Source organism: Phodopus roborovskii, unplaced genomic scaffold, assembly GCF_943737965.1.
Source record: "Phodopus roborovskii unplaced genomic scaffold, PHOROB, whole genome shotgun sequence".
Taxonomy (NCBI): domain Eukaryota; kingdom Metazoa; phylum Chordata; class Mammalia; order Rodentia; family Cricetidae; genus Phodopus; species Phodopus roborovskii.
In genome coordinates, this window is record NW_026126602.1 from 12,829,240 (window position 1) to 12,953,709 (window position 124,470).

The following is a 124,470-nucleotide window of genomic DNA, read 5'->3' on the forward strand; positions in this document are numbered from 1 at the left end:
AAGGTAGTACACATGCATGCATACAGGCTGCCATTCATGTACACTTAAAAAATAAAACTATAAATAACAGAATTATTCCTGATGTGTTGGTTTAGAAACAACCCTCTGCCTCACCCTTGGCAGCTGACCACCTCAGCCTGGACACCTCAGAATTCTATCTAGGATGCCTCCTCTTGGTAACTTCTCATCCACTGACTACTTCCCCTCCCTGCTATATCCCACAGACCAGGACTGCTCCTACTGCAGTGATTTCTAAGTAAAATCTATCCTCCCACTTAAGATAATGTTGGTGTTGGTTTCGCTAGCCATTGGGAAGAGGAGGAGTTCCCAGGGGCCTAAGTGGTTAGACATAGGAAATGTAGGACAATGGTGTTAAGTGTGAGTTTTCAAGAAACCAAACACCAGGGGCTGGAGAGATGGCTCTGCAGGCAGAGGACCTGATTTAGTTCCCACTGCCCAGATCAAGAGGCTTGCTTTTAACTCCAGATCCAGGGGTATTCAATGCTTCTAGCTTCCATGGACTCCTCTACTCATGTATGTACACACACTCAAACACTTAATAAATCTTAAAACAAAAAACACCAAAACTCAGGTTTTCAGAAGAAATCATCTAGTCATACAATTAATTTTCTGCGGGCCAAATATGTCAAAGTTGGATCTAACTCTCAACTTTCAATGTGTTTCAAGTTGCCTGTCTTTTATGGTGGCAATACAAGAGATGGAGCTCGGGGCTTCAAACATGCCAAGCACATGTTCTATCATTGGGCCCAAAGGTACCTGTCTTTTTACTGCAGTTCATCTGTCCTTGCTACAGTTTGAGTGACAAAGGGAAATTTTACTTTCTTTAATGGAGAGTGACATCACTTCAAGTCTGTGGACTAGCCACATCCAGGGATAAGTTCTCGGGACAAGAGCTGGTCTTGTCTTAGGCTGTGAGGTTCTTTCTAGCACTCTATTATCTTTCTAAAGGCAGTGTGAGAACTCTTCCTGCCAAGAATAGGCATGTTTTTCTGGCAACATTTTCATTTTTTTGTTTATCTGTATTCTTCCCAATTCTGAGTTAAAATATGGCAAAGGATGGAGCTGGCTTACCATGGTGTATCCAAGTCACGTGCAGATTCCAAAAGTTATTGTGAGCAGTTCCATTATAAACATGGATGCACAGATGTATCAACTGTGTGCCGACTTGATTCTTCTGGGCATACATATACCCAGGAGTGGAAGAGTTGGATCAAATGGTATTGCTAATTTTAATTTATTGAGGAACCTCCACACTTCCATAGTGGCTGGATCAATTTGCACCCCCATCAGGAAATGTATAAAGGCTCCTTCTGCCCCACCACACCATTAATACTTAATAATGTCTATTTTTTTTTGTTTGTTTTATACTCATTCTGAGGTGACCAAGTCACTGCTCACAATAGCCAAGTAACTATGGAATCAGTTCAGGTGTTCATAGGCCCAGAGGTCTGTCACATGAATGGATAAGCATTACATTATGAATATAAGTATGTTGTTTGCAGGAAAACAAGCTTCTGGAGAACACATTAAAGCAAAACAAGCTACACTCAAATATCACATTTCAGCTCATGTGTGTAGGGAAACAAAACCTAGATGTTACCTGTCAAGACTTCTTTGGTTCAACCTTGGTAGTTCCAGGTAGTTCCCAAGACTGGCTGATCTGAGAAAAGAAGCTGACAGATCATTCATAATCATTAAATGGATCAAATAACCAAGTGTGATGTGGAGCTGCAAACAGAATGTAGGTAGATTGCTCTCTAGGACTCAAAGGAGACTGCAGGCTAGCCTAGATTATATCGTATTGGAGATTGGAGATGGGACATCAGGAACTGTTGATCAGCACTAGGAGATGGGCTGTTAGCAAGCTAGTTTGGACTAGAAATGTGTCTTTTCATGAAACATTTATGCCACGTGCATTCCTAACACCATCAAAACAATGATACACTGCTTAAAGCCTGGATTTAACAGAGCAGACTGCAGCCTGGTATCATCACTTGTAAATCCAGTATCTCCCTGATGTGAATAAATTCTGGACAAGAAACAACTTAAGTAGGGAAAGGTTTTATTTTGTTTCACTGTGAAAGCACACAGTCCTTCCTGGTGGGGAAGAACTGAGGGTAGCTAGTTAGGCGGCACAGGAGCATTGGGAAGTGGCTTGTTACATGACAACAGTCAAGCAGAGATGTCTAGCAGAATGAAGGGCAGGGCTATACCCGAGTGCCAATCTCCAGAATCTGACCTCCCCCAAAAGTATTACAACCTTCCAAAATAGCCACTAGAGGACCATTTGTTCAAACATATGAGTTTGTCTAATTGTTTCGTACTCAAATCTTAGCAGCATCATTCTTAAACATCTAAAACTATATTAAACTGACCTTGGGGAACACTTGAGAGTGTAACAGACTTGGGGTAGAATTCAGCACTAAAGTTTGACTATCAAAATGATCTTGTAAAGACATGAAATCAAACTGCCTGGTCTGCAGGCACACACACGACTATAAAACAAAAATTCTTAAAACAGTTCATGAATCTTGAAAATCCTGTATTCATTCTAGCCAACAAGATGAAGAATAGTTGCAAAGTTAAAATAATAGCTTAAGGACCATATTTGCTTAAGTAAGAAAAAATATTAAATCGTAATTTTCCAATTTTCTTGTGTCCCACAACCTTTTTTAATGAGAGAGTAGTTAGTACTAGAAGGTATTATTTTTTCAAGATTATATTTAGAGAAAACATAAAATAATTCTGAGTTTTCCAGATGGTTTAACTGGAGCATTTCTTATCTGCTAAGTGGAAAGAACATTTTGGATCTGAGATGCTATCTATAATTCTTACCCATAAGATAAAAGATGTTTTCCTAAATCAGAAAAAAAGTGGTAATGAGCCATCCCTTTTGGCCCTACATGACCTTTAGAGTCTTGATATTGTATTTGCGTAAAAACACAAGTTTGCTCCCGGAAGCAGACACATGGAGGAATAGTATTAACAAAATGCAAATTTTCATTTGCTTATGCATGACTCCATCCAGGAGAAAAGCAAGGTGAAATGTGGGAAACCACAGCCATCATTGGAATACACAAAACACACATGCAAACACACTTCAAACTGTCAGCAGCCACCTCAGCTGCAGAGTGCTTAGTCACACCCATAGCTGGGTTACTTATTTCAGCTGACTTCTCCCACAGCTTCATATAGAATGTATTTGTAACCCTTACTAAGCCCACTTTCATGGGCACACTTCCATTCTTTGCTGAGGTAAAGTGCCGTATTTATTGCCGTGTTCACAAACTTCTATATGAGCAATTTAACATATGTGACACTGTGTGGGTTTTATCAAGTTCCCATATTTACTCATTAATGAAGTTTTTGAATGTTGTGTTTCTAGCTTAATTTCCCCCAAAATCTGAAGCTATTTTTTAATTGCATACTTTTTCCTAGAACAGAGATTTTTAGGACACAATGTATGAATTATAGCAGGACTTACTTTATCATCAGCAGCTCAACCCAACTCTAAGAGTCAAAAGTCAATGTACAAAATTCCACTACTGGAAAGGACCACCGTGGGTTTCTCTTCAGTTGGTTGTAACGATTCTGGTGAACAGTGTACATTTCTCAAAAGACAGCTCTTGGAATTAACAGCAAGAAATTAAGGAGTTATAAACTGCATTTGATTTGTAAATCACAAGTTAGTAAATAAAGGGAATACTTAGAAATAATACTTTAAGAAGACACCAAATATTGTAATTAGATCAAGCCATTCAATTTTAATTGAGTGATGTGTGACTTAGTGAAGAATGGGCATTAGCACTAGCCATCATTTCAAACCTCAAGATGTTTACTTCTGACAAATCTATTCACACACATCTCCCAACACAGCTTCCTTCACTCATCACCATCTCCTTGTCATCTTTTTTTTTTGGGGGGGGGTTAGATTTTCAAACAATTGTCTTAGCCACTTACATGTATAGAAGTAACTCTGTACTCTTCCAAACAGTAAAACTTGGAACTATTGCTTCCCAAGGACTGTCCATTCTAGGCAAGTCCCCTGCTTCAAAGCATTTAGGCTAACTTGAAGAGAATCCAGACTCCTGCTCTCTCCATTTGAACTAGCATTTGTCAGCTACACAAATAAAAGGTGGTCCTGACATTTGTTCTGATGTTAAAATATCTCACAGTCCTATTAGAGCATGAATTGTTTTTAAAGGAAAGAAAAAAGCAAATATGAAGTCAGTATTTATTGTGGCACACACGAATCCTGCCACTGAAGGAATCAATCCCTGAGTATTCAAGTCATTCTGGGACTACTTCTGAAAGAACTCATAATGAGACAGGAAAAAGGAAAAAAAGCAAAGAAAAAAATGAAAAGGGCTGTCCAGCATGGTGGCACACCAGGGATGATGAGGCACGAGTTCAAGGCCAGCCTGGGTTACAAGATTCAAAAACAAACAAGCAAGCAAAAAAAAAAAAAAAAAATTCTTCCCCTAATCATCTGCTTACCAAGAGAAAATACATGTTTATTCTGTACTTGAAGGAAGCCATTATATCTTTACTGGACTCCACTATAACAAAAAATAATTTTTAAAAATTTAAATACTAACAAGGTATCTAACCTAGAGTCAAGCAGAAAAATTAAACATAAATATATTTTATCCTTGTAACTAATTTTATGTAGCTGTAAAAAAGTTTTTAAAAAATTTTAAGTGGCATGAACATAGAAGGGAAGTACCAGGGGACCAGTGGGAGTGGACAGGTGATGGAGAATGATGACTAAAGTTTGAAAATATCACAGCAAAATCCCAGAATTCTGCATGACTATTGTGTGAAACAAAAATAATAAAAAAGGTTCATGAAAATAAACATAGTGGCCCACATTAAACTTTGTATTAGTAACTTGGAACTAAATAGTATATAGTAGCATTTTTCTTGACTAGTTATTTAGGACGCTGACCTTTGAATGTGTTCTTAACTAGCACCAAGGACAGGAACTACAATGTCACAGTATAAAGAGTTTCTGACGGTTGTGAAGCTTGGACTATCTGAGGGGCTCCTGGCAGCAGTAAGACAGGATCTAACTCTGGTATATGAACTAGCTTGTTGGAACCCACTCCCTGTGGTGGGATGTCATGCTCAACCTTAATGCATGGGAGAGGGGCCTGGCCCTGCCAACTGAATGTGCCAGACTTTGTTGACTGCTCATGGGAGCCTATACCCATGAGGAAGAATGGACTGAAAGGGCTCGGAGGAGGGGTGAGAGGGAGAACTGTGGTTGGAATGTAAAATAAACTTTAAAAAAATTATATATAAAAGAGTATCTAAATTTGCTTGTCAATCAAAAGACCTGAAGGAGGTAATGAGGAACAGTACTACCTCCATTGGTTGAGGACCAACAATACCACACCACACACTAGAACCAGTAACAATAAAAATCTTATCTTTCTTCTTTGGTTTAAGTAGACAAATACTCTCTATGCCTGAGCTCTGCAATGAATATTATGATTACAACAGCTCAGAACCAACAGAACAGGAAGGGCTACTAGGAAAAGAAAGTCCCCCTTCCAGAGAGCTTATGTTCTGGCAGGGAATCTATGAAAAAGGACTCGCCGCCTTGCTGAGAGCATCAGTATCACCAAAGGATGTTCAGAAAGTAAGTTTCCACAGCTACATTAGAAATATGCAACTCCAGTGTCACTGTGCCCAGCCCCATCCCACACTCTCCTCATCTAAGTTAACACAGGTTAAATTACTCATGCCAAATGGCTGGGTATTTCAGACAGAAGTAGAACACAGGAAGCAAGAGACTACCACAGATTCTGTAGGTACACAAGCACTGAAAATTCCAAATAAGTAGAAGGCAGGTCTTGGGGGAAATCACAAAGCTGCCCAAGATCACTTGTTAACCAAAAACATCGTTCTGAGAAAAGCTAAATCTCTGTTAAAGCATAGGTCTCTGAATTTCTATGGCAAAATCTGCAATTTCCACTTAATAGAAGAATGGGTGTATGTGCATATATAAATTTATGATATGTGTGACATATACATGCACATAAGTATATCTACTTCTCTTATTGCCAATGGAAAATACTATCCCTACCATCAAACACTTCCTCTCCAAGAAATCTTTGACAATAAACTATAACACATTTACAATGAAAGTTAATGCCACTATTTTACCTTGTGCTATCTAATTATATGAACTTATTATGAAGTCTCTTAAAAGTTAATTTATCTGTATCTTTGTTTACTTTTTCAGTCAGTTTTAGCAACCCCATTGAATATGTGTTCATTAGTGTTTCAGTAATTTTAGCTTTGGGAAAAATACCTCATGTATGATTTTTGCCTATGTATATTTTATATAAAATTTCCATCTGAGATTTGACCTATCTAGCAGATATTCTATACTGTGAATTTAACCAAACAACTTCTCAACTGTTTTGTGGTCTTTAAGATACACAATGTTTATAATGATCACACACATCCTTCCAAGAAACAATGATTATATTTCTTTAATTCATTAACCAACTGACATAGGACTTAATCCCAAATCCTTAAACTCTGAAGGTGTTCATTATTGCATCTTGCATGTGTTTATAACTTTACTGCTTCCCTCAACCTGACTCCAATATGGCAATCAAGTGGAGGAAATCAGACATTCTAATTTTTAAAAAATAACTTCCTTGTATTGACACTAGATTAAGGAGCTTTACAAGCAAACCAAGTGTATATTATCTGAAAACAGTCCTTATATAATATAGCACTTATGAAATTACCTCAAAGCTATCCAGCCTGAGTCTAATGGGTGTGTGAACCTAGCTATTGTTTTCAGCATAATTTCCTTCATCTCTCTGACTACTACTGAAACTGAAATGCAGCACCCTCCTCTGCCTAGGCACCTAAGCATGGTCAGCTATACACAGCAGACACAATCTTTAAGGTTAACCATGGTCATTTATATGTGCAGTTTTTGAAATAAGCATGGAAAACCTATTCCACTCTTTCTTGTGTATGTGTGGTTTCTGTAGATTATGCACACTTGTGTATGTAGATGTACCTATGCACACTCAGGAAAGCCAGAGGACATCAGTTGCACTGCCCTACCACTCACTGCCATATTCTCTCAAGACCAGGTCTCACACTGAAACTGGAGCTAAGCTGGCAATCAGAAAGTCCTAGCAACATGGAAACATGACATCTAGTTCTTTAAGTGAATTCTGGGGATTTGAACTCAAGTCCTTGATGGGAGATGTCATTCTGTAAATATGTTTGTTATTGGTTAATGAATAAAGCACTATTGGCCAATAGGAAAGCAAGATAGGTGGGACTAGGGAAAGTAGGAGAGAAGAAGTAGTAGGGAAGAGAGTCAAGATGGAGGACGGAGAGAAAGAATGCCAGCCCCTTTCTCCGGAAAGGTAAGACCACATGGAAATACTTAGATTAATAGAAATGGGTTAGTATTTAAGACAGATCTAGCCAATAAGAAACTAGTAACAGGCCAACAGAATTATATCTAATGCAGCATCTCTGTGTGTTATTTGGGGCTGGCACAGCAGAGGGACAAGACCGGCAGGAAAAACTATTCTTAACAGGTCCTCAAGCTTATTGGAGACAACTCCCAGTCTGTACTTTCACTACTTCTATGTACAAATCATGTGGGCTGTGACTATGTATCTTTTAGGAATAAGAATCACTTTAATGAGAATGGACTTTCAGATTTGGATGGTGGGTAAGTACATAAAAATATATTCGATAGTGAAAGTATAAAACCCACTATGAAGCTCCACAGTTTCCGTTCTGAATGCCTATTTTAACTGTATAAAAGTTAATTTGGCTTGTGGTCTTTTGGTATGGGTAACCTTGGTGTGTGTGTTTTTTATTTGAAATGCTTTTTATAATAAAGTATACAAATTAAATAAGCTAATAAAAATTTCCATTGGACATTAAAAAATCAAGTTAAAAGACATTACAAAGAAAAAAATCTAGAATGTGTGTAATTCTATTGGCATGGTGTAGATCTTAAAAACTCAACATGAAAGTACAGAAAAATGACTATGGGGATTAATCTAGATTAACAACAGAATGAAGGGACATCATATAGGTGGCATATTCCTGGAATGGATCCTAGATTAAAAGATAAATAATATATATTATATTTACATATACACATACATATATATGTAAGAGAGTTTGGAGGGTATTTAATGGTAATAATATCTTAAGAATCACTGTCAGTTTTCCTGAACCTGGCAGTGGTTTAGATTACATGGGAGGCTGTTCTTATTCTTACAGGAAACATGAAGTAGTCATGCATCCAATTTCCATCTATAGCATGTTTATTCACTTAATAAAGTAGGTGAGTGGGTGTACACATGTACATCCACATAAAAAACACATGTATATAAATATGCACAAAGACATAAAGCAAAATGTTAGTAACTAGTGAATCTAGTCAATGTTTTCCTCTTTCTGACTTGGGTGAAGTCTCTCTGTAGGACTGAAACTTCTCTGTGCAGACAGCTTGTGGACAGAGCACCACCCAAAGCATCAGCCAATTTAGTAGTTCCAACTCATCTTCCAAGATGAAAGGTAACTGAAAACACCACCTTAGACAGTTCTGTCTATATATTATACTAAGAATCCAAGTAGTTACTAACCCCCAAGAAACCAAAGAAACAAAAATTAAAAAACTAACAAAATCTTTGAGAAAAAAATGAATCACTTAAACTTAAGTTGTTATTAACATAAAAGGGAGCAACAGGAAGCTATTATTATAATATAGTTGGTAAGTAAAACAAGGTAATAAGTAAGAAAAATAAAACAATGATTGTAATGTTTATTGGGCAAAAAGCTGACCAATTATACCAATAAACCTCATATTAGGAAATAATTTCTACAATTTGTTGCAGTTGCACAGTTTATTATGCAGGGCATTAATCTAATACAAACTTAAAACACTGGACAAAGGATATTTTCAAGTTCAATGAGACAGATGTCACACATGAAAGCCTTCTATATTAGAAATAAATAATGCTGATTTATTGAGCACTTAAGTATTAAAAGCAAAGAGGGAGAAAAAAAATGTTCCAGAAGTAATTAGTAAGAAGGGCATCTCTGGGCATGTATTAGAAAAATGTCCCTCCCCAAGTAGGGGGTGACAGGTAACAGTGACAGAATATCAAAGGGTCAGGAAAGTCTATAAAATCATATTAGCACATAGCATAAGTCATACCTAGTAATTTCAGGGCACTGAAATATCATCTTATCCAATTATGCATGGGGACTGCAGGATAGAAAGAGCTCTACTTTGCCTTGTTTAGTTGTCATTTTTTATAGAAAAACTTTTCAAACTTAAAAAAGGAATAAACCAAAAATTCCTTCATTGACATTTACTCTATAGATTATTTGATTTGTAACTTAGTCCATTTCATCAAAAATATGGACAGCTATCAATAAAAATTGCATTTTTGTTGTTGTTGTTATTTGATTTTTAAGACAGGGTCTCATTATGTAGCCTGGCTGGCCTGGAACTCACTATGTAGGTCAGGCTGGCATTAAACTCACAGAAATGCACCTGCCTCCGCCTCCTGAGTGCTGAGATTACTCATGAACAGCAAAGATTTTCTCTAAGTGTAACTTGCATAGGATTTAAACAAAACTATTTCTAATTCCAATTAGCCCCCTCCTCTGCCCTGGCATGCCACCTGAAGGATGAAAGACAATGAAAGGCAAGTGTTTCATTTTCATTGGAACTTTTCTACCAAGTACATGCATGCTTAACAAGTAAAGTCACTTAGAATCAATGTCAATCACTCATTTAACTCTTTATACACTCCAATACATAATAAAAATATATATGCATTGTAAAATTGGTAACTTTTTGTCCATTTCACCACTGATGAATATACAGAGAAAGAAGCATACTAAAAAATATTTTGTTGATATTTTAACATGAAGATATCAAAAATTAAAATGGGAATATAGCTGTAAATAGGAACTTATTAAAATAAAAAGAAAATATGACTCAGAGGAAAGTATATCACAAACCATATTTAAATTGGAACAAAAGATTATAATCTAACTGCTAGCAAGGTTTTATTAAAAATATTTAAACTGTGACATGTATATTAAAATTTCAACTTTACTACTTGATAGAGACATACTTTAAACTCAAGTAAACTTAAGGGTGAAAAGGGGCTTTAAATATGAACCTGTGAATTAATCACCCTTAAGATTATCTGCCGAAGCTGAAGCCACTTTCAGAAAGGAAACAGACAAGTCTTGGAAATGCAAATGTAATCTGCATTGGCAGGAGGAAAATGCAGGTCTATTAGTTAAACATGATACCTAAATTTTAGGTTATTTAAACACTGGTATAGTACAACCAGAGAAATTATAAATATGCATGACTAAAATGTCAGTGGAAAACCTTTTTGTATGGATTAAAATTACTTAAATTCATTAAAATTACTACTAAATAAGAAGCAAAAATAATCCCAAAAGAACCACAAATGAGACAGAGAAGAAAAAGCTCCAGTTTGAAACTTAACAATAAATACATAAACTATTAAACATAATGAGGAATATAAATTAACTTTCAAACACCTACTTATAGCCATTTTAATGAGAATTGAAAGATACAATGTGTGAGACATTTTTAAAAACTAGTGGGGTAAAACAAATGAATCAAATTTTGTTTATATTTTAAAAATCACAAGAGACTCTGAAAATGTAGTGTTAGTTCGTTTTTGTTTTGTTTTTTGTTTTTTTTTGTTTTGTTTTGTTTTTTTTCCCAGTTGAAAAGTTTCTATGATTGCCTCTATCTTTGGTGTCACTGCTACCAACAAACACAGGATACAACTTTCAAACCTAATAACCACTTCAACTAGAGAAACATAAATCAACATTACTTTTTTAAGAGTAAGATATAAAGACTAATTTTTGTCTCATGGTCCACAATACCTGGAACATCATGCCAAAATACAAAGGTTTAAAGGGAACATTATTCTCCTCTAACTGCACCAAAAAATGTGGCTACTGTATGCTGGTGTGATGACAGCCAGTAGTGGGGAGAAGCTACAGGAAGATATGACACATGTAGATCTTGCTCACAATTAGTAAAAGAAAGGTAAATTTAATGTGACACTACAACAGGACAACAATGCCTTCGGGACAATGTGCTACAACTTGGTTCTCTTGCAGCTTAAAAAAGATAGTGTACTGATCTTAAATTTACACAAAACATTAGCAAACATGGTAGTTGTTCATGATTAAAATAAAACAGCAATGTAAATTTAACACAGTGTTAAATATATTCACATGATCACCATTGTAATTCAAATGGTCACTAATGAAGTTATATGTCAATATATGTACACAACATTTGCCACAGCAGTTTTTGAACTTTTGAGTGTTGCAGACCAGGCAATTTTACAAGACAATCATCTTGTAACAATTCTTCATATTATGAAAGGAAATAATAAGTAGTTTCATTCCTCTGGGGGAGTAGCAGACCTCTAAAAAGTGCAAACCGAAGACAGTTCTACCTTCTTGAGCATTTGAACTTGTTGGCCAAGACAGATTCCTATAAGCTGAGGAAAACAAATCTTAGGATGTTAACGAATCTCCTAACATTGTCAATGGCATTTAGCAGAAATGTGTCACCAAGAGGAACGTCAGGTCCTATAGTAGAGCCTTCTGAGAATATGCTTGTTGTGGCTGAGGTGGCTGTTGGCTGCCTCCTGCTTGAGGCAGGGTTGATGATGTTAAAGTATAGTTTGGCACCTGGGATATATTAGGTCCTGCATTCTGGTATATGGTGACATCAGCAGGCACAGGTACAGCGGCAGGTATAGGTACAGGTACAGGTACAGCAGCAGCAGCAGCAGCAGGACTATATATTGAAGCCTGACTGGGATAGGAGTTTCCTTGAACAGAACTAACCATTGCACTGTGAAGGGAGGAAAACATTTAATTAGCTAAACTAAATAATGAATTGTGCACCCATTCAAATATGAACAGGAAAACTATTAAACATCCATTTACATTCATTTCACCATTTATTAAATATACACAAAATGTCAAACTCTGTTATTTAAGTACTGGAATGCTATGAAGGAAGAAAAAATAAGTGTCTACTATTAGATAGCTCACATTTTGGTAAGAAAAAAAAAAGACAGTTAATAAATACAGAGTATGCCAATAGTTAAAATCCCAATGAAGAAAAGCAGAGCATGGCAAATAGTACCAGAAGTACCTGGAACAAAGAATTCTCATTTATGTAGCATGGTAGAGGGCGGCCTTTCAGATACAGCTTCATGCAAGGAAACCAGAAGAACCATTAATAGCAGTCTAGAAAAGCACACATTAGGCTAAGAATTCTAAGAAGCCTTTGAGGTTTTAGAATTAGGTATGTTCAAGGAATGGAAAGTAGGCCAAGGCAATTGTAACAGAGAGAGCAAAAAGCACAAGTGGTATAAGACATAAAGTGAGTTAAGGAGAGGCTGCAAGAGATTAAGTGAGTACCTTAAAAGCCACAGGGCTATGCTTGTGAATAAAGTGAAATACACACTTGTTGGTTTTTGAGGAGAAAGGTAATGAGATATGACTTGTATTTTGACAGGCTAACATGGGAACTAGAACAGATGTTATAGCTGGCAGGTACCCAGAGCTATAGTAGAGACATAAGAGAAGGGTCACATCCTACTCTGAAGAAAGTGCCATTGAAATCTGATAATACAACAAGTAGTCTAGAATGTCTGGTTTTATAACTCATAAAAATAACTGCAATGGCAACTTACTAAAAGGAGAAAACTACACATGGGACTATAGTTGACTGCAACAAGAGAAGCATGGACAAGGAAAAAAATGGTTTTGGACACTGTGAGATGTCTAGAAGACATAAGAAAACAATGCACGTGAAGTCTGGAGTCCCAAGGGAGCGGAGTCAAAACAAACACTAAGCTTTCATCCTGAGGGCTTTAGGAAATGACTGAACAGAACAGAGCAGTCCATACAATGAGCCCTAGACTTCTTAATGTAAAGTTGCATTTGGCAAGGGCAAATGAGGAACAGTAATACAAAAAGGAAAACAAAGTGACAGTGGACTGAAACACATTGAAGACAGGGAAGGGAATGAATGGCAAAGCAGGGTAGAAAACTTATGAAATGACCACCAGATCTGGCAATATGGACATCAACAGCATCTTGACAGACAAGTTTCAATGAACTAGTGAGATAAAAGCATGATCATCTCTATTTCCCTAAAAGCATAGCATTAAGAACAGCATCTCATACACAGCAACTACCAGCACATCTATCAGCTACCTGTGACTGTACCTGTTCACCCTAACCTAACGTCACATGCAATGAAAATCAATGCTGCCTCTGAAGAACAACTGTGCATTTTACAGGTGCTTTCTGTAGGACATGCCCTTTAAATGTTTGCCCTTCTTGGCCTGGCTCCTATCTGTTCTCTAGTCAGTTCTTAGTTTGGCTTCATTTTCTCTATGACACTTTTGCCTTTCATTGTCTCTATCTGTTGCGCCTGGATGCCATCAGAATCTACTTGTACATCTTGTCATTATTTCTTCTGGTGGCTGCCATTTTTATGTATGTACTATAAAACTATGGCAGCTTTAAGAGCTAGAACTGAGTTTCTTTCACCTTTTTAAAAGCCATCTTTGCAGGACCTAATTTTATACCATGAACTCAGTGAATATGTAATATTTAAATGTTAAAAGTGTTAATGATGACAATATCAAATACTAGATTACGATAGAGGTGGATTGCTGTTTTTCAACTCCATGAAATACTATCACAAAAATGCTAAAGTAATATGAGTAGATTATAATATATTTATACATGTATAAAGACAAGGCTCACAACCAAAAACATGTATAAAGACAACTGTGTACTTACAAGGATAAATAAAGGAGAGCAAATGAAGGATTAACAACAAAAACAAAACAAAACAAAACAAACAAACAAACAAAAAACAAAATGGAGAAAGAAAGCAAGGCCCAGAGTGTAACGAGTACGGTTTTTCCGCCCGCCGCCGAGTCTTGTCCTGCCGCCGCGTCAGCCCCAATTAATAACTGAGACTCTGTATTTGATATTATGCTGTTGGCCAGGTGCTAGTTTCTAATTGGCTAGCTCTGTCTTAATTATTTACCCATTTCGGTTGATCTATGTATTTCTCTTACCGGGGAGCCGGCCAGTGATGGGGGGGGCGATTATGTATAACGTCCCCCCGGTAAAAAAACCCGGGGGGGCAAGGGGGGGGGGGGGGGGGGGGGGGGGGGGGAGGGGGGGGGGGGGGGGGGGGGGGGGGGGGGGGGGGGGGGGGGGGGGGCCCCCGGGAGGGAGCGGGGGGGGGGGGGCGGGGGGGGGAAAAAAAAGCCCGGCCAGCATATTGCTTTCTCCAGACTCTCCATCTTGACTCCTCCTTACTACTTCCTCCTTGTCTCCTAGTCCCTCCTATCTTCCTTTCCTATTGACCAACAGTGCTTTATTATTAACCAGTATGAGAAACATATATACATAATGACATCTCCCATCACCAGAGTGAGTTAGCCTGACCTTTCCAGGCCATAAGCATTTTTCCTGATTGACAGGAAGGTTTTTTTAGTCCTCTTGAACAAGCATCTAGGAGGCTACTTCTTTTGTTTTTAACAATATACAACGTACACACACACACACACACTATCATATATCCCTCTTTCCTCCTTCTAGCCCCTCCCATGCATCCTGCATCCTACTCTCAAATTGGTAGCTTTTATTTCTCTGATTATTGTTACATACTTACGTGTGTGTGACATGTATACGTATGTACAAATACATAAATACATTCTGCTGAGTCCATTTTTGTTTGTATGTATATAGTTTCGGGGCTGACAACTTTGTACTGGAGAAACAAGAAGGAAATGCACAAGATGCCATTTCTTACTCCTTCACACAGTTTAGTTTTAGAATTAAGAGCTTTCCAGACATCTGTCCCCTAAGCCATTTGGGGACAACTTAGTGATAACTTAGGAGGTGGTACTCATGCAGGTTCCAAAAGCTACCCATAGTGGGGTCAGTATTTTGAGAGGAGAGTAAGTGATGAAGTCACCATAACTTGTGGATCTATTTATCAATTATTTTATCTGTTGAACAGATGCTTATGAATTTAATAAGATGAGGCACAAAAAAACTGGTAGTAGAACACTTGCTTACATAAATAAGGTCATAAGTTTGATCCCCAGCACTGTGAAGAATATGTGTGGCTGGAGGAGTGGGACACAGACAAAAACAATTACTTTAAAGTGACTGATATGAGGTTCTTTCAATGTGAAATGGGGTGGACAAGAAAGGTCTCACTGCAAGAAGAGAATCTTTGATACCAAAGTCAGAAAAAAATGGTAAATTTAAAAAATGATAAAAAGATGAAAATAATAAAGAGAAATTAACTTTAAAAGCATCCATTCCACAGAAAGCCTTCAATAATATTAGCTCCTTGAAATGACTGATAAATTCAACAGACCTGGAAGCACTTACGAAGAAAAGCAAAATCAATCAAAAATGAAAAAGAAAACTTAGTGAACATATGCTAAACACTTCCTATACAAACGATTCAGTTTCTTAGTTTCAAGATACTGTCTAGTTGTAGGAAATATATAAAATATACAATTTAGTTTGTAATAAATTAGAAATATTGGTATGTACCCACTGCATTAAGGTACCTCAAGCTTTAAGGAAGTTTTCTAAGAAAATAGATCCAAGTTGTATCTTTCCAAGAAGTAAAAAACAGTACAGATGTTCCGTAACTATAACCAACAAAAATATGGTAGTACAGCATGTAATGAATGACACCTGAGGCAGGAACACAAGGGAAGGGTTAAAAACCTGGAATGTACTGGAGCATGCTGTTGGTACTGAGTTACTAAGAAATTAAAAGTGGATTGCAGGTTCAGAGAGAGAGAGGTACACACCTGGAGAAAATGAGGAGGGCTGCAGAATGAATGAACCAGAGTCTTAGCTGGTAAGAAACTCGTCTTTATGTAGTAATTGGGAAGACTGCTTCATAATGAATAAAAAGCTGTGTAGTCACAGTGATTAGGTAAGAAATTATTAGTATTCAACTGTAACCATGACATTAATGGGAAAAATTTACTTTGGAGATTAGTAAATAATTATATATTGTCATGATAAACATAAAATGCAGAGGATAAATAAGAAAATAGAGTTTGAATGACCTATAGGGTTTAGCAAATTTATTTTGGAGATTAGTAAATAATAATACATTAGTTGTCATGATACACAGACAATTCAGAGATAAGAAACAGAAGTTTGTGTGAACTACAGGGTTTAGCTTTTGCTAACAGGTAGACAGCAGAATTGTGAACAGAGATGAGAAGTATAACAGAAAAGAGAAACAACTAGCATTTACAGGACATTTAGTATGCCCAGAGCATATTAATGTTAAACATACACCCATTACCATTCCAAATGTGCTACTCTGTGAGAAAGGAATTTCAGTATGCAGGTTAAGTGATAATCTTTGAAGCCAGAATGCCTGGTTTTGGATCTTAGCTAAGTGAGACCTTAGTCCACAATCTCAGTTCCCTATCAGCAAAATGGAGGTGCCAATGTAAGTCAGTCAGTATGTGCTAAACAGTCAGCATGGCCCTGGATCTGCACGATACATAGCTTGTGACTTTTAGGCTTCATTACCTTCCTTAAAGTCACTTTAGCACCCTGAACATGACAACATAACTTTTTAAAAGCTCACACACTCTTTGGGAATGGATGCTACAGTGATGAGGTACATACAGGAGCATTTGCAGACACTTCTGCTTTTTGGAAAATGTGCCTGTGCTACCAAGAAACACTGTGCTTGTGAACTCTTAAAGTTCCTTATTCAAGCCTCCTTATTTCAAGGAAAAGAATTAGGCTGGGTTCTTGCAAAACATACTCCAAAATACAGATGGGACAGTCTGAACAGCAATGCCTACTCCCAGTTTTTCTTATCCAGGTTTTGCTTATACATCACTGCAACAAATTAATGAATTTTAACATTAACCCCAAATAAACAATAAGGAGATTACTTTGGGTAAGAAGCCTGGGTTTGCTGGCTAGGAAGAGCCGAGTTTGCAGAGGGTGGAACTGCTCCTTGGCTGATGGAGGATAGCTGCTCTGGGGGCAGACTGTAGCTCTGGAGATGGTTCATCTGTGCACTCCCTGTAACCAGGTAGGTACCACTTTGAGTCGGTCCTGGATATACCTACAAAAGATGACAGGGAAACATTCCATTATACAACTTTAATGCCTATTCCAAACTTACTCAGCAGAGGCATTCAGTTACAAAAACAGCAAACACTGTTCCTTTAGAACTTCTTTTAAGTGTTATTGCTATCAGTTGGAATTTTATGAAAAACACTTTTTAGCAGACTGATGGTTTTATAATCTTTTTGAAAGTGAGTGTTTGCAGGAACGTGTGTGCATGTATGCGGTATGTGGGAGTATGAAAGGCTGATGTCAGGTGTTTTCCTGGACAATTTTCCACCCTCTATTCAGCCAGAGTCTCTCACTTGACCCAAACTCACTATCAGGCTACTATAGCTAGCCAGCTTGCTTTATGGATCCCTTCTGTATTTCAATATGCTAGGATTATCATGCCCAATCAGCATTACAAGAGAGCTGGGAATCCAAGCACTTTACCCACTGAGCCACTTGCCTATTCCAAATTTTTATTTTACATGAACAGATTTCACTTTTACATAGAAGCAGTAACAAAATATATCTTATATGAATATAACTTCTATAATAATATAACTCATGATATATTTTCCATGTTGGTCTGTCAAAGGGTGTTTTTTATTGCAATTTTGGTTTGTTTGTCTGTCTGTTGGGGAATTGGGGTGTGCAAGTGGGGAGAATCTAGGGAAGAGAAAACCACGATCAATATACTGCATAAAAAAGTTTTAATTAATATATATAAATTCATGAATCCCAACACTTTGGAAGTGTACTTGAATTCACTATTTTATAGCCCCAGACTGTTGTGGATATAAGCTTCTGTCCCACCCAGTCCCAAATAAACACACTGAGGTTTATATTAATTATAAGCTGTTTGACTGATGGCTTAGGCTTCTTACTGGCTAGCTCTCTCTTAATTATTAACCCATCACTATCAGTCCATATACTTTCACATGGCCTTATCTTACTGGAGAATGCCCAGGCAGCCTACCATCCCAGTAGCTACATGGCATCCCTGGGTGCTCCTTTCTATGTCCCTCTTCCCAGAATTCTCCTAGTCTAGTCCCACCTATCTTCCTGCCTGGCTGTGTCCTGCTTGTCCATTGGCTAAAACAGCTTTATTCATCAATCAATAAGATAAACATATTCACAGCACCCATAAGGACCTCCCCCATCAAACTGTATTTATAATTCACATTTTCTGAACTGTAATTTAATAAATTGAGAACACACTAACTTCTGAAGATGAGGGGAGGGGGGTCAATAAATTTTCTTATAAGATCCAGATAGCCTGTTTTAAGTATTATATTCTATAGGTTTAGAAGAACAAATCTACAAAGCAGAAATAAATGGGGTGCTGTGAGTCAAATGGAGGGGTTGTGTCTATCTATACAAAAACAGGTAGCAGGCTGGGTTTGTTTGCCAATTCTTATCTAAAAGTTGTTCTTTGTTGTTATTGCATTTAAATTTAAGGAGACAGAAGTCCTTTTCTTTCTGAAGGTTGGTTGTTAACTCTAACTAGCTTGGTATAGCCTCACTATGTGGTCCAAGCTGGCCTTCGACATGAAGCAACCCTCCTGTCTTGCCTCTTCTTGCATGCTGGGATTTACAGGCATTCACTGATAGATGCTCAGCCAACCTCTTTAGCAACCAGGTTACCAGCATGAGCCACCATGATTCACTGAAAAGTCTCAAACATTCTGTCTTAAAACATTTTATTGTTTTTTAGTTACTGTCAAAGTCTGTTCATATATTTGAAAAGACATTCTACTGTCTACATTGTAATATTGTTCTCATGTGCTAAGAGAACTAACATAATCACCAAGAAACCAATCCCCCTCTATTTCTTTAAATGTAACAAATACACATCATAAGTCCAAAAGTCTTCATTATAAGCATAGCTACACTAGTTCTCATGGCTACATGTTATTATTCTTCGCAAATTCAATGTGAAAGACTGTTTAACTCGAGTTTCCAGTGAGATCCCACTACCCTGCAAAACCTTCTCAAGTTCCAGCCCAGCCCTCGTCCTCTTCTGCCGGCTATTGGCCAGAGGTGAGTCTGGGCCCAATCGGGGCTGCCTGTCCCCTTCAACCTCTTTACCCCCCCCCCCGCCTGAACTCCCTGGATTGGCCCCTGATCCTGCTGCTCCTGTCTCCGGTCCCCTTTGAGAGCACCCTTGGAGCTCTGATACACCCCCACCCATCCCAACCTCCAGCCTACCCCCCCACCCTGTACCCTACCCCACCTACGGTCCTGCCGCCTGGTTGAGCACTGGGACAGAGGGTGGAGCCAACAGTCCACCCTACTGGAGACCTCTCGGAGCAACTCCGAACAAAGGAGACCTGACTATCCACGTGGGACCACCTGTAATTTCCACCGGCTTGGTCCCTGACCCCGCCTCCAGTCCTCTGCTGGAGTCCCAGGCCCCTCCCAGAGATCCGCCATCTCTGCGGGTCCACTTGGAGTTCCTGCAGGCAAGATCCTTGACCCCCAAACCGGGCCCTGCCAAAGAACGAGGTCTCAGCTGGAGAGCGCCAGTTTCCAGTGAGATCCCACTACCCTGCAAAACCTTCTCAAGTTCCAGTCCAGCCCTCGCCCCTTCTCCCGGCAGGCCAGAGAGAAGCCTAGAGAGCTTGGACCACAACAGAGATACAGACATTGAATCTTTGATCCACATAAGCCCATCTGGGAAGGACCATAGAGAGAGGGAAGAGACACCACCAACACCCAGGAAGAAACTATGGGAAGAAGGCAATACAAGAGAACACCTAACAACAGAAAGACAAACATGACACCACCAGAATCTAGGGAATCTACACCAACAAAAAAAAAAAAATAGAATGGAAAAAAAAAAAAGAGGAAGAGAAGGGTATGAATTAAAAAAAAAAATAAAAAAATGATAGAGGCCCTCAAAGAAGATATGAGAAAATCCCTTAAAGAAATAGAGGAAAAACAAACAAAAAGTGGAAGAAATGAACAAATTCCTTAAGGAAAGTAAGCCAAGAAAAAAAACAATTAACCAGGTGAAGGAAACGGTTCAAGATTTGAAAACCGAAATTGAGAAAATAAAGGCAACACAAATGGAAGGAAAGCTGGAAATTGAAAAGCTGGGCAAAAAATGGAAACAACGGACACAAGCATAACCAATAGAATTCAAGAGATGGAAGAGAGAATCTCAGGCGCAGAAGATAAACTAGAAGAAATAGATTCATCGACCAAAGAAAACCATAAATCCAACAAATCCTTAACACACAATATCCAGGAAATGTGGGAACCATGAAAAGGCCAAACCTAAGAATAATAGGCATAGAGGAAGGTGAGGAGGCCCAGCTCAAAGGTGCTGAAAACATATTCAACAAAATCATCGAGGAAAACTTTCCAAATCTGAAAAAGAAAAAGCCCATGAAAGTACAAGAAGCATACCGAACCCCAAATAGGCTGGACCAAAGAAAAAGACCCTCGACATATAATAATCAAAACACCTAGCATACAGAATAAAGAAAAAATATTAAGAGCAGCGAAGGAAAAAGGACAGGTAACATATAAAGGCAGACCTATCAAAATTACACCTGACTTCTCCATGGAAACCCCAAGGCCAGAAGGTCCTGGATAGATGTTCTAAAAGTATTAAGAGAACACGGATGCCAGCCTAGGCTACTATATCCAGCAAAACTCTCAGTCAATATAGATGGAGAGAACAAGATATTCAATGACAAAACCAGATTTTCCCAATATGTATCTACAAATCCAGCCCTACAGAAAGTATTGGAAGGAAAATTCCAACCCAAGGAAGGTAATAGAAAAAAATGTAGGCAACAGATAATCCAACTACACCAGAAACCTAGGGTGAAGCAGAACAAATATATTCACAATACCACTGCCAACAACAAACCTAAATCAAACAACCATCAACAATCAATGGTCCTTACTCACCCTCAACATTAATGGTCTTAACTCACCTATAAAAAGACACAGATTAACAGAATGGATACGAAGACAGAATCCATCCTTCTGCTAAAGCATACAAAAAACACATCTTAGCTAAAAAGATAGACATTACCTCAGGGTAAAGGGTTGGGAAAAGATTTTCCAATCAAATGGAAATAAGAAGCAAGCAGGGAGCCATCCTAATATCTAACAAGCTAGACTTCAAACCAAAACTAGTCAAAAGAGATGAAGATGGTCATTTCATATTCATCTCAGGAGAAATCCATCAACACAAAGTCTCAATTCTGAACATCTATGCCCCTAATACAAAGCCACCCACATTCGTAAAAGAAACACTACTAAAACTCAAAGCTCATATAAAACCTCACACACTTATAGTGGGAGACTTCAATACACACTCTCAACACTAGACAGGAACACAAATCAGAAACTCAACAAAGAAACAAAAGAATTAACAGAAGTTATGTCTCAACTGGGGCTAACAGACATCTATAGAACATTCCATCCAAAGACAAAAGATATTATTTTTTTTTTTCTACATGGAACCTTCTAAAATCGACCACATACTAGGAGACATAACAAACCTCAACAGATACAAGAGAATAGAAATAGTCCCCTGTATCTTATCGGACCACCATGCTTTAAAATTGGAATTCAACAACAATACAAATAGCAGAAAACCTGCAAACTCATGGAAACTGAACAATGTGCAATTGCACCACTCTGGGTCAAAGAAGAAATAAAGAAAGAAATTAAAGACTTTCTAATATTCAACGAGAATGAGGAAAAAAAATACCCGAATTATGGGACACCTTGAAAGCAGTGCTACGAGGGAAGTTCATTGCACTAAGTGCCCATATGAAGAAAAACAGAGGATAGTCACATAAATGAATTAACAGCGCAACTGAAAACCTTAGAAGAGGGAGCGAATTCCCCCACAGGGGGGGGGGAAAATAATTGGGAAAAAAAAAAAAAAAAGGAAGAAAACAATACAAAAAATCAATGCAACAAAGAGTTGGTTTTTTGAGAAAATCAACAAGATTGATAAACCTTTATCCAAATTAACGAAAAAGCAGAGACAGAACATGCAAATTAACAAAATCAGAAATGAAATGGGGAACATAACAACAGACACAGAGGAAATCCAGACAATTTTAGTCTTACTTGAAAATCTGTATTCCACAAAAATTGAAAATTCAAAGGAAATGGACAAGTTTCTGGATAACTATCACTTACCAAAATTAAATCAAGAACAGACAAACAACTTAAAAAATAGAACTCACAAGCACTTCCAACGAAAAAAAGTCCAGGGCCAGATGGATTCAGTGCAGAATTCTACCAGACATTCAAGGAAGAACTAATACCACTACTCCTCAAACTGTTCCACAAGATAGAAACAGAAGGTTTATTGCCAATCTCTTTTTATGAGGCCACAATAACTTTGGTACCCAAACCTCACAAAGACACAACTAAGAAAGAAAACTACAGACCAATATCCCTGATGAACATCGATGCAAAAATACTCAATAAAATAATGGCAAACCGAATTCAAAAATACATCAGAGAAATCGTCCACCATGATCAAGTAGGCTTCATACCTGGATTGCAGGGATGGTTTAACATACGAAAATCTATCAACGTGATCCACCATATAAACAAACTGAAAAAGAAAAACCATAACAGAGAGAAATTCGATAAAATTCAACACCCTTTCATGATAAAGGTATTAGAGAGGTCAGGGATAACAGGAAAATACCTAAACATAATAAGAGCAATATACAGCAAACCAACTGCCAACATCAAACTGAATGGAGAGAAACTTAAGCCAATTCCTCTAAAATCAGGAACAAGACAAGGCTGTCCTCTCTCTCCATATCTCTTAAATATCGTACTAGAAGTTCTAGCTAATGCTATAAGACAACAAAAGGAGATCAAGGGCATCCAAATTGGAAAGGAAGAAGTCAAACTGTCTCTATTTGCAGATGATATGATAGTTTACATAAGCGACCCAATAAACTCTACCAGGGAACTCCTACAGCTGATAAACACCTTCAGCAAACTAGCAGGATACAAGATAAACTCAAAAAAATCAGTAGCCCTATTTTTTTCAGAGGAAGGGGGAGAAGAACAAGACAAGCAACATAAAGTATCTTGGTCTTGTTAACGCTTACCAAACAAGTAAAAGATCTATATAATAAGAACTTTGTGACTCTAAAGAAAGAAATTAAAGAAGATACCAGAAAATGGAAAGACCCCCATGCTCTTGGATAGGTAGGATAAACATAGTAAAAATGGCAATCTTACCAAAAGCAATCTACAGATTCAATGCAATCCCCATTAAAATCCCACCACAATTCTTCACCGACCTTGAAAGGATAATAATTAACTTTATATGGAAAAACAAAAGACCCAGGATAGCCAAAACAACCCTATACAATAAAAGAACATCAGGAGGCATCACCATTCCTGACTTTAAGCTCTACTACAGAGCTATAGTTCTGAAAACAGCCTGGTATTGGCATAAAAATAGACAGGTAGACCAATGGAATCGAATTGAAAATCCTGATATTAATCCATGCACCTATGAACACCTGATTTTCGACAAAACAGCTAAAATGATACAATGGGGCAAAGACAGCATCTTCAACAAATGGTGCTGGCACAATTGGATGAGGGTGTGTAGAAGACTGCAGATAGACCCATGTCTGTCGCCATGCACAAAACTCAAGTCCAAATGGATCAAAGACCTCAACATCAATCCAGCCACATTGAACCTCTTAGAAGAGAAAGTAGGAGGTACCCTTGAACAAATTGGTATAGGAGACCGCTTCTTGAACATAACTCCAGGGGCACAGACACTGAAAGAAACAATTAATAAATGGGACCTCTTCAAACTTAGAAGCTTCTGTAAGGCAAAGGACACAGTTGACAAGACCAAACGGCAGCCCACTGACTGGGAAAAGATTTTCACTAATCCTATATCCGACAAAGGGGCTGATCTCCAAAATATACAAAGAACTCAAGAAACTAGTCAACAAAACACCAAATAACCCTATTAAAAAATGGGGTACAGAACTGAAGAAAGAATTCTCAATGGAGGAAATCAAAAAGGCTGAAAGACACTTAAGAAAATGCTCCACATCCTTAGCTATCAGGGAAATGCAAATCAAAACAACTTTGAGATACCATCTTACCCCTGCCAGAATGGCTAAAATTAGAAACACCAGTGATGACTTATGTTGGAGAGGATGTGGAGAAAGTGGAACACTCCTCCACTGCTGGTGGGAGTGCAAACTCATACAGCCACTTTGGAGATCAGTATGGCGGTTCCCTCAGGAAAATGGGAATTAGTTTACCACAGGACCCGGCAACCCCCCTCTTAGGCATATACCCAAAGGATTCACATCAATGCAACAAAGACATCTGTTCAACTATGTTCATAGCAGCACTATTTGTAATAGCAAGAACCTGGAAGCAACCTAGATGCCCTTCAATTGAAGAATGGTTAATGAAGATGTGGCACATCTACACAATGGAATACTACTCTGCAGAAAAAATAATGGTATCTTGAAATTCGGAGGCGAGTGGGTGGCACTTGAAGAAACCATCCTGAATGAGGTAACCCAGTCACCAAGGGACAGCATTGAATGATCACCAATCCCGCCGTAGCTCACATGACCAGAGGAACAGGGGAAAAATTGGTATTCTAAGAGATTCATATAAAGTCCCTCACAGAAGGGGGGGGGGACAAGTCCCCCAGACCTCAGGTATAGTGGGGGAGGACAGCTAATGGAGAGAGAAGTAGGAGAAAATGAGAGGGGGGAGAGGAAGGCATGTGTGACTAGGAGGATTGAGCCTGGTTAGAAATGGAAAATAGGAAAGAGAGAGAGAGACAGAGACAGAGAGAGAGAACATAAAAGAGGGAGCCAATATTGGTTTGATTTTAGATAAAGTTGAACACAAAGAAAGGTCGGGGGAACTACAAGACTGCTCCCAACTAACAATCTCAGCTTCCGTGGAAAGGCTATCATAAATGCCCTTCCCGGAGAGTGAGATCAACAACTAACTCTACATGGAGTCCTCAACTAATGCCTGTTGAAAACAGGAGCAAACACCCATACATAAACACTGAGTCAAACTAGAACCCAGAAGCAGATGGAGAGGACAAGACCATGCGGTAGAAGTACATAGAGACAGCTTACCTGAACAAGGAGGAGCTAAGGGCCACTAGACTGATAGCTGGGAAGCCAACAGAGGTCTGACTCGGACTCCCCTGAATATGGGTCTCAGCCAGAAGGTCTGAGCAGTCTAAGAGACCTCAGACAGTGGAGGCCAGGATGTATCCCTGGTGCACAAAAGGACTTTGCAAACATATCCCCCATGGAGGGATAACTGCCTTATTCTAGAGATAGGAGAGAAGCCCTAGTCCCTACTTCACAGGACCTGTCAGATCTACATGACCCCAACTGGATGGCATTCCCCTACATATTGTATTGTGGTGGGGGGTTGGGAGGGGAGGGTGTTTAGAGTGCATGGGAGAGGGTAGAGAGGGCAAAAGGGAGGGAAGGAGGGAGGGAGGGCTTGGGGGGAGGGAGGGAGGGAGGGAGAGGGAACTGGGATCGACATGTAAAATAATAATAATAAAAAAAAAAAAAAAAAAAAAAAACGCTTTGACTCCAAAATTTAAGTTGAAGAACAAGTTACTGGGGAAAAGTATTTCTATTTTTGTTTCCACAGAAAATGAAAAGATGTGGATTCCTTCCAGACTAATGTGGTTTGATCACACCAGACCGCCTGAAACAGAGTACAAGCTGATCCTACATTCCAAACAGCTGGACAAAACAGCCCTACAGACTACAGCTAGGATATCTGAATCTTCTTCGAATCCCCCAAGACAGCGCCCCTTACCAGCAGGAAGTAGTTTGGAAAGAACGACACCCAAATTCCCAAATATTGTGTATAAATGTTTGTTTTCATTTAATTGGACTTTGTTATATAAAATTAAATAAAAAAAAAACAAAAAAAAAAAAAAAAAAAAAAAAAAAAAAAAAAAAAAGACTGTTTAACTCAAACCAGTGACAGAAACTATTGAGCAGGTGCCATACAAGCTCCTAATTCCCCACCTGAGGGTGGAGAACTGATACTCCTGAAGATGTCAGTTGCTTGTTTTTTTTCTTTTTCTTTTTCTTTTTTTTTGGGGGGATATGGGGCCATACAAAAAAATCTGAGCTAAGTTTGTGATTGCTTTAAGTGAACAAAACAGACACATAATTACATCTAAAACTTGCTCAACTGATGGTACAGGGGCTCTTAAACAAATACTTGAGGTGAAAAGAGAAAACAGGGTTCCGTGTCAAATGAATGTGTGATAATGGAAGAAGAAGCTTCCTCATGAAAGCCACTCTGAGTGTACAAATCATTCTATTTCATTGATATCAAACAGCTTCAACTCATTTTTTCCACTGCATTTAGCTCCTCCTCTTACAGATAGGTTCATGTTCATTTTGGATTTAAAACAGTATTTATAACACTGGAAATGGTAATTTTACTTTTGAGGCTTCTATCAAAATCTACTAAAACATGATTGGCATACAAAGGACTGCATATACTTAGTGAATACAACTTAAAGGGTTGGAGATAAATATATAATACCCTTGAAAGCATAATCATAATCTAAGGTATAAACATACCCATAACTTAAGGTTGACTCCCATCTTCTTCAGTAAGAACACTTAACCAGGGCTGGAGATGGCTCAGTGGTTAAGAGTACTGGCTATTCTTTCAGAGGACCCAGGTTCAATTCTAACACCCAAATGACAGCCACAACTGTCTGTAATCTAGCTCTGAGTAATTCGACACTCTCATACAAACATGAATGCAGGCAAAACACTATTGCACATAAAATAAAATGATAAAAACAACACTTAACATAAGCAGTTCAGTGTAAAACAAAAGCTGTAGATACTTGAAGACTATAAGAATTTTTTTTTAAAAAAATATGACAGAAAAACTGAAGGTTTATTTTCTAATGATTTCTTTATTTTTATTTTATATGCATTTGTGTTTTGTCTGGAATGTGTGTCAGTTTGTGGGTATTGAATCTCCTGGAGTTAGAATTACAGTCAGTTATGAGCTGCCATGTGGGTGCTCTTTAACCACTGAGCCTGAAACCTCACAATATAAAGCTAAACTTTAAAGACTTTGATTCTGGTCATTTATCTGAGAAGGCTGACAAACATGTTCTCCCCTACCCTCTTCTCTTGCCCCCCCCACTTCCTTTCCTCAATAAAACTTCCTTTCCATGTGGAAAAGAAAGACTTCGATCCTACAGGTCTAGGGCAGGATCAAAATACTTTTACTTAAAGAAAAAGGGGTGGGAGGAAACTACTTAGTGGGTAATTTTGCTACTTATCCCCATACAAAGCAAAATTTTAAAAACATGTATGTGTGTACATATATATACTGAATAGACTGGCACATTCCATATATATATTTGTGAATTTTTAAAATTCTATCAATTTTTTTTTCATTGTAAACATTATGCTGAAGAAATTACACAATTGGGGCTGGAGAGATGACTCAGGGGTTAAAAGTACTTCCTGCTTTTAGGGAACCCAAGTTCAGTTCCCAGCACCCACATCAGATAACTCAAAACCATCTGTAAATTTAGCTCCATGGGATATTAACACTCTCTTCTGGCAAACACATGTAGTATATACTCAAAGACAAAAACACACATTCCAAATCTTCTCAAGTGCATTCAAGAATTAGCACAACACTCCAAGCTTTACAAAACATACCTGGGAACCAGATGACTGCATATAATACTGCTGAGTCTGTAATTTTGCATACATAGAATACATTGGATCTTCATTCATTAACTTCGTATACAATGAAAGAGCTTCCATCACCTTCACATTTAGTTCTGAGAGTTCTGAATGCTTTCTGAAACATTACACAATAATTTGATTGTTAAATGATACAATGCTCTAAATACAAATAGATGGGACAAAAAGACCTTCTTTCTTGGCTCTGAGACAATAGAAATATGTTTTCATGTTAGATCCCATGCTGGAGTACTTGACTGGAGCTGTCTAGATCTGCTCACTTATCAACAGATGCCAGCCTGTGGGCTCTGGCAATTCTGTCTTTAAAAAAAAAAAAAAAAAGGACAGTGAAGGCCCACAACAGAAGCCTTGCTTTTCAAGAAAGGGCAAATGAGTTCAAATCCTCACATCAAGGTGAGAATGGTGAATAAAGAATGATTCTTTTTTAGTACTGTCTCTGTGTGTTGTAAATGTATGTAATAGCTGTATGTACACACAGAACCCTGAGACACACTGGGTATCTTTTCTTTATGGCTCTCTACCTTTCGTTTTGAGAGAGACAGGGTATTTTACCACACCTGAAGCTCACGGATGCACCTGACTGAGCTGGATGGGCAGAGATCCTCAGGGATCTGCCCATCTGTACCGCACCTCTTCCTTCCTCTACCCACCCTCACTGCCCTGGCTGGGTTTATAGGCATGCACCGCCATGCCTGGCTTTATATGTGGGCTTCGAGGATCCAAACTCAGGTCCTTGCAGTTATGTGGCAGGCACTTTACCATCTGAGCCACCTCTATATAGGCCAGAGTACCTTTTTAAATTGGCAGTTTGCTGAAATGCTTTCAGAGAGAAAGATACACAATTCAGACAAAGTACAAATTCTTTACCTATCAATATCTTCCAGCTTTTCATCAATGAGAGGTCCCATCTGGTGACACATCGCTAAGATGACAATTTTTGAAGAAATAAGAAAAAAAGAAAGTAAACTTCTGAAAAATATTCATAAAAAATGAAAACTTTAATATGAAGTAATAAAAATATTAATTATCCTTGGTCAACAGAACCTAAAACTTAATTTCTTAAAGTATAATGATGACCATTTAAAATACTGATTTCAATTTTTTTTCATTTTACAAAAACTTAAGATGCTGAATAAAATAATTTGTATAGTAAGGTTTATGATTTCAACCTCTACTCAAGATTTAAACAGCACATGAAAGGTGAGACAGGCACAGGAAGAAAGAGTAATGTTCAAATTTCTAAAGTTACTCTGAAAAGCCACTCTGGAGCAATACAGTAGCATCTCTGGTTATTCTTTGCTTGCAAGGCAGACAGAAAACAGGTTTACCTTCAAGATGAAGTAGCTCTGGTAAGTCTGGCTGATTATCACTGGGGTCTGTACTTTGCAACATCTGTAGTAACTGGTCCATTTTATCCTTCAGAAATTAAATAGCTACTGTCAAAAGCAACCAATCTCTATGAAACATTATGTTCTCACTTTGACAACTCAATCATTGATAGATTGCCCCACACACCTCCGGGACAGGGTTTTTCTGTGTAACCATTCTGCCTGCCTTGGAACTCACTTTGTAAACCAGGCTAGCCTCAAACTCACAGATATCCACCTGCCTCTGTTTCCTGAGTTAAGGGCATGTGCCACACTACCTAGCTTTAGATCGAACATTTTTGTATTTCATAGTTAAAAAGGTTAATTTTCTTTTATGCTTTTTAAGCACCTTATGTGTTCCCTTTAGTACCATGCAAAATCAGATCCTTCCATGCTATTTGTAGTTATTTTTCAAAATGTTCATATTAGAACAGGACATCCATTTAAACTTACAGGAATTTCCCCAATCTCTTACATCATGTTCAAGAATTTCACTGTATTGGAGCAGCTGTAGTTTAGTCACACAACAGTTGGAACATCCCTCTCAAGACAGCCTGCTATAACTAACAACTCCGTCATTACTTCTCATTGGGAATGAGTATGACAGCTGTCCCACAGGCAGAGCTCAGGCCTTTCACAGCTGTTCTTCTAAGTACAGCTCTAAGATTTAACATATTCTCTTTCAACATTTCAGTTTGTCATAAAAGAAGAAAGAAGCTTGTAGTTTATTCTTTTTTTGTGGGAAAGACGGATGACAATATCTCAAACCACTTACTTGGGTCTATTTCCCCTTTAATACTTAGGACAGAATGAAGCAAAAAAGGCATGTGTATAAATATACCCACATATTATACAAGATCTATCTTTTCATTTATGAAATTCTATGAAAATTATTACAAATTTTTCTTGCTCAAATTCTCTATATAGTGATGCTATTACACAAAGGTAAGCATAAGCTAATAATTTATAAACTAAAGATTCTGAAAAAAATTATTGCTTCAAACACAGACTGTTCAAGAGATGACTTAACTGTTAGGCTGGAAGCAGAGGAAAGCTCCTGTCAAGCCAAATGAATGCTGTATTTTAAAATGGATGTTTTTTTTCAGGTAAAAAAATTCATGTTCATTTTAAGACATTTAAAAGAGCAGTAGATCCTGTTAATGCAACATGGTTTCTATGAGTCACAACGGAGTATCCAGACCTGTAATGTAACCTGGCCAAGCACAAAGTTCCCTGACCCAGTTGGATTCCTTAGTACTTAGCACTCACCCACATTCTTGTTTCTTTCAAAGACAAAGCAGCAGCACCACCATTTATATCACGCTGCAGAGTGCTTCCCTAGAAGACCACTTGCCTAGCATGTACAAAACTCTAGGTTCCATCCCCCAGACCACAAAAAACAAACAACTGTTTTTAAATCAGCAATTCCAAATTGATCATTTTTCACCTTCAACTCATTATATTTCTGCTCAGTATCTCCTACAAAATTTTATCTAAATGCACTTTAAAGTCTTCAAGAAGACTATGTCAAACTTCTTTGAAATAAAAATATATCTATAAATTGGTAAGACTTAAATCATCTACATGCATTAATGATTTCTACTAGTATATAATAGATTGAAGTAACAAAGTACAAACTTTAAATGTCAAATGAGCCAGGATGCAAGGTCATTCACATTTTATGTCATTATAGGTGAAACTAATAAGAAACCTTGTTTATATGTTTCAAGCTATTAGAGCTGTACCACTGAATTACTTACATCATTTCTGAGTGTTACAAAAGGAATCTTAAGTATTTTATCATTAATTATTTTTAGAGGCTGAAGAGATGACTCAACAATTGAGAACACTGCAGCTCTTTCAGAGGATCCACATTCAATTCCCAGCATCCACATGGCATCTGCTATTCCAGTTCCAGGGAAACCCAATGCCCCCTTCTGGCCTCTGTGGGCACCAGGCATGCAAGTAAGTGGTACACAGACATACATCCGGGCAAAATGCCCACACATGAGAAGTAAAATAAAAATTTAAAAATTGTATTAAGTAATCTATTATCTGACAATTCATTGTGCTCATGTTTTTTTTTTTTTTTTAATTGTTGCAAAATGTATGAAACCATTTGAACTGATGCCTAGTCATTACCACCACCAATATTTGGAAATGCTACTAGAAATCAATGCACCAGAATAAGGCTCAGTGTGGCCACAGGGTAAGGCTTTTATCTGTACAGTTGAGAAAGATAGGTAAAAGGAGAGAAAGAAAATGTAAAATCATGGCAGGAAGTGATCACAAGCACATCAACTTCTAATATAAGAAACAAATACAAGAAAACCAAGTTCTGAAGAGTGTTCCACACTGATCCATACCAGGGGCCAGCCAAATAGTCAGCACAAGGGCTATATGATCTCTTTAGTAACTTCAGCACAAAGGTAGCTAGAAAATACATACGTACGTACGTAAAACAACCGTGTGAGAATATAGCTATATTTCAAATTTGGCCTGTAGGGATAGTATCCTATGTGGCTTGCTAATTCCATCATTTAATGTAATTTACTAAGTTATTTATATTATTATATTTATATTACTATTCAAAACAATACTATTAATAAGTCTCAATGTAAAACTGTAATTTTAGGGGCTAGAAAGATGGTTCAGCAGCAGAGAACGGCTGGTTTTCTCAGACCAGGGTTCAATTCTCAGCTCCCACACAGCAGCTCACAACTGTCTGTAACTCCAGTTCTAAGGAGAGAGAAGCCCTCTTCTGGCCCTCACAGGCACCAAATATGCACATGGTGTTTGGATTTACAGACTAGCAAAAAGTATCCATACAGACAAAAAATAAATAAATAAATAAATTTAAAAAATATACAGCTGCAAAATGATTCAAACAAAAACATAATTAACGTTAATATTTTCTTCATATGTATTAACAGCAGATTTCCATGCAACCTATGGAACTATGACATGTTAATTTAATTCCAAAGATGTAAAATTTGGGTTGGAGACATAGCTCAGTGGTGGAGTGCTAGCCCTGCATGCATAAAGCCCTAGGCTAATCTACAGCACTGTAAAACAATCAACCCACCAATTTAAACTGACTCTAAAAAAAGACTGTTACAGTTGTGACTAAGCATATTTTCAAACATAACTACTAAAAATAATCAGTTTCAGATTAGCAATAACATGTGGACAGATTTAAAATAAAATTAACATAAGCTTTTCCCAAAGACTCAAATTTGTTTAATTCAAGGAAGAGGCACAATTCATTTCACTGAACTGGTTAGTAATTTAATAACAGCTTCATTTGAAAATCATCACATTTATTTTATTCTTTCCACAGACAATAAGTGTCCCATATGCTGTAATATACAAGCAATTTTAATGCCTGTTTATCTGGAAAAGCAGGTATTCTTACAAAACATAAACAAAACTACAAAATCTCCCTTCTGTTCAACATTTCACAGTACCTATTAACATGAAAAACACAAAGATCCTTCAATTTGGAAGCTCCATTCCTATATATCTAAGCTAAGAACAACAAACAAAAAACCCTCACTATAATACTCTTTTGTGATAGCAATTAAAATTGGAAACTGCCAAAGTGCTCAATAATTAAATACATCAATGTATATCCAATCCATAAAACATTAGACAGAAATTTATATTCATCCTTATAGTATCCCCTATCTCTATAGCACTGGAGATCAATTCAGAGTCTCACACACGCTACACAAATGTTTAGCTACCAAGCTATATCCTCAACCCTTAGCAGGATAAATAATAAGATCTAAGCAAGGTAAAACTGGGACCAAAAAATCTTTAATGAAAATATATGCTCTATCTATATTGTTAACCTTTTCAGAGCAAGAAAAGAAGAACCCAGCTTCAATACAAAGCATCCATCTCTTTAACAAGGAAATCACTCACCTCATCAATAAAGGCTGGTTCTGGTTCTGGCTCTATTGTTTCTATCTGAACATCATCACTGAATTGTACCGTCTTCTTCTCTGTTTTAACTGAAAAAAAATCATAAAAATTATATTTTTGTTAAAGTAGACCTAAAAGTTTAAGTCCCAATTGAGACTCAATATGAGGAATAACTGAAGACATCTTAGAAAATGACAAAACATTATAAAATTGTCTAGATAATCTAATTTTCTCTTGCAAAGATCTTTGTTTCCTATAAGTGATCTCACTAAAAATAAGTTAGGCTTCTGAAATAAAAATTACCTACTTCAAAATTCAATAAATTATTACAAAATAAAGCTTATTACTGGTATAATGAATTCTGCAATTTAAAACAATTCTTTTCAGATGACCAGACAATTCAAAAGAAAAGTTTTCTTTGATAGAAACACCACATTACTACAGCATAATGAACTGGAAAACCATGCAGAGAGCAATACATGAAGAATCACGTAGTAGCCTCAGCAGGAATCTGCACTAGCCAGCACATGAGCCCAATTTTCCAGTTTTATAGTTCTCAGAAGAGAATCGTGGTAAGATTCAGCAAACAACTGGCCACAAAGAGATTTCCCTTGCTCACCAAAGCAATCTTCACCTTGCATCACTTAGGTCAGTCAGACATGAAAATGTTAGGAATAAAAATGTAAAGGAACTCTACAAAAGTGAAAAAAGACAAGTCAGTAGCTATGAGAGAGAACCATTTATTAAAGATCTGTAATTTCTGATTTGCTGTTAAAGTCTTTCTTCACTGTTAACATACATATCTGCCATGTAGTCTATGACAGATACATATAACAAAGGGTGCCAGACACAGAACTTTAATTCTTAGACTGTTTCTGTTAGGATTTTTATTTTATGTATTTGCTTTTAGAAACAAGGTGTCATCATGTGCTGAGGGTGGCCTTCACTTCACTGTGTAGCAACCATTCCTCCACATAAAAGCATGCACCACCACCAGGTACAGCTTGGAATTTCATGGTTTAAAACACCTAAAGGCAAAAAACATTTAAGTCTTTGCCTATAAAGCCAGGTTTACTCAACTTTCATCAAGAAGACTATGGACTATCTATCATTCATCAACAGACAGAAAAGTACTTACTCATTTCTGGTTCAGCAGTGAGATCTGCAGTCACAAAATTAGAAGGAAAAAGTCCTATGCCTTGATGGGTTTCACCTTTCCACCAGTTGGGGTCACTAAGATAAACAAAAAAGAATGGCTTTACCACATAAAGCCATTTCTGTAAGAATTTACCATTCACAGTATCTAACTTGCATTATCATCAGACTGACTGGAACCCTACAGTAATCTGATGAAGGAGACAGCAGCCTATCTTCACAACCAAAAATTGAAGAGCCCCAGTGGCACCACCAGTTAGTGAGTGTGAGGTTACAAAACAATTAAAAAATGGGTGTGTTTGAAGCCACAGTTCTTTCCCTCAGAAGGTCAGTAAATCTTCTAAGAAGTCAATAAAAAGCTATTAACTCTCCCCCAAAAGAGGCTCTCAGGCTTAAAAATCATCTATTGTCAGGTAGTCCCTTGGGCTCCAACATGAGAGCTCTTTCTAATAAGACGTGGAAGTAGACTCTTGGACCACATCTCCATTCCTAACCACTACTCTTTCATGCACACACTAACAAAGACTTATTTTCTCCTCCCAACCTGACACATACAGACATTACATCACCTGTAGTACAAAACTTGAAACAGAATTGTCTCCAGTACCCACTACACAAAAATCCAGCAAGTCTATAATAAAATCCTTTTCCAAAGAATGAATGATGCAACTGTAGCTAAACAGCTCGAAATTTACATCATTTTAGCTTCTTCATGAAAATGTTAAAATATAATGAATGGTTGTCTTCCTAAATTTCATGTGCTGAAATCAGAAGGGGAGGTGCTTAGGAAGGTGATTAATTCATGATAGCAGAACCTTCTTGAGTGGGACCTGTGACCTTACAAAGGAGATTCCTGATTGTTTCTTTGCTCCTTCTGCCACTCATGACACCCGTGAATACACAGCTGGGTCTAAACCAGAGAGGGCCCAAACTATGTGCCAAATCTGACAGATCTTGGGACTTTTCAGTCTCAGAAATAAGAAAAATAAATTTCTATTGTCCAAAGGTTAGTTTGGCAATACAAAAAGCTAAAGAAATAAAAACTTTAAAAAACATATACTGTGCCACTCTTCCCCCTTGACACCATAAGCATAAAACTTTATGGTTTACAAAGAGCTATGGTTCTGCATGAATACTATCAATAGATAATGTACTTCCTTCAAATCAATTCACCACATTTTCTAACACTTTAATATTTACAAGATTTAACAATTTGAATTATTAGATGAAACAAAAAATAAACAGAAGTTTCCAAAACAAATAAAAAATTTGTTAGTAACATAAATGAGGGAAAAAAATTATACTACAAATTTGAATCTATATAGTATAATGCAAGCAAGTTAACCATCACCTAAAACATTTTGTCAATATGCTTGGCAATTATATTCCATAAGATGATATTAAACACAATATATTTTGTTTTATATAATTAACCATTACCTGTCATCAAGAACTGTAATAACTTCTCCAGCTTTGAAAGTAAGTTCATTATCCTCAGCCGCTTCAAAGTCATATATAGCACGTACTTTTCTGCCTTCGTGTTGGTGGTTAGTTAGGAGATTAGATGTGCTTGGATACAAAGTGGAAAGGGTAGTTGACTGCTGTCTTTGCTCCTTGAGGGACAACTCAATAGCTACAAAACAGTAAGATTTTAAAGATCCATATTAATACAGTCAATAATACACTAGAAGTATTACTTTTCAATATTGTAACAGACTAGTGCATATCCTCATACAATAACAAATCATTAGACGTTATATACACTCACCCATCACTAAAAGAATAAAAATAATTAAGTTATTCTGGGTTATAAAAAGACAAACTTTGGGCTGGAGAATATAGCTCAGAGGTTAACAGCACTGCTTGCACTTCTAGAGGTCCTGAGGTTAATTCCCAGCAACCACATGGTGGCTCACAGCCATCTATGAGATCTGATGCCCTCTTCTGTTGTGCAGACACACATGCAAGCAGAACATTATATAAACAAACAAACATATAATAAATAAATAAATCTAAAAAAAATAAGACAAACTATACTTAAAATCTAAAGCAGCTCTGCTCATCTGAAGTCATTCCCTTCATCTGTAAATCACTAAGAAACGGTATTCAGTTAGAGACCTATCTTCTTCTCTTCCTTCCAGGACTTACACACTCACCTTTTGCTAAATCTTCTTCTTCCTTTTTGTTAGCCACAGTGCCTGGGTCTTTGGCTACCAGAGCTGGACTTGCTTTCGCTTGTTCTGCAGCCTAACATACATGGAAAAATAAAGACAAGGAGTGAGAGGTGCTCTCCTATTACCCTACATGTACCTAACCTAACTAAAATCTTGCAAGACCCCTCTCATTAGTCCACTACAGACACTCAATCTGGAAAGCCTTCTACTTTAAAGAGGAAGGAGCACCAGAAATGGAAAAATGAAAAGCAACTGAACAGGCTGATGGACCATCTGCATTTCCCTAGATTAATATAAAGATGATAAACAAAAACAATATTTTATAATTTCAGAAAAATTCTAGAACTAGAAAGGGATTACTTTAAAAACAAACTTTCAAACAGCTTTGAAAAATTATGTAGTTGTGTTTTACTATTTCCTTTCAGGTGAAAAAGCAGAAAGTAATCTATAAATGAACTTATATTTATAAATAATAATAAAGACAGTAACAATCCCCCCGCCCCCTGCGTTCCTCACACACAAAAGGTTTCTCTGTGTAGACTTGACTGTTCTGAACTTACTCTGTAGACAAGACTGGTCTTGAACTCAAAGAGATCCACCTGCCTCTGCCTCCCAAGTTCTGGGATTAAAGGTGTGGGCCACCACCACCCAGCTAAACATAACCTTAAAAGTGCATTTCATATACAAAAGTGTGAGCAATGTTGGCAGTATGTCAATGCTTAGAACAATATTGTAAACAAAACAATGTGCTACTTCACACCTGGAATTAGAAGCTTCTAAGCTTCTCAGGTTGTGCATTCACCCAAAGCAGGTCAACATGCAGCCTATTTTGCTAGTTCCCAGAAGGTAATCGTGGTTCCTGAGCAGACTCACATTGCAGCTTCTACATCCATGGCCCACATTTGCTTCTATTTATAGTTCACCTTAGTTCACTGAGCTCCACCACATATATTTTTTTTTTTTTTTTTGTCCCTACTAAGTTCCAACTCGATAGGTAAGTAGCTAACATATCACTTTCCCAATGAAATGTTCCTAAACCCTTAATTAAGCATTCTTTGAGACCTTTGGTACTTAAACCAAGGATTTAGGAAAAGGTAGTATGAGATAGGTGATTAAAAATACAAGTTGAAGAACCAGGCAAACATAAGATTAACATCTACCACACTGTCTAGTCATATGACACCAGGTGTCCCTAACCATGATATTCTTGATACCTCCACTTCTACAATAAAGGACATAACAACATCTGCTTCTCATGGGTACATTACAACATATTCAGAGGCCTAAGTTCGAATGTGTAGCTTCTATAATCAGATGAGAGGAGGTTCAATCTGGGTTCAAAGCAGAAGTAACATTTATATACAGGGGCTTACCAAAATGTATACAAGTAATTTATCACAACTACAAAAGATGCTGAGGCAGGGAGTAAATGAAACAGCAAACGATGCAGCACTGACTTGATTACAAATCAATAAAGAAATTATTGCAACTAACAAAAGTAAAATTGTAAGACGTTTTCAAATTATCACATGTACAGTACTCAGAACAATGGCTGACACACAGCAAAGGGTAGTAAATCTCAGCCTCTAGTGTAACTGAATTTATGTCTCTCCCAGACTATGTTCCTTGAGGGAATGTATCTCACTATTACAAGCAATCAATAAAATGTATGTTGAGTGTAATGCAAGGCAAATAGTCAACATGACAACAAAATACACCTGCAGATTTGTCACTGACTGTATTGTACATTATCAAATGCTTAGGCAGGTTTTTTTTTTTTTTTTGCTTCATGTCCATTTAAACACAACTTTAGCCACACTTAATCCTGATCCATGCCTACTTAGAGTGTTAGGTTGTGCTGTGACTACTATACACACCTAAAAATTACAAGTATACTTGATCAGAGACAGTCTTTATAATTTATATGAATTTTTTCATTATTTGCTGAATTTAACACAAGTATAAGTTGGTATTTTTACATTCTGTGAAAAAAAACGCTCTACCAACTAAGATGGAAGCACAGAAAGAAGCCATACGAAGCACTATATTCCTAAGCTGTGTGCTGGCTCTTCAGTTCCTATCAAAAGGAGGATTAGCCAACCAAGATGTTTATCACTAGCTAGTTCAGCATGGCAGCAGCTCTAGTCTTCTACTATGTCAAGTGCTAACACAACAGTGCAGGATGAGTCTGGTGTGAGGTATGATTTCCACAACATATTCACAACATCTTCTGTCTTTGAATAAAAAAAAAAATATTTAGAAAAGCCTTTATATATTCAGAAGCTTTTATTAAGTCTGCCGATAAATATCTAGTCTGATGGAATTGTAGCAAGGACTTCAGTAGCTTAGTAGCTTTAAAGTCTACAGAAGACTCTGCAGTTGGACCTATATTTGCTTTTCATTAAACATATCTTTATAGTTTCTAATGACAAGTTTTTCAGAAATTTACTTTCCAATTTTCTGTAGCTGAAAAGACAGTAATTAAAATAATGGTTTTTTGCATATATCTATATAAAGTCTTCAGTATCAGTCCTCTACCTGTGAAATAATTTGAACAAGAGAATAATATAATTTCTACACCAATCAATAATAAATGCTCTTGCCAGTGACCATTACATTTCTTGTTCTGTGAAACTGATCTAAACAGAAGTGTATCCAGTGAAGACTATCAGAAAACAGCAAGAGCAGGTAGTGTCAAAACAATGAACTGAATTATCCAGCCACTCTCAGAATCAGTTCTCTCATGTGCAAAATGAAGGGATTACTGACTGTACAGTAGAGGTCCTCTGAGTTGCTCCCATGGCTATCTAAGATTCTAGACTAATTGCGAAGGCTCCATGACAAACTTGTCACTATTGCTTCCTTCCCTTACAAGGACAATTCCATCTATGGAATGAGAAGCATTTGCACTGAAGGCTGTGCTTTAGAACAGTGCTTCTCAACTCTTGTGTTCACAATGGAAAGCATCTGGAGATCTTATTAAATGGAGACAATGAGTCCACAGGTGTGGAGTGGCGCCACAGAGGCTGGAGCACCGATAATCTCCCAGGAGATCCTGATGATGCTGATCAATGAATCACACTTTGAGTAACAAATTCTAGAGCAGGTAAAGAAAATGCAGTTCTACTAAGTACACTCTGTATCTCTCCAGTGCATCTACTCTCTGATAGACATTGTTTCTGTCGCTAAGTAATCTACAGTACCTTGGATTGTTCTGTCTAAAAATAATTTTAAATTTTCAAAATTATTAATAAAATCTAGTTATCAATTATGAATGAATTTTAAGACATATTAGCATAAACTTAATTTCTAAAACTATTTTTTAAGCAAAAAGAAAATTAACTACTTGCTTCTTTCTTTCTTAGATATTTTTCTGAGTCTTTATATCTAAAGAGCAATCATAAAATGAAAATGCCTTGGGAAGAAAATCTAGATAGCTCTAGGCAAAGTATACAATCTTGTAACTCATGAAAGTGGTTAGAAGTCAGAAGGTAAGCTTTTCACAGAAGGGGTTGGTTCCATCATGATTCCATATAAGTTGTTAAAATTTGTTCCAATCCATACAGTAGGAAAGGAGAACATACTAAATTACTATGCATGCACCCTCAAGGACTGGCTTCCTAGAATAGAAAAGACATCTAAAAGATGCCCTTTAACATTTTACTTATGACACAAATCAGAAATTCAGTGCATTACACAGATAGTTCTGTGTGCCAAAAGAAATCTAGCCCTGCTCCAGTCACATGCTCTACTTAACTCCTGTTTAAAAAAAGTCATCTCATTTGCTTCTGCTCACTAGCCTCTCATCACTCCTAATTTAAATAAAGGTATTTGTAAATTTCTCAATAAAAAAACTACCCTACTTTTTAAGCTATCATTCTTTGTAGATAAAAATCACAGTATTAAGAGCATTTAACAAGACTATCTGATGTTACACGATCCAATACAATTTTGTTGTAGTAAAACAAAATAAAGAATTTAAATTATAAAACATTCTTTTTTGAAGAAGAGGCATTGGGAAAGGAGAGTCTATAGTACACTAATAATCTTCTACAAACTACTCAATAGCAGTAAAAGCTAACTATAAATGAAAACTAGAGAAAAAAATCAGACATAACTACTTCAGAAGAAAAATGAATTGTAGCACACACAACTTCACAAAATACCTGAGAGCCAATAGCTGGGAATGTAACACCTTGTTCCTTTAGGTTCTTAATCATTGCTGATATCAGACTAAGCTGTGGATCATTCTTAAATTCATCTGTCCATTCAACCATAAGCGCCTTTAATTTTTCACATACTTTAGGATGACCCTAAGGAATAGACAAAAGAAAAACAAAGAGGGGGATAGGAGGAAAAGGGGGAGAAAGGAGAAGGAAGGAGGAGAAAAAGAAAAATGGTATAGTTAAAATATAAAAATTCTAAAGTGTTACCTTTTAAAATTACAAATTATCCCTTTATAAGAGATGCCCTTTTAAATATAAAATTAAATTTATACATTTAACATGTATATTATACAGATTATACATGTGAAAATAAGAAAATACAGTAGCATCTATAGATCAACATTACTTTCATACCATGAAAAAACAATGAAAGATACTATTACCTATATTTCACTTTAAAACTGAAATATTAAATATATAATAATTTATTTTGGAGACTGGAATAACAGGCCTTTTCAGTGTAATTTACAACTTTGCATGCTTTATATCAGTATGACAAAGAAAACTAACTTATTTTGCATTGCTATTTATATTTTTTAAAGAAACTGCAAGGAGAGAATAAACAGTATGGTTCTTTTCCCATTCCTTTCAACTTTTACACCTCTTCTTCCCATGACACTTTTTTGTTTTGTTTTGTTTTTATTTATTTTTATTATTATTATTATTTTTGTTTTGTTTTGTTTTCTTGAGACAGGGTTTCTCTGTATTGCTTTGGAGCCTGTCCTGGAACTAGCTCTGCAGACCAGGCTGGCCTCCAACTCACACAAATATCCACCTACCTCTGCCTACTGAGTGCTGGGATTAAAGGCATGTGCCACCAACAACTGGCCTTCCCATGACTCTTAAGTGAGGTCTATATGAGGTACACTACATATGTGATGATCATCTTAGGAGCTCCCTTTCTTCCAAAGAGCACCTCCTCACTAGAGGACAAAGCTAAAAGCATTCAAAGTCCTTTCTCTGTGTGTTTATGTCTTTCCAAACAGCTATTTATAGTACTATGTAACTTTTTTTGGTATCTTAATTAAAATTACAGAAAATATGATAGAAACTATCTTCTTAAACAATCACCCCTTTCCCTAGACAATTCAGAACACTGTTAAGACATGTTCTTTTATTAGTTGAAAAAAGAACAAGAGTGATTCACTGAAACAGAAAAGGGTATCATGACTGAGACCTATAAAATTTTTATTTCCTTTCCCCATTCCTGTACAAGCTTTCCACTAAAACTCAGAAGTACTCATATACTTCAAATTCTCCTGAGGAATTCCCCTTTTAACATTAAAAACCTTTTCTTGGAATACAATACCAAATAGTTTCAACCAGAAATAATTACTAATAGAATATGAAATCTTTTACTAAAAAAGCTGTTAGTTTTATATTTTTAGACTCCTTGAATTATGCACTGAATTTTTCTGACATGCAATTAAGTAAGCAGTATTAGAGTTCCCAGCTCTCTTGCTTTCTTTGTGCAGATAAAAACACACAAAAACACAGAACAGCTTCATGTTTTCCTCTATAGATTTGAAAATAAACCAGGCTTGTTCAAATTCTTGGCTGAAATACTAAAGATCAAATATGTGGGGGTAAACATAGAATCCAGGCACAGCCTTGAACAATTTCTAAATCTACAGTGTAGTTCTTCTATAATTCTCTAATCAGCTGCCTTCATCACAGATGTATCTGGAGAGACTGCCTCTTTTCTACAATGTCCATTATGAGGATTCTGCTGTCCTCAGTGTCTAAGTTCCACTAACAACTGCTATGGGCTGATACCCCTGGAATTGAGTGCTTCTTAGCTTGGAATCACAACTAGCCCAGTGTTGGCTTAGGGGTAATCCCTAGTAAGAACTTCTCTGCCTCAACCTTAGGGGCAACTCCATCCTGGCCCAACAGAACAGTAATACAGTAGGAAAACCCTGTGATGGCCAGTCAGGTAGTGTCCCTATTCACATAAGATGAAGATTCAACAGGACCTTCAATTCTGCCAGCTTCTTCTGAAGGATTCTACATTAGGAAAATACCTTTGTGTGGATAGAAAAATGGTACCCAAAAGTGCCTAAAGTAGACAAGTATTATTTCATTAAATATATAGAAATGTTGTTTTCTTATCAGATGAGGGATAAAAGGACCCTAAACATATTTTAACGAAGTTTGCAAAAGAACTAACACTAAAATTTACGTGGATTTGTAGTCTTTTCAAAGAAACACAGTTTTTACTTATAAGCTAGGAACACACACACACACACACACACACACACACACACACTCTCTCTCTCTCTCCCTCTCTTTGGAATTTAGGAAGAAAAGAACTTAACAACAAAATACATGAAAAATGAAGGCTTCCTTGATTTTTGGATATGATGTTCCTTACCTTATTTAATACGTTGCTTACTTCACTAGCAAAATCTCTTGAACATACTTCTAAGTGAAAAATTTTGCCACAGTTTGATACACATGCTCCTAGAAGCTATAAGGATAAAATGAGAAATTAAAAGGGTTCAATGAATGATAATTAAGCAGTGCTGCTTACTTTAAGTGAAGCTACTTACAGTTAAAGCTTGCATAGCAACGTGGGGGTCTTTATGATTCACTCTTCTCATAACAGAACGTAGACAGTCTTTGGGTCTAAAAAGTGAGAAGTTTAACAATTAATAAATCTAGCTCCCTCCAATTGGTGTATGAAAGGGAAAATATTGTACAAGAGTTAGATTATTAATGACATCTGAAAACTATATACTTTAAAATTTCCAAAGGTATCATCAAGTTCTCTTGCTTAAGTAGACATAGATGAGGCATTTCAAACTAATTCTGCATAAAAATTTTTGGTTAAAATGAAAGGTTAAATAAGACATTTCAATACCTAACAATAAATTCATCAAGACATATATATTCCTGCTACAAACAATTACAAAACTAGAAAGTACGTATAAATATGTATTGTCTATTGCCCCAAAGCTTTGGCAGTGACAGCAGCTCCTTCTGGTCCTGCATGGTCCAAGTGGACCCAGCTTGACCTGCTCCACACAACTGTGAGCAAGAGAAAGGTAATGATGAAAAAACAAAACAGGTCCAGGGAGATGCAACAGGAACTAGTGGAGTAATCTACTCAGGCAAAGAGAATCATGACACAAGAAAGGACACTGCAGCCTAAGTCTTACTTACAGCAGTGCAGGAGTAGTCATGGTCTTTCTAATGAGGCGCAAGTGCAAAAAGAGGTATAATCCGTCTATGAGAAACACTGTGCCATGGAGAGAAACTTCAGCAGCTATGATGTAAGAAACACAATACTCCATCTACTTCTACTTGGGCCAAGTGGCCAGTCTTCTGCTCAAAGCTGCCTAAAATGACTGTGTCACAAATTCAATGATCTACCCAAAAAGAAGCACTTTAGGCTAACTACCAGATCCCAGAGACAAAAATCACCAGCCATCCTAACCCATAACTTTGTTCTTTGAACTTTTATTATATACAGCAATTCTGGCTATTTAAAGCAATCAAGAAAACAGCTGGTCTTTGTTTTCAGTTTCAGAGATGCTGGGAACTGATCACAGGACTTTTATGATATAAGGAAGCTTTTCACTGAGATACATACCCAGTCTACAATTGTATTTACATTCTATTCTGTATTTATAGGCCTCATTTTTTCTCTCAATCTATTATTTTTTAAACAAATAAAGCTACTGTAAATTAAAAATAAACAGATATGCATGCAGGTCAGTGTTGGTATCTAGCATGCCATGAGTTTTACCCCTATCACCACTGCAAATTAATTAATTAACTACTATATACTGAGGTGTTTGGGACATCGAGCCAGGCAGGAATGAATAATAATCCACATAAAGGAAACAAGTCAGATAACCCACAATTTAGTCTCAACTTTTCTGCCTCTGAATACTTTCCAAGTTTTAGTACACATTTGTTAGTTAAAACAGTTTCCACATTACAGCACAAGAAAGGTGATTCTGAAAATAGAGTGACTTTACTGAATGGAGCAGAAATAAACTAGAATCCAGGAAGCCCAAGAAATACAGCAATCGGAGAATGGAATAGAAGGTACTTGAATCCTAGAATTTAAGAAATTTAGTCTACATAGTGCTTGCCACATGCTCATGAGGACCTGGGCTCAATGACCATCCAGTGCAGCAAAATGGAACCCGGTCTTAGAAAATAAAGTAGAGAATGACTAGAGAAGACACCTGACATCAGTCTCTGGACTCCACATGTATATGTACACATGTACTAAACACACACGATTATATCATTTAAAGAACTGAAATAAATTAGATTTCTCAATCTGCTAGAATATGAGCTGCTTCACTCTGCCTCCTCCATAACGAACTGAAACCTATGAAATTATGAAACAAGGTAAACCCTTCCTCTTTTGCTTTCTAACAGCCACAGGAAACTGAGACCAGAGAAGTAGGGTTATTGCTAGAGTTTTCCTGATGATATGGTTCAGAAATCTTCTGAACTGATTGGTGGGAGAATTTGAAAAACTTGGGTATCTAACTTAGTTAGGGTTTCCATTGCTATGAAGAGACACCATGACCACAGCAACTCTTACAAAGGAAAACATTTAATTGGGATGGCTTGCTTACAGTTTCAAAGGTTCATTTCATTATCATGATGGGAGCATGGTGGTGTGTGGGCAGACACTGTAGTGCAGGAGTAGTTACTGAGAGTCCTACACCTTGCAGGCAACAAGAAATCAACTGTAACACTGAGCCAAGCTTAAGCAAGAGACCTCAAAGCCCACCTCCACAGTGACACACTTCCTCCAACAAAACCACACCTATCCAACAAAGCCACATCTCTCAATAGTGCCACTCCATTTTGGGGCCATTTCCTTTCAAACTTTAACACTTGGAAATACAAATTTGAGAGTTCTACAGCCCTATAAGCAGAGCTCAGTGGGAAGTTCAAATGTGAGCTTAGAATGCTAACAGAATACAGACAGTAAAGGCCATGAGCAAGAGGCTTCAAACAAGAACTAAGGACTCTACAGGGAATTGAGTCAGAGGCAAGTTTTGTTACATTATGGCTAAGAACTTGCCTACATTTATTCGTGTCCTGAGGCTTTGTGGAAGGCTGAACTTCAAATGAGTGGAGTACTTAATCCGCTTGAGAATATTTCAAGCCCAGCACCAGGCTGTAGAATGATTACTGGTAGCTACTTTTAGTCAAGCGTACATAGAAGTACAGTGGAAAACACAACAGAAAGGCCTGGGAAGTTTGCAGTTTGCTCAGAAAGTAACTGTGAATAATGTTGGGGCCTGATAACTGGCTGCTGAAGAAATTAACACATTAAAAAAAAAGAAGCCAAATACTCTACATAAATACAGAAAGTTACTTGAAAAGCCTAGGAAGCCTGATAAAAGGTCAAGATTCCTGCAGTGACCGAGAATGTAATCTGTGAATCTGTGATAGTGGGACCTGAATGATGCAATACAATGTGGAATGAATATTAAGGTAAGCCATGGGAAATAAGTGCAATAAGCCCAAGTGAGAGGCCATGTAGGCAACAATGCAAAAGTCGTGGGATGTAGATTACCACTGCATAGAAAAAAATATTTGCCAGTTATACATCTGACACAAGATTAGTAACTAGAATGAATATACAAGAAATTCAAAAAACTAATCCTTAAAAACACAAGACGATTAAGAATGGGGTCTAGAACTAAACAAAGAGTTCAAGAGAAGAAATATGACTTCTTAACACTTTATAATTTTTTCAATATTCTAAGCAATGAAGGAAATGCAGATTATAACTACTTAAAATTCCATTTCACCCCAGACAAAATAACAATCATCAAGAATACTGGCAACAAATGCTTGTACAACACAGAGTAAGTATCCTTTGACAATGTTGGCAGAAATGTAAAATAGTGTAATCACTTAGGAAAACAATCTGAAGAGTCCTCAAAAATAAAACTAGAAATAAAGTTACTATGACTCATCCATACCACTCTTCGGCACATACCCAAAGAAATCTATGTCCTATTTCAGAAATACTTGCATATCCACATTCACTATTGTCAAGATAGGAAATGGCATCAGCCTAGATTCCCATCTTGGTGAATAGGAAAATGTAGTACATATACACAATGAAATTCTATTCGGCTGTAAAGAAAAATTAAACTTTGAATTTTTCAGGTAAATGGATGCAACTGGAGTGGGTGAGTACTGAGTGAGACAGATGTTACATGCTCTCTTTCTTATGTTCCTAGCTTCAATTCTATTTTTGTTTTGTTTTGTTTGTTTGTTTTTAATTTGGAGTATTTGTGGGTGCCACAAAACTAGAAAGAGGTCAGGGGTGGAGGTAGGAAAAGGACCTGAGGGAGGGTTGAAGAACACAGGTAAAAATGAAAGTATAGAGGGGGGTTAATGGAGGCGAAAGGGTTAAAGGAGAGAGGGATGGAGAAAATGGGGGGGGGGGATAAAAATACAGAAGCATGAAAAGGCCAAATGAAAACTACAATCTTTTAATCCAATTTATATAAGATTTATATAAAAGTTTGAAGGGTAATGCTCTGTATAGAAACACACTGAACCAAAATTGTAGTGCTAAGTGTGTGAAATCTCCATATGAGTAATTGGTCAGAGAGGCCCTTGAGGCCCCAAAACAATACAGAGCAAGACTTGTTGTTTAAGACATTATACATCATGGTTGCAAGATATAGAGAAATCAAGCTAAAACTAACCTGGAAAACTCCCTGCAGGCTAACTTTCAAACTGCAGGAGAGGATATTACTGAGGGAAGAAAAAAAATCTTACTCAGCATTGAACTCGACATACTGCAACATTAATCTGTCAGGCAAAACATGGTCATGTGTACAATAGCGGCACAACTGTTATATGAAATTAACAAACCACTTCAGGCTGGATCTGAGGCCGCTCCACAGAAGAGACAACTCATGCCTTGGGAAGCCATAGGATCTATTAAGGAAATTACTGCTGATGTTAATTTAAGCTAAAGAGAACAAAAATGTTAAACTGTCTTCTAAATATCTGTATTATGCCCTTAGACAAAGACTACTCTCAACCCTAATGAGAGAAGCCTATCTTTTCAGTAAGCAGCAGTGAATGCAGAGACTCAAGTAATAAATGAGGGCTCAGACCTTAACAATTCATTTTTCATCCAGAAATGAAATCATGAATTCCCAGAAGATACAGTTACTTGCACTGGACCTATATAAGACAAGCCCTCTTAACAATCAGTTGTGAATGGAGGAGAGAATCATGGGATTATGCCCTTATTGCTAAACTGTAGGCTATTGATAGAAGTCTGAGAGGCAGTCAATGTCTTCAGTTTTGTTCCCACTGGTGAACCACCAGGCTCTAATGTATAGTTCCAATCTCATGGACATATGGAGACAGCCCTGTTCAAACAAAACAAAATGGTAAAACAAAAGGACAAAATGAGCTGTGGATATGTGGAGGTGAGACAATCAGAATACATTACATACATGCATGTAATTATCAAAGAACAAATTTAATGAATAAATTAATGGGGGGAAAGTTTTGCATTTAAAGTAGTCAAGCCAATTCTTAAAATGTATATGGGGACAGAAGAGAAGATCAAAAAAAAAAAAAAAAAAAGTAAGAGAAACAAAGGGGGAATAGGATAAAAGTGATATGAAGGGTGGGTGGGAAGAGAGGCTTTAACTGGGAAGAAATAGGGGAACAAAGCAGAAGGAAGAGGAAGGAAGGATAAATCTAAAAACACCTTAAGGAAACATTTTATATTTATATCTCTCTCTCTCTCTCTCTTTCTCTCTCTCTTCCTCTCCCCCACCCCCCCGTGTGTGTGTGTGTGTGTGTGTGTGTGTGTGTGTGTGTGTGTGTGTGTGCGCGCGCGCACGCGCATATGTGTGTGTCTTAATGAAGTTATGAGACTTAAGCTAACAATGTTCTCCCTACAAGCCATGGACCACCTAACAAACCCCACCACCCAGCATGAGAAACCTCCTTTTCAGATGTTGATAAAGGACGTCCAAGAGCCTCCTAAAACAATATAGGATACTGGAGGATACAGTACTTGCCCTTTGTTGCCTCCCAAAGGCTGAAGGTAAGTCCCTATTATTGATGAAGATACCACATACTATGGACACAAGATCTGGAAGAGTCAATCTGGATTTTATCTAAATACCACCTCCTTGAGCTTTCATAATGCCAGAAGTTTCTATACAAATTGTCAAGACAGGGAAGCAATCAATAGTTCTACCCAGCTGTGATTTCCATGAACCACAACAATAGCCAAATACAGCAAGATATCCTAAACGGTGTAGTAGTGGAATTCATGAATGGAAACCAAAAGCTCTCTAATTGAATTTAAATCCCACTCAATAGGAAAAGCATTCTTACTACTAGAAACCTAGCCAACACCTATGATAATAAGACAATGGATCTTACAGGAGAACTTACTACCACTACTTTACTAGGCCACCATAATTCCTAACTGCATTCTACAGGCAACTAAGGAATGCTGAATGCTGGAGAGGGGGAGAATTAGTCTTCCTCGGGAAATAGCCCCTTAACTGGTTATTCAAAAACAAGTGGTCAGTTCTGAAAACATATAAACAAGCAATAAACAAACAGAGTAAGCAGTATGTGTTTGTGTAAAACAACAACAATCAAAGAAAAATATACCACGATCTGGGAAGGAGCAAGACAGGAACATGACAGGGGTTAGAAGAAAAGGGAAACAGGGAAATGATGTTATTACATTTTAATTAAAATTTTAAAAATTTAAAAATTAAGAAAAGAAAGCAATGAGGAAGACTAGTCCTACCAAGTATTAAAACACATTACAAATTAAATTCATAAGCAACACACACATAGCAGACACAGTATCAATGAGACTAAAAAGAAAACTCAAAAATATATCCAAGTACAGGTTGGAAAGTGCTATAGATGATAGGTAACATTTCAAATCAGAAGGAAATAAAATAGGACTATTCCGTAATGGCACCACTGTGTTAGGAAAGAGGTAATAGTTTGGAAACTATCAGCATTGTAGATGCTAAATAGAAAAAATTCCACATAGTGCTTAATAAATAATGCAATGAATACCAAAACAAACCAAATACCTCAACGTAAAAGATAAAATGATATATAGTGAGGAGAGATGAGATGGAGTGGTGACTTCTTATAAAGCTAAATATATATAGTTCTATCTATAAGAACACATTCAAGTTCTTAGGCATTTACTCAATAAATTGATAAACTTCCTAAGAACTTACATTTTTATTTCTCACAAATATCAGATAAAATGACTATCATTTTACCTTTTAATTCTGTTTCAGAAACGTTAAGATTGACTTAATAGCTAAATATACCCTTAGCCAACTAAAGAATGACAATCGTGTTTTCCAGTTTCTTCATAACTAAAGGGAAACAACTGACAAACAAAATAGCACCAATTAGTCAGAATCAATTATACGACTTCCACTAATATGGATAATCAACAAGCTAGAGTCATTTGTGAAGAGGGAACCTCAGTTGTGGAAATGTCCACACCAGATTGTTCTGTGAGCAAGCCTGTGGTGCATTTTCTTAATTGATGATTAATGTGGAACGGCCCAGCTTACTGTGTGGAGCCACTTCTGGGCAGGTGGTCTGGGTACTATAAGACAGCAGGCTGAGTAAGCCAGAAAAAGCCAGCCAGTAAACAGCACTCCTCCATGACATCTGCATCAGTTCCTGCATCCAGGTTCTATCCCTGTTTGAGTTCCTGCCCTGACTGCCTTCAGTGGTAGACTATAATGTGGAAGTGTAAGAAAGAAAAACAAAACAAAACAAAACAAAACAAAACAAAACAAAAAAAAAAAAAAACAAAAAAAAAAAAAAAAAAAAAAAACAAAAAACTGCCTCCCAGAGCTGCTTTCGGTCATTGTTGTTTGTTTGCTTGTTTGTTTGTTTTGTATTTTTTTATCAGAGCAATAAAATCCCAAATAAGACAAATGCCTACCCCTCATCTATTATATGAATAACTAATAAAACTAGCCCAAAAAAGAAGCTATTTAAGAAGACATTTTAAAGAAAACTGGTATCATTCTGAAACCGCCTGATCTTTAAACAAACGGAGTCTGTTTAGTTCATCATATGACCTAGTTGGCATTCTTCACCACTGACTCATACATACACTGGAACTGCACACTAAAAATCATGTGAGTATCCTGAGAAATCTGAAGTATTTTTCAAAACATCAAGTTTTATGTTTAATATAATCAAATAGTTATTTTTATATTTATAAAAAAAATCACATAACCTATCTAAGAAAATAGAGTACATGAGTAGTTTTCTAAAATCGATAGTTACTAAAGATTATTAATTTTAATCATTAGTGATGGAACTTTGTTATTCTGTTTATAATCAAAATTGATGTTAAATTAGAAAATGATTTTATTTAATACAATACAACAGACATTAAAAAAATACATTTCTAAGTGTGACTGGCTACATTAAGGGATTATGTGCTAAGTACAGAGTTGCATTTACAAAACAGTGTATAAAATATCAATATAAGGATGGTTTACAGTGGTTCTCAACCTGTGGGTCATATTCCTTTTGGGGGTCACATATCAGATATTTACATTACAACTCTTAAGAGCAGCAAAACCACATTTATGAAGTAGCAATGAAAATAACTTTATGGTTGGGGGTCACCACAACATAAGGCGTTGTATTAAAGGATCACAGTGTTAGAAAGACTGAGAACTAATGGTCTAGAAGAACTAAAGAACAGTAATTATTAGGGGGAGGAGACAGGAGGAAGAAAGGAAGAAAAGAAGGGAAGAGAGGAGGGGAAAACCACAAATGAACAAAACAGATAAATAAGAGAACCATCCCTGATTAAGATGGAATTATCTCCTAAGTAAATTCCTAAATGTAGTATAACTAATTCAAATTTCCAACCAATAACTCAAATGTTAAGAATACCCTGGGAAAAGGTATGCGGACTGATTTTTTTTTTTTTTTTTAAGAGCAAGTACCTAAACCTACTGGTGCTGAATAAAAGATGCACACACATACATTCTTACAGATAAAATGAGTATATTTCAAACATATGAGAAAAAGGTCTAATGAATATAGCTGGTATAATGTCAATATAATGAGAAAACATCCCCATCATTTGACACCACACAAAAGTTCAAGCTGAGTTTTAACTAGAAAAACAGGAAATATTTGTAGTAATGAAAGAGAATGTATGCTTGTGATTTTGGACATATGACCAAGTTGTTATAAAAGGTACCTATAGGGCCCAATGAAATGGCTCAGTGGTTAAGAGAACTGACTGCTATTCCAGAGAACCCGGGTTCAATTCCCAGAACCCACATGGAAGCTCACAATGGTCTGTAACTCCATTTCTAGGGAATCTGCCATCCTCACATGTACATGTGGGCCAAACGTCACTGTACATAAAAAAGGATTAAGTTAAATGTTTTTTAAAAGATACCTATAGAAAAAAAGAAAGTAAAGAATAAGAAAGGACAAACTTCATAACTGTGACACTAAAGTTGTACTTCTAATATACACCAAACTAATCTTGTGAGGCACCCAGTCCTCAGTGGACAAACTCACAAAATGGCTTTAATCAAGGGCATACACTTAACCAAGTGCCAAGCAATGTTAAGCACATTACAAATGAACAAATCTCAAAGTGCTAACAACCTGTGTAGAGGAGGAGGCTTTTTATTCCTTTGTGCTAATCTATCAAAGTACAGAAATCCCAGTAAGGGAAGTTATTTGCTCAATGTGGCAGAGTAGCAACAGAGCCAGACTTTGCACCCAGTGTCCTTCCAGAATCCATGCTTTCAACCAACCACCCAGTTATCTGAAGCTTTCCTCTACACAGGAGGAAAAAAAAAAAGGCAAACCATCAAATCATCCAGTCCACAAAAGCACTAAATACATTTACTATATAAATTACTAAAACATATAAATAAGCTTTTGTTTTTTTGTTTTTGTTGTTGTTGTTGTTTTTAATCTCTGTTTTGTGCTAAGGGCTGAACACGAGACTCCTATAAGCCAAGCTCACAGTCTACCACTAAGCTATATCCCCAGTCATAAGAACATTTTTGAGGGGGCTGGAGAGCTGACTCAACAGTTAAGAGCTCTGCCTATTCTTCCAGAGGACTTGGGTTCAATTCCCAGCACCCACATGGCAGCTCACAATTGCCTATAACTCTATCTCCATGGAAAATGACACTCTCACATACATACATACATACATACATACATATATATATATACGTCAGCAAGTACCAATGTACATAAAATAAAAATAAATTAATCATTTAAAAAAAGAGAAATGTTTTTGATACAGTACATTGAGGACTAACAGGGTTCCACCTCCAAAAGGTTCTACAAGAATCCCAAACAGCACCACCAACTGGAGAGCAAGTGTTCCACTATAAGAGCCTAAAAGGGTTATTTCCCATCCAAATGACAATAGGGTTAAACTATAAATAAGACAATTCTTCAAATCTTTTTAGTAAAAACGTTCACTTTTTAAGCTAATTTAGAATTGTTGTATGCTCCAATTTTCTAATTTAATTTGTCTTAATTATTACAAAACTGAACAAAAACTCCTGAATCTTTGCATACTCACCCAGTGCGAGATTGGCCAACCTTATCACAAATATCCAAGATGAGGCCCCAGTCCTCAGCAGTATTCATCTCACTAGTTGCTTTCTCTGTAGATTATAAAAGAATTACAGAAACATTTAAAGTAAAAATTGTTATAAAGTGTTATCAGAGACCTGCCTATCCATGTGGGACAACCCGGAATTTCCACCTGCCTGGTCTCTGACCCCCACCGCTGGTCCTCTATTAGAGTTGCAGGGCCCTCCCAGAGATCCGCCTATCTCTGCTGGACCACTCTGAGTTCCTGCAGGCTGGATCCTTGACTTGCATCACAGGGCCTCTGCCAAAGAGGACTAAACTGGACAGTGCCAGGCCCAGGCTAGATCTGCTTATCAGCTTAAGGAACATTCTGAATCCCAGCCTTCGAGATCTTGATTCCCATCACCAATCTACTGCTGGAGTCTGATCTTTGAACCCAATCGCCAAACCCCTGACTGTGGAGAGACCTCCTAGTGAGCTTGCACCACCCAGAGCTACAGATATTGAACCTCTGACTCATCTAAACCCACCGGGGAAGTACCATAGAGAGAGGGAGAGACCCCCACCAACACCTACTGGAAGAAGCTATGAGAAGACAACAATAGAAGAAAACACCTAACAACAGAAAGACAAGCATAACACCAACAGAATCTAGGGAATCAACACCTAAACCAGAACACAACAAAGCACATGAAGCAGAAGAGAATGGCTTAAAATTAATTGTCATAAAAAGACATAAGCCCTCAAAGAAGATGTGAGAAAATCCCTTAAAGAAATGAAAAAAAAATTGGAAGAAATGAACAAATTTCTTCAGGAAAGTACAGAAAGCCAAGAAAAAAACAATTAAACGGGTGAAGGAAATGGTTCAAGACTTGAAAACTGAAATAGAGACAATAAAGACAACACAAACCGAAGGAATGCTGGAAATAAGAAAAACTGGGCAAAAGATCGGGAACTACAGATGCAAGCATAATCAAAAGAATTCAAGAGATGGAAGAGAGAATCTCAGGTGGAGAAGATAAACTAGAGGAAATAGATTCATCAACAAAGGAAAATTGTAAATCCAACATATCCTTAACACAAAACATCCATGAAATGTGGGACACTGTGAAAAGGCCAAACCTAAGAATAATCGGCATAGAGGAAGGTGAGGAAGCCCACCTCGAAGGTGCCAAAAACATATTCAACAAAATCAAGGAAAACTTTCCAAATCTGAAGAAGGACATGCCCATGAAAGTACAAGAAGCTTACCAAACACCAAATAGACTGGACCAAAGAAAAAAGACCCCTCGACAATATAATACTCAAAACACATAACACACAGAATAAAGAAAGAATATTAAGGGCAGCAAAGGAAAAAGGACAGGTAACATATAAAGGCAGAACTACCAAAATTACATCTGACTTCTCCATGGAAACCCTCAAGGCCAGAAGGTCCTGGATAGATGTTCTACAAGTATTAAGAGACCACAGATATGAGCCCAGGCTACTATACCCAGCAAAACTCTCAATCACTATAGATGGAGAAAACAAGCTATTTAATGACAAAGCCAGATTTTCCCAATTTGTATCTACAAATCCAGCCCTACAGAAAGTTTTGGAGAGGAAAACTCCAACCCAAGGAAGTTAACTACACTCACAAAGATGTAAGTAACAGATAGTCCCACTTCACCAGGAACCAAGGGTAAAGCAAGACAAATATATTCACAAAACCACTGCCAATAACAAATCTAAAAAAGAAAAAAAAAAAACACAAGCATTAACAATCAATGGTCCTTACTCTCCCTCAACATTAATGGTCTTAACTCACCTATAAAAAGACACGGGCTAACAGAATGGATACTAAAACAGAATCCATCCTTCTGCTGCATACAAGAAACACATCTAAGCTTCAAAGATAGACATTACCTCAAGGTAAAGGGTTGGGAAAAGATTTTCCAATCAAATGGAACCAAGAAGCAAGCAGGCATGGCTATCCTAATATCTAAAAACTTAGACTTCAAACCAAAATTAATCAAAAGAGATGAAGACGGCCATTTCATATTCATCGCAGAAGAAATCCATCAACACAAATTCTCAGTTCTGAACATCTATGCCTCTAATAAAAAGGCACCCACATTTGTAAAAGAAACGCTACTAAAATTCAAAGCTCATATAAAACCTCACACACTTATAGTGGGAGACTTCAACACACCACTCTCACCACTAGATAGGACCACTATCAGAAACTCAACAAAAGAACTAACAGAAGTTATGTCTCAACTGGGTTTAACAGACATCTATAGAACATTCCTACCAAACACAAAAGAATATACTGTCTTCTCTGCTCCACATGGAACCTTCTCTAAAATCGACCACATACTAAGTGGCATAACAAACCTTAACAGATACAAAAGAATTGGAATAGTCCCCTGTATCTTATCAGACCACCATACTAAAAAGTTGGAAATCAACAACAACACAAATAGGAGAAACCCAACAAACTCATGGAAACAGAACAATGTACAATTGCACCACACCTGGGTCAAAGAAGAAATAAAGAAATTAGGGACTTCCTAAAATTAAACGACAATGAGGAAAACAACATACCCGAACTTATGGGACACAATGAAAGCAGTGTTACGAGGGAAGTTATGGCACTAAGTGCCCATATGAAGAAAACAGAGGATAGTCACATTAGAGAATTAACAGCACAACTGAAAGCCTTAGAACAAAAAGAAACAAACTCACCCCTGAGGAGTAGATGCCAAAAAATAATCAATTTGAGGGCTGAAATCAGTAAAATAGAATCCAGGAAAACAATACAAAAAAAAAAAAAAAAAAAAAAAAATCAATGCAACAGAAAGTTGGTTTTTTGAGAAAATTAACAAGATAGACAAACCTTTTATCCAAACTGATGAAAAAAATAGAGAGAGAACAGGCAAATAACAAAATCAGAAACGACATAACAACGGACACAGAGGGAATCCAGACAACTTTCAGGTCATATTTTGAACACCTGTACTACACAAAATTTGAAAATTCAAAGGAAATGGGCAAATTAACAAAATCAGAAACGAAAAGGGGGACATAACAACGGACACAGAGGGAATTCAGACAACTTTCAGGTCATATTTTGAACACCTATACTACACAAAATTTGAAAATTCAAAGGAAATGGACAAATTTCTGGATAACTATCAGTTACCAAAATTAAGTCAAGAACAGACAAACAACTTAAATAGACCTATAACATGCGATGAAATACAAGCAATCATCGAAAGCCTTCCAACCAAAAAAAGCCCAGGGCCAGATGGCTTCAGGGCAGAATTCTCCCAGACATTCAAGGAAGAGCTAATACCAATACTCTTCAAATTGTTCCACACAACAGAAACAGAAGGTTCATTACCAAACTCTTTCTACAAGGCCACAATCACCTTGGTACACAAGCCTCACAAAGACACAACATAGAAAGAAAATTACTTACCAATATCCCTGATGAACATAGATTCAAAAATACTCAATAAAATACTGCCAAACCGAATTCAAGAATACATCAGAGAAATCATCCACCATGACCAAATAGGCTTCATCCCTGGGTTGCAGGGATAGTTTAACATACAAAAATCTATTAACATGATCCACCATATAATAAAACTGAAAAAGAAAAACCATATGATCATCTCCCTAGATGCTGAAAAAAACCTGTGACAAAATTCAACACCCTTTCATGATAAAGGGCTTGGAGAGATCAGGTATAACAGGAATATACCTAAATATAAAAAGAGCAATATATAGCAAACCAACAGCCAACATCACACTGAATGGAGAGAAGCTTAAGGGGATTCCTCTAAAATCAGGAACAAGACAAGGCTGCTCTCTCTCCATATATCTTCAATGTTGTAGTTGAAGTGCTAGTTAAAGCTATTAAGACAATAAAAGGAGATCAAAGGGATCAAACTTGGAAAGAAAGAAGTCAAACTGTTTCTATTTGCATTTTATATGATAGTTTACATAAGGGATCCGGAAACTCTTACAGCTGATGAACACCTTCAGCAAGCTAGCAGGATAAAAGATAAACTCAAAAAAAATCAGTAGCCGTACTTGATTTATTCAGAAGACAAAGGGACTGAGAAAGAAGTCAGAGAAACATCACCGTTTACAATAGCCACAAACAACATAAAGTATCTTGGGGTAACACTTACCAAACAAGTGAAAGATCTCTGTAATAAGAACTTTATGGCTTTAAAGAAAGAAATTAAAGATACCAAAAATGGAAAGATCTCTCATGCTCTAGATAAGTAGGATAAAAGAGTAAAAATGGCAATCTTGCCAAAAGCAATCTACAGATGTAATGCAATCCCCATTAAAATCCCACCACAATTCTTCACCGACCTTGAAAGGATAATAATCAAGTTTATATGGAAGAACAAAAGACACAGGATAGCCAAAACAAACCTGTACAATAAACGAACTTCAGGAGGCATCACCATTTCTGACTTTAATCTCTACTACAGAGCTATAGTTCTGAAAACAGCCTGGTATTGGCACAAAAATAGACAGGTAGACCAATGGAATCGAATTGAAAATCCTGATATTAATCCACACACCTATGAACACCTGATTTTCGACAAAACAGCTAAAAGTGTACAATGGGAGGAGGAAAGCATCTTCAACAAATGGTGCTGGCACAATGGGACGGTGGTGTATAGAAGACTGCAGATAGACCTATGTCTATCGCCATGCACAAAACTCAAGTCCAAATGGATCAAAGATCTCAACATCAATCCAGCCACACTGAACCTCTTAGAAGAGAAAGTAGGAGGTACCCTTGAACAAATTGGTATAGGAGACCGCTTCCTGAACATAACTTCAGGAGCACAAACACTGAGATCAACAATTAATAAATGGGACCTCCTCAAACTTAGAAGCTTCTGTAAAGCAAAAGACATAGTGGACAAGACTAAATGGCAGCCCACAGACTGGGAAAAGATTTTTTACCAATCCTACATCTGACAAAGGGCTGACCACCAAAATATGCAAAGAACTCAAGAAACTAGTCAACAAAGCACCAAATAACCCTATTAAAAATGGGGTACAGAACTGAAGAACGAATTCTCAACAGAGGAAATCAAAAAGGCTGAAAGACACTTAAGAAAGTGTTCAACATCCTTAGCTATCAGGGAAATGCAAATCAAAACAACTTTGAAATACCATCTTACTCCTGCCAGAATGGATAAAATCAGACACACCAGTGACAACTTATGCTGAAGAGGATGTGGAGAAAGTGGAACACTCCTCCACTGCTGGAGGGAGTGCAAACTCGTACAGCCATTTTGGAGATCAGTATGGTGGTTCCTCAGAAAAATGGGATTTAGTTTACCACAGGACCCGACAATACCCATCTCAGGCATATACCCAAATGAACCACATCCATGCAACAAAGACAAAGACATCTGTTCAACTCTGTTCATAGCAGCACTATTTGTAATAGCAAGAACCTGGAAGCAACCTAGATGCTCCTCAATTGAATAATGGATAAAGAAGATATGGCACATCTACACAATGGAATACTACTCTGCGGAAAAAAAATATTGGAATCTTGAAATTCGCAGGCAAGTGGATGGAACTTGAAGAAATCATCCTGAATGAGGTAACCCAGTCACAAAAAGAGGAACATGGTATATACTTGCTCATATATGGATTTTGGACCTAGAGCAAAGGATCACCAACCTATAATTCACACCACCAGAGGAACTAGGATATAAGGTGTATTCTAAGATATTCATATAAGGTCCTTCACAAAAGGGGAAGGGGCAAGTCCCTCAGAGCACAGGGTAAGTGGGGGGGGGCAATCAACAGAGAGAGAACTAGGAGAAAGAGAAGGGGAGGAGAGGAAAGCACGTGCGACTAGGAAGATTGAGTCAAGGTAGGAATAGAAGACAGGGAGAGAGAGAGGGAGAGAGAGAGGGGGTGGAGAGAAAGAGAGAGAGAGAGAACAGAAAATAGGGAGTCATTATTGGTTTGAAGAGAAAACTGAACCTAAAGAAAGGTCTAGAGACCTACAAGACTGCCGCCAACTAACAATTTGAGCAACCGTGGAAAGGCTACAATAAATGCCCTTCCCTGATAGTGAGATCAACAACTAACTTATCCATGGAGCCTCATCTAGTACCTGTTGGAAACTGAAGCAAACACCCATAGCTAAACACTGAGTCAAACTAGAATACAGATGTAGAGAGAGAGGACAAGACCAGGTTGTAGAAACACATAGAGACAGCTGACCCGAACAAGGAGGAAGTAGAGGGCCCCCAGACTGATAGCTGGGAAGCCAGCATGGGACTGACTCAGATGCCCTGAACATGGGTCTCAGCTAGAAGGACTGAGCAGTCTAAGGGACCTCAGACAGTGGAACCAGGATATATTCCTGGTGCACAAAAGGATCTTGGGGACACATCCCCCATGGAGGGATACTGCTTTAACATAGAGATAGTACAGAAGTCCTAGTCCCTACTTCAAATGACTTGACAGATTTACATGACCCCACCTGGATTGCATTGCTCTACATGTGGAATGGGGGTGGGTGGGTGGGAGGGGAGGGTGGTCAGGGTGCATTTGAGGGGGTTGAGATAGTAAGAGAGTGGGAAGGTGAGACGGAGGGAGGGAAGGAGAGGGAACTGAGATCGACATGTAAAATAAAAATAAAATAAAAATGTTATCATATTCAAATCAAACTGTAATGCAAGCAAATCTCAACACCAAACCTGAATAGTTGCCAGCACTACAATTAATCAGATTTTTGATGTCCATCTTTCAAAGGGGCAGGTTCAACCTATCACAATCATTTGCTTTTTACTTCACATGTAAGCCTTTGATTTTTTTTTCTTCATTCAAGTCTACCCCTATCTGCAAAAGACTAAAGAAATATTTTTATTTTCAAAAAAATTTTTAGCTTTACTTAACACTGAAAAGGACATGGACTAAGCACTCATCTCTATCAAAATGTTTCAGGCAAATAAATTATTTAGCTACATTTGATTGATTTGCCTTTGTCAGGATGGAGAGGAGAGAATGATACAAAAAAAAAAAATCAAATCAAGTTTTTTCCTATTTTTCCTTAAATAAAACACGACACATTTAGGGCCAATAAAACAGGTCAGTAGGTAAAAGCACTTGTCAGACTTTGACCTCTAGGTCCTACAGTGGAAAGAGAGACTTGACTCTTCAAAGTTGCCCAGTACACAAATGTACGTGAATATACACACGTAGTAAAAATAAGTCTAAAATTTAATATATTAAAGACATCAACAGAGGCAGGCAGATTGATTTTTAAAAACAAGGGCAAGATAAACATAACAAACTTTGGGCAGCAAAGGTTTTCTAGCAATATAGATATATAGGGTAACCTATATAGAAGACATAAGGAGAATCAAAATAGCAATGATAAAGTCTTAAGAACAAGGCTGTTTTATATTACTGAGTTATAAGAAAGTTCAAAAACTGACAACATCAAGCTCTAGAAACGAAAGTGATCAAAGAGGACTTAAAAGGAATGAATGCCAGCTACAGTGACATGGACCTTTGATCGAAACACTTAAGAGGTAGATGTAGGTAGATCATGGCATTCAAAATCAACCTGGTCTACACAGGAAGTATTAGGCCAGCTAGAACTACGTAGTTGAGAGTCTGTCTCAAGAGAGAATAGAAAACATTAAGCTGGGTGCTGGTGGCGCACACCTTTAATCCCAGAACTTGGGAGGCAGAGACAGGTGAATCTCTGTGAGTTTGAGGCCAGCCCGGTCTACAGAGCAAGCTCCAAGGCAACCTCCAAAGCCACTAAGAAACCCTGTCTCACAGAGAGAAAGGGGGAGGGAGGGATGAATAAAGCAGAGAGAGAGAGAGAGAGAGAGAGAGAGAGAGAGAGAGAGAGAGAGAGAAAGGAATGAATAGAAGCCACCAGAAATGGAGTTTGGTCAGTAATTGCTATAATTGCCTTCCTTACTTAAGGGCTGTAGGAGGAGAAGACACAACTACCTCTCTTCTATGGGGCAAATAATGGTCATTTGCTTTCTGGAGATCAAGCAAGGCTTTTTTGAGCCAGTAGACATGAGAATAGTAGAGACAAACACAAAGTATTATTTCTTGGTCCAGCATATAAGGAAAAAAGATGTCATCCTTCCAACCCAACAAACAAAAAGCTAGATACACTGAAAACATAACTCTTTTTAGATCCTTTAGAACTGCTGACCCAAAAACTACACAGACAAACAAAACGAGAGTTCCAACCTAGCAGAGTCATCTCCATAGGAACCAATGACAAACTGGAGGACCCAGTATCCAAGTTTAAACTCCAAAGGTAAAATCACGGGGATCCACACACAAAGTAGGCTTGGACTGTAGGAATTACACAAAGTACACAGTGAATGTATAAAGAAAAGGCCAGGAGAAAAAAAGGAGCCATTTTCAAAGACCCCAAAGAACTCAGTGCTTAATACAGCCTGTCCTTAAGAAAAGTAAAGGTATACAATTTATTAATAACTAACCAAAATAGTTTAAGCAGAGATTAACTCACTCGAGGTAGGAAACTTCCCAGCTTCAGCCTCCTCAAGCTTTCCACATGAAGGAAGAGGAGCACGCAACTCCAGTTCACCCTAGCCACCCTGCTTCACATAGTGGGGAGAAACTAAGAAGCATTTGTGAAGTTCATGGTATAGCGGCACAGGCTCATCAATATATTTACCATGCTTTCATGCCTCTCTGACACACAGCTCAGGTCACTAAAGATCCAGCATCAGTTCCTACTCTCCAGTACACGATGTTGGGATTTTAGCAAAAGTCTACAAGTCATAGTAAAAGACAAAAACAATTTGAAAAAATACAGCAAGCTTCTGGCTGATAGATGGCAGAATGCTAAAATTAAGAACCCTGGAGTTTTGAAACTATGATTAATATTCAAGAATCATCTACAAGAACAACAGACTGTGCAAACAGATAAAAATTCTAAGAAAGAATAAAAAAATGAATATTAAAATTCAAAATCATAGATAGGAGGATTAACAAAATTCCTCAGTCAATAAAGTTGTTTGGCATGCATTCATGAGAACTTGAGTTTGATGCCCAGTACACACAATAAAAAGATAATAATAATAAGAGCCAGACTGTGGTGGCACACTTGGGAGACAGAGGCAGGTGGACTTCTCAAGGCTAGCCTTGTCTCCAGACCTAGTTCCAGGAGAGTCATGGCTATTACACAGAGAAACACTGACTCAAAAAACCAAAATAATGATAATCGTGATAATCATAATAACCAGAAGAGGCAGCAGCTAGGCATAGTGGTACACAATTATAATCCCAATACTAAGGAGACACAGATAGATAGGGGCCCACTGGCCATTCAGCCTAACATCAATGAACTACTTTAACCAGTAATAGAATACACATTCTTCTCGAGCCCATATGCAAACTCACCAATACAGATGACATTTGAACCATAAGACACACTAAGTACTAAAATAAATAGCATACAGTGTTTGCTCTCAGACCACTATAAAATTAATGTAGCAAGCAATAACTGAAAAAATACTTAAATACATGGAGACAATACACTTCTTTTTATTAATCTGTCTTCTGTGTGTATGTACACACGTTTGTGGGAAGTCAGAGGACAACTTGTAGAGCTGACTAACACCATGTAGATACTTAAGATCAAACTCCCGTCATCAGACTTGACAGAAAACACCATTACCATTAAGCCATCTCACTGGCCCAAGTTTATTTTGTTTTTTTTTTTCTTTTTTTTTTTTTTTTTGTTGTTATTATTTGTTCTTGTTTTAGGGTTTTTATTTTCAGATAGGATCTTATATAGTTGCCTTGAGCTCACAATGTAGATGAGAATGACCTTGAACTTCTGATCTGCTTTTCTCTACTTCTCGTGCTGGGATTACCAGTGCATCACCACACCTAGTTCATTAGGCTCTAGAAATGGAAACCCAGGGCTTTGCATGTGCTAGACTAGCACTTTATTAACTTAGCTACCTCTCAGCCCAACACACTTCTAGACAAATTAAATAAAATAATTTAAAGTTTCTGTGGTGGTGTGAATAAGAATGCACCCATAGACTCATATATTTAAACGGGTAGTCATCAGGAAGTGGCACTATTTGAAAACATTAGAAGAATTAGGGTGTGGCCTTGTAAGTATGTCACTGGGGGTGGGCTTTGAGGTTTCAAAGTCCTCTCTCTCTCTCTGCTTGGGATCAAGATGCAGCTCTCAGCTAGCTACTTCTCCAGTACCATGCCTGTTTGCCACCATGCTCCCTGCCATGATGGAAATGGACTAACCCTCTGAAGCTGTAGGCCAGGCCCCCAATTAAATTTTCTTTTGTAAGAGTTGCCTGGGTATGGTGTCTCTTCACAACAATAGAACAGTGACTAAAACTGCCCCCAAACAAATGAAATTCAAAGCAAGCTGACTGAATACAGAAAAGCAATTTTTTAAAAATCAGCACAACTGCTGAGTATCAGCAAAATCAGTATGCCTCTAGGGAAGCTAACCAAAAAAAAAAAAAAAAAAAAAAAAAAAACTAGTACTGGGAATCAGAGAGAATCTCAACAAATATTACAAACTCTTATGCCCACTAATTTGGTCACTTGGATGAAGTGAACCAACTCTTTTAAAGGTATATACCTAGGTAAGAAGAAAATAGATCATCATAACAGGTCTGTTATGACAAGGGTCAAAGCTGCATAGAAACAAAAAAAGTAGCCAGTCTTGACTAGAATACAGTGATAAAGTAATGTAATACCAGCAGATCCAATTTTTTTGGTCTGAGATAGATCCACCAATACCAAGATTCTTATTTGTGGTAGCTGGTCATAATCATGTTAACAATGAAAGCCCTTGCTTGCTTCCTTCTCCTCCTCAGTGCCCTGTTAATTCAAGAAAATTCCCTATTTGACATACTACTGAGGGCCAGAGGTAGGTGTTGGAAAGTTTAATAGCATAAAATTCTTTTCAGGCTTACAAAATGATCCATATCATAGCTCTCAGAGATACAGCATAACTTACAAAGTTAGTCTCTAGCACTAGACAACTCAAATAAACACTTAGCAAAAAAAAAAAAAAGGCACTAACCCACACGTACTAGTACATACAGTATCTATGCCTCACTGTCTATATCGCCAGTTTTTGGTTGTTAACAAAATACCTGAGTCTGGTTGTTCTAGCAGCCCCATCAATTCAGCCTCTGATGAAGACCTCACTGTAGATTTTAATACAATGTTCACATAACATATTTAAGCTACAACACTGCTGTTATCATATTTGAATATGATAACAAAAGCAAGTTATTCATTACTATGTAAGAATGCACAATTTTCAAAACATTTCTGATTTCACTGTTAGGCTCGAAAAATGGTATCTCAAATTAGAGGTCTCATATACAGTTTTTTGTTTTGTTTTGTTTTCTCTTGCCTTCCTATCCAGTCCTATTCTCATTCTCCCATGACCAAAGCCATAAAACTACAATTATTTTTTTTCCAGGAGTGTATTATAGTAACTAAAAGCTATTCTCTCCACAATCAGCAGTAAAAACTAGGATTTTTCTAATCTTTTTTTCTGCCTTTCTGTCTAGGAGCTGACAAAAAAAAAAAAAGAGAGAGAGAGAGACCCTCATTCCAGACGTGTCCTGCTTCACATTCAGGAAAAACAACTACCATAGCAGAGAGGAGAATCTCAACAGGTAGGTCTTAGTAGGTTTCTCACTCAGTCCATTACCATTAGCTCATAGCCTTTCTGTTTAATCACTTTTCTACATAGCTGTGCAAACATTAAAGCATAAAATGTAGAGAACACCCCAGATGTCTGAGACTTAAATAAGACAGCTCCATGTCAAGAAAAACTATGATAATATCAATTATCTTTATCTTTTGTTAACTTCTCTTAACTGATTTCCTTTTTAAGGCAGGGTCTTGCTATATTGCTCCAGCAACCACTGAATTCACTATAAAGCCCAGCTGGCCTGAATGAATAATCCTCCTGCCTCAGCCATCTGAATAATAAGGAGACCAATAAACACTACCATGCCCAGCTTAATCTGTCTTGATACAAGGATATAGACCATGGTATAGTCTCAGAAATAGGATCACCTCCTATCCCACTTCTACACTGATGACTGTAGAGAAAAATCATGAAATTTCAGTACATACTCAAGAAAACAGAAAAAAAAAAAAAGGTCATATCTGAAGAAGCTTACAACTATAATGACAAAGGAAACTAACAAATGCAGACCTAATAAAAGATAGGAAAGGTGTCAAAATTATAAAGACCAAAGCAATTTCAAAGAAAAGTAAAGAGTGGAAGGGAGAAAGAAAAAAAAAAATCAAAAAGGATATTGGACACATTTAGAAACTAAAAAGTAATAGAAAGACCCCTCCCCTTTTCTCTCCACTTAAGTGATAAAGCATAAAGTAATACAAACATGAAACCATAGTGATGAATCCAGACTGGCTGTTGTACAGACCACTTTGTAAAAAGTTGAAATAAAGACATAACTACACTACCATGTAACCCTTAGAAAATTGTACTGATTCAAGAAACAAGAGAGCCAAGAACCTTGATCAAAAAAAAAAAAAAAAAAAAAAATACAATCAGATTCAGGCTGTAGAAAAAGAATTATTCTCTACCAATATAAAAGTAGCTTACAGGAGAGAAAAGGAAACTGGAAAAAAAAATGACACTACTGTAATAACTATGTTGCCTGCTTACAATGCAACTACAAAATGACTTTTAGTTTTGTTCTGAGGAAAAACTGTCTCAAACCTACCTGCAATTGTTCAGGCACCCAAAATATACTCTAGATTTCTTTGAAAATAATCAATTCTATTTTACATGTTTCAAAACCTATGCTTTCAGCCTAAGTATTGAACAAATGCTAAGAAAGACCCACAGATAAAAGTTCAGTGTACAGGTCTTCAGCTGCTTTGAATCTCAAAAGGACTTGAGCCAGCTGAACAGGTATCTCAGTCTAACATTTACTTCATCTTTGGGAAGGCAAGCCAGCTGTTACTTTGACTTGGTAGTACATTTTAATAATTAATTCATCTTGGACTGGTAGACAAGCAGGCTATTTTTTAAAAAGGATGCCTACGTGTACTTAAAACACTTAAATCTTAAAACCTAATTAAAATACATCTAAGTGATTAAAATGAAACCTATTTTTTTAACTTACCAGCTAACTGAAAGTGACCTATTTCTGATCAACTATAAATTGCCTATTATCATAATTATGACTTTACATTTCCTAAATTAATGAGATCTCCAGGAACGTATGGCATCTTAGTTTCATTTATATTGCTGTGATAAAATATCATGACCAATAGACACATGGGAAGGAAGATTTATTTGGCTTACATATCCCAAGTCATAGCTCACTAAGCAAAGCCAAAGCAGTACCTGCTTTGGGGACTGAAGTTAAGACCATGGAGGAATGCTACTTACTGGCTTTGTTCTTCATGGCTAGTTCAATTTACTTTGTTACACACCCCAGAACCAGCTACTCAGGGCCCATAACACATCATTAACCAAGATAGATAATGTCCTACAGACTTGCATACAGGGACTGCAGATGGAGGATTTTCTCAGTGGAGGTTGCTTCTTTCCTAGGTATGATCAGGTTTGTGTTGACCAAAAAAAAAAAAAAAAAAAAAAACAAAGCAGCATATACAGTATAACCCTTAGCAAACATGCTGAACACCACCACCTTCTTCACTTCCTATGCATACAGAAGATCAGCATCTGACTCAAATCTGTTCATGTAAACCAGAAATGCATGCAGTGCATACAAGAAGGCATGGTGATGCAAGCCTTAAATTCCAACACTTGGAAGGAAGAATTAGGTGGATCTCTGAGTTCGAGACCAGCGTGGTTTACAGAGCAAGTTGAAGGACAGCCGAGGCAACATACAAAAACAAAAACCTTGTCTCAAAAAAAAAAAAAAAAAAAAAAAAAAAAACACCCAACAACAACAACAAAACCCAACAAGGCATTTTACAACTTTCAACTAATCACATCATTTCTGATGCTGCCTCAAGATCAACCACATAGTGGCACAATTCTTCTCAGCTCTTAAAAAAAAAGAAACTTTCTAAATCAGAAGAATATAAACTACCAGTAGTAATTCAACATGGTTTTATAATGAACAAATGAAGTAAAAACAAACAAACAAACAAACAAAAACATTAATTTCTAACATAAAACAAGAGGGGAGGGGCATGGACATCTCACACTGACACACACGCACGCACGTGTGCACACACACACACACACACACACACACACACACCAGACCTACTTCTAAAGAATTCAAAGCTCATGATTTCATTTATCTTTAGATTATCTCTACAGTTGTGGTGGTTTGAATGAAAATAGCCCTATATAGACTCACAGAGAGTGACATTATTAGGAGGTATGGCCTTGTTGAAGGAAGTATGTCAACTGGGGGGGAGGGGCTTTGAAGTTTCTGATGTTCAAATCAGGCCCAGTGTCACTCGCTCTCTCTTCCTGCTGCCTGCTGATCCAAATGTAGAACTCTCAGCTCCTTCTCCAGCACCATGTCTGCCTGTATGCTGCTATGCTTCCTGCCATGACAATAATGGGCTAAACCTCTGAAGTGTAAGCCAGTCCCAATTAAATGCCTTCCTTTATAAGAGTTGCTGTGATCATGGTGTCTCTTCACAGCAACAGAATACTAGAACAACAATCCTAAGAGGAGATTAAAGATCTTCTAACAATACTCAAAAGAATCATACATGAAAGCTTCAACTGAATTTTAAGTCTTCCCAAAGGATTAGACAACTTTTTACTGATAATCAAGTATTTATTTTCAAAAATGACTGTTGAACATTTGAGGAAGTAAAGAAATAGGACAGGATAATTACCTCTAACAATCGTTCTACAGGGAGCAGACTGTCCTTAGTCAGCTTCAAGATATTAAAGTTCTTTAACCCTGGGCAATGGAGGGTTGAGGCTCAGTGGTAATAGGTATGCTTATGTTTCAGACACTGGAGTCAATCCTTAGGATTCACAGGAAAAAACAAAAACAAAAAACAAAAAACCAAAAACAAAACAAAACAAACAAACAAAAAAAAAAAAACAAAACAAAACCAAGCTAGTGAAGAGAAAGATATTTCAGGCCATATCTGACCAAACACAGTTGCATAAAAACATTCCTTTAAGAAAGGAATGGAAGATGAAGCTGCAGAATTAAAAAGAAGCCAAGTCAGATACAGGCACTTCAAACGTGTAATCCTAGCACTTAGATGCAGAGGCTAGAGTCTGCTTTACATAAAAAACATTTCAGCCTGCCAAGGTTTCATAGCAAGGCACAGGGAACCAGACTTGAGTTGTTATAAGCCACCATGAGGAGTTCACATTAGGTTACAGATTCAATTAAAGATATTTTATTCAAAAGGATTACATTTACATTCTTTACAGAGTTTTTCTGTGTAGGCCTGGATGTCTTGGAACTAGCTCTATAGACAAGGCTGACCTCAAACTCAGAGAGATCTGCTTGCCTCCACCATGCTGGGATTAAAGGCATGTACCACCACCACATAGCACATTTACATTCTTAAATGTAAATTTCTTTTACATTCTTACATGCCAGTCAACCACCAGTAGAAAAACAAAACAATTAGAAGCTTCTGTACTAATCTAAAAGGTATTTTCTGTTGCAGGAATAGAGGGATGAATTCAAAACGTAACACTATACCAGTATCCTGAAGAAGCAGGGTGGGTGTGTCTATTACACAGTCAACAGTACATATTTGTTGTTAAGAATGTAGAAATTTACAACCATAGAAGACAAACTGTTATCCAGGCTACTGACCTGTGTAAAAATGTAAATAACTATGTCCAGTCATTAAAAAAAAGGGGCGGGGGGGAATGTTAACTAATAAAAAAAATGTCAAAAGTTTCATGATAGTTTTGAACATACTGAATTTTATATATATATATATATATATATATATATATATATATATATATATATATCATATTCAACAGCAGTAAAGAATCAGAGTATCAAGTGTTCTGACAAATAACCCTGACAGCAACCCTATGAGCAAGGTATTTTCACAACTACTTACAATACTCTAAAGTGAACTCAAAAAGTTTGATCCTGTCCAATACAAAATTCTCCCACTCACCAATAGTAACTTAGCAAATTGCCTAGTATCATAATTATGACTTTACATTTCCTAAATTCAATGTGCAAAGTTTTAGCCAAAGGCATGATATCTGTACTTTAGGACAGTGGTTCTCAACCTATGGGTCACAACCCTTTGCCAAACCTCTCTCCCCAAAATATTACATTACTATTCATAATATATTAAAATTCATAACAATAGGAAACTTAACAGTTAAAGGTAGCAATGAAAAGTTTATAGCTGGGGGTCACTACAACATGAAGAACCATGTTAAAGGTTTGCATTAGGAAAGTTGAGGACAAAAGTTAATCTGACTGTGATTTCTGATGCTGACTGGACTAAGCAAAACAGAAAAAAAAAAGTATATGTATAACAGATTAACAGTAGGCAGAGTAAGAACTGGTCAAACAGAGTTTGACTAAGAATGCTTACTTAAAAAATTTAATCAACTTATTTATTTTTATTTAGACAAGGTCTTGCTATAAACCTTTGACTGGCCTGTAATTCACTAGGTAGACCCTCCTCCAACCAGAAGAGATCTACCTGCCTCTGCCTCCAGAGAGCCAGGATTAAAGGTGTGGGTCAGCATTTAGCAGAGACAAAGGAATGACTCAAAGATATGTGTTATTGGCACTAGGCTTGCTGTTGCACACCTATCACCTTAGCACTTAGGAAGCAGAAGTAGGAGCATCTCAAGTTTAAGGCCAACCTGGGATACACAGTGAGACACCATCTCAAGAGGACAAGCCAAGGACTGCGGGGTGTAGGTAAGAGGTAAAATGCTTCCCTGGCACTTGCAAGGCCCTGGTAGATATTCAGCACTGAAGGGAAGGAGGGAACCATCATTTTTATATTTTAAAAGTCAAGAAAATGGAACATTATAAAACAAACAATGAAAAGAATATGGAAAGGTAAGCTCAGTTTTCTAATAAGATTGTTTTTAAGTGGTAACAGAACACTAAATGAACAATCTAGAAAATTATCAGTAATTCATTACTAGCTAAATTGTGTGTTTGGTATGTTCCAGGAATTACCCCTAAGGTGCTAGGGACAGGAATGAAATGTTCTCATCTTTATTAAGTTTATACCACACAAAACCATCAGTTGATGAACTTATCAAGAAAGTGAACAAACATTAGTGAGTAGAAAACAATGGATTCTTTGTGTTAAAAAAAAAAAAAAGGTAACTAAGAGAGTGACTTCTGAATAGAGCCCCAAAATGATAAATGATGTGATGCACATCACAACCTTAAAATACCTAAGGGAACAATAACGTAAGAAAGAAAAAAGGTTTATAAAGCTAGAGGCAGAAAGGCTTGGAATGTTCAGATCCAAGAAGCTTGACATGACAGTGAGTCCAAAGATCACAATCGTCTCTCTCTAAGTGTCTCTCTCTAAGTGTATATATAGGAATTTACCAGACATTTCTGAACAGTAGGTGATTTATTCAGTTTTTTTTAAGACTAATGACTTTTATAAATGAAACCTTATTGGAAGGGCAAAGGAGTTACAAGAAATCCTACCACAGAGCCCCTGCCACAGTCTCTGTCTAAAAGGGGTTGAGATGGCTGAGTATGATAAGATTCTGGACAGAAGTAGAGCCAAAAGATTTCAGTGACAGTGTGGAGTATGAAACAATCAAGGATGACTCTTAGACATCAGAACTGACTAACAGGAAATATTAATGACTAAATTCACTGAGATGGGCTAGGATGCCAGAATGAGAAGTTGGAGAACAAAAGTTTCTGACATGCTTGTTTCTAGACTCTTATCAAAATCTAGTGGAAATATGGAAGTAAATAGATACCCAAATCTCCAATACAGATCAAGAGTATTTAAACTTGTGAGTCACTGAAATACACAAAGTATTTAAAGCTAAGAGAGTAGCTTTTCTGTTTTAAATCTTACTTCATGAATAAAACAAGTAGAATATTTTCTAAGTGCTTTTTAAACAGACTCAATTCTACCAACCCTGTAAGCTAAGAAACATTAATTCTTATACTCTATATTTACAAACAAGGAAACAAAGGTACAGAATAGCTAACCAACTAGCTCAAAGTCATACTGCTGTTAAACAGCAAGCCTGACACTTGAATTCAAACAAACCACTCCAAATTCTACCTGACACCAAGCCTCGTAAGGCTCTAAGAGAAAAAAGTGTCAATAAAGAAGGGTTTTATTACTGCCCAGATTGCTCAACTTTTAGACTCTGAGGGAGAAAAAGGCAAAAAGACTAGAAAGCTAAGCAGAAAATCAGAAAAATTTTGGTGACCTAGAAACCTATGGATAAAGCACAGAAGAAAAATTTAAGACCTCAACTAAAACATGGATGAGGAACTGATTTTTGGAATTGATTTATCTTTGTAAGTCAAACTGAATTTTTAAAAAAAATTCATGTCTAGGGTGTAAGGATTCAGGCATTACACTGGCCTGCCCCTGTCATCTGGCAGAATGCACTCAGCAGTACTCTGGTCAGCCCAGAGTTCCATGAGTACTAGTCTGGCAGGTAAAGGATCCCTTTAAAAGTCAGACACCTGCCTACTTATGCTCTCTTTTGCTCTCTCTCTCTCTCTCTCTCTCTCTCTCTCTCTCTCTCTCTCTCTCTCTCTCTCACCTGCTTTCGGTTGGCCACCAGCTACCCTCCTCTCTTCCTCTCTCCCCCTCCCTTCTCTTCTGTTCCTGGTGCCTCTATGTCTCTTCCCTTCTCCCTCACTCCCCTTTCTAAATAAACTCCTCATTTAAGGCAGATAGCTGCCTGCTATGTTATTCCCTCCGCCTCAGTCACCCTCACTTGCTATGGAACCTGCTATGTTCTCCCACATGGTCCTTTAACTTGGGACCCCATTCACTGGGGACCACCCCCACCCCTTCTCCAGCTTTTATTCTTATAACAGTCTTATAAGGTTAACAAGAGAACAAAGCAACACAGGGGGCTGGAGAGATGGCTCAGAGGTTAAGAGCATTGACCTTCCAGAGGACCTGAGTGCAATTCCCAGTAACCACATGGTGGCTCACAACCATCTGTAATCTATAATGAGATCTGATGCTCTCTTCTGGCCTGCAGGTGTACACACAGGTAGAACACTGTATACACAATAAACAAAATTTAAAAAAAAATCCATATCTAGCATATTTTCAACTCAACAAGCATTTATTCAAAGATGACTATGTAGCAGCCATCAAACAAGGAGCAAAAAAAAAAAAAACCCACAATGGTATCTTAATACTTAATTTAGCACAGACAAAAGTGGTGAAAATTGTAGGAGTTTTGGAAAGAGGAAAATCATAATAGTTCTGAAACAAGTACGTAATCACCCTAAGAGACATTAAACAATGCCTAAAGACTTTCAAAATCATGACTGACAGTGAGATGCTACTGGCATCTACAGAGTAAAGGGCAAAAACCAAAGCCAACATACTTCACTGTATAGAATATAATCCCTTAAGAATTTTACCTATTCCAAACTGTCAGTAGTGTTGCTACAAGAAACTCCATGTTGCTAGAATCAGCAAATAATTCAAGTTGAACAAGTTGGATTCTAAATTGACCTTAAAGCACGAGGGCATATATTATATAGAAAGACAGATTAAATAATAGGAAGGAAAACATAAAGGCAAGAAGGGGCCTGTGTTTGAAATGGGTGGGATGTGTAGCAAGAACAGGTTTTTTTTTTTTTTTAACATTAAGAAATCATCTGGGCCAGGAGGTGGTGGTGCATGCCTTTAATACCAGCACTGAGGAGGCAGAGGCAGGGGGATCTCTGAGGTCTAGGCCAACCTGGTCTACAAAGCTACATAGAGAAACCCTGTCTGAAAAACAAAACAAAAGAAACAACAAAAATTCCTTCTGAATCCAGTGTAAATAAATGTAGGCTCAAAAAATTCAGAAGGAACACCAATATTAGGCCCTGGGCTCCATTCCCAACACCACAAAAACAAACGAGCCAACAGAATATAAATGTGACTGATTAGCAGGAAGCAAAATGCAGTTACAACTAGATATAGGATCCAGATGTGATGGCACACACCTTTAATCCCAGCACTTGGGAGAAACCTGTCTCAAAACAACAAAAAACTAGATATAGGTGTAAGTGCTGGGAACAGAAGCACCAAATATTGTTTTATATTGATAGAGTAAGTTATAAAACTACCAAGGAGCAGCAAAGCAGTAGTCTTCATGGTTGTATTTCTTAAGTCAATGAACATTGTGTTCAGTAAGTACTGGAGCTAAGCACTTAGTAAACACAATCTTCCAATTCATTACTCATTTAGCATTATTGATGATTTCTTAAGTTTCACCCACTGCTCAGATTCGGAACATTCATTTAAATCGCTATATCCAAGCAGGAAGTGGCAGTAATAGGATTTCCAGTGAGATGCTATAAAGAGTTCAAGGAGGAAAAAAAATTTAAAATTTACCCTTCATAAACAAAATCCATAAAGCAACTCTCACGAGTTATCCTTCCATTCTTTCACTACCAGGATGGCTAAAATCAGTCTTGCGGGCTTGGTATGGTACTCGTTTGCTTTCATTCTACACTTTGTTCCCAGCATAGTCCTACATCAACCCAAAATCCTCTTTCAAGAAATTCAAATTCCATTATTACCTTCAAGCCAGGAAGAGACAGTTAACCTGTTTAACTGATATGATCGATTTCTAGTACCAATGATTCAGAAAACAACAAAAATGTAACACCTCAGACCCTTTCCTAGAAGTAAAATCCTCTTCCACACTTCCCCAAGGCGGAGAGGCCCAGCCTGAGGAAGGCTTCCCAAAGGTTCCTGTGTTCACCTGCATTTCAGTTGTTGCCAAGTAGTGCATCCTCATCTCTCCCAATACTTCAATCTACCCGTAAGCAGACCTTTCTCTCCGGGGACCGTCGTAAGAGCTATTGAAAAACCCCCTAAGTAACCTTATCTAAAACATTTTGCCAGTTCCTGGAGCTTTCCATTGGGTCAGGCAAATAAATCCTTTGGCGATGGGGCTTACATTCAATCTGCTCAAGCCAAGATAACGCCCCAGCCCTTCGCTCTTCTCCGGGAGCCGAGCCCCAGCGGCAGATGGCTTCGTCGGCGGCTGCTCCCGAGCCAACCCTTTACCCCAAACCCCTTAAGCAATTCCTTCGAAGCCCCCCGCGCCCCGCACCAGGGCCCACTGAGTGGCTCTTAGACCCATCTCGCTGGAAGAGGATGGGCCAAGTCCTCAAGCCTCTCCCGACTCTGAACGAGGACCCCAGGAGAGAAAGAAGACCGCGGCGGGCTCGGCCACGGAGCCCGGAATGAATGCGGGGGGTGGGCTCGCAGTGTGGCGGGCGGACGACGGTGACAACACTCACCAACATCCTGGTCGAAGGGATTGGTGGCAAAGAGAGGCATGTCCGCTGCGTGCCGAGGTGTCCCCACGGACTGCCCCGCGACACCGCGGGAGTCAAGGCGTTGACGGAGAAAGGAGGCCCCTCAGGTACAGAAACAGCGAGCGAGGCAGCCTCTCCGGGTCCTCCTCAGCCCCTCCTCTCACCCACCCACCCCCTGCAACACAGGCGGCGGCGGCGGCGGCGAAGCGGAGAGGCGGAGAGGCGGCACGCACAGGACCCCTCGCGCGCGGGGCGTGTCGGGAAGCGAGGCGACCCGAGCGCTGCCTGCCTGCCCCGGGTCCGACTAGAACCCCGCCCTTCCGCCGAGGCCCACGCGACGAGCCCCCTCTGCCGCTTCCTCTGTTGACCTCCCACGTGTCCGTGGGATTAGCGGCTGCGTTCTCGGCTTTTCCATTGCCGGGGCGTCTCGGGAGGACGAGGTCCTTCAGGCGCGCCGAGGCCGACTAAGCACCTCTGGAGTGAATCAGACACTGGGAAAGAAAGAGGCTTCAGTGTGCGTCCAGCCAAGCCCTTCGTTTTCGCTCCCTGGGGTCATTCGATGGGTTGTTGTGCTGTTGTGATCCCTCTGGAAGGTCAGACAGCCCTTTGGGTTATCCGAGTAGAATGTTCAGTGAGCCTGTCTGAGGGGACCGGAACGTTGCTGGGATGGGGTCATGTGAGCTGGTGGAACTGGCTTGAATCCCTTGGAGGGAGTGTCAAGGCGCGCAGCCTCTGGAGAGGCTGAGGTAACGAACTAATGCAGGCTCCTTCCCCTGCCCTGAGATCACAGGGCAGCTTCCCGTGTGTCAGCGCCGAGTGACTAAACGTGCAGTCACTGAGCCACTGGAGTGACTGGAAGATTAGTCCTCTGCAGCCCCAGATAACCACACACACCCAACAGCAGGAAAAACAAACTTTGATGGGCACTCTTGGCAACTTAAAAATGTTGGTTTGGTGATCTACTTTGTACATTTGTAGCGCACATATACACTGCCCTCTAAACCATATGGAAAAATCTCTTTTTTTTGTTTTTCAAGACTGGGTTTCTTTGTATTGTTTTGGAACATGTCCTGGCACTTGCTCTGTAGACAAGGCTGGCCTCGAACTCACAGAGATCCTGCCTCTGCCTTCCGAATGCTGGGATTAAAGATGTGTGCCAATGCCTGGCTCATGTGGAAAGCTTAAGCTCATCTTGCACATACACTGAAATTATGTGAAGTATGCCCAAGTAGGAACACATAAATGTAGCCTATAAACAGATACATGTCAACAACAGGATTGGTGTAACAGTACAAAAAATGCTTGCTTACAAAATTCATTTTAAAATGAAGTCAAATTTTGAAGAGCGATAAGCAAATTAAAGTGGCAGTTAATGTTTTCAGTCGTTTAAAGATAAAAGAATCCCTGGGGCAGTGGTGGTGCACTCCAGCACTCCGCTAGGGAGGCAGAGGTGAGCAGATCCTCATGAACTTGAGGTCAGCCTGATATACAGAGCAAGTTCCAGGACTGCCACAGCTACAGAGAGAAACCCTGTCTCAAACAAACAAAAGATAGATGTATTCAAGGACGGTAGTGATATATTATTTATGGTTTTTAAAGCTTGCCTCGGAATTTAGAAAGCAATGTCAGCCACAAGCCATAGAAACAAGACAGACATGTGTTTAATCCTAGCAGCCAGAAACTAGGGGGTGATGGTACACAGTTTTAATCCTAGGACTCAGGATTGAGAGATAAACACATCTTTGTGAGCCCAAGGCCATTCAGATCTGAGTAAGAGAACTGCAGCTCAAACCTTTAATCCCAACATAGGGAAGTATATAAGACAGAGATGCAAGGTTTCAGAGAGGGATTCATTCTCCAGCCACAGTTTGAGGCTTGGTCAAAGCTCATGGAGACAGGACCAGCCCATTCAGCCTGAGGTAGAAGTAAGAAGCTAGTGACCAGCTGCTTTGCTTTTCTGAACTTCAGCTTGAAGCTTGAACCCCAATATCAGTCTCTGGGTCATTTATTTATTCATGTTACTAAGGGATGGAAACTGTAAAGTTGCTGGGTGAGGTGTAAATTAAAATAATACCCCTAAGAGAAACAATGGGTGAGCTTTGGAAAATATGCCATTAGTCCCAACAATTCTGATTTTTAGAACTTACCTATAAAGACATTCTTTAAAAACATCAGCCAAGATACTAATAACAGCATTGTTTATAATATCAAAGCACTGATGACCACTAAAATGTTTGACATTGAAGAGAATCAACAAACTCATCTTAGTATCTATTTCCTCATTTATAAGAAACAAATAATAAACTACCGAGGATTGGAAAAATTGGTAGAAGCAAAAACTCTGAAATAGTGCCTGGCACATGGTAAGCATTCTAGTGCAATCAGTAGTTATAACTGTACTGCTTCTCACAGCCAGAAACATTAGAGCCAGCTATCCATGGGCTGAGACCTCTGAGAGTATGAACCAAAACAAATATTTCTTCCTTTTAAGTTGCATATGCCAGGTGTTTTGTCACAGTGATGGAAAACTAGCACAGTAAGGTGTGACTGATAGCAAACGTGAGCCAATAGCAGTGTAAAACTGATCCCAAGAAGGCAGGAAATGTGCATCAAGCCACATAACAGCCAATAGCTTTCAGGCCAGAACTGTAGCGTAGAACCCAAAAAATAACCCAAAATGGTCAAAATGTACTAAAGAGAGAGAGAAAAAAAATCAGAATGGGGGGGGCGAGGGAGAAGTGCCCACTCTGGGGGTTAATTTATTTATTTGAGGTAGCATATCTTGGTGAGAGCAGGTAGCAAAACAGAACCACACATTTTATGGTAAGAAAGCTAAAGACAGGAAGATCTCTTGCTAGGGCCTACTTCTTAAGATTTCCACCACCTCCCAATGTCAAGATGAGGATTAAGCCTGTGACACATTGACACTTGAGAGGACGCATGGCCATGCCTAAAAGATGCAATATATTTAAATGGCCATCTCTATAGTGGCCAGGTTTCAATAAAGAAAAAATATACTGAACATGTGAAGAAAAATGTGGCTTATAACCTATTTTCTTTTTCTTTCTTTTTTGAGACAGGGTTTCTCCATAACAGCTCTGGCTGTCCTGAAACTCACTTGGTAGGTCAGGCTGGTCTCAAACTCACAGACATCTGCCTACTTCTGCAGGCACAACCAACCTCTGTCACAAAAGAATAAAAACAAAACAGTCTGCAGAAAAAGACCCTGAAATGAAAGGATGTTTCAGCTGCCATAGTAATGACTTTTATTTTTAATTTTACATATCAATCCCAGTTCTCCCTCCCCTCATCACAGTCCCCTTACCTTCTTCTCATGCCACCCCCACCCCATCTGATCCTCAATGAAGGTATGGTCTCCCATGGGGGGGAGTCAATGGAGACTGTGCCATCACCATGTTGAGGCCCTCCACTCCTGTGACTGGGCTGAGCAAGGTATCTCTCCATAGGAAATGGGTCTCCAAAAAGCCAGTTCATGCACTAGGGATAGATCCTGGTCCACTGCCAGTGGCCTCATAAACTGCCCAACTCACCCACTGTCATCTGCACTCAGGGGATCTACTTCCTCAAGACCCACAAAAACCATAGTGATGTTCTTAAGAACTGCTATAACTATGGTCCATGTATCCAGACTTTAGAAAAAAAAAATGAGTATAATAAAGAGAAAAGAGGGAAAGAAATGGTATCAAAAAAAGAGCACATGGAAATTGTAGAAATGGAAAACAGTACATAAGAGTGCATGGACAATAGTTACAGCACCTAACAAACTAAAATAATGTCCAGTCAAATCAGAAATTACCAGACTACAAGGAACTCACTTTAAATATAAGAATATATTCTGACATGGATTGGAGACATGCCTGAATTATTCCCCCAAAACCACATAAAGAGCAAGTATAGAAGTTTGTGCTTGTATTCCCATGAGGGTCCCTGGAGTTTTGTTTTGATCATGGTGATGGTTCAGGGCTTGGCATGGTGACTTTAATCCTAGCACTCAGGAGGCACAGATCCCTGTGAGTCCAGGGCAAGCCCAGTCTACATTGCTATAGGCCTGTCAAAGCTACATAGGTGAGACCCTGTCTCTAAGCAAGAGAACCTGAATTTGAGATCCTCAGCAACCACATTAAAAGCTGGTATGGAAAAAACTTATCTATGATGCCAGCTCAGAGGATGCAGAGATAGGAGGTGCCTGGAGCTCACTGGCCAGCCAAGCTAGCCAAAACCCTGAGTTTCAGATTCAGTGCAGGACCCTGCATCAAAAAATAAGGTGGGGGCTGGAGAGAGGGCTCAGCCGTTAAAGGCTAGGCTCACAACCAAAAACAAAGTAGATTACAAACAACAAGGAAAACAACTGACGTCAGTATCAAGTCTCCACATGTGCTTTCAGGAGCACGGGCGCACACACAGAGAGAGAGAGCACACAGAGAGACAGAGATAGAGCATACACACACACACAGAGAGAAAGAGAACACACAGAAACAGCACACACACACACACACACACAGAGGGAGACAGCGAGAGAGAGGAAGAAAGAAATTAATGCATGAGCTAACATGGGGAAATTGTTTTGTACTACAACTAAAAAATAATTTTAAATGAAAATATTGTCTTTAGCAATAGGAATGTTTCTTCACCCTTGAGAGGCAACCAAAGACAACAGCAATAGCCTATATGGTTTTGGAAATCTCTTGGGATTCTCTTAACCAACTTGAAAGGGGTTTTCTCATACTAGGTATTGATACTGGGGATTTTGTTAGATAGTCTATGGCTCTTTAGGGGGAGCAATGTTACTCCATATACAAATATATATATTATAACATATATATGTACATACATACATACATACATACATACATATATATAGTGGCAGATGCCTATAATCCCAGCACTCAGAGCCAGGCGGATCTCTATGTGTTCGAAGCCAGCCTGGTTTACAGAGTGAGTGCCAGGACATCCAGAGATACACAGAGAAACCCTGTCTCAAAAAATAAAATAAAATAAAACAAAAATAAAAAATATATATTCATATATATGTACTATAGTTAATTTTAGGTAAACATAAAATAATATGATTCACTTTTACAAACAGAGTTAATATTACTTCCCCCTCTCACCTTTTGTATTGCCCTCCCTCTACCCAACTAAAGCCCCCACCATTTTCCCGTTTCCACCTCTGTATCATCTGTATCCTGCTATTCTCTCTCTTTTTTTAACATAACATTTTTATTGATTATTTGGGAATTTCACACAATGCACCCCAATCACACCTGCTTCCAAGTCCTGCCAAGTCCAGTCCTCTACCCTTGTTCCCTCATCACCTAAAAAGAATAAAGGAAAAAATACACCAAGTCTTATGTGTGCTGCCCATATACTCATTGGAGCATGGTCAAACTCCCAGTGGCCAGCCCCTCAACAAAACTGAGTCCTTCCCCACTCTACACCTCCACACCAATCCCCCTACCAGAAGTCATCACTTCAGCATCTCTATCACAATTTTTTAAAGTGCTCTCTTCAATGGCTTCCTGTCTATAATTTTTTTGGGGGGGATGGTGTGGATGGGGGCAGGGGAAGTTGTCATAGAGGCCTTCAACATTGCTCATTCTCAACCGTGAGTTAGCAGTCATCAATACCACTGCAAGAGAAGCTTCTTTGCCCTTAACAGTCAGCAGCAGTGTGCTCTGGGACTTCCTTATGGTTTCTGGCAACAGCCCAGACCACAGACATCCACATATCAGTAGCACAGACCACAGACATCAACATGTCCCTTGGCCTCAGTGCAAGCCCCTTCTCTAAAACACCTCTCTCCATCCTGTGGTCCTTTTTTTTTTTTTTTTTTTTTTTTTCTTTATCTTCCTGGTTTCTGTGGTTTCTCCGAGTTATACACTCACATCCTAAGATTTAGAGCTAAGGAACCACAGACAAGCAAGAATGTGTGTGGGGGTTTTTCAGGGTCTATGCTAGCTCTGTCAATATTTTTTCTAGTTCTATCCATTTACCTGAAAATTTCATTATTTATCTTTAAAAATAAATATTAATAATAAATAATAGCAAATTAAGATAAAACACAAACTAATACATTGGAATAGTACAAAACAAACAGAAGGGAAGGAGGTCAAAAAAATGCACAAGAAAAGTAGATGCAGAGTCCTACTCATTCACACACTCAGGAATCTCATAAAAACACAAAACTGGAAGCAATAATATATAAACTAAGGACCTGTAGGAGAGAGAAAAAGACAGATGAGCATATAAGTAAAATACACTTAGAAAAGAAAATTAAAAGTGGTGCAGAACTTGTAGGAGTGGTCAAATTAGCTGCTCCAACTCGAGATCCATGCCACTAGATGAAGCCTATATCTGACACTGCCAGGAAGGCAAAGAACCAGAGGCCCATGATAGAAGCAAACATGTTAGGTTTGGGGGAATGAAGGTCAACGAAATGATTCCTAATGCTTCTCTGCTATACTTGTAGACTGGAGCTTAGCATAACCATTAGAGAGGCTGTATCTAGCAATTAAAGGGAGCAGATACAGAAACCCACAGTCAATTATTAAGCACAGCTCCAGGAATCCTATGGAAGAGGACAAGCAAGGATTGTAGGAGTCAGAGGGGTCAAGGACACCATAGGAAAACTCAGAGAATCAACTAACCAAGGCATACAGGACTCATGGAGACTGAACTGACAATCAGGGAGCCTGTATGGCTCTGACCTAGGTCCTCTGTATATGCTATGGTTGTATTTTTTGTGGGACTCCTAACAGTGGAAGTGGGAGCTGTCTCTGACTCTTGCCTGATTTTGGGACCATCTTCCTCCTACAGAGTTGTCTCGTCCAGCCTTAATATAAGGGGATATGTCTACTCTTATTGCAGCATGATATGCCATACATGGTTGATATCCCTAGGAGGGCTGCTGTTTTCTGAAGGGAAATGGAGGAGGAGTGGGAGAGAAGGGAGGGACTGGGAAGAAAGGAGAGGGGAGACTGTAGTCAGGATATAATGCATGAGAAAAGAACAAAAATGAAATAAAATAACATCCTGGCATGACATTATGAGACAAGAAACCTCCAAAGAGGCAGTTGACTTTGTTTTCTTCTACAGGGTTCCCTGAGGCCTGAAGGGGTAGGGGAATTTGATGGAGACATCTCATTTAGGGATGAGTGTTCCAAGTTCTCTCATTCACTCTCTGCATAGTATCTAGCTATGCACCTCTACATTTGTTCCCATTTTAGGCAGGAGGAAGCTTCTCTGATGGTATTCAGCAAGGCACTGGTTTGCTTTCCTGTCTGGAGTCAATCCATAATCTTCTTGACTAAAGGTAAGTAAATTTAATTTTGTAGGCAATTGACTTAAATGTTTTTGCCTATATGTATTTGTAACAATGAAATTCCAACATGTTTATAATCCCAACACTCCTACAATCCCAGTTTGTGGAAGGCCGAGGCTACAAGTGAAGCTTCTACTGTGCTAGATCTCCATACTACTACTCAAATAGCCCTTTATTTTATCTGTCTCTTCCTGTATTCTCCTCTTGTCACCCTCTTCCCTCCCCTCCCCACTAGATCCTCCCTTTCCAGTCCCCCAACCCTGTAGTGATATATTATTTCTGATTTATTAAAGCTTATTAAAGCTTGCCTGAGGATCCAGAAAGCAAAGTCAGTGACAAGCTTTAGTGTGTGTTACAAACCTTTAATCTCACTACTTGGGAGGGAGATAAAGGTAGAGATGGATCTCTGTTAACTCAAGACCACAATGAGCTACAAGAAATATATCCAGTCCTGAAGAGAAACAGCTCACAGAAAGATGATCTCAGCACTTGGGATCACATGTCTTCAATCCCAGGATTCATGAAAGGTAATTTAAGACAGGAACAGGGTCTCAGAGCTGGCATTCATTCTCCATCCACATTGAGAATAGGAAGACATTGAAGTCTCAGGATTCTCTCCAGTCATGCTGAAGAGAGGCAGCAGACTGAGGCTTGGTGAAGAGTTCATGGATCAGCCCTTTCAGCTTGAGCTAGAGGTGAGAGCTAGTAGCCGGCTGGTTTGCTTTTCTGATCTTCAGCTTGAAGCTTGAATCCCAATATCTGTCTCTGGGTATTTTATTTTTCTTGCTACACAACCCCACCTGCTCATAGCTATCTATTCTATTTTCTTTTCATAGAGATCTATCTGTTCCCCTCACTCCCCAGCCCCTTATTCTATACCTATCTTCTGTGGTTCTAGATTATAACTTGGTTATCATTGACTTGACAGCTAATATCCACATGTAAGTGAATACATACCATACTTGTCTTTCTGGGTCTGGGTTACCTCACTCAGGATGATTTTTTTTTTAATTCCATCCATTTGCCTTTGAATTTCAAGGTTTCATTTTTAAATGGGTATTTAACATTCTGTTGTGTAAGTATACTACATTTTATCAATTCATCACTAGTTTTTATTTAAAGCTCAATAATATTGCATTATGTATATATACATTTTCATTATCCAGTCATCAATTGAAAGACATTTATGTTGTTTCCCATTTCCTAGCTATTGTAAATAGAGTGGCAAAGATTACATCTGAGTATCTGTGGAGTTGTATGCCCAGTTGTTTGAGCATATGTCAATGAATGGTCTAGATAGATCATGGGGTAGTTTGTTTTTAGGTTTTTTTGAAGATTCTCCACACTGATATTCAGGTTGGCTGCACCATTTTTGCAATACTACAACATTAAATAAGCATTCTTCTTTTCCCACATCCTCACCAGTAACTGTTGTTAGTTGTTTTCTTGATCTTAGCCATCATAACTGGAGTAAGATGGAATCTTCAATTTGCACCACATACATAAGATAAGGAATACTAGCTTCCATGTGTGCTATGCAAGTTGCCAAGAAAAGAAAGCAATCAACAATTCTACCACACTATGACACTTATGAACTACAACACTCATAGCTTGGTGGTAGTGAACAGCTGTTTAATTTGACTTATGGCTCACTCAACAGGGGGAAAATCATACTTAGAATTGTTAACCTAGTGTGGTACTTTGAATGTAATTGGCTTATGGGGAGTGGCACTATTATAGGAGGTGTGGTTTTTGTTGGAGTAGGTGTTGCCTTGTTAGGGGAAGTGTGTTGCTGCTCATGTGGGCTTTGAGATCTCATATACGATTATGGTATCTCCCAGTGTCTCAGACACTTCCTGCTGCCTGTGAGTCAAGATGTAAGAACTCGCACCTTCTCTAACACCAGATCTGACTGCATGCTGCCTTGCTTCCTGCCATGTTAGAGGAAGATGGTCATCAAAGAAACTCATTATGTAGTTTGCTTTTAATATGGCAAGACTAGCCATTTGGGTAAGAAACTGCTCTTGCTTGGACTGTTTAACTTGACTGTATGCTATATAAACTGTACGGGCAGAACCCACAGGAAAGTGACTGCTGAACTTGCCAAATCAAGATGGGACAGTCCTATAGACTTCCTTCTTCATGAAAGGGTCTGCCAGACATTATACAGAGAAAAATGACTGACAAACTGCTAATATAGACAGGATAGTTTCAGATTTCCTGCTTTGTTGAGAAGTCTTCCAGACACTCTAAGCCTATAAGTTGAAGATGGGTGACTGATCAGGCAGCAAGATGTCTCTGTTAATTCTAGAGTTTATATATTATTCTTCTAAGGACTTTGATGGAGTTGAAGACAGATAGTTATATTTTCCTAGTTATAATCAAAGGTAAGTTACATATAAAACTTTAGACTCACAAAGATAGGATAGATGATACCATATTTTCTTTAAATTTTGTCAAATGATAATGAACTAAATATTTTTAACTATAGTTCTTGCTTGATAACTAACTGCTTTGTTATATATAATTTTACGATGTTAAAGTTAAAACCCTCCTCTTTATTTAGACAAAAAAGGAGGAGATGATGGGGGATGTCCTTCTTTGTGCTGTTAATGTATGTTTCTCTTATTGTTTGATGAATAAAACACTGATTGGCCAGTCAGTAACTAGGCAGGAAGTGTAGGGGGTGCTACCAGAAAAGAAGATTGTTGGGAAGAAGAAGGCAGAGAAGAGTTGCCAGGGAGGTTCCACATAGCTATTGGTAAGTTAGGTTGCCAGACATTTACTGGTAAAATAAAGCCATGTAGATATACATAGATAATAGTTATGGGTTAATAATTAAGAGAGAGCTAGCCAGTAAGAAGCCTAAGCCATTTGGTCAAACAGTTCATAATTAATGTAAGTCTCGGTGAGTTTGTTTAGGACTGAAGGGTGGTGGGACAAGGTGGAACAGAAACAGATGATAATGTACTAAACCTCTGAACTGTAAGTGAGTTAAATTAAATGATTTTCTTTTATAAGAGTTGCTGTGGTCTTGGTGTCTCTTCACAGAAATAGAAACCTCTAATTAAGATAGGAGTTGGTACTAGGGACTGGGGTATTGATGTCAAACACCTAACCATACTTTTGATTGGAAGAATTTGCACTTTGGGAATTTGGGTTATGAAAGCAGTGGAATGTTTTAAGCACTGCTTAATGGTCCATACCTGTAGGATCATGAAAGACATGGAAGCATGGAAGATGATAAGAGTGATTTGAATTGTGGAAGATTCAAGAGGTTTCAGAGGAGAAGAATTTTAGTATGTTGCCTAGAAATCATTCTTGTGCTATTTGGTGAAGAATGTGGTTGCTTTTTGCCCTTGTCCAAAAAAACTTTGCTTGAGGATTAATTTCTTTGACAAAGTCTCAAACAGCCTAGTATAGACTCTGCTATGTGGTTACTAGTGTTAACTCTAATGAAGACATATAATTAAAAGGAGCAAGATGGACAAGGGAAAACATTTGAGGAGAAAAAGAACCAGAAAATGGATGGAGCTAAATTATAAGTTCAAGGAGATAAACAGATTAAGAAATGGAGTAAAGGGAGTGGTGACTTCAGGGAAAGATCCCACCCAACTAAATTTCCAACCTGTGAAAGGGAATTAAAGAAAAGCTTAGAGCTAAGTATGGTGGTGCATGTTTTTAATCAAAGGCAGAGGCTGGTGGATCTCTAAGTTTGAGATCAGCCTGGTCTCCAGGACAGTCGAGCTTCACTGTCAAGAGAGGGATAATTAGTCTTCTCCAAGGATGATCCCCCTAATTGGTTATCCAATACCAGTGGTCAACGCTAAAACATATGCATACAAGCAACACAAAACCAACTCTGTAGGTTGTATTTTATATTTATTTTGATATATGTGTAACAATAATAAAAAGAGGCCATGAATTTGAGAGAAAGCAGGGCAGGGGCCATGGGAGGGATAGAAAGGCGAGAAAAGGAAGAAATGATGTAATTACATTTTGATTAAGAATAAAATAAGTTTAAAAAAGAGGGCAGTAACTTGAATGGGTTTGGAGATTGGTTGATCTGGAAGACTGATATGGTCAAAACATGTTAAATGAAATCCTTGAAGAATTAACAAAAATATTATTTAAAGATAAGAAAGGAAAATGTTTTTGCCAGCTCACCTGTGAGACACCCTGTTTACTAGGCATATTGTGTTTTAACACTGTGTGTGGCTCTCTTTGTCAAAATAAATGTTAATAATTTCAGGAAGGAAAGTAAGCTGTTAACAAAATGTCAAAATGCTTAAAACTATAGTTTTGTACCATTTTCTCATTCCTAGGTTGCTTTCCCTTTCCTAACAGATACTGTTGAATAGCTGTTGCTTCTGACATGTTCTTTTTGGGGGAGATGGGAAAGTTTGAACAAAAGGTTTATAATAATGCCAAAGTTTGTAAATAACCTCTTCATAACCAATGATAGTTTTATGATACTTACAAACTACCCCAGTTTATAGCAGTTCAACTTGGGACTTCTCCCTTTCCCATACAGCAATCACATCTAGCACACCACAGGCTGGTTAGTGGATAGCCAGCATCTATCAGTTAGTCTGGGCTTAGGGAACTAACTCCTCTGCTTGAGTCTCTGCAGCTGATACATCATTGGAAAGAAGACCTCTCCAAAACATTTCCCTCAACATTAATGGTCTTAACTTGCCTATAAAATTACACAGGTTAACAGAATGGATATGAAGACAGAATGCATCCTTCTTCTGAATACAAAAAACATACCTCAGCTTCTAAGACAGATGCTACCTCAGAGTAAATGGTAGGGAAAAGATTTTCCAATCAAATGGACCCAAGAAACAAACAGATGTAGCTATCCTAATATCTAACACATTAGACTTCAAACCAAAATCAATCAAAAAAATGAAGAAAATAATTTTATATTCATTACAGGAAAAATACATTAATGAAGCATCTCAATATCTGTGTCCCTATCTGAATATCTATGTCCCCAATAAAAAGGCACCCACATTCATAAAAGAAACATTACTAAAACCCAAATCTTAAATAAAACCTCACACACTTATAGTGGGAGACTTCAAAACCCCACTCTCACCACTAAACAGGACCACCAAATACAAACTTAACAAAGAAAACAATTATTTAAATAATATTGGTAATTTGTGTATTGTTATCTCCATATGGCTTCTTGCATTTAGGGGCACTGTCAATCCCAAGGGGATCCTGAAAAAACCCAGAAACCTGGTCAACTTCTGGCTGTTTTGACATACAGCTACTTTGCCCCAAATAAACACTTGAATGCTATATTAATAATAAAACTGTTGGGTGATGGCTAGGGCTTCTTACTGGCTAGCTCTGTCTTAATTTTTAACCCATATCACCTGGGACACTGCTTCAGGTGGTCTTGCTTAATCAAGCAATATTAGTCTGGAAGGAATCCACAGCTTTTTCTTTTCTGTGGAAACAAAAATAAAATCTCTCTTCCAAAGTAACATGTCCTTAGACTTAAATTAGAAGTCTAGGCATTTTCAAAATATATAAATTAGATTAATCCAACAGATTTATAATCAAATGTCTTTTAGCAGTTGTTGCTCCTTCCTCAGCAATCAAACAATTCAAAGGGAACACAATAACATACAGTATCCAGACTTACTGTGTACTTTCCATCTATATGTGGTTTTATTACACTATTTCTTTTGAGACAGGGTTTCTCTGTGTACTTTCTTTGTACTTTTCTCTGTCCTGGAATTCACTCTGTATACCAGGCTGACCTTGAAATCAGAGATCTGCCTGCCTTTGCTTCCCAGGTACTAGTATTAAAGGAGTGTGCTACCATGGCTCAGCTATTCTATTTCTTTTTTAACCACTTTATCATTTTTCTTTTCTGTCCCAAGGGTACATATATTTAGAAACACACTATAAGTCATTTAGAGGTTTTTCTTTTTTCTTCTGAATCTGTCTTTACTGTGTATCTCTGTTTTTGCTGACCACTCTGAGTCTTTATCTACAACACAGCATTGCTGGGATTAAAGAAGATGTTTTAGCTGCTGACTTTCCAACATGGAAGGGGTACAATTACCACCAACATTGGGAGCTGTGCTCACAATTTCAACTCTTGTCTATACTGCTTTCAAGCAGCAAGCTGCTGGCTGTTCATATACGTCATTTAATTTTTTCATAGCAGGGACTCTTAAAAGAGCTCTGGGACTGTTGCTGCTAATGCTGAGTCAGGAAGACTGTCTTAAAGGAGACACAAGCCTCTGCTTGTCTCTAACAGAACCCCCCCCCAAAAAAAATGGTCATAACAAGAAGATGTGCTGTCTCTGTTCTTTTGTTTAGAATCCCTTTTAAAACTTTTGTTAGGTTTTATTTGGAAATTCATTCCCCACATTTGTGATGACATTTGATGATGGAGGCTTCTATCCTGTTTTGCCCCAAATAAACACTTAGATGCTATATTAATAATAAAACTATTGGGCGATGGCTAGAGCTTCTTATTGGCTAGCTCTGTCTTAATTTTTTAACCTATATCTACTAATCTATGTATTTCTACATGGTCTTATCTTACCAGAGAATACCTGGTGCAACCTATCTTCTCAGTCTCTACATGCAATCCCTCCCAACTGTTTTCCTTGCTTCTCTCCCAGGAACTTTCCTCATCTCCTAGTCCCGCCTATCTTTCTTCTTCTACTGGCCAATAAGTGTTTCATTTATCAACCAATAAGAGAAACATATACACAGAAGGACATCCTCCGACAGGGAAGTGATGAGCAAGAGGTCAAGAACATGCTGGGGAAACCCACAGAAACAGTTGAAGGAGCAAGTGGGAGCTCACGTAATCCAGACTGACATTTGAGTATCCTGTATAAGACTGAACAGGCCCCCAAAACATGGGAATCATTTGAACAGCTTTGGCAGTCTGTGGGGCCTCCAGCAGTGGAACTAGTATTTATCCCTAGGGCATAAATGGAATTTTGGAGTCCATTCCCTATGGAGGGATACTCTTTCAACCTAGATTCAAGGGAAGGTATTGAGGTTTAATAAGGATCAGGAGAAACAGATAGGCTGAATAGATGTTTATTCAGAGAAAAATAACTTACAACATACACAGATGAACACCAGCAGGTTCCTGGTCCCAAGGATGTCTCCAGATGTTCTCCTTTCCCTGTGCGGCAAGCAAGAGAGCTCCTTGAGTCCCTTCTTCAGACTTAGTTTCCCCAGGTAACATCTACCTCTGTCCCCACCCCTAATGAGTGTGGTCTGTGCCACAGGTGCAGACAAAATGAATATCTGACTACAATTCCCCTCTTAGTCTAAAGAAAAGATTTAGGTTTGATACAAAACCTAAAGTATCAAGAGTACCTGACAGACCACAACAAAAGCAGGGAGGTAGAAAGGCTGTCTTACTCTGACTTGGCAGGGTTCAGCAGTCTTCTAAGTTTGTCTCCTGCCAGCACACAGGACCGCACATCCAAATCAATGATTGAAGTGGGGTCAGTTCTTTGCCCAAGAGGCCATTAGCCAAAGCAAGGATGGACTCCACAACAACAGTGTCCAACATATTTTTGGGAAAGTGCATGGTGCTGTCAGGAGCAATAGTGTCTCATGTCAACAGAGTACTAATATTAAAACATTTAAATGTCATGTTCTTCTGGTTTATGAAGTGTTTGAAGATTAAGCATCTATGTCTGACTAATCTCATAGGTATAGGAATCATGGGGGAAGATAATCTGTAATATTTAGGAACCTTGCTATAAGACTGATTGAAGCTCTTTGGACAGCCCTTGGCTAGAGAAACATCCTGAGTATCAGCCCAGCCTTTGTCCTCTCCCGCCAGCCCTTAGCTAGAGGTGAGTCTGTGCCCAATTCGAGCAGTCTCTCCCCTACACCCTCCACCCTCCCCTGATACTCCCTGGGTTGGCCCGGATCCCTCTGCTCCTGTGTCCTGTCCCCATCAAGAGCTCTCTTGGAGCTCTGATACACCCCCCCACACACACACACACCTAAAGCCTGCCCTCCCCTTACCCTGTGCCCTACCCTACCCACTGTCCCACTGCTCTGGTTGAGCACTGGGACAGAGGGTGGAGCCAACAGTTCACACAACTTCCAGGAAATTCTCACAGGGGCTCTGAACACAGGAGACCTGCCTATCCACAAGGGACTGCCTGTAATTTCCACTTCCTTGGTCTCTGACCCCCACCGCTGGTCCTCCACTGGAGTCCCGGGCCCCTCCTAGAGATCCCCCTATCTCTGCAGGACTACACTGAGTTCCTGCCAGCAGGATCCTCGACCCCCATAGCAGGGCCTCTGCTAAAGAAGCCTCAGCTGGAGACTACCAGGCCCATAATAGATCTGCCTATAGGCACAAAGAACATCCAGAGTCCTGGCCTTAGGGATCCTTGACCCCCATCAACAGTCTTCTCCTGGAGCCTGATCGCTGACCCCATCCCCAGGCCCCTGCCTGTGGAGAGAACTCCTAGAGAGCTTGGACCACACAGAGCTACAGATATTGAACCTCTGACCCACATAAGCCCACCAGAGAAGTACCATAGAGAGAGGGAGAGACCCCACCAACACCTACTAGAAGAAGCTAGGGGAAGACGGCAATACAAGAAAACACTTAACAACAGAAAGACAAGCATGACACCACCAGATTCTAGGGAATCTACATCAACTAGACAGGAACACAACAACAAAGCAGATGAAGCAGAAGGGAACAACTTAAAAATTACCATCATAAAAATGATAGAGGCCCTCAAAGAAGATGTGACAAACCCCCTTAAAGAAATGGAAGAAAAAATAAACAAAAAGGTGGAAGAAATGAACAAATTCCTTAAGGAAACTAAAGAAAGAACAGAAAGCCCAAAACAAAACAAAAAAAAACAAAACAAAAAACAAAAACAAAAAACAATTAAGTAGGTGAAGGAAACGGTTCAAGACTTGAAAACTGAAATAGAGACAATAAAGGCAACACAAACTGAAGGAATGCTGGAAATAGAAAAACTGGGCAAAAGATCGGGAACTACAGATGCAAGCATAACCAACAGAATTCAAAGGATGGAAGAGAGAATCTCAGGCACAGAAAATAAACTAGAGGAAATAGAGTCATCGACCAAAGAAAATCATAAATCCAACAAATCCTTAACACAAATCATCCATGAGATGTGGGACACTATGAAAAAACCTAAGAATAATAGGCATAGAGAAAGGTGAGGAAGCCCTACTCAAAGGTGCCAAAAACATGTTCAACAAAATCATCAAGGAAAACTTTCCCAATCTGAAGAAGGACATGCCCATCAAAGTACAAGAAGCATACCGAACACCAAATAGGCTGGACCAATAAAAAAAGACCCCTCGACATATAATAATCAAAACACCTAGCATACAAAATAAAGAAAGGATATTAAGAGCAGCGAACAAGTAACATATAAAGGCAGACCTATAAAAATTACACCTGACTTCTCCATGGAAATCCTAAAGGCCAGAAGGTCCTGGATAGATGTTCTACAAGTACTAAGAGACCATGGATGCGAGCCCAGGCTACTATACCCAGCAAAACTCTCAATCAGTGTAGATGGAGGAAAAAAGATATTTACTCACAAAACCATATTTTCACAATACATATCTACAAATCCAGCACTATAGAAAGTATTGGAAGGAAAACTCCAACCCAAGGAAGTTAACTACACTCACAAAGAAGTAGGCAACAGATAATACAACTACAAAAGAAACCAAGGGTAAAGCAGAACAAATATATTCACAATACCACTGCCAACAATAAGTCTAAAACAAACAAGCATCAATAATCAATGATCCTTACTCACCTTCAACAATAATGGATTTAATTCACCTATAAAAAGACACAGGCTAACAGAATGGATACGAAGACAGAATCCATCCTTCTGCTGCATACAAGAAACACATCTAAGCTTCAAAGATAGACATTACCTCAGGGTAATGAAAAGACCTTACAATCAAATGGACCCAAGAAGCAAGCAGGTATGGCTACCCTAATATCTAACAACTTAGACTTCAAACCAAAATTAATTAAAAGAGATGAAGACGGTCATTTCGTATTCTTCACAGGAGAAATCCATCAACACAAATTCTCAGTTCAGAACATCTATGCCCCAAATACAAAGGCACCGACATTCGGAAAAGAAACACTACTAAAACTCAAAGCTCACATAAAACCTCACACACTTATAGTGGGAGACTTCAACACACCACTCTCACCACTAGATAGGACCGCCAATCAGACAAACAACAAACAAACAAAAGAACTAACAGAAGTTATGTCTCAACTGGGTTTAACAGACATCTATAGAACATTCCTACCAAACACAAAAGAATATACTGTCTTCTGTGCTCCACATGGAACCTTCTCTAAAATCGACTAGGTGGCATAACAAACCTCAACAGATTCAAGAGAATAGGATTAGTCCCCTGTATCTTATCAGACCACCATGCTTTAAAATTGGAATTCACCAACACAAATCGCAGAAAACCTGCAAACTCATGGAAACTAAACCATGTGCAATTTCACCACACCTGGGTCAAAGAAGAAATAAAGAAAGAAGTTAAGGAATTTCTAATATTCAACGAGAATGAGGACACAAAATACCCGAACTTATGGGACACCATGAAAGCAGTGCTATGAGGGAAGTTCATTGCACTAAGTGCCCATATAGAGAAAACAGAGCATACTCACATTAGAGAATTAACAGCACAACTGAAAGCCTTAGAACAAAAAGAAACAAACCCACCCCAGAGGAGTAGACGCCAGGAAATAATCAACTTGAGGGCTGAAATCAACAAAATAGAAACCAGGAAAACAATACAAAAAAAATCAATGCAACGAAAAGTTGGTTTTTTTTTTTTTTGTTTTTTTTTTTGTTTTTTGTTTTTTTTTTTTTTGAGAAAATCAACAAGATAGACAAACCTTTACCAAACTAACGAAAAAGCAGAGAGAGAACATACAAATTAACAAAATCAGAAACAAAAAAGGGGAACATAACAACAGACACAGTGGAAATCCAGACAATATTCAGGTCATACTTTGAAAACCTGTACTCCACAAAATTTGAAAATTCAAAAGAAATGGACAAATTTCTGGATAATGATCACTTACCAAAATTAAATCAAGAACAGACAAACAACTTAAATAGACCTATAACTCACAAAGAAATAAAAGCAGTCATCGAATACCTTCCAAACAAACAAACAAAAAAAAAAAAAAAAAAACAAAACAAAAAAAAAAAAAAGCCCAGGGCCAGATGGCTTCAGTGCAGAATACTACCAGACATTAAAGGAAGAACTAATACCAATACTCTTCAAATTGTTCCACACAATAGGAACAAAACGTTCATTGCCAAACTCTTTTCACGAGGCCACAGTAACCATGGTACCCAAGCCTTACAAAGATACAACTATGAAAGAAAATAGACTAATATCCCTGATGAACATTGATGCAAAAATACTCAATAAAATACTGGCAACCCGAATTCAAGAATATGTCAGAGAAATCATCCATTATGACCAAGTAGACTTCATCCCTGGATTGCAGGGATGGTTTAACATACGAAAATCTATTAACGTGATCCACCATATAAACAAACTGGAAAAGAAAAACCATATGATCATCTCCCTAGATGTTGAAAAAGCCTGCGACAAAATTCAACACCGTTTCATGATAAAGGTCTTGGAGAGATCAGGGATAACAGGAACACACCTAAACATAAGAGCAATATTCAGCAAACCAACAGCCAACATCAACCTGAATGGAGAGAAATTTAAGGCGATTCCTCTAAAATCAGGAACAAGACAAAGCTGCCCTCACCATATCTCTTCAATATTGTACTTGAAGTTCTTAGCTAAAGCTATAAGACAACAAAAAGAGATCAAGGGGATAAAAATTGGAAAGGAAGATGTCAAACAGTCTCTATTTGCAGAAGATATGATAGTTTACATGAGCGACACAATAAACTCTACCAGAAAACTCCTACAGCTGATAAACACCTTCAGCAAACTAGCAGGATACAAGATAAACTCAAAAAAATCAGTAGCCCTACTTTATTCAGACGACAAAGAGGCTGAGAAAGAAATTAGAGAAACATCACCCTTTACAATAGCCACAAGCAACATAAAGTATATTCAGGTAATACTTACCAAACAAGTGAAAGACCTATATAATAAGAACTTTGTAGCTCTAAAGAAATACCAGAAAATGGAAAGATCTCCCACGCTCTTGGATAGGTAGGATAAACATAGTAAGAATGGCAATCTTGCCAAAAGCAATCTACAGATTCACTGCAATCCCTATTAAAATCCTACCACAATTCTTCACTGACCTTGAAAGGATAATAATCAACAATATATGAAAAACCAAAAGACCCAGGATAGCCATAACCAACCTATACAATAAAAGAACTTCAGGAGGCATCACCATTCCTGACTTTAAGCTCTACTACAGAGCTATAGTTCTGAAAAAACCTGGTATTGGCATAAAAATGGACAGGTCGACCAATGGAATCGAATTGAAAATCCTGATATCAACCCACACCCCTAGGAACATCTGATTTTCAACAAAACAGCTAAAAGAATACAATGGGACGAGGAGAGCATCTTCAACAAATGGTGCTGGCACAATGGGATGATGGTATGTAGAAGACTGCAGATAGACTCATGTCTATTGCCATGCAGGAAACTCAAGTCCAAATGGACCAAAGACCTCCACATCAATCCAGCCACACTGAACCTCTTAGAAGAGAAAGTAGGAGGTACCCTTGAACAAATTGGTATAGGAGACTGCTTCCTGAACATAACTCCAGGGGCACAGACACTGACAGCACAATTAATAAATGGGACCTCCTCAAACTTGGAAGCTTCTGTAAGGCAAAGTACATAGTGACAAGACCAAACGGCAACCCACAGACTGGGAAAAGATTTTCACCAATCCTATATCTGACAAAGGGCTGATCTCCAAAATATACAAAGAATTCAAGAAACTAGTCAACAAAACACCAAACAATCCTATTAAAAATGGGGTACAGAACTGAAGAAAGAATTCTCAATAGAAGAAATCAAAAAGGCTGAAAGACACTTAAGAAAGTGCTCCACATCCATAGCTATCAAGGAAATGCAAATCAAAACAACTTTGAGATTCCATCTTACTCCTGCCAGAACGGATCAAATTAGAATCATCAAGGACAACTCATGCTGGAGAGGATGTGCAAAAAAGGGGAACACTCCTCCACTGCTGGTGAGAGTGAAAACTCGTACAGCCATTTTGGAGATCAGTATGGCGGTTGCTCAGGAAAATGGGATTTAGTTTACCACAGGACCGGGCAATCCCCCTCTTAGGCATATACCCAAATGATCCACATCCATGCAACAAAGACATATGTTCAACCATGTTCATAGCAGCATTATTTGTAACAGCAAGAACCTGTATGCAACCTAGATGCCCCTCAATTGACGAATGGGTAAAGAAGATGTGGCACATCTACACAATGGAATACTACTCAGCAGAGAAATTAATGGGATCTTGAAATTTGCAGGCAAGTGGATGGCACTTAAAGAAAGCATCCTGAATGAGGTAACCCCATCACACAAAGAGGAACATGGTATGTACTCGCTCATATATGGACTTTAGACCTAGAGCAAAGGATCACCAGCCTATAGTTCACACCACCAGAGGAACTAGGATACAAAGTGTATTCTAAGTGATTCACATAAAGTCCCTCACAGAAGGGGGAAGGGATAAGTTCCTCAGAGCACAGGGGAAGTGTGGGGGCAGTGAATGGAAAGAGAAGTAGGAGTAAGAGAGGGAGGAAAGGAAAACATGTGCAACTAGGAAGATTGAGTCAGGGTAGGAATAGAAGACAGGAAGAGAGAGAGAGAGAGAGAGAGAGAGAGAGAGAGAGAGAGAGAGAGAGAGAGAGAGAGAGAGAGAGATCATAAAAGAGGGAGCCAAAATGGATTTGAAGATGTAACTGAACCCAACGAAAGGTCTAGAGACCTACAAGACTGTCGCCAACTAACAATTTGAACATCTGTGGAAAGGCTACCATAAATGCCCTTCCCGGATAGTGAGATCAACAACCAACTTATCCATGGAGCCCACATCTAATACCTGTTGGAAACAGAAGCAAACACCCATTCCTAAACACTGAATCGAACTAGAACCCAGATGCAGATTGAGAGGACAAGACCAGGTTGCAGAAACACATGGAGACAGCTGACCTGAACAAGGAAGAGCTAATGGGCCCCCAGACTGATAGCTGGGAATCCAGTATGGGACTGACTCAGATGCCCTGAACATGGGTCTCAGCTAGAAGGACTGAGCAGTCTAAGCGACCTCAGACAGTGGAACCAGGATGTATTCCTGGTTCACAAAATGATCTTGCTGACAGTTCCCCCATGGAGGGATACACTATTAACCTAGAGACAGGAAAGAAGTTCTAGTCCCTACTTCAAATGACCTGTCAGATCTACATGACCCCATCTGGATGGCATTGCCCTACATGTGGAATTGGGGTGGGAGTATGGGAGGGAAGGGTGTCAAGGTGCATGTGATGCAGCAGAGAGGGTAAAAGGGAGGGAGAAGGAACTGGGATCAACATGTAAAATAATAAATTAAAAAAAAAAGACTGAAACTTTCCTAAGTAAAGCAGGGACAAATGTCTAAGCAATATAACTATGTTTGTATATATACATGTAAATCCTTAAAACAGAGGTAGAGTAGAAATATCTAGACCAGATGTAGATCTATAAAGTGCAGCATGATAAAAAATACCCTAAATTTTATCAAAATACAAAATGTCTTGATCATAAGTAAAAATGTACATACATAAAATATGGTAAAGAAAATGTGCATAAAACATCATAAATGTAAGGATTTTACACAATATTACAAAATATAATACACAATTCTTCCAGGAAAGGAATATAAACTTAAACTTACATAGGTTACCATGTAAGATCTATAACAATGTAAGCTATATAATACTAATATCTCATTATTACTAAAATAATTCACAAGAAGATAGGCTAGTCTACCTATATCCCATCTAAAACCATATCTTTTCCAACAATATCCTATTCCTGTGTAAAAGAGATACCCGAGTCCATACCCAACCCTAAATCACTAAAACCAACCCTAAGAAGATAAAAATTATTCCTTAAATGCTAAGAGTAGGGAAAGCGGGCATCGTTATTTTAACATTACTTTCTGCTGAAATGGGATGATGATTGCTCCATGGGATCTGTGGGAAGAAAATTGTTAGCAACAAAATTTCTTGACAGGTCTAGCTGTGACATATATAGCTAGTCTCTGTGTGGCAGAAAATGCTTGACTGGAGTTCTATCTGAAACTCTGGCCAGAGTGTAATAAGAAGGTGCACCATTACATCTAGCTAGTCAGGAGTTGTCTTGAGCAAAACAATCTCACACCGGTTTGATGGTAATGTTTGTGATCCAGACGCATCAGGTTGAGTCATGTGGAAATGACGACATGTTGCCCCATCTTCTTTCTGGAGAGTTCAAAGATTGTTGTTAGGAATTGCTATTATTCCTTGTGGAAAACTTAAACATCAATATCAACATAAATTTGTCAAGTGTTAATGTATGCATATAGGGAAAGGCAACAATAAGCATTAAAATGTATATGAGAAAATTAGGATTTCAGAGAGAAAATTGCGTATAAACAAATGAGTCCCTAGATTTTGTTTTCTTCTGCTTTACACCAACTGGCTTCTTGATATAAGGTAGAAATTGTGAGTGTAATCTTAACATGCTTGAGTTTAGAGAAGGAAAGCCAAACTCAACTCCAAAGTCAGCATTGGTTATATGAATTTGTACTAGAGGAGTTTAGATAGTAAAGAGAAATAGATTCCTGTATAGAAATAGCTTACTAGAATTAAATATTTTTACCACAAATCAGATTCCTCTTCATTAAGTGATTCTTTCTGTAGCATGTAGGTACCTGCATGTTCAGTGTCTTTTGGCTGTTTGAAGATGGGTGTTCTCTGTTTTTCTGCAAGGACAAGAACAGAACACTTCCCCTACCTTTGAGAGGTCTCCGCACATCTCATGGGAACTAATTTGTTGGATGACTTGTCATTTTTCTTCAAAAAGATGTTTCTCTTGTTCAACTCAGATCTTGATCAACTTAGTTGGTATCCATAGCTTTTTTTCTCCTGTAGATACAAAGGTGAAACCCCTACCCCAACGTAATACTTATCCTGGTTTCCATACTGAGGTCAATACATCATTGAAGTACACTGGCTGATTTAGTTCAGAAGTTTTTTTTTTTCTATTGTCCAATGTCTTTCTGCAGCTTTCCTTTTTCATTAGCATTAAGAAAGTTTAATGTTAATAAAACATTATGTAATCTGTGTTTGGGTGTCTTGGTTCCTCCTGCCTGTTTATGGAGCATTTCTTTTAAAGTACAATGGATCTCTCAACTACTGCTTGTCTCATAGGATTGTGTGGTATACCAGTTATGTGCTTTATGTTATAATACTCAAAAAACTGTTTCAATTTGTTGGAGACATATGCCGGAGCATTGTCAGTTTTTATTTGTGCAGGTATGCCCATAATGGTCATTACCTCTAATAGGTGTGTGATAACAGAATCCACCTTTTCAGAGCTTAGAGCAGTGGCCCATTGAAACCCTGAAAATGTATCTATAGTGTGGTGCACACATTTTAATTTTCCAAATTCTGCAAAATGAAACACATTCATTTGCCATATTTCATTCCTATTTATACCTTTAGGGTTACTGCTTGGTGGTAAAGGAGTTTGGTTATAGAATGTGCAAGTAGGATATTTCCGTACTATTTCCTTAGCTTGTTGCCAAGTGATAGAAAACTCCTTCTTTAAACCTTTGCTGTTCACATGGTGTTTCTTGTGAAACTCTGAGGCTTCTAGCACACTTCCTATCAATAAACGATCAATTTCATCATTGCCTTGTGCTAGAGGACCTGGCAGACCTGTATGGGATCTGATGTGAGATATATATATATATATATATATATATGTATGTATGTATGTATGTATGTATGTATGTATGATGAGTCCTAACCCTGGTAGTATCTTGTAACTGTATAAACAATGAAGTTAATTCTGTATCGTTGGTAATAAATTCTGCAGTCTCAGTGTGTAAGATGACTGTCTCTGAACATTGAGAGTCAGTAACTATATGGAGGGGGTCTATAAAATCTATAAGTACCATGAGAATGGTGTACAATCTTGCCTTTTGTACAGAATTGTAAGGGCTTTGAACCACTTTAATTATTTTTCCTGATATATATCCTGCCTTACCAGATTTGTTTGCATCAGTGTAGAATGTAGGAACTCCCAAAATAGGTGTTTTTCTTACAATGTGTGGAAGGATCCAAATTGTTTTCTTTATGAAATTGATTCTTTCACTTTTGGGATAATTTTTGGTAATCATACCCAAAAAATTACTGCATGCTCTATGCCAATATTCATTATATTTCCATAAGGAGAAAATTTCCTCATTAGTTAAAGGTACTATAATTTCTGCTGGGTCTCAGTTGACAAAGTCTTAATTTACCTTTTATAAACAAGCCAGAGATCTTTTCTATATGTTTTTAGTTTTTTATTCAGTTTATGTGTTAGAAATATTCATTCAAATATGATATCTTCCCTCTGCGTCAAAATCCCTGAAGGATTTTCTCTAGATGGTAATATAACCAGAACACAGGCTCATTTTGGATCCACAAGGTCCACATGTGCTTCTAGTTATCCTCTTTTCTACCCATTCTAATTCCTTTTCAGCTTCAGGTGATAGTATTCATGGACTATTCAAGAGTTTTTCCCCTTTTAGGGCCATTTTCAAGTTTATCAGATCATGCCCTTCTACTCCAATAATGGTTTGTAGTTGAAAAATCTCTCCTAATAATTTTTGAACATCATTAAGAGTCTGGTAGCGATCTCTCCTGATTTGTACTTTTTGTGGTCTATTTTTCTGTATACCTACTTTATATCCTAAGTAGTTGAAAATCCAGATCACTCTTCTGACACCAGATATTGAGGTTAAATAAGGATCAGGAGAAACAGATAGGCTGAATATGTGTTTATTTAGAGAGAAATAACTTACAACATAGACAGATGAACACCAGCAGATTCCTGGTACCAAGGATGCCTCCAGATGTTCTCCTGTCCCTGTGCTGCAAGCAAGAGAGCTCCTGGAGGCGCTTCTTCAGACTTAGCTCCTCCAGGTAACATATGCTTTGTCCCCACCCCCAATGGGTGTGGTCTGTGCCCAAGTGTGGACAAAGTGAATATCTGACTAGGGGGAGGACCTCAGTGCTGCCCCCTAACAATGAGACAGATTTTGATTAACCCTCATGGGATCTACACCCCACCTGAGGAGTGGATGTGGCGTGTGATGGGGGAGATGCTGGGTGGAATGGGAGGACAGAAGGGAGAGTGAACTGGGTTTGGTATGTAAAAATAAGGTTGTTTTTAATTTAAATAAAAAAATAAATTATAAAAAGGAACTGAAACTGTGCCTAGAATGCAACCTAGTTTGGTTCAGCAAAGATTTGTGTTAGATGTTGTAGGAATCACTTGCCTTGATTCATCACAGCACTCTTTCTCTCTTCTATATCTCAGTGATCATAGTATGCACATAGCTGCTTTTTTCAACTTCATAACCAATATGGTAATTCTTACAGATCACTCTGTCACAATTACAGCATTATCAATCACCATGTTTTTGTCACAGTCTTATACCAGCTTGCCACAATCACATTGTTCAAAAGGCCAATGAATACCATTGTCTCACTTACGTCCTTATTTCCTGGCCTAATTGTGTAATTGAATTAACAGTGCTTACTAAGATAATCTATTCAATTGGATTCAATGAGCAAACTCCCTCCACAGGTATTTCCCACATAATCATGTGTCTTATTAGACTCATTCAAAACCCTTTCAATCTCCCATTGCTTAAAGAAACCAAAATTTTTTTTTTATGCATATAGAGTATTTTTTATTTAATTTTATATAACAAAGTCCAATTAAATGAAAACAAACATTTATACACAATATTTGGGAATTGGGCGCGCTTTCCAAACTACTTCCTGCTGGTAAGGGGCGCTGTCTTGGGGGATTCGAAGAAGATTCAGATATCCTAGCTGTAGTCTGTAGGGCTGTTTTGTCCAGCTGTTTGGAAAGAGAGAGAGAGACAGAGACAGAGAGAGAGAACATAAAAGAGGGAGCCAATATTGGTTTGAAGATAAAGTTGAACACAAAGAAAGGTCGGGGAACTACAAGACTGCTCCCAACTAACAATCTCAGCTTCCGTGGAAAGGCTATCATAAATGCCCTTCCCGGAGAGTGAGATCAACAACTAACTTCTCCATGGAGTCCTCAACTAATGCCTGTTGAAAACAGGAGCAAACACCCATACATAAACACTGAGTCAAACTAGAAACCAAAAATTTTTAACATTTCCTATATCTTCTTTCATGATTTGAAGAGACAATCTCTTAATCCAAATTAAAATGAAAGACACTAAAGATAGAAATACATGTTGTTTCTTTCTTCAAAGACACAAAGTTCTTGCTATATAGGTCTTTCACTTGTTTGGTAAGCATTATCCCAAGATACTTTACGTTGCTTGTGGCTATTGTCAAGGGTGATGTTTCTCTGATTTCTTTCTCAGCCCCTTTGTAGTCTGTATATAATAGGGCTACTGATTTTTTTTTTTTTTTAGTTTATCTTATATCCTGCTAGTTTGCTGAAGGTGTTTATCAGCTGTAGGAGTTCCCTGGTAGAGTTTTTGGGTCGCTTATGTAAATTATCATATCATCTGCAAATAGAGAAAGTTTGACTTCTTCCTTTCCAATTTTTATCCCCTTAATCTCCTTTTGTTATCTTATTGCTTTAGCTAGAACTTCAAGTACAATATTCAAGAGGTATGAAGAGAGAGGGAAGTCTTGTCTTGTTCCTGCTTTTAGAGGAATCACCTTAAGCTTCTATCTATTCAGTTTTATGTTGGCTGTTGGTTTACTGTATATTGTTTTTATTATGTATAGGTATATTCTTTTTATCCCTGATCTCACAAAGGCCTTTATCATGAAAGGGTGTTGAATTTTGTCAAAGCCCTTTTCAGCATCTAGTTTGATGATCATGTGGTTTTTCTTTTTCAATTTGTTTATATGGTGGGCATTGTTGATAGATTTTCATATGTTAAACCATCCCTGCAACCCAGGGATGAAGGCTTGGAAATGGTGGATGATTTCTCTGATGTGTTCTTGGATTAGTTTTGGCAGTATTTTATTGAGTATTTTTGCATCAATGTTCATGAGGGAAACTGGTTTGTAGTTTTCTTTCTTAGTTGTGTCTTTGTGTATCTTGGGTACCAAGGTAATTGTGGCTCTGTAAAAGAAGTTTGGTAATGAACCTTCTGTTTCTATTGTGTGGAACAATTTGAAGAGTATTGGTATTAGTTCTTCCTTGAATGTCTGGTAGAATTCTGCACTGAAGCCATCTGGCCCTGGGCTTTTTTTTAGGTGGAAGGCTTTTGATGACTGCTTCTATTTCATTAGGGGTTATAAGTGTTTTTAAGTTGTTTATCTGTTCTTGATTTAATTTTGGTAATTGAATTTTCAAATTTTGTGGAGTACAGGTTTTCAAAGTATGACCTGAAAATTGTCTGGAGTTCCTCAATATTCATTGTTAGATCCCCCTTTTTGTTTCTGATTTTGTTTATTTGCATGTTCTCTCTCTCTCTCTGCTTTTTTGGTAGTTTGGATAAAAGTTTGTCTATTTTGTTGATTTTCTCAAAAAACCAACTCTTTGTTGCATTGATTTTTTTGTATTGTTTTCCTGGTTTCTATTTTGTTGATTTCAGCCCTCAAGTTGATTATTTCCTGGAGTCTACTCCTCCAGGGTGAGTTTGCTTCTTTTTGTTCTAAGGCTTTCATTTGCGCTGTTTATTCTCTTATTTGACTATCCTCCATTTTCTTCATATTGGCACTTAGTGCAATGAACTTCCCTCGTAGCACTGCTTTCAAGGTGTCCCATAAGTTTGGGTATGTTGTGCCATCATTCTCCTTGAATTTTAGTCAAAAAGGCTGAAAGACACTTAAGAAAGTGCTCAACATCCTTAGCTATCAAGGAAATGCAAATCAAAATAACTCTGAGATAACATCTTACTCCTGCCAGAATGGCTAAAATTAGAAACACCAATGACAACTTATGCTGGAGAGGATGTGGAAAAAGGGGAACACTCCTCCACTGCTGGTGGGAGTGCAAACTCATACAGCCATTTTGGAGATCACTATGGCGGTTCCTCAGGAAAATGGGAATTAGTTTACCACAGAACCTGGCAATCCCCCTCTTGGCATATACCCAAATGATCCAAATCCATGCAACAAAGTCATCTATTCAACTATGTTCATAGCAGCATTATTTGTAATAGCAAGAACTTGGAAGCAACCTAGATTCCCCTCAACTGAAGAATGGACAAAGAAGATGTGGCACATTTACACAATGGCATACTACTCTATGGAAAAAAAAAAAGTAATGGACTGTTTAAATTCACAGGCAAGTGGATGAAACTTGAAGAAACCATCCTGAATGAGGTAACCCATTCACAAAAAGAGGAACATGGTATGGATTGCTCATATATGGGTTTTGGACCTAGAACAAAGGATCACCAGCCTAAAATTCACACTGCCAGATGATGGGAGATGTCATTCTGTATATGTTTCTCATACTGGTTAATGAATAAAGCACTGTTGGCCAACAGGAAAGCTATATAGGAGGGACTAGGAGACAAGCAGGAAAGAGGAAGTAGTAAGAAGGAGAGTCAAGATGGAGAGTATGGAGAGAACAGAACGGCCATTCCTCCGCTCTCGGTAAGACCACGTGGAAATACATAGAAATGGGTTAATAATTAAGACAGAGCTAGTCGATAAGAGACTAATAACAGGCCAACAGAATTATATCAAATACAGAGTCTCTGTGTATTATTTGGGGCTGGTGCAGAGGGGGGACAAGACTAGGCAGTGGGAGGTAAAACCGTATTCCCTACAAATGGCGCCCACGTGGCTAATAAGAACTTCCACTTAAAATTTAACAAAAGCTTAAAAAAGGGCTTTAGAAACAAAAGAACAGAGATAAGCAAGGTTTCTTGGTAGCAGCATTTTTCTCAGTTGAACTCTGCTTTGCAAGAGACAAGCAGATATTCGCATGGCTCCTTTAAGGGAGGATTCCTGACTCAGCATAAGCGGCAAAAAAACCGCATGGCTTTAAAAAAGCACTGCTAACAATTTATTGGTGTGTATGAGAGATGGCAATGGCAGTGACCACATCTCCAAGCTGGCAGCATCCTTGCTGGATGGCAGTGCAGACCAAGGCGGTGGGTACAGCTTTCAGTGCTGGCGGTAAAAGTACCTGCTGCTGCCATCTTTGATAAACCACAGCAGAAAGAAATATGACTTTCATTTCAGCAATGTTGTTGTTTACCAGATAAAAGACTTGTGGCCAGAAACATATAAACATTTACAGTAAAGACAGACTCATATTAAGAAAAACCTCTAAAGGTTTACATTGTGTTTTAAAATATACGTAGACATGGGGGAAAAAATGAAATGGTTTTAAAAAGACAAAGAGGAACTGGGTGTGGTGGCACACACCTTTAATCCCAGCACTTGGGAGACAGAGGCAAGCAGATCTCATGTGATTTCAAAGTAAACCTGGTATGCAGAGTGAATTCCAGGACAGATAAGAGTTACACAGAGAAACCTTGTCTCAAAAAATAAAAATTAAAAAGTAAAAGAAACAGAGTAATAATAAAGCCATCTAAAGATGAAAAGCTCAGAGAGAATCTGGATACTGTACAGTATTATATTGTCTTTGTATTGTTTGACTGCTGAGGAAACAACAACTGTTGAAGGAAATGTTGCTGGATTAATTCAATTTATATATTTTAAAAATGCTTTGACTCAAAAATTTAAGTCTAAGGACAAGTTACTGGGGAAAAGGATTTCTATTTTTGTTTCCACAGAAAATAAAAGGCTGTGGATTCCTTCCAGACTAATGTGGTTTGAGCAAGCCAGACCCCCTGAAACAGAGTTCCTGGTGATCCAACATTCAAAACAGCTTGAACAAAGAAGCCTTGCAGACTACAGCCAGGATTTCTGCATCTTCTTAGAATCCCCCCATGACAGCGCCCTTTTCCAGCAGGAAGTAGTTTGGAAAGAACGACACCAAAATTCCCAAATATTGTTTATAAATGTTTGTTTTCATTTAAATGTGGTTGGTTATAAATGGTTAATGATCACAACCAATATGTTTTCAAAGGTAAAAAGGGGATTATGGTATAGATATGAATACTTTGCTTTGGAATGGATTTTCATTTATTGATACAATTTAAGGTCAATTTTGTGATATATATATATTTCTCCTCTTGTTTAAATATTGTGTTTGTAAAGCTCATTTAGAAATGTAATGTATAATGTAGTACAGATTATAGATAATTACCTATGATAGTCAAAACTTAGAGTTAAGTTAGTTAGGGTTTTCAAGATACACAGAGATGTATTTGAGACAGATAGGAATTCTTCAAACCTTTCAAATACCTACAGAATATGGCATTTAAAATGGTTTAGGGATTTTCTTGACAATGAGACATAATTGCTCCTGGCAACACCACCTTCGTCAAAAAGGAAGATGGACATCGAAGAAACTCGTTATGGAGTTTACTTCCAATATGGCAAGACTAGCCATTTGGACAAGATACTGCTCTTGTCTGGACTGTTTGACTTTATGCTGTATAAACTGGACATGCAGGACCCACAGAAAAGTGACTGGTGATTCAAGATGGACATTGCTACAGAGTTCCTGCTTCATGGAAGAGTCTGCCAGACAGTCTGCAGGACACAGAGAAAAGTGACTGACAAACTGCCAATACAAGAAGACAGTTTAAAGTTTCCTGCTTTGCTGAAAAGTCTGCCAGACACACTACGGCCTATGGGCTGAAGATGGAAGATTACAGAAGAACTTCAAGTGACTGAAAAGGCAAGATGTCTCTGTCATTTCTAGAGTTTATATACTATCCTTCTGTGGTCTTGGAAGGAGTTGAAGACAGATAGTTATAGTTAGTTATCCTTAGGATTAAAGATAAGTTACATATAGGACTTTAGACTCACAAATATAGGACAGATGATAGAATAGTTTCTATTAATCTTGCTAAATGTTAATGAATTAAATATTGTTAACTGTGATTCTTACTTGATAACTGTTGTGTAATATATTTTGCTATGTTAAGATTAAAACCCTTCTTTTTATTTAGACAGAAAAGAGGAGATGATGGGAGATGTCATTCTGTATGTTTCTCATACTGGTTAATGAATAAAGCACTGTTGGCCAACAGGAAAGCTATATAGGAGGGACTAGGAGACAAGGAGGAAAGAGGAAGTAGTAAGAAGGAGAGTTAAGATGGAGAGTCTGGAGAGAACAGAACGGCCATTCCTCCGCTCTTGGTAAGACCACGTGGAAATACATAGAAATGGGTTAATAATTAAGACAGAGCTAGTCGATAAGAAACTAGTAACAGGCCAACAGAATTATATCAAATACAGAGTCTCTGTGTATTATTTGGGGCTGGCGCGGCAGCGGGACAAGACCAGTCGGCTGGCAGACAAACCGTACTCCTTACAGCCAGAGGAACTAGGATACAAGCTGGATTCTAACAGATTCATATGAGGTCCCTTACAGAAGGGGGAAGAAACAAGTTCTCAAGAGCACATGGGGAGGGGGCAGTGAGTGGAGAGGGACTAGGAACATTGAGTCAGGGGAGGAATAGAAGACAGAAAAGAGAGAGGGAGGGAAGGAGAGAGAGAGAGAGAAAGAGAGAGAACATAAAAGAGGGAGCTATTGAAGAGGACTGAAGAGAAAACTGAACCTAAAAAATCTCCAGAGACCTACAAGACTGACTCCAACTAACAATTTGAGCAACAGTGGAAATGCTACCCATAAATGCCCTTCCCTGATAATGAGATCAATGACTAACTTATCCACCATCATGGAGCCTTCATCTAGTACCTGTTGGAAACAGAAGCAAACACCCATAACTAAATACTGAGCCAAACTAGAATTCAGATGCAGAGAGGGAGGACAAGACCAGGCAGCAAAAACATAATTTCTGTCTCTACTTGCAGCATCACCTTTACATAGCTTTTTTTTTTTTTGTATATACTCTTCCTTTGAAAAACTTTATTCATTTTTGCTTATAACCATTGTTCTTGGCAAGATGTGAATGGAAACAAAATGGGGGTTAGATATTTTCTCTTAAATAGTCCAAATAGTTGGTGTAAGTAAAATGACAAAAATTGAAGTGAGCTACTTACTCCCTATCTAAAACAAACTTCTACTTCTATCATCTTGCATTCTTCATATGTTGCTTTTGTTGTTACTCAGTCAGACACTAAGGATTACTATGCAACATTTTGCTCAATACAGAATAGCTGTACCACTTCAGGACTTGTGTTAATGAATAACATTTTTTTGCTGCTGGGGATTGGATGAAAACCTCACCTGTGGTTGTTATTACTAAAGCCTTCATCTGGTAGCAAAGACATGGCACTTAGTGAAGGATATAAAAGCACTAGTAGGCTATGCAAAGTGCAGTCTGCTTATTAATTTTCTTTGATTGGTAGACTAAGAGGAGAGCACAGTTGAATTTCATTCTGCACTTGCTGTCTTTTGGCCTTACAATGCTGGAAGTGGACTTGTGAGAAGGTAGGGTAAAAGAGCAGTGTAAGATAAATTGGATGAAGACTGTTTGATGAAGTTTCTGTTAGCTTGCCATCCACGGTTTCAGTATCTTTGCAGTATCTCAGCTGTTTAGGGGAAATGCACACATAGTAAATTACCACTCATCTATGATTTTTAGTTAAGAAGAACACATTCATTAATTTCCCATGTTGAGATTTTGTGGAAGTATTATTTTAGCATCATCAAAACACTATCTGCGGTGACTCTTTTTTCCTTTGCATTGTCCATGGAAAAGTAACCCAATAACACACACTTTTCACAATATTGTACTTAGCGCAATCTATTTTGTCATCCTCTGACAATATTGCCTAGGTAAAGAATTTATTTGCTAGCACTTACAATGCTGAAATATGACTTTTAAATATATAGGCTTGGGGTCTGTTTTCAGGACAACTGACCTGATAGTTTAATAAATACAACATTCAACAAGTATTCACAACTTTTCCTCCAAGTCTAATTCTACACATTGCCCTTTATCCTATGTTCTGCACTACCTGCACTTCATTAAAACTGGATTAACCTTACCTCTCTCACAAGATCTTTTGTTGAGAAGACAGGATGTTCCAAGCATGAAAGGTGACAAACTGATAAAAATTACTTATTCAAAAGTTCTAGTCACCACATGATTCAGCCATGTCACTCTTGGGCATGTACCCCAAGCACTCTACATCTAATTAAGAGAGGCATGCTCACCATTGTTGGTTGTTGTTCTTTTCATGATTACTTCAAAATGCATACACCATTGATGATCACCACCTGAAGAATAAAGAAATAAAATGTGCAATGACATATGGAATATCCTCTAGGTGCAAATAAAATAGAAGTGAATAATTTTAAAGGCAAATAGATGAAGTGGAAAACAGTCAACATAAATGAGGAAACACAAACTCAGGAAGACAATTGCCATGTGTTTCCTTATATATGGTCATGGTGAATGGTATCTTCAACCTTGGGTTATGAAGGTTTCATTTGAAACACTACTAGAATTCAGTAAATATGTTTGGATTCTGGGGAGGGTATCCTTCAATGTACAAAAGAAAGAAAGTAATACAAAAGGGGCAATAATGAATATTGGATCATGTAATATTTAGCTTGGTGAGTATGGGAAGAGAGACTGGATTAGTGGGAGCATAAGCATCATTAAAGACCTTTTGAAAAAGTTGCACACAAACATACTACAGAGAAACTTCCCATATATATACATATATATATACATATATATATATATTTAAATAGAGTAATGTATAAAAAAGGCAGTGCCATTAGTAGACTTACCTAGCTAGAAAGTAAAAGCCCCATTATTAGAAGTGTGCTATTTTTCTAACTGTTGGCCACTATGGCAATGTAGACCCCAAAACATTACTGACTATTGCCATTACATTTCCTTACCTTCCAAAATTTCACAGTAAGACCAGATTGCTCCATAAACCACATATTGGAAATTTAGAGCACATAGAAATCAAGTTGGTACTGACATGAAAACTTCATTCCTACTGGAGAACTTTAATAATGATAGAAGGTCCCATACAAATGCATGGAAAAGGAAATTATTCAACAAGTTGCTTAATTTTAGTGAGGTATCTATTATATACACTTACATCTAAGTTTCTGTATTCATTTGTCATTTGTGATGAGGAGCAGAAAGAATATAAGAACCATAAGATATGGATGAATACACAAATACAGGGTTGTCTAGACATATGGTGTCTTTTGTACACCTAAATTCCCTGAAGTATTATGGCATACACAAGTCTACACAAGCTTAAGACATTAAAAAAAATCTCAATGAGCACAAAGTTCTACCATTAGCTGAAGATCTATTTGTAATAGACACTTGGAAAGAGTGGCTTTTAAGTAAGGATGTGAGCACTAGTTGTTTGAACACAGTGCATTGAATGACCCCATACACAAAGGTATTCAGACAAAAACAGTTATACTCACTGGCTCTCTGGTTCTTTTAAAAGAGTACTCTATTTTGGCTGTGCAGCCAATCTGTAATTATAAATGAGTGTTTGAAAGAATATGCCTTTGTTGCCACATGTGATTGGAGGCTTATTATATAAGGTTTTAAACTTATATTCTGTAAGTAATGACATTTCATGAAATAGACAACCATTGCTTAAACATTAACAATATGAAACTTTTCTATCCATTACAGAGAAAAATTATATAAGTCTAGGTGATTACACATTATGTTAAAAAGAGTAAATGTAATATTACATCTGAGGTCTACATTTAGAAGCCAGGCAAGGAAAGACTGAAAGCAACAGGAAAGTAAATAAAATGGAAAGAACCTTAAGCATTTGTACAATTATTCACTGTAGGTAAGACACTGTAATACAGGCAATCACATATGAAGGTGACATTTTGCAACATATTATAATACTTTTAATTATATAATTTTATATATATTTGTGTGTGCATATATATAATCATGCTTTATTAAGTGTTCATTTCATATTTCTTTCTTAATGCTCATATTAATGTCATATAACCTGTGCTTCTCCTGTGCCTTTTGACATCTCATTTCCATCATTGTGATAATGAAGTTCTTTGAGAATTAGGACTTTGGCTATGATCCATGGGTTACACATTAAACCTTTTCATTGAATCATTTGATTTTTAATCCTGAAATATTTTATGTCAGTATTTTATGTTTATACAACATGGTAAAAAAGAATGTTATGGATTTGGCCTTATCTATATTAGATAAAATATTAGAGGACAACACAGAAAAAAAAATCACTAAGGAGATGGCTGGTACTCTGCCTTGACATGTGACAGTTTTTATCTGTGCTGTCATCACCAATCTTGCCACACTGCCTAGAGTCCAAAGCAGTGATTAGATACAGTATAAATATGGAAGCCTGACATGCCCTCTTCTGCCTAATTCTTCAGTTTACCAGGCTCCTCTTCTGGAACTCAGGCCTTCACAATGAAGCTGATTCTTCTGACTTTGGTTATGGCACTCTGTAGTGTTTGTACAGGTGATCAACCAAATCCTGGAAACTTAGATTGTAGAGAAAGAACTACGTTGTTAACATATATGGTTCCATATTAGGGTATGTACCTCATCTTTTCTTCAGAAAATGGACACATTTAAGAATGTCTATTACATGATGAAGGAATCACACTGTTATTTGACTTGCATAATAAGATTTTTTTTTTTGTTTGTTTGTTTTAGGCTCTTTTAGTTCTTTGAATTTCATTTGATTTTCTGTTATACTTTTAGACTGGAAATGCTTGATAAAGGAAGGGTGAAGTGAAACTTCATCGTGAAACCTCATTTTCAAATCAGTTTGGTGACAAGAGCCTTTGAAAATCATAGGATCCCTACCATTAGGGATATCGGATTATGTGTTGTTTTTGTGTTTTTTGTTTGTTTTTTGTATAAGCACTCTGAATTTAATTTTATTGAGAACTCTTCAACTAACAATGATTTATTTTCTGTAGATGATATGACCAAGATAATCTGGGTGATTTGATATATTCTAGAAAAATGGAGCCTTAGGTTTCACAGAAATGGTAAAGCAGGAACTTGGAAATTGGAGCAGCTGTCAGTGTGTCAATCAGATGTCTTCTAACACATGAGAGCTGTGAGATCTCAGTTGATTTAAAATTTTAGGACATTTCACTTATCTGATAGTGATGAATCTGAGTCAATTGACATTGTTCCCTGACAAAGGAAGGTGAGAGTTAAATGTGTTCTTAGAATTTGTGGTTTAAATCCATGTTGTGAAAGTACCCCTTGTTCAATTTGAAGAAAAAGACCTCCAGAATCAGTCTGCAGCTGTACCTCAGAATTCTTAATAATTCCACTTGGACTTTTATTATTATTCTTAATAATAATTTTGTTTTTATTTATATATTTTATATAGTGTGATATTATATACTTATAATTTTAGTATCTGCTAAGTATGTTTTGGAAAGTAATTTAATATTTTGATATTTTGATAGAAAATATCAGATAAATATGGACCAGGTGATTCACATTTGTCTCTAAACACTCAGGTGTTTTTCTGAAATTTCCTGGTTATCAAGAACCTGGAGTTAGTGGAAGTGGTGGGAATGGACAGAGAAGCAATGTGTACACTTTCACACCATTTGGTATAGATTGCATACAACTCAGGAATTTTGTCCTTGTTTATAGTCTTAAGATAAAATAGTTAACTCCTTTTCCCTGTTTGTTTTAATCACTTTGTGAATATCGATTGAGAGGCAGCATGTGATGTTCTGATTTGGGATTGGAGGAAAAGAATAATTCATGTCTTTATGTGTGAGCAGTACATGCGCAGACTGTACAGCACAGGTTTTCCAAAACAATCCTAGTGTCCAAAAGTTTATATCCACAAACCTTTATGTCCACAAACCTTATTCTCCTATATGAATAATGTGCTCAATTTGAACTTAATACATTCTATTATGAGTAGGTTTTCCTGCCGGCCTGGACCCACAATGACTCCAGCCTCAAATAACACACCGAGATTCTGTATTTGATATAATGCTGTTGGCCTGTTACTAGTTTCTTATCAGCTAGCTCTGTCTTAATTATTAACCCATTTCTATTAATCTAAGCGTTTCCACGTTGGTCTCATCTTACCGGAGAGTAGGCCCGGACCTCTGTTCTCTCAAGTCTCTACATGCTGACTCCTCCTTACTACTTCCTTGAATCCTCCTTATCTCCTAGTCCTGCCTATCTTGCTTTCCTTTTGACCAATAGTGCTTAATTCATAAGAGAAACATATTTACAGAATGACATCTCCCTTCATCTCCTCTTTTCTGTCTAAAATGAAATAAAGGGTTTTAACCTTAGCATAGCAAAATATATGACACAACAGGTATCAAATAAGAATCACAGTTAACAATATTTAATCCATTAACATTTAGCAAGATTTAAAGAAAATATTTCATCATCTATCCTATCTTTGTGAATCTAAAGTCTATGTAACTTATCTTTAATCCTAACTGAGGAAAACTATAACCATAACTATTTGTCTTCAACTCCCTCAAAGACCACAGAAGGATAATATATAAACTCTAGAAATGACAGAGACATCTTGCCTGGTCAGTCACCTGAAGTTCTTCTGTTATGTTACATCTTCAGCCTATAGGCTATAGTGTGTCTGGCAGACTCCTCAGCAAAGTAGGAAATTTTAAACTGTCCACCTTTATTGGCAGTTTGTCAGTCATTTTTCTCTGTGTCCTGCAGAATGTCTGGCAGACGCTTTCATGAAGCAGGAATTTTGTTGCAATGTCCATCTTGAATTAGCAGTTACTTTCCTGTGGGTCCTGCATGTCCAGTTTATACCACATAAAGTCAAACAGTCCAGACAAGGGCAGTCTCTTACAGAGCTATGCCCTACCCTGTCCACTGTCCTGCCACTCTGGTTGAGCACTGGGACAGAGGGTGGAGCCAATAGTCCACCCTACTTTGGGGACTTCTCGGAGCAACTCTGAACAAAGGAGACCAGCCTATACAGGCGGGACCACACATAATTTCTACCTGCTTGGTCACTGACCCCCACCTCCAGTCCTCTGCTGGAGTCCCAGGCCCCACCCAGAGATGTTCCTATCTCTGCGGGACCACTCTGAGTTTCTGCAGGCATCTTCTACTGGATCCTCATCCCTGAACCCATCCCTGGGTCCCTGTCTGCAGAGAGACCTCCTAGAAAGCTTGAACCACACAGAGCTACAGATATTGAACCTCTGACCCACATAAGCCCATAGGGGAAGTACCATAGAGAGAGGGGGAGACCCCACCAAGACCTATTGGAAGAAGCTATGGGAAGACGGCAATGCATGAAAATGCCTACAACAGAAAGACAAGCATGACACCACCAGAATCTAGGGAATCTACACCAACTAGAACAGAATACAACAACAAAACAGAGGAAGCAGAAGGGAACGACTTAAAAATTACCATCATAAAAATGATAGAGGCCCTCAAAGAAGATGTGACAAAACCCCTTAAAGAAATGGAAGAAAAAACAAACAAAAAAGTGTCAGAAATGAACAAATTCCTTAAGGAAACTAAAGAAAGTACAGAAAGCCACGAAAAAACAATTAAGCAGGTGAAGGAAACGGTTCAAGACTTGAAAACTGAAAAAGAGAAAATAAAGGCAACAAAAACCGAAGGAATGCTGGAAATAGAAAAACTGGGCAAAAGATCGGGAACTACAGATGCAAGCATAACCAACAGAATTCAAAAGATGGAAGAGAGAATCTCAGGCACAGAAGATAAACTAGAGGAAATAGATTCATCGACCAAAGAAAATCATAAATCCAACAAACCCTTAACACAAAACATCCAGAAAACGTGGGACACCATGGAAAGGCCAAACCTAAGAATAATAGGCATAAAGGAAGGTGAGGAAGACCAGCTCAAAGGTGCTGAAAACATATTCAACAAAATCATCGAGGAAAACTTTCCCAATCTGAAGAAGGACATGCCCATGAAAGTACAAGAAGCATATCGATCACCAAATGGGCTGGACCACAGAAAAAAGACCCCTCAACATATAATAATCAAAACACCTAGCATACAGAATAAAGAAAGAATATTAAGAGCAGCAAAGGAAAAAGGACAGGTAACATATAAAGGCAGACCTATCAAAATTAAACCTGACTTCTCCATGGAAACCCTCAAGGCCAGAAGGTCCTGGATAGATGTTCTACAAGTATTAAGAGACCAGGGATGCCAGCCCAGGCTATTATATCCAGCAAAACTCTCAATTACTATAGATGGAGAAAACAAGATATTTAATGACAGAAACATATTTTCCCAATACGTATCTACAAATCCAGCCCTACAGAAAGTATTGGAAGGAAAACTCCAACCCAAGGAAGGTAACTACGCCCACAAAAATGTAGGCAACAGATAATACAACTACACAAGAAACCAAGGGTAAAGCAGAAAAAATATATTCACAATACCACTGCCAACAACAAACCTAAAACAAACAAGCATCAACAATCAATGGTCTTTACTCACCCTTAACATTAAAGGTCTTAACTCACCTATAAAAAGACATAGGCTAACAGAATGGATATGAAGACAGAATCCATCCTTCTGCTGCATACAAGAAACACATCTAAGCTTCAAAGATAGACATCAGGGTAAAGGGTTGGGAAAAGATTTTCCAATCAAATGGAACCAAGAAGCAAGCAGGCATGGCTATCCTAATATCTCAAAACTTAGACTTCAAACCAAAATTAATCAAAAGAGATGAAGACAGTCATTTCGTATTCATCACAGGAGAAATTCATCAACACAAAGTCTCAGTTCTGAACATCTATGCCTCTAATAAAAAGGCACCCACATTTGTAAAAGAAACGCTACTAAAACTCAAAGCTCATATAAAACCTCACACACTTATAGTGGGAGACTTCAATACACCACTCTCACCACTAGATAGGACCACTAATCAGAAACTCAACAAAGAAACAAAAGAACTAACAGAAGTTATGTCTCAACTGGGGTTAGCAGACATCTATAGAACATTCCTACCAAACACAAAAGAATATACTGTCTTCTGTGCTCCACATGGAACCTTCTCTAAAATCGACCACATTCTAGGTGGCATAACAAACCTCAACAAATTCAAGAGAATAGGAATAGTCCCCTGTACCTCATCAGACCACCATGCTTTAAAATTGGAATTCAACAACAACACAAATCGCAGAAAACCTGCAAACTCATGGAAACTGAACAATGTGCAATTTCAGCACACCTGGGTCAAAGAAGATATAAAGAAAGAATTTAAGGACTTTCTAATATTCAATGAGAATGAGGACACAACATACCTGAACTCATGGGATACCTTGAAAGCAGTGCTATGAAGGAAGTTCATTGCACTATGTGTCCATATGAAGAAAACAGAGCATACTCACATTAGAGAATTAACAGCACAACTGAAAACCTTAGAACAAAGAGAAGCCAACTCACCCCTTAGGAGTAGATGCCAGGAAATAATCAACTTGAGGGCTGAAATCAACAAAATAGAAACCAGGAAAAAATACAAAAAAAAAAAAAAAAATTAATGCAACGAAGAGTTTGTTTTTTGAGAAAATCAACAAGATAGACAAACCGTTTTCCAAATTAATGAAAAGCAGAGAGAGAACATGCAAATTAACAAAATCAGAAAAGAAAAGGGGAAAATAACAACGGACACAGAGGAAATCCAGACAATTTTCAGATCATACTTTGAAAACCTGTATTCCACAAAAATTGAAAATTCAAAGGAAATGGACAAATTTCTGGATAACTATCACTTACCAAAAGTAAGTCAAGAACAGAGAAACAACTTAAATAGACCTATAACCCACAATGAAATAGAAACAGTCATCAAACGCCTTCCAACCAAAAAAGTTCAGGGCCAGATGAATTCAGTGCAGAATTCTACTAGACATTCAAGGAAGAACTAATACCACTACTCCTCAAAATGTTCTACAAAATAGAAACAGAAGGTTCATTGCCAAACTCTTTTTATGAGGCCACAATAACCTTGGTACCCAAGCCTCACAAAGACACAACTAAGAAAGAAATCTACAGGCCAATATCCCTGATGAACATCAATGCAAAAATACTCAATAAAATACTGGCAACCCGAATTCAAGAATACATCAGAGAAATCATCCACCATGACCAAGTAGGCTTAATCCCTGGATTGCAGGGATGGTTTAACATACGAAAATCTATCAATGTGATTCACCATATAAACAAACTGAAAAAGAAAAACCATATGATCATCTCCCTAGATGTTGAAAAAGCCTTCGACAAAAGTCAACACCCTTTCATGATAAAGGTCTTGGAGAGATCAGGGATAACAGGAATATACCTAGATATAATAAGAGCAATTTACAGCAAACCAACTGCCAACATGAACCTGAATGGAGAGAACCTTAAGGGGATTCCTCTAAAATCAGGAACAAGACAAGGCTACCCACTCTCTCCATATCTCTTCAATATCGTACTGGAAGTTCTAGCTAATGCTATAACACAACAAAAGGAGATCAAGGGGGATCCAAATAGGAAAGGAAGAAGTCAAACTGTCTCTATTTGCAGATTATATGATAGTTTACATAAGCGATCCAATAAACTCTACCAGGGAACTCCTACAGCTGATAAACACCTTCAGCAAACTAGCAGGATACAAGGTAAACTCAAAAAAATCAGTAGCCCTACTTATTTCAGATGACAAAGAGACAGAGAAAGAAACCAGAGAAACATCACCCTTATAATAGCCACAAGCAACATAAAGTATCTTGGTGTAATGCTTACCAAACAAGTAATAGACCTATATAATAAGAACTTTGTGGTTCTAAAGAAAGAAATTAAAGAAGAAACCAGAAAATGGAAAGATCTCCCATGTTCTTGGATAGGTAGGATAAACATAGTAAAAATGGCAATCTTGCCAAAAGCAATCTACAGAATCAATGCAATCCCCATTATAATCCCACCACAATTCTTCACTGACCTTGAAAGGATAATAACTTTATATGGAAAAACAAAAGACCCAGGATAGCCAAAACAACCCTATACAATAAAAGAACTTCAGGATGCATCACCATTCCTGACTTTAAGCTCTACTACAGAGCTATAGTTCTGAAAACAGCCTGGTATTGGCACAAAAATAGACAGGTAGACCAATGGAATCAAATTGAAAAACCTGATATTAACCCACACACCTAGAAACACCTGATTTTCGACAAAACAGCTAAAATTATACAATGGGGGCAAGGGCAGCTTCTTTAACAAATGGTGCTGGCACAATTGCATAAGGGTGTATAGAAGACTGCAGATAGACTCATGTCTAATGCCATGCAGGAAACTCAGGTCCAAATGGACCAAAGACCTCCACATCAATCCAGCCACATTGAACCTCTTAGAAGAAAAAGTAGGAGGTACCCTTGAACAAATTGGTATAAGAGACTGCTTCCTGAACATAATTCCAGGGGCACAGACACTGAGAGTAACAATTAATAAATGGGACCTCCTCAAACTTAGAAGCTTCTGTAAGGCAAAGGACACAGTGGACAAGACCAAACGGTAGCCCACAGACTGGGATAGATCTTCACCAATCCTATATCTGACAAAGGCCTGATCTCCAAATTATACAAAGAACTCAAGAATCCAGTCAACAAAACACCAAATAACCCTATTGAAAAATGGGGTACAGTACTGAAGAAAGAATTCTCAATAGAGGAAATCAAAAAGGCTGAAAGACACTTAAGAAAGTTTTCCACATCCTTAGCTATCAGGGAAATGCAAATCAAAACAACTTTGAGATACCATCTTACCCCTGCCAGAATGGATAAAATTAGAAACACCAATGACAACTCATGCTGGAGAGGATGTGGAAAAAGGGAACACTCCTCCACTGCTGGTGGGAGTCCAAACTCATACAGCCATTTTGGAGATCAGTATGGCGCTTCCTCAGGCAAATGGGAATTAGCTTACCACAGGACCCGGCAATCACCCTCTTAGACATATACCCAAATGATCCACATCCATGCAACAAAGACATTTGTTCAACTATGTTCATAGCAGCACTATTTATAATAGCAAGAACCTGGAAGCAACATAGATGCCCCTCAATTGAAGAATGGATAATGAAGATGTGGCACATCTACACAATGGAATACTACTCTGCAGAAAAAAATAATGGAATCCTGAAATTCGCAGGTAAGTGGATGAAACTTGAAGAAACCATCCTAAATGAGGTAACCCAGTCACAAAAAGAGGAACATAGTATGTACTCACTCATATATGGATTTTAGACCTAGAGCAAAATATCACCAGCCTATAATTCACACCATTGGAGGATCTACGATACAAGGTGTATTCTAAGAGATTCATATAAAGTCCCTCACAGAACTGGGAAGGGACAAGTACCCCAGAGCACAGTGGAAGTAGGGGGGCAACTAATGGAGAGAGAAGTAGGAGAAGATGAGGGGGAGGAAAGGAAAACACGTGCGACCAGGATGATTGAGTCAGGGGTCAGGGTAGGAATAGAAGACAGGAAGAGAGATAGATAGAGAGATAAAGATAGGTAGATAGAGAGAGAGAGCATAAAAGAGGGATCCATTATTGGTTTGAAGATATAACTGAACCCAAAGAAAGGTCTAGCGACCTACTAGACTGTCGCCAACTAACAATTTGAACATCTGTGGAAAGGCTACCATAAATGCCCTTCCCTGATAATGAGATCAACAACTAACTTATCCATGGAGCCCTCATCTAATACCTGTTGGAAACAGGAGCAAACACCCATACATAAATACTGAGTTGAACTAGAATCCAGACTTAGATGGAGAGGACAAGGCTGGGCGGCAGAAACACATAGAGACAGCCTACCTGAACTAGGAGGAGCTAATGGGCCCCCAGACCGATAGCTGGGAAGCCAGCATGGGACTGACTCAGGCCCCCCTGAATATCCGTCTCAGCCAGAAGGACTGAGCAGTCTAAGGGACCTCAGACAGTGGAGCCAGGATGCATCCCTGGTGCACAAAAGGACTTGGCGAACACATCCCCCATGGAGGGATAACTGCCTTAATCTAGAGACAGGAGAGAAGCCCTAGTTCCTACTTCACATGACCTGTCAGATCTACATGACCCCAACTGGATGGCATTCCCCTACATATGGAATTGGGGGGCGATGGGAGGGGAGGGTGGTTACAGTGCATGTGGGAGGACAGAAAGGGTAAAAAGAAGGGAGATAAGGTGGGAGGGAGGGAGGGAGGGAGGGAGGGAGAGGGAACTGGGATCGACATGTAAAATAATAAATTTAATTTAAAAAAAATGCTTTGACACCAAAATTTATGTTCAAGGACAAGTTACTGGGGAAAAGGATTTCTATTTTTTTTTTTTTGTTTCCACAGAAAATGAAAAGGTGTGGATTCCTTCCAGACTAATGTGGTTTGAGCAAGCCAGACCGTCTGAAACAGAGTACCAGGTGATCCAACATTCAAAACAGCTGGACAAAGGAGCCTTACAGACTACAGCCAGGATTTCTGAATCTTCTTAGAATCCCCCATGACAGTACCCCTTACCAGCAGGAAGTAGTTTGGAAAGAACGACGCCCAAATTCCCAAATATTGTCTATAAATGTTTGTTTTCATTTAAATGGACTTGGCTATATATATATATATATATCACAGAGACAGCTGACCTGAGCTAGTGGGAACTAATGGACTATGGACTGACTGCTGGGGAACCTGCATGGGATGGTACTAGATCCTCTAATTGTGGGTGAAAGTTACCTAATTTGATCCGTTTTGAGCCCCTGTTAGAGGCACCTCAACCTAACTTGCCAGGTCCTCAGTCAGGTAGGGCTGTGGAAGGGCCAGTCTAGCTGGACTCTTCCTGGGACTAAGCAGGATGGAGAGTACTAATGATCCAGACCCCCTCCTAGTCACCAGAGTGAACCAATACACTGAGCTGGGATGCTTGTCAAAGCAGGAGCTCATTTTATTGTAACAGGCAGGTACACAGATGTGTTAAGTGTGTGTGGGGGACCTTAGGTTGGGGTGAGGTTTGGGACAATTATGATTCACCACCACAGTGGCTAGGTATGGGCAGTTTTAGATTAGGCCTTGCTGAGATACTCCTATTCAGAAGTGATAGGCCAAAGACAGGTTGCGAAACTCTAGTCAGGATCAGGAAGATACACCGAAATTACTAGGCCTGGGGCTTGAGTCTTTTAAGGCCCAACACTAACCCAGTGTCATGTAGTGCCTTTTATGAGGCCATTCCCTATGGTGGGATATCTTGTACACCCTTAAAACTGGGGGTAGTGTCTCAGTCCTGCCTCAGATTTTGTGGCGTTTTCAAAGAATATCATACCTTCTTTGAGGGATGGATGGGTGTGGGAAAGGGAGGATCAAGGGATTGGGAGAAGGGGCAGTGAGAGGATCAGGGTTGGTAGGTAAAAATGAAAAATAAATTCTTAAATAAAAAAGAATAAAGATAAAATAAGGTAAAATAACAAAAAAAGAAAGAAAGAAAGAAAGAAAGAAAAGAGAGAGAGAAAAGAATGACCTCTTATTCTCAACCTGAACTTTATCTTTGGAACTCATCATGGGAAGGAGATTTATAAAAAAGATAAATGCTGTTTGCTTGGACGAACTTCATTGATGTTAGTGACATTATTGGAAAAGGATTGACAAAAATTCAAATGTATGGCTGTAAAGTATACATTTAACATGACTCAAGTATTAATATTTAAAATGTGGGCTTAAATATTTTGAACCTTGAGGTATACTCACCTCTCTGCAACATTAATTTCATATTCTGCAGATGTCTGCAATTTGGGAAGTATGAATGAAGATGCTGTCTCCATGTCTATAGATCCCATCAAACTTGTGAAAACTTTGGAAAGCACACCTAGAACTTTTGAAGATTTTTTGAGAAGTAAGCATCAAACTTTTAGCACAAGAACAAAGATTGTATCAGCCCTTGTTCTTTCCTGGGTACTGTACCTGGTCATTTCCTTAGAAGGTGAACATACTTTAGAATTTCTGATACAAGATGGGAATCACGTTGTTAATTGACATGAATAAGAAGGACCGGGTATTTACTATTAGGCTCCTTCATTTTTAGGAAATGTTTGAGAAAGGAAGGTTTAAGAGAAATTTAATTGTGAGACCTCATTTTCAAATAAGTATGGTGACAACAGCCTTAGTAAAACATAGTACAGATCCTAGAATTAGGAATAATGTTAGGTATATTCTATTCTGTGTAAGCAATTTGAATTTAAATTTATAGAGGCATCTTCACCTGACAATGAGTTTATTTTCTGGAGATGTTATGACAATGGTAAACTGGGTGACTAAAGATATGCTAGAAAAATTGATCCTTAGGATTCACAGAAATAGTAAAGCAAAAACTGGGACCCTGGAGCAGCTGTCTGTGGGCCAGGTTGCCTTCTAACACATGAGAAGTATAAGACCTCAGTTGTTTTAAAACTTCAACTCACTTCATTTCACTGCTGCTGATTAATCTGAGTCAACTGAAATTGTTCCCTGACAAAGTAAGATGAGAGCAAATGGTGATCTTAGAATTTGCAGTTCAAATCCATCATGTAAAAGTAGGTCATGATCAATATGAAGAAAAAAACATCCAGAATCAAAATGCCTTGGACTTTTTTATTATTCTTAATGAAAATTCTTATTCTTCTTTATATTATTGTATTTTATGTAATATATAATATGATATAAAATTATACTTATAATGTCTATTGATTATTGTTCTAGAAATCAACTTAATTTGATAGGAGAATAATGTAAAAAAGACCAAAATCCCATGTCATCAAATATAGGAATTCATATAGGGTATTTAGTGAATGGGATTTATGATGAATTAACAATGATATGAGCAGAAGCTCTTCAGGTGCTGTATATGTGATTCTCCAGGGTGATTTACATCACACACTGTACAATCTAAACTGAATACATATACTTCAAAATGCAAAGAGATTCAAAATTTATTGTTTCTTAAAATTGAATTTCTTTTATCCAGCCAAAGGAGATAGCTATTTTTCAACACTTTTGTTAATGGAAAAGAGAACAGTGTATCTCCTTGTACTGGTGTTGTTTTAGGATACTAATTATATAAATTGTTATAGTAGTCAAAATTTTGTTCTCTGATAAAAATAAACCAGTTGGTTCACAGGTTGCCTCTGAATACTCTGGTGTTATTCTGATGTTGCCTGATCATCAAGGACCTGGTGTTAGTGGAAGTGATGGGAATAGAGAGAAGAGCAGTGTGTACACTGTTGAACTGTTTAGTGTATATTTTATACCAGTGGCTTAGGAATCTTATCCTTTTTTTCTAGCCCAAAGATAAAATAACTATGTCCTTCTTCCCTGTTTGTTTCAATTACTTTGTGAATATCCATTGAGAGGCAACATGTGATGTTCTGGTTCTGGAGTAAAGGAAGAAAATAATTTATGTCTTTATGTGTGAATAGTTTTGCTGTGAGTGGAAATATTAGCCCAGTAGTTCACAGAGCTCAAGTGTGACTGTGAAGCACACATTTATAGTGGAATTAAAACTGATGTTTAATATGCACACATAAATCATGTGAATCATGACTTATTTTCAATAACTTGTGAAATTTATTTTCTCTTCTTCGAATGAATTCATTTGATAGACAAGGAACTTACTGATAACAACCCTGTACTCACCAATATCTTTACCACTCCTCTGGAGAATCAAAACTTGATACTGATAATAATTATTACAGGATTGATTGAGAGGTTTCCTCATGTGACACAGCACATTGGACAAGAATCATTGCTTTTTAAATGTAGAATGCAATATTTGATTTTTTACATCTTGATGAGACCTGCAGAGTTTCCTATATATTTACTGCTATGGGGATGGGACATTTTTCATTCCACATCAATGACAATGTTTGAATCTTTAACATTTTTTGGACTTATTTATTTATTTCATTCACATTTGCTTGTGTTTTGGGGCAAGCTTTGGTTTTGTAAATATTGAGGACAAGAATGTTGGAATTAAATTATTTGAGATTCCTGTGTCGTATCATGTTTGTGACATAATCTACGGTGAACATAGAATAAAAGTTGCCCAGAATCAAGTGACAGTGAGTTAGGTGTTTATAATTATTTTGTCTGAATAGACAATTTTATTTTATGTTTACTGAGAAATATCCAGTTGAAATCTTCTTACCTTGTACAGGTAAATAAGGTAAAAAGGATCATGAGATGTCCTAGATACACTGAGATTCCAGTTTCACAAACATAATGAAGAAAAAAAATATTGTAAATGGAGTTCTTAATTGGTGCAAATAATAAAAATCGAGAGTCAGATATAGAGGAAAATGCTGAGAGATCAGAAAGAAAAGAATTAAGTCAAAGCCACCTTTGCCTCATTAGCTTCCCAGTGGAAAAGAGTACAGGTACCTGTTTCTTCCCACTAATATCCTCTCTCCACCAGCCATCTCACTACCAGTCTTTTTACAGCCATCTCACTTACTGTCTTTGTCTAGCTATCTGACTTCCTCTCTGTCTATACAGACCTCTGTGGTTAGCTAGTGGTAAGCTACATCATCTGATTTTCACAAGCTTTACTGTGCAAGCAAGATATTACCACAAGAACTGGTAGCTGTGGAGAGGCCAACAGTGGCTGAAGTTCTACATCCACAGTGACAACTTTACATAAGAGGGAATTAATTTTCATTAATGCTTTATATTTGAAAAATATTTT

The 124,470-nt window shown here is 38.0% G+C and overlaps 1 protein-coding gene across 1 annotated transcript; it reads right to left on the reverse strand.

Annotated features, from left to right (window-relative positions):
• Positions 1-11,120: 11,120 nt before the first annotated feature.
• Stam (signal transducing adaptor molecule) lies at positions 11,121-75,179 on the reverse strand. The gene is made up of 14 exons (XM_051205758.1): positions 75,050-75,179; positions 53,515-53,599; positions 43,451-43,526; positions 43,273-43,368; positions 40,839-40,985; positions 36,655-36,745; positions 35,939-36,131; positions 34,482-34,576; positions 33,344-33,432; positions 29,378-29,465; positions 28,917-28,971; positions 28,002-28,146; positions 17,100-17,275; positions 11,121-11,962 (listed from the first exon to the last, which is right to left on the reverse strand). Exons 1-14 carry the CDS (start codon positions 75,087-75,089, stop codon positions 11,695-11,697), a joined length of 1,644 nt encoding a protein of 547 aa, XP_051061715.1. The 5' UTR covers positions 75,090-75,179; the 3' UTR covers positions 11,121-11,694.
• Between the last annotated feature and the right edge of the window lie 49,291 nt (positions 75,180-124,470).

Coding starts and splice junctions, on each gene's coding strand:
- Stam (XM_051205758.1), bottom strand. CDS start 75,089: ATGCCTCTCTTTGCCACCAATCCCTTCGACCAGGATGTTG. Junction 43,527..53,514: donor GTTGGCCAATCTCGCACTGG/GTGAGTATGCAA, acceptor CTCACTTTTTAG/ACCCAAAGACTGTCTACGTT. Junction 28,147..28,916: donor AAGCTGGAAGATATTGATAG/GTAAAGAATTTG, acceptor GTAATGTTTCAG/AAAGCATTCAGAACTCTCAG.